Source organism: Girardinichthys multiradiatus, chromosome X (genome assembly GCF_021462225.1).
Source record: "Girardinichthys multiradiatus isolate DD_20200921_A chromosome X, DD_fGirMul_XY1, whole genome shotgun sequence".
Taxonomy (NCBI): Eukaryota; Metazoa; Chordata; class Actinopteri; order Cyprinodontiformes; family Goodeidae; genus Girardinichthys; species Girardinichthys multiradiatus.
In genome coordinates, this window is record NC_061817.1 from 23416508 (window position 1) to 23560561 (window position 144054).

Below are 144054 nucleotides of genomic sequence, written 5' to 3' on the forward strand. Positions count from 1 at the left end.
TTGAGAGTAAGGGCCTGGTGGACGGTACAAAACAACAAACAGAAGTGGTTTTAGTTCTTTGCAATTGGGATGAGGAAAACTAAGGATTAAATATTCAAAAGAGTTGTAGCTATTAATTGGTCTGGGACTAATCAATAAATTGGACTGAAAGATGGTTGCTACTCCTCCTCCTCGCTCAGTATTTCGAGGAATGTGAAAATTTTAATAATTAGTAGGAGTTGACTCATTTTATAGTAACTTAATCCTCTTGCTGCAGCCAGGTTTCTGTGAGGCAAAATAAATCAATCTGATTGTCACAAATCAGGTCACTAACTAGCAAAGTCTTTGACGAGAGAGATCTTATGATCAGTAAGCCACATTTAATTGTTTTGTTTTTCTTTTCGGTCTGAGTTGTGTTTATTTTTATGAGATTTTCCTGATTTTCTCCTTTTAGATTATTTTTTAACCTATTCAATTTTGGCCGTGGGCGAGACACTGTCTTAATAGGGTAATGGCTGGGTAGCAGTACAGAAGCTGCAGAGAGGAGTGTTAAACTATGACCCTGCTTCCTGGTCTGAACCCTGGGTTGTAAGAGTTTTGGAAAACTAATAAATTTGGCCAGATTACTAGAAAGAAGAGCTGCTCCATCCAAAGTGGGATGGATCAGACCAGGTTTTCCCCAAAATGTTCACCAATTATCAATGTAGTCCACATCATTTTCTGGACACCACCTACAGCCAGCGGTTGAATGACATCATGCAGCTAAACATGTCATCACTGGTCAGATCAGGGAAGGGACCAGAGAAAATTATGGAGTCCGACATTGTTTTGGCAAACTTACACACCGAAGCAACACTAACTTTGGTGACCTTTGATTGACGTAACCGGATGTCATTACCGCCAGCGTGAATAACAATCTTACTGTATTTACGCTTATCCTTAGCCAGCAGTTTCAGGTAGGATTTGATGTCCCCCTGGCAGACATTTGACTATGGTCGCTGGTGTCTGTAGTGCCACGTTTCTGACTATGGAACTGCCAATTACCAGAGTTGGCTTCTCAGCGGGTGTGTCACTGAGTGGGGAAAATCTGTTAGAAACACAGACGGGTTGGTGGTGACCTGTGGGCTGGGATCTAGGACTATGCTTTCTACGTAACGTCAACCAGCCGGCCTGAGGCCCCGGCTGTGCAGGCTCTGCTGAAGGACTGCTACGGGGAGTCGCCCTTGGCTCCAATTCCGACACCCTCGCCTCCAAAGCTACAAAAATGCTACATTTCTTACACTTACCATTATCACTAAAGGAGGCAGAGGAGTAACTGAACATCTGACACAGAAAGCAGGAGAGAGGAGGAGACCCAGAGAGAGAAACAGCAGAACGGGTTGTCATGGTAAAGTTAAAGCGAACGCTAAGCTAGCGACCCCTTACCACTTCTAAAAAAACACGGAGCGTCCCCAAACGTTAAATGCAGCAACAGAAAGAATGTGTTTTAACGTGCCTATGTATTAGAACAAGTTAGAGATATCACAGTAGAGAGAAATCAGATCAAACGAGAGAGCCTTCACACACCAAACATTCCACCGAGTACAACAGTGAAAACAGGAAGTGACCAATACACCTTACCACGCCTGTGTCACCAATCCCTTGTTCCATGGGGAATCATGGTGGTGGCAGCATCATGCTGTGGGAATACTTTTATTTAGCATAAAATGGAAGCTTCATCCTCTAAAGCACATTCAGAAGCCAAGGTCAAAACCTAGCTCAAATTGTAAATCAGTTGCAGCTATAACTGCAGATAAAGGTGCTTATAGAAAGCATTGAATCAGGAGGGCTGAATACAAAAAGTACACCACTTTTTTCACATTTTATTTGTTTTACATTGATAACTAAGTATCATTTGTCTTCCACTTTACAGTGTACTAATTTAAGTAGTTCTATCACTTAAGATCTCAGAGAAATAATTGAAGTTTGTGGTTGTAAAATGACAGAATGCAGAAAAGTTTAAGATGCATGAATACTTTCTTTTAACTCAGTTTACTCTTTGGATGCAAGCATGATGATGTTTAATTTATACTAAAGAACTTTGCAAATAAGAACCCAATCATGCTCATGTTGCAACTGTTGTTGCGGCACATCTGAAAACCCAGAGCAGTTGCCTTGGTAATATCGCTGGGAATACGAGCAGTAACACAAACATACACATACAGACAAAGACACAAGCACACATATTCACAGAAAAATAGATACACACAAACACCCAAGAAAACACAACTGGCTGCAGGCATCGGCCAAATGGTGATACTTTCTTGGCCTGTGGGGTTCTACAATAGGATCCATTCTGCGCTGTTCCCTTTGCGCTCTCCACAGCTCTCTCTTTCCTCCCCCTCTCTCTCTTTGTGACTGATGACCTCAGGGCTGGGGTAAGTTAGGGGTCAAAGTGGGGGGACAAGGAGGGGCTAGAGGCTGTTGCTGAGGATGCCAAGAAAACAACAGCTTTGCAAGATTAAAATTCTGCTTGGACAGTGTCAATGTAAGAAGATCTGACAGAGACTTGAAAATGAAGAATTAGAGTTTAAGTGCTCGCACTTCAAATGCTCTGCATATTGTATCAGTCGGTTAGCGTAAACAATGCTTCAGACACCAGATGTCAATCATGTCCCTCAACTGATCTCTGTCTGTATGGAGGTTATGAAGAAAAGTCACGTTTTGGACAGATGAGGAATAGCGTGTTGGACAGCATTTGCCTCTTTAGTGTGCTGGCCAGAAAAGCCTCCAACATGTGTCACCGTGCAAAAGACGATAATGCCATTAGGCAGTTGCCACATCTCTCTCTCGATCGAAAAACTGTTTCAGATAAACCCCAATGTATTGAATTACCTTTAGGGAAACTTTAAATAGGCTACAGTACAGTATCGCCGTCTGAGGTTAGAGCATGTATCACTCAGCTGGAGAACTAAGGGAGTGTAGCTCGCGGCCAAACCCAGTTGAAGGAAACGTGTGCGAATGTGGGGGCCGGAGCCAACAACTTGAGCCGGAGCACACAGATGTGAGGGCTCTGATGGATGTTTCTGCGACAGATGCTAGCTTCTCTCAAGCATGTGCAGCTGCGTGGATGTGCACACGCGTGTCTTTGCGCTTTTGTGAACAGTATTTGTTTGCAGAAAGTAATCTATGAGGGATATATGTTAGACTGTGCAATAACGGTCTTTGGGTTGCGGTTTTGTCTTAGTCTGCAAGTTTCTCTTCTCCAAGCTGGTCTCAATTAGATCTCTGGCTGCTCACTAAAGGGTGGAAAGATGACAAAGCTCTCAAGGAGATTTGATTTGCTTCTTAATCAAAATTAAACAGTTACAGATAAGCAACTAGCAAAAATGGAAGAAACTGTAAAAAATCAGGGCAAAACATTCAAAGATGCAACCCATGTGACATCTCACTGCCAGCGATCAATTTTACACGGCACAGAAGGACAACAGAGTAAACAATTGTGAGGACTTTTGCTCCCTATTGAGTCATTATGTGCACATGTGCGATGGTTGTAAGTGTAATCACAGTTTCTGTCACTGATTGTGCTTGTTTGATTGTGCCTGTTCACATATGTGTCAGTGAAGTGCTTGCAGGCATGCATGTTTGAAGATGACATAATCCTTTCTGCCCCTTTCTGCTATAAGATGATGCAGTACAGTATAGTAACAGTATGCATACGCAGTAAACTTGTTCAAATATTGTTAGTGTACAAACACAAACTTCATTGTACTTTTTTGGGATGTGAACAACACAAAGTAGTGGATAATTGTGATGTGAAAAGATACATGGTTTAATACTTCTAGATTTTTTTTGTGGTGTTCATTTAGCCCCATTTATTCTGATACCAGTAAATATAATCCAGCACAGATTTTTGTCTTTTTAATCAATAGACTCCATAATCATACAATTTAATTTATGTACAAATACAGCTGCTCTGTCTAACTGAGCAATGTGCAATCCGCTGACAAAAGTGAACAAATCCCTTTTACAGTTGCAGTTTTTTGCAATGAGACCATGATTACATTCACTCGTGTTCTTTAAGAGTCTTTAAGCATTCTACTAATTGCCAATATTTGCTAATTTACCTCACAAAAGTTCTCCAAATCTGACAGAAACTGAGGATATCTCATGTCCACAGCCCTCTACTAAAGACTTTACGTATTTTCTGTTAGATTTAGCTCTATACTCTGGTTTGACCATTAAAAAACTTAAATATTTTTTCTGGTGAACTTATTTTTTGTTGATTTGGATGTGTACTTGGACTCACTGTGATGCTGAAAATGATCAGTCTTCATGACTCGGATTTGGAACTATTTATAATGGACTTGAAAATAGTCAGAGCATGATGTTGCCATCACCATGTTTCACAGTTCTTTTGGTTATGTTCAGTGTTGTTTTTGTCACAAGCGTGTTATTTAGAGTTATGGCCTAAACATTCAACTTTGATTTCTTTAGAGCATAACAAGGTCTTCTACATGGTTTTGAGAGATATTTTGCCAGACCTATATTTTGGAAGCTTGGCTGTTATTCTAACTTTGGAAGATAAGAATTCAACCCTACCTCTCAGTCCAGGCACATTGAGAGGACTGGACAGGTGGACACATGTCCAGTCCAGACATGTTGAGAGTACTAGAGATAGTTTTCACATGTAGAACACATCCAGCCCTTTCTGGTAATCCCTGAACTGAACAGTTTCAGTCATCTTTGCAGCATTTTTGGAGAGAAATTACCTCCAACTGTGGTTTGAGATGAAGTGTTCTGAATTGGTGCTATTTATACAATAAAACTGAATTGAATTGAATAATTGAACTGCATTTTGGTGACTGTGTTTGCTGTCTAATGATATACATTTATTGCTGTGTAATTGTATTCTACTCTTCTGGTGACTGATGCCTCTATTCATTGAGATCCTGTTTGATTCTTTGTAACCTCTATGGCTTTAACTGAAGAATTCCAAGAAGTAAATATCAAGAAAGCCCTGCTTACAACAGCTAAAGTTTATTTCGGGTTAATGAGCATCTTTGTTACTGTTGGAAACTGAATTAAGTGATGATTCAACCAAGTCCTGGTTTGTTGTGAATTCTTATGCAATCAAGTTATTGCAGCTTTTTTTTCTCCTTTAATAAATTTGTTGTTTAAGTTGAGCTCTACAAGATAGATGCCATATATGTGAAAAAAAAAACTTGTAAACTGATTTAGTAACATGTGCATCACAAAAGCCTTTTATTAAAAATGGGTTGTGTTTGCTTTGAGAGCCACTGTAAACTGACATTTGTGTTTGTAAAGTGACAAAATGTGAAAAAGTTCAAGACAAATGAATACTGCAAGACACTGTAATAGGTTTAATTCCTTTAGCAGCCTGATTACAAACAGTCCCAAGTGTTTTAAAGCAATTTTCTCTTCTCTTCCCTTCATTTCTTTCTTCTTCAGTTACTCCACTGCCATAAAAAGAGCTTCAGCTTTAACGTCATGCAAGTAGTTCATTGCAGTGTTAATTATTACATTTTGTCCAGCTGTCTGATTAATGCAGTTGCCAGTAGAGCTCTACACCAGACTTAAAATCCTCCCCCATCGCTTTGGCACACAGCGTTTTATGGGCACAGATGATAGAGTGTCACTGAGGTATAGCTCTGCAGCGCCAAAGCCCTAATGATCATTAGTAACATATGCACTCATTTTTACAACTGTGCTGCTCACAGAAAACCAATAATTATATGAAATATCCTTCAAAAGGTGCAGTTAAATGACATACACTTTGGAGGGAGGAGCTAAGATTGTGGCATTAAGCACCCAGACAGGAAACACAACATATTTTTACAGGGGCAGTGGCACCTGAAGGTAATTACTTTTAACATCAGCTGAAGCCTGCAATAAACAATTACTTAGATTACACTAACGCTGTGCCTCATAAACACTGAGGTTCTAAACTACACCTGAGTTTCAGTCTGTCTGCTGTTTGGACCAAAAAACTACCTCATAGGAGAACGATGTGTGACAGCTTGGCTGTTACCCACCCAAAGATGTACAAATTTTCCCCAACGCTCTCATCATACTTTATTTTACGAAATGTTTAAAAGGGGAAGAAGGAAACAAGAAAATGCATAAAAGTTTTAAAGATCAGTAACAGACAACAATGGCAACACAGACAAATGCGCTAGCAAACTGGTGTGACAGCAAAAGATAAATGTGAGGCTCAAATTGCTTTTTTCCAAATGTATTATCCACACATAAACAACAGGCCATGTGGTTTTCGGTATCCAGCGCAAGCATTCTGCCCCAATAGCCAATAAAACAAACGGTACGGACTCCACAACACAGTCATCAGCTGAGTGATGTCAGAGTAAAGAGGGTGCATTATGGATGCTCATTGCACTTTACATTTTTATCTATGTGGCATTTGTGGTTTTAAAACAAAATATAAAAAAGTTTAAGGAATGTTCATACTGTTGCAAGGCAGTCCACATCCCTTGCCCTCATATTCCTTCTTCTTCACCTCTTTGTTTCCCTACATGTTCCAGTAACTGTAACGCTGCAGTGCTCTCTTTCACTTGAAGTCTTCCATATTCCTGTGTTGCAGCTCTGAGCCAAGCCACACATCCAAACTGGGCAGGGCCCAAGACAGAGCCAGGTGGAGAGAGATTAACACAAGCCTGGAGTCATTATGCTGTCCATGAGCCGTGTCCAAAGCAACAACTTTTATAGTACCTGTAACACACCAGCTAATCTGTCTGACACCTCTGACCAAATCAGCACACCAAAGATACACACATAACAGAGTAAAGTTGCCCTAATATATCTGCATACAGTCCAGACATATTAGAAATAAAAGTAAGTCATATTTTTTTAATTTACCATCTCAGGCTTTTGTACCCAATATTTAAAAACAGCTTTCAAAAGACCTCTTTCTAATCCTTCTGCCACAAGTGGTAGTTAAGTGTTTAATTAAGAGTAAAGGTGACTGTGGCTCATTAGGAAGAGTAGTCATCTTGCAATTGGAAGGTTGTGGGTTCGATTCCAGCTTCCTTCTGCTGTATGTCGATGTGCCCCTGGGCAAGGCACTTAACCTCAAGTTGCCTACTGATCTGCATATCAGTGTATGAATGTGTGAGTGTTAGTGGGTGCGATTGGGTGAATGTGGCTCTAGTGTAAAGCGCTTTGAGCGGTCTGTATGACTGGAAAGGCGCTATAGAAGTTCAGTCCATTTACCATCCCACCAGGCCAATAGAAGAGTAGGGTGCTCAGAGCAAAGCAGCGTTTGATGAATATTTTAAAAGAGGGAGGAAATGATCACAGAGTTAACATTTTAAAATGTATTTAGCATTAGTGATTATCACTGGTAGCTTGACTAGCATTATCTGTGTGTAGAGAATGCTAGAGGTTGAAAGCGCAAAATATAAAACATAGCAACTTTCCTATTCTTCATACAGCTTTTCTGTTGTCATCTGAAAGTCTTGCTCTCTCTCACGCTCTTGAAAATATTTCCTTTTAAGCAACTCACACCTCTGTGCTTCCTCTGACTTAGAAATAGCAAACTTTTAGTCTTCATCACTCAATAACACTGTCACCAAACACCAAAAAGTGTTGATGTCAGTGTGACCTGGGAGTGCTTAGTGTTCACAGGTCAGAAAACAGATCAAACTTTTAAGTTTTTGACCGGCCAGTCACCAATCAGAACCCATCAAACTGAAAGTCATCTGATTCTAGCCATCAGCTAAATTCTTGGTGCATCACTACTGTTTTGCTTTTGTCTGATACAGATCTACATACACCATGATAAGCATTTTGACTGATCAGACATAATCACGGCAAATTCTCATGAACTGCAATAATGCAATGCATGCAAGCTTACAGATTTTATCAGACCCTTCTCTGTCTCTGCACACACACACCACCAACTCTGTTTTGTGCATCAACTAATACCAGGACTAATCAGTAAAAAATTAAATCCAATAAGCCAAAATGCAGACCCCTATATTTAATTACAGGAATTGAGATGCTGAAGGAGAGTGTACTCTGCCAATGGCGATACAAACCACTTTTTTGACATAGACCACTAATAGCAGCCTCTGTGATTATGCAATTTAACAATGTTTAACAACGTTATGAAGAATAGTGGAAACAGCCGGGAAGGACTTAGTAATCTAAGGAAAACGGAGATGTATGTAATTAAATTATTTTCAACTTGCTGGTTGATAAGGGAAAAGGAAGTAGACTTCTTGTTGGTTGCAATGTTGTATCATAGATATCTCATTAGGCATGGTCAAAGACAGCCTTGTGGTGGGTTAGTTCCGACTTGGTGGCAAAACTGCTGACAGTGAGAGGGCAGGAATCATCATGTTCCCAGGAAAATCAGGGGTTAGAAGGTAATTTGAACATAGATTATGTAGAGTCTCAAGCTTGAAAAGGAAGTATTGAAAAGTTAGTAATATGCTGCCAGTCTTTTGAAACTCAGAGATAAACAAACATATAGGTATTTAAGCTTATTTTTCAAAAAAATGACACCATGATCTGTTAATATGTGTATGAATCTTTTATTTGAAACCTTTTTTAGTACCATGCAACTTTTTCTTCAAATTAGGTATTCATCAGATTAATTATAACTACAAACTTTAACCTCAAAATCCAATATGGCTTCTTCACTTTTAAAAGAGTGTGAAAGTTGCACAAATAACTACTTTGTTTGCCTTTATGACTCATTGAATTGGTGGAATACAGGTCCTTCTCAAAATATTAGCATATTGTGATAAAGTTCATTATATTCCATAATGTAATGATGAAAATTTAACATTCATATATTTTAGATTCATTGCACACTAACTGAAATATTTCAGGTCTTTTATTGTCTTAATACGGATGATTTTGGCATACAGCTCATGAAAACCCAAAATTCCTATCTCACAAAATTAGCATATCATTAAAAGGGTCTCTAAACGAGCTATGAACCTAATCATCTGAATCAACGAGTTAACTCTAAACACCTGCAAAAGATTCCTGAGGCCTTTAAAACTCCCAGCCTGGTTCATCACTCAAAACCCCAATCATGGGTAAGACTGCCGACCTGACTGCTGTCCAGAAGGCCACTATTGACACCCTCAAGCAAGAGGGTAAGACACAGAAAGACATTTCTGAACGAATAGGCTGTTCCCAGAGTGCTGTATCAAGGCACCTCAGTGGGAAGTCTGTGGGAAGGAAAAAGTGTGGCAGAAAACGCTGCACAACGAGAAGAGGTGACCGGACCCTGAGGAAGATTGTGGAGAAGGGCCGATTCCAGACCTTGGGGGACCTGCGGAAGCAGTGGACTGAGTCTGGAGTAGGAACATCCAGAGCCACCGTGCACAGGCGTGTGCAGGAAATGGGCTACAGGTGCCGCATTCCCCAGACCTGGGCTACAGAGAAGCAGCACTGGACTGTTGCTCAGTGGTCCAAAGTACTTTTTTCGGATGAAAGCAAATTTTGCATGTCATTCGGAAATCAAGGTGCCAGAGTCTGGAGGAAGACTGGGGAGAAGGAAATGCCAAAATGCCTGAAGTCCAGTGTCAAGTACCCACAGTCAGTGATGGTCTGGGGTGCCGTGTCAGCTGCTGGTGTTGGTCCACTGTGTTTTATCAAGTGCAGGGTCAATGCAGCTAGCTATCAGGAGATTTTGGAGCACTTCATGCTTCCATCTGCTGAAAAGCTTTATGGAGATGAAGATTTCATTTTTCAGCCCGACCTGGCACCTGCTCACAGTGCCAAAACCACTGGTAAATGGTTTACTGACCATGGTATCACTGTGCTCAATTGGCCTGCCAGCTCTCCTGACCTGAACCCCATAGAGAATCTGTGGGATATTGTGAAGAGAACGTTGAGAGACTCAAGACCCAACACTCTGGATGAGCTAAAGGCCGCTATCGAAGCATCCTGGGCCTCCATAAGACCTCAGCAGTGCCACAGGCTGATTGCCTCCATGCCACGCCGCAATGAAGCAGTCATTTCTGCAAAAGGATTCCTGACCAAGTATTGAGTGCATAACTGTACATGATTATTTGAAGGTTGACGTTTTTTGTATTAAAAACACTTTTATTTTATTGGTTGGATGAAATATGCTAATTTTGTGAGATAGGAATTTTGGGTTTTCATGAGCTGTATGCCACAATCATCCGTATTAAGACAATAAAAGACCTGAAGTATTTCAGTTAGTGTGCAATGAATCTAAAATATATGAATGTTAAATTTTCATCATTACATTATGGAAAATAATGAACTTTATCACAATATGCTAATATTTTGAGAAGGACCTGTACATTAATGTAAAGTATTCTTTTATTGACATTTTAGTGTTTAAATAGATTAATAACAAAGAAATACATCGCTAAATCTAAATTTCAGCTGCGACATTCAGATGGTAGTGTCAGAATTGTTGCAAACAGCATGAAGAAAGCAATTGTTCTTGTACATTGGAGTGATGGCAATTTATTTGGCCAACAAATGGCAGCTTAGTTCCAACTAAGCATAATTTAAATGACAAAGCCTAACTAAATATTGTTGCTGACCATGTTCATCCCTTTATGACTGCAATGTACCTATCTTCCGATGGCTATCTCCAGCAGGATTATAAGCAATGCCCAAAAGCTCAGTTCCTCTCAAGCTGGATTGTTAAACATGACAATGGCCTATATGGTCACCAAATCTCAAAATAACACAGCACTTTGGTGATGTAGAGAAACAATAGATTCATATCATTGGTGCAGCTAATGAATATGGAACAAAATCTTGTAAAATGTTTCTAACACATTTATAAATTTATTTCAAAAACAATTAAGCTAGTTCTGAAGAAAAAAGGAGGTCCAACCCAGTACTAGCAAGGTGTTGAGTGAACAATCTCTGCTTGAAATGTTGCTGCTTCTAAAAAAAAAAACCCAGTCATTGAAATTTTTATTATTATAACCACTATTTGTTTTTGTAAGGCTCCAAAAGAAAATTGAGAAAACTGAGAAATCCAGTAACTTTGTGACTGATATAATGCAAGATTTCTCAAACCCAGGAAAGGAGCAAACAGCACATGCAGGCGGAAATGCGGATGATCTACCAAAAAACTGGGACATGTGGTAAAGGTCGAGGGTCATCACACCCCCATATTCACTTCCCCCACGGTGCAGCACACAGGAAGCCCAAATCACCGGACCAAGTCTCATCAGCAGTTGTGCATGCACACATGCAGATATGAACAACGAGTGGAAAACATTTCTTGGTTGCTCCTCCAGGGCTGACTTGATAAGAGTCCCTTTGCAGAACCGTGTTCTTGGCACAATGATGAGCTGCTCCTGGAACTTGTAAAACAAAGGCCACAAAGAGCGAGAGAAAAGTTGACGTGGAGGCTGGGGGTCTGCACTAGCCTTAAGGAGGCTCTACACTGGCCAACTGTCATGTCTTGTGACCTGACCTACTAGACCTGGAACTACACAAAAACACACACACAAACAGTCAGAAACACACACACAGAAGGAGGGTCATCCAGCACAATTAGGACAGCAGATCCTATTACTGATGATAAACAACTTCCACAAAGTGGTTTAAGTTGCTGAAATTAATAGACTGAAAAGTTGATGTGAGTGTGTCATATAGTATTTGTGGTTATAAAAAGAGGAGAAATATCTTTTTTGACAGGTTAACAGGTTAATGAGACAGAGATCAGACTTCAAAGAAGCCATAAATTTTACTGGCTGATCAGTGTTACAGGTGGCCCAGAAGATTGTTCCTCCTTAGACAGCCATGCAAATTTCCAGTTAGGAGAAGGAGGAAGTGCACCTGTTAGCTGGGCAAACTCTGGTATTCATTTGCACACTGGTTTTCTGGACTTAATTTTGATGCTCAAGGGTGGATTTTGTTTTCCTTACCTGAAATACTAACTTTATTGATTTAGTCACACAGTTTAACAGATGTTTAGGTTGGATTTTGAATAAACAGACAATTTAAAGTCAACTTCGGTTTAATTGCAAACTAAATGAGGGGACCAGTTCTTGTGAGGAGCTCCTGTGTTTCAGAAATTACCAAATGAATGACAAATATTCTTTTAGTTCACAAAAACATCTCTAAATGGCTCCTTTCATCAAAAATTTTTGCCTTTTAGCGTTAGCAAACTGAGATTGTTGCTGGACAGAATGCTGATTATGCAGCATGTGTTTGGTACTGAAAGATGGTTGGGGGTGTTAGATGAAATAACAGTGGTGGGACTGTTTAAAATCCCATCCCAAGCACAAAGTTTCATTAATAAGAAAGGGTCTTGTCATGAACTTGTGGACTGGTCAAATAATGACAACATTTGTAGCCGTGCTACGAAAAAAAAGTTGCTTAACTTCTTCTGTTCCTCAAAGTAGCTACTGAAGGCAATTTGTTACATTCCTACTGATTTTGTTAATGCGCTCTTTTGAGGGCTGTGTTGATGTAACTTATCTGGAGCTTGGCGAATCTGTGGGGCTGTGTGGAACACCAGATGTGCTGGGCACCTGTAGTGTGCCGTCAACACTGAAGAGAGGACCAGGCCGCACGCAGGACAGTGGACCTTGTCCGAGCAGACACAGATGCACAGGGTCACACAGGGCGGTCATTGTGTAGACGCCATTTATGCACAGACACACACTCATACATGAGCGCACACACCTGAAAACAGAGGCAGCAGCAAAGTGCCACAGTGTTGAACTGAGTCAGAGAGCCAGCTGCTGTCTTGCTGTTATAGGGATCCACCAGTATACCAGTTTATACTGGCCTTAAATCTGTAGCAGTCAGCCAGACTGTTTTAACCCTGAATGCCCTGACATGCAGAGTGGCCAGAGATGGGTAATCATCTTTTATCTATTAATTACAACAAAAAATGGCATTTTGCTTCTTTTGACTCAATCTTTTTTTCGATTGTTTCTTTGTTTTCTGAGTTATGAATTACTCATACACAAAAGCTCCTACACTCAGAGAAAGGAACAGACTGTCATAAAAACGTGCTTGTCTTCTTTCTCTTGCTTAATGGGAAATACTGAAATAAGGTTATCAGGGGTTTCACTTCTCTTTCATTTTATGAGAAACACCTGCTTTTACTTTGAGTCAACCTTATGCATGTATGTGTGTTTCTTTTAAAAGCAAATTTTTCCGCTGGCTTTGAAAGGTTTCTTTATATCTGTAGTTTTAAAAGTTAACCTTTTAAAAGCCTAATAGGCAGGGGCTGCCAGTTAGCCTCTGGCTAGAGGACAGCACAGTTGTTTCTTTACAGAAAAAATAAATGTAACATCGTTATATATTTTGTCCCTGGTTAAATAGGAAGTGAGTAAACTATTTGTATAGCACCCTTCACAAGTCAAGAACCATAAAGTGCTTTACAATACAAATATCTATGGAAAAAATGAGGAAAGGATAAAACACATGGGCATAAAAGTGAAGCTCAAACAGCATATACCATGACATAGAAAACCCAAATCGAGTTAAAAGTCAGTCTGAATGAATAAATATGTTCTAAAAAAATAAAAAGAAATAAAATGAAAAATGAGCCTCAAATGCTGTGATTTAGTTTACACAGGATTTTTAAAGACAGGCCCATTTATTTAATTCCACCTCATCTCCAAAAGTTGTCAGCTTTTAAATGTGTTAAAAAAAACATTTAACAATATTTTAAATTAATTGCTAAATCTGAATAAACATGCAGCAGCAGCAGCAGCAGCATTCACTAAACATCTTCCTCTTCTTTATTGAACTGCTTCACCTCTACACACCAACTATCACACGGCTTCATTCCACACAGAGAAACAATTTCTTTTCATATTAGTGTGGACATGAACTGTTTTAAAGTTGTAAACAACCCATAAATTATACTTTCCCTTCTTTATAGAAATCATGCTTCGAATATTTCCAGAAAAAATTATAATTTTTTGCTCTAAATTTGGATTTCACTAAAACAACAAGCTTGAGGGCTTCATGCTTTAAGTGCAAAGCAGCTGTCAATGTCCCTATAACCTACATTGTAAATGAACCTAGCTGCTATTTTTGAAAAAAAGAAACATACAATTTATTGTTGTTGTTACTGCCACATACATCGGCAAATAACAAGTGAGCAGTAGAGAGAATAACAAGTGATGGACAATCCAATACTAATGTCATCCAAAGTCACAGAATTTTAAATCCAGCTTCCTGGCTTCACATTGTGACATAATTCTTCTCCTATTTGAGTCAGTTTTCACAGACCATTGTCCTGCATGTTTCAGATTATGTCCTAATATATCATACTTAAATCAAATGAATGGGTTCATGAGCAGGCCTCAGCTGAGCTAAATGGCATGCTGAGGAAGTCATTTAGTCATTTAAATAAGCTGTGTTGGAGTAAGAACACACAATAAACCTGCAGAACACCGGCCCTTTAGGACTGAACCTGAACACTCCTGCTCTATAACCTCCAGGTATGATATTGCTATACTTGCCACAAAGCACTAGGTCTCCGTGTTAGGAAAACAGTCCAACAAAGGGTACTGACAGTAATAAAATTAGATGGTTCAAGATAAATTAAGTTAAAAAGGAACTGATGCACACAAATATTGTTTGTACAGAACAGTGCAGGCTACACTTTTACTCTTGAAATTTACAAAATTAACACTGCATGACAGATGGTTAACTGTGCTTTAAAACAAATATATAAAAAAAATCTTTCCCATGGAGATCCTTTGATCTTTTATCAGCAAGTCACATGATTACATTAGCAACGCTTTAAATGAACAAAGTGAGAAGGCCTGCTTTTTATAGTTGAAGATGTAAAACCAATAAAACATCAGTAAAAACTAGTTTAAGTTAAAAAGTTAGAAAATTAAAATTAAAATTCCTGATCAAATCAGCACAAATAGCATCACAGTAACTTTAAGCTGTTGACACATCCTGTGATGGCATGTGTTTGACAACTCAGGGGTTCCAGCTAACTTAGCAAGATAAAAATACAGGGATGACAAAAGCAATATAATAAACAAAAATCTGTTAAGTGTCAGGTTGACAGCACCACAGGGGAACAGAGGTGTAAATCTGATCAGAGGTAAAATCCTACTTAAATGTTAATTTCTTCAGCATTGTGGCATTTGTGACATGAAGATACCATTATTACAGAGCTAAATGCTCCGTCGTTTAAGAATGCAGATGTCAGATAGACCCCCCCCCCCTCCCCCCTTCTTGCCATTCCCTCTTCTCCTCCACTCTTGATGTCTCCACTTTGATTTATTCATTTTCTATGTCGGCGAGGCAGACGGGACAATGGTGTCTTTCATAACAGAGGCAATGTTCCCACTACCAGCACCCTGCGGCCCCCCGGAGATCCTCATCCGCCAGGCCGATCTGATGTGACCTGGTCATGAAGGACTGGTCCTACATCAGAAGACAACACAGAGGAATATAGATAATATATTTCAAATGTATTAATTTATATTTTAGCACAGCAATATGAGAACAAAACAAATTTACTGTAAATACTTGCTGTTCTGATGCACTTTTGGTTGTGGTAAAATAAGTATAAAAGAACACAACCAAGCAGTGTGTTAAAATTTTACCTCTGGAAGCATTTGTAAATAAAATCGATGTTTTTGTTGCTTTAAAAAGAAGTTGCTTTGACGGAGATGTTTCACTTCTCCGACACCTAACAAATTTTGACATTTAGGCTTCTAAGAACAACTAAATTGGTGGTTAATTCTTCAAAGACAAACAAGAAAAAATAAAAATTGAACAAAGCTTAATGTAAAGATTCCTCAAACATCTGACATAATATTAGGAATGCCTGAGTTTGATATAGCATCAGATTAAACAGTCGTCGTGGGAGGAAAACACAGAATATGAATGAAGTTTTAGAGGGACTGAATGAGAGAGGAAAGCAGGCACATGAGAAGGATGGTGGTTGTGGGGAGAGTGGGCACCAGGGGTCATTTTGCCTCCCCTGAATTTGCACTCAGAGGTGCACGAATAGTGGTTGACTGCACAGTTAAGATTCATGGTTAGAAAGAGCGCCTTTCTTTTCTCCAACCCCCCTCTGCTAATGCAATTCAAAAAATTTGTATAATTATGCTCCATGTTGCTGATTGAGGAGGCAATGTGGCCCATGGGATGTGGACAGGGAGGGTGAGCAAGCGTGGGTATTTGCTGACGGGAAAAAGTAATTTATTGGGTACTTTTGCCATTTATGCAAGTGCATTCTTGCATTTATGACATTAAGTCTAATCGAATAAAGGGGTCCTGGAATGCTGCATCGCTCTCAAAATGAGATTCTGCTAATGTGAAAATGACCCCTCCTCCCTCTGCTTCTGTGGTCATCCTGTTAACCACATGTGTTTAGTTGCCACCACAGAACAACCTGTCTAAGGCAACAGACTCACTCGTAAAAAGTGTTAAAAGTATGCTGCATAAATACATGAGCTGATAACTTAAAATTCCAAAGTCCAAAAAAAAATCAAGAAAACATACTTCAACTTAAATAAGTCAAACTCTTTAGTTTTCCCTTAAAAAGAGGAAAATGTATTTTTCTACTGTGCGTACCTAAAATATTGAGAAGAGAAGAATAGAAAGATCGGAATCTGGAGGAACATGGAGGAAAGGAACAGACTGCGTGTGCTCAGATTTTCTGCATGACAATAACGTTCAAGGGTGGTAAACACATATGTTAACTGTAATGTAATCAATATAGGCTAAGCTAGCTAATCCATTTATTTAGCTTGAGTCCATTAGATATTATATCACATTTTTGCTAAATCAATTTTTAAGTGTACCCTGCCTTTCGCCCATAGACTGCTGGAGATAGGCACCAGCTTCCCCGTGACCCACTATGGAATAAGCGGTAGAAAATGACTGACTGACTGACTGACAATTTTTAAGTTGCAAACTTAGGACAAAGAAGTATTCAGCTTCCTCTAAAAATTCAAAATTAACACGAGGTAAATGACATCAAAAGAGATGGCTATTCAGTCAAACAATAGTAGGTTATTTGTTAGGTCTCCACATTTTACATCATTATTGGGATTTAAATAATAAACAAATGTAACAATGTATTTTGCTATGTTTTGCATAGACAGCACATTTGGGAAACAATCACAGGTCAGTGGTTGTCCCAGTAGTTGTCATGTTTTGTGGTGTAAAAGGACCCTAGAGCAAGTGGGAAGCAGGAATAATTATATTAGAATTGATTCAATGAAAAGCTAAAACAAACTTACGTAAACTTAAAGTAATATGAAGAAGACAGGGAGACATGGGGGTAAGTAGAGAATACAATACTGAAAGGACTAGTTGACAAACTAAGGCTGGAAGGATGATTGCAGGTGAGACAGGTTGGGCAGGACAGCCGTTATATATTTTTTTAATAGCTGTTATTGAAAATAAGCACAACAAATGTGCGCAGAAGGCACCAAGAAAACAAAAAACTTCTTCCATTTATTTTTCTGGCATATTTTAATAAGACAGTTAAAGAAGTAAACTCAGTTCACTTATGCACTCTAGTTAAAGTAATATTAATTGATGGAATAAAACAAAATCTCACAATTTGCATGAAGCCTTTCTGGGTGAAATTGTGTCGAAATCTATAATCTACACTAACTAAATTAACAACATATTGTTAACAAAACATACATTTAGTTGGTTTAACGTTATTAAGCATGGAGACATCATGTGAAATCGTGTTGTGTTTACTTAAACAAGACCCAAATGCTGGGAACTATATCAAAAAGTCCACGGAAACTGTTATCTAATCTTTTTGTAGCTGAATCAGTGTATTTTCTTTTTAGAGTGTAGCCAAAAGTCATTTGACTATTCCTCCAAGGCAAAACCAGACCATACATTTACACAGTGTAGCATGATTTTGGGGCCCCATTATGCATCCAACAATTATCAAAGAATGCCGGAATAAGAGGTCAGAATGAAAATACATAATGACGATGATGATATTGATACTGATAAGTTTGTACGTGTAACAATATAACCTTGAAACACACTTCAGGGTGATCTCGTCAGGCCCCACCCTGGAGAAGCGGAGGAACCAGTGGGAAGGCGGAAGAACATCATTTGATCCCTGCTCCAGAGAGCGCGGGCCTACACACCATGTATATCCTGTTTGGGAGAGCAACTGTTTGAAAGTCATCTCACTGGTCCCAACGGCATCATCAAAGACGGATACTAGACAAGAGCAGAGAAGAGGAAGAGGCCGGAAACCGGACACTGCTTTTTATGATTGGAGAAGCAGAATTCGTTTTCAAGACATTCAAGGACAAAGTTTTTGAAGAAGATGAAAAGCTTAATTTTAAATAAATATCATCAGTTGAAAAAACAGAAAGTAAATAGATAAAAGGAAGTTCTCAGGAGCCACAAGCTCACATCCTCCCACTCTGATCATATATTAAGCTGTATTTTCAGGGAAATCCAGGTCAAATAACAGATGATGCCTAGATTTAGCCTGCTTTATTATTATTTGTCTTTTATAAGTGTGACCAAGAGTCTAAAGAAGTAACACAAGCTCACAGAGAAAAGACAGTTAAGATACAATTAACTAACAGGCAGAGAAAATGGTTTAAAAATGGGAAACTAACTGAATTCAGATAGCAGGATAAAAGGCTTCAAAAAATATTAGTGGAAAAACAAGATTACTGCCAGAAACAATTACTAAGTTTGAATAGCTACTTAAAAACAAACAAACAAACAAAAACAAAATAGATTTAAATTTAATTAAAAATCTTTGAAAGGTTTTTAATTTTTTTCACCAATGAAAAATGTAAAACAAGCCTAATATGTGAAAGAAAGAAAAAAAGAATCCATGCGAATTATATTTAAAAAATAATTAAAACAAAAACAAGATAAAAAGCCTTTTTATAATAATCATTAAGTCCTGCTAATATGCTTTAGTCACACCAAAAAAAAAATTTGTATCGTTTAACTGCTTTACCTTGAAAAAGTGGTCTGAGGGAACATTTTCACTGGAGATTTGTGGCAGTGCAGAGCCATAAAACGTTTTGTGACCGAAATAAAAAAAAAGAAAAATGACTGTCAAAGTTGTCGAGACACATAATGTTGACTGTTAATCAATGATGGAGTGGAGGGATGTGGCTCCCTCAGGAAACAATTAGCTGTGTTGAACCAGTTGCTAATAAAATACTTGGGTTACAAGCTACCCAAAGCCCAGCCAGGCCGGGGGGGGGTTACTTTTAATACATGTGTGTGTTACTGTGTTTGTGCATGTTTGTGCATGTGTGTGTATAGTCAAGAAAAGGCACTGGTAGCATCTGGTCAAGATTGACATGCTGTTACAGCAACCTCCTAGGATTACATTTAAAGAATCGAATCTTAAGCCTGTTTTAAAACCGTCATAAGATGTGAGCCGTCTCATGTGGTTAATAATTAATTTCAGTACATCCAAATGTTATCATTGTTAAAAACAACTAAGTATGGTCATTAATGGAGAATTTGCATAACATTATGACACACTTTTAGCGGTGTGGTTTAGAGATTGGAGAACGGAAACTAATGATATAAACTTCTCACTAAACGGAAGGAAACCTACAGGGGAATAAAAGCTTTAATTCAACCTTACAGATGTTGTGTATAGTAGTAGATTGTGTATAGTAACAAATAGTAATCCCGTCCTCCCTGTTACAAACTCTTCTGCAAGTCCTAATCATTTCTGTGCATGTCTTCCTGGTTCTTGCATCCAAAGAGCTGTATTTAAAATCCTTCTATCGAAATACAGTATTTCCAAATGTGATGAAAATGGGTTCATTCTAAATTTAGATTTAATTTCAAATTAAATTACTTTCCTGAGTAATACTTACCGTAGACCTTAAATAAATTAGCGGTCTTGGACAATAAAAAATGTTCGGCAGTTCTTTGTGTACTTTGGAGATTTTGTTTAGCTTTATTTCCTTCAAGCACTTGGCATACCTCTTGCTTTCTGTTGGAACATGCGAAAATACACTTGCTCCTGATTATACCACTATACTCCTATGCTTTATACTACACTCCTATTAACACTATTTGTACAAGGGGTGTCTGAAGTGCAGCTCGGGGGCCATTTACGGCCCTTGGAATGATTTTATGCAGACCCCGACTGCAGTTCAAGAGTGATACAAATTTGGCCTGCCAACAGGGGTTGATGCAAATTGAGACTTTTTATTAGGGCAGAATTATTACCAACAAATAAAAGTCTTCGCACAATGGGAAATGTTAGGTACAACACAAGGTAGTTGTCTTTAAATAACCACGCTTTTTGCATTCTCTTTAATTTCATGGTCAGTAGGACCAAATCTATCCAGACACTTTTACACAAAAGCAGACTTTGGTGAACCCAAATCTGCTTTTAATTCATCAATTAAACTTGGCTAAATAAAGCAAACAATTTCAAAGAAAGAGTTACTCAAATACTCTTCTTATTGCAGAGAATAGAATATTTTTTCAGGTTTTTCTTTCAATCGAGCCCAAAAGGATTTGCAAACTGGATGCCTTGCAGAAACCTCAAGTCTACAATGAGTTACACGCCCCTTTCTAAGAAAAAAAATCCAACTACTTTGTTTGTTTAAATAAATTATTGAATGCATATTTTATTGTTAAGCAGGTAAGAAAAATGAACAATAATGAACAATATCTTTTTTAATTTTTGCTTTTACATTTTTTTTTTTTTTGGCCCATGAATACTTTTACTTTTTGGCCCATGTGACAAAAAGTTTGGACACCAGTGATTTATACTGAAGCTAAGCTGAGCAACTGCATAGTCTCCATACAGAATTATACAGTTTGTACTACAGCCTTAGGCGGTGATAACGGGCTGGTTTATGATCTGTCTTATCAGAAAAGAAGAGGAAAAAAAAGAAAGAATAAACATCAGTCAGTCATTTTCTACTGCTTATTTCATAGTGGGTCGCGGGGGAGCTGGTGCCTATCTCCAGCAGTCTATGGGCGAGAGGCAGGGTACACCCTGGACAGGTCAACAGTCCATCACAGGGCAACACACAAACAACCAAGCACACACACACTCATTCATACACTATGGGCAATTTAGAGAGACCAATTAACCTAACAGGCATGTCTTTGGACTGTGGGAGGAAGCCAGAGTACCCGGTGAGAACCCACACATGCACAGGGAGAACATGCAAACTCCATGCAGAAAGACCCCCGGTTGGGAATTGAACCCAGGACCTTCTTGCTGCAAGGCAAAAGTGCTACCAACTGCACCACCGTGCACACTTTTCCAGTTGCTTTATTAATAGCTCTGATGGTAGATACGGCCGACCTTACGTTTGTGCTACTTTCTGACTCATGAAGGTCAACACACATCTGTATTACTTGAATGGTATATTGTCCTGTCTTTCGCATTTTGAGAAAAAGATCTGTGTATCAGGAAATACAAGATGACATACAGATATTGTTATTTTCTGTATTCTAGTTCTGTATTCTAGTAGTAGTGTCTGAAGGAATATATATCAGCAATTTTTTGTTCGTGCCACTGCCCCAGATCACATTTTAGGATAAATGGAAATGAGTAAAACATCAAAGGTTTAATGTCTGTGCAATAAATGTGGAAAAATGAACTGGCCTTCACAAAGAATGAGAGACAATGTACTGAAATGCATTTCAAGAACATTCAGAATGAAGCAGAAAACCAACTTCTTCTGTAGTTGGGAAGCCTTTGACCTCAGTATGGAGGAGTCCAGAAAATAGCGACCAGCAGCCACCAAGATAATCTAAAAAAAAAACTTCTTGTGGTGTGGTGAAGTGCAACATTAGATTTGAGTTAGAATCAAGGCCCTGGTAGAACTCAGGCAGCATACATAATAAACCAAGCAAATCTGACAAACAAAGCACATGAAATGCCTATTCATATTCTCTCCCTGGGAGAGAGATAAGTTCAGAGGAGAGTATGGAAAGAAAGACAAAGTGGAGAGAAAGAGGAATAGGAGGATGTAAGTGGATGTAAGTGGATGCATATTGGAGGATGTAAGTGGATGCATATTGAAAAGCTGTACTAAGAAGGCCTTTCTCTGCAAGTTTAATGCCCAGTATCACCTCCGTTGTTTATGGCCTCTTCACACTAGACTAAAACTGTCCCACGGTCTTCAGGATCACCATGACGGACAAGCATGATCAAAGCTAACCTGGAAATTTTTCAAGAATAAAGGCAGTGAGGATAGAACAGCTGTCTGTAATGACCAAATAGGCTTTTCCATGTAGTTTCCCTGGACACTGTCCCATTCTGCTACCACCACAGCTATCACATAAAAGCACTACAATGTCGTCTAATAATCTTGATTATTTCCCTATACACAGCGCTGTAAAAAAGTACCTAAAGCTGATTATTGGTTTTTCTACACTTAGTGGCAACAACTGCCATTAAGTGTTTGAGATATAAGTTATGAGTATTTTACATCATTGTACAGAAATTGTTTTTAATTTATCCACATTGGTTGGCTTTTCAAGTATGAACAGCCTGTGTCACAGCATTTCAAACAGATTTTAGTCTGAATTTTGACTATGCCACTCCAAATTCTTCATTTTGATGCTTTCTGAGTCAATCAATTTTCAATTGTTCACAGGTTTCTTTAAAGAAAAAGGGGGAAAAAGGGGAAGCATGTTTACTTTAGATTACAGGTCCTTCTCAAAATATTAGCATATTGTGATAAAGTTCATTATTTTCCATAATGTCATGATGAAAATGTAACATTCATATATTTTAGATTTTTGCACACTAACTGAAATATTTCAGGTCTTTTATTGTCTTAATACGGATGATTTTGGCATACAGCTCATGAAAACCCAAAATTCCTATCTCACAAAATTAGCATATTTCATCCGACCAATAAAAGAAAAGTGTTTTTAATACAAAAAACGTCAACCTTCAAATAATCATGTACAGTTATGCACTCAATACTTGGTCGGGAATCCTTTGGCAGAAATGACTGCTTCAATGCGGCGTGACATGGAGGCAATCAGCCTGTGGCACTGCTGAGGTCTTATGGAGGCCCAGGATGCTTCGATAGCGGCCTTTAGCTCATCCAGAGTGTTGGGTCTTGAGTCTCTCAACGTTCTCTTCACAATATCCCACAGATTCTCTATGGGGTTCAGGTCAGGAGAGTTGGCAGGCCAATTGAGCACAGTGATACCATGGTCAGTAAACCATTTACCAGTGGTTTTGGCACTGTGAGCAGGTGCCAGGTCGGGCTGAAAAATGAAATCTTCATCTCCATAAAGCTTTTCAGCAGATGGAAGCATAAAGTGCTCCAAAATCTCCTGATAGCTAGCTGCATTGACCCTGCCCTTGATAAAACACAGTGGACCAACACCAGCAGCTGACACGGCACCCCAGACCATCACTGACTGTGGGTACTTGACACTGGACTTCTGGCATTTTGGCATTTCCTTCTCCCCAGTCTTCCTCCAGACTCTGGCACCTTGATTTCCGAATGACATGCAGAATTTGCTTTCATCCGAAAAAAGTACTTTGGACCACTGAGCAACAGTCCAGTGCTGCTTCTCTGTAGCCCAGGTCAGGCGCTTCTGCCGCTGTTTCTGGTTCAAAAGTGGCTTGACCTGGGGAATGCGGCACCTGTAGCCCATTTCCTGCACACGCCTGTGCACGGTGGCTCTGGATGTTTCTACTCCAGACTCAGTCCACTGCTTCCGCAGGTCCCCCAAGGTCTGGAATCGGCCCTTCTCCACAATCTTCCTCAGGGTCCGGTCACCTCTTCTCGTTGTGCAGCGTTTTCTGCCACACTTTTTTCTTCCCACAGACTTCCCACTGAGGTGCCTTGATACAGCACTCTGGGAACAGCCTATTCGTTCAGAAATTTCTTTCTGTGTCTTACCCTCTTGCTTGAGGGTGTCAATAGTGGCCTTCTGGACAGCAGTCAGGTCGGCAGTCTTACCCATGATTGGGGTTTTGAGTGATGAACCAGGCTGGGAGTTTTAAAGGCCTCAGGAATCTTTTGCAGGTGTTTAGAGTTAACTCGTTGATTCAGATGATTAGGTTCATAGCTCGTTTAGAGACCCTTTTAATGATATGCTAATTTTGTGAGATAGGAATTTTGGGTTTTCATGAGCTGTATGCCAAAATCATCCGTATTAAGACAATAAAAGACCTGAAATATTTCAGTTAGTGTGCAATGAATCTAAAATATATGAATGTTAAATTTTCATCATTACATTATGGAAAATAATGAACTTTATCACAATATGCTAATATTTTGAGAAGGACCTGTATAGGTATGGTGTGTTGCTTTTTGATATCTTTTAGCCTGTTGTCAGTCAGGTTTTCTTTAAGTGATTTTCTGATTCTGCAGGTCTGGCAGTAATCACTCCTTTGTGTTGCTAGAGAAATTTAACTCAAATTCCCAAGAAATGTGGTTAATCACGGTTAATTGGTCATTAACTGTGAGTAGGTGTCCAGCACATACTGATTTTTTTGTTTGTTTTTTTGGTGCTGGTCCTGGTTTGTTTAAACTACTTTGCAAGATCCTTTGTTTGCTGCCGGAGCTTTGGAGGGATATGATGTGCTAAGCAATCATACTGCTAAAACTTTAGTTAATTTATCTGAGTGCTGCTGTTGTGAGGATTTATGAGGTTGCAGTTTTGACTTGAGGCCACTGTGGTCAGTCCCCCACACTAGGGCAGTCCACATGTTGCTAACCTTTGCTACCAGGCTAGTCTACGCTGAAGAAAAGACCCAGACATGAGGCCAACAGCCTCATCACAGGTATTTAGTGCATCCTCCAAATAGTTGGAAGAACTTTAATACTCTCTCACACATAAAAGGGAGGGCACTGCATGTTTGACCCCTTCAGACCTCTCCAACAACCAAGAAAGACCATCCATGATAAGTTCATTTTAAATGTCCTGGTTGAATTTTAGTCTGGTGTGAAGGATGCATTAGGACATTTAAAAAAGTCAGGAAATGTCAGTTACAATATGTCTTTTTTCAAGCTAAATCAAACTATATCACACCTGGTCTTCGGGGTCATTATGTTAACACGCACCAATAAGATCACTGTCAGAGTGGCCCTCCTCCACTGAGAGAACCCAGTAGTAATACAACTTATACAGATCAAATTAATAAACAAATACAAAAAGAAAAAGAAAAAACATTACATTATTACAAAATTTAAAAATATACAAAACAAATAAAACAAATTTTTTCCTGTATTTTGAGCTGTTTTTCTTAGAATTTGCTTGAAATTTGACAGAACTGGGGTGAAGACTAATGATATTGTGGCATCTAATCAGATAATTAAGTTAAATCAAATTTATTTATATTGGGTTTTTTTTCGGGTAAACGCATAAATGTCTGTTTGTGAACGGCTAGCAAAAATTTTATTCATTACAATTGCAAAGAGATTTCTGTGTCTCAGCATAATATTCTTTAGCCTCACATCTTAGTTTACCTTGAAACATTCAAGATCTGTTTTTAAAACAAAACAATAATCTGAATGACCAAGCAGCAAGAACCATTGTTGTGGAAGGTGTGTGAATAAAACGAGACATTAGTAAAATTAGATTAGGTGTTTGACATCTCAAGAAATGTCTCAGTGGTGAATTCAGATTAATACTGACAAACAAGAAGCTGGTGGACACACGGACAAATTGCAATTAGTTGCACCGGGCGCTCAAAGGGAGTTACAAAATCAAATATGATTCCAGCCAGGCCAAACTCAGTGTGATGTAAATTTGGAATCTTCCAGGAATGGTTCATAAATAATAATAAAAAAATACACCAACAAGTGAATGGAAATCAGCTGGTGCCCATAAAGACAAGGACAACTGAGGAACATTTTTGGTTTCCACATCTGATGTCAATTTTAAATGTTTTTTTTTCTGTTTGGTAGACTCATTAAGTGACATGCTGGTGCTGATGAACTGCAGGCAATTACTTTATTTGTTTGGAGTTGTTTAGACAGCACAATCCATCTTCAGTGGCTGCTTGTTTCCAGTGCTCTGCATAATTCAGCTAATAGTTCCATTCTGTAACAAAGTGGCGATGTGTTTGCATCTCTCAGCTGAAGTGTGAAGCCATTTGTGGTGAGAAAACATGTATGTGTGTTTTATTGTGCACAGAAACCGAGGTGTGTCTGTGGAGCAGATTTTCACACACTGTGTGGTCTTGCCTCAAGAGGTTAGGAGAAGAACCTCACCCTTTGTAAACAGAAATGGAGAGAGGACTGGAAACAGTGGAAGTACAACTTTTTCCAAGAGAATGACTCAATTTAAAGTTAAAAAGAGCAAGATATCACATAATTAGTATCTGCTCTATCAGACCCGTGGGAGCCAATGGCAGGACAAAGACTCCCAAGAAGGTGGGCTTACATGGATAGATGAGTCAGCAAGCATGAGTAAGCTGGAAGCCTCTTTGCTAACAATCAGATGATTTCAGAAGAAAAACAAGAAAACAATGAGAAATCTGAAGGTAGGAGGGTCTGGAAAAGGGGAAGACCCGAGGACCACCGAAGGCACCGGAATGTGGGAGAACTAGGGAATTCATCTGCATCTTTGTATTTTTTTTAATAAACAGATCAGATCAGATCCAACTCAACAATCCTTCCCACAGACCTACATATGTGCACATTTTTATTTTTATTATACACAACAGCTATTACTCAATCCTTCCAGCCTGGCAGGTGCACCTTCACGCTCTGAACAGCCGAACGAAGACCCTCGGCCCTGCCTAAAATACAAAACTAGCATGATGTTCACTGTTTCTTTGTAGGGAGAAGAAGAGTCAACACTGCCTTTATCAACCCTTAAAGCAACAATTAAAACAACTGGAACTATGACAAACAAGGCTGGAAGAAGAAACAAGTGTATACTTGTATTGCCACCAGTAACAGTGAGAAGGATGGTAAGGGAGGTAAAATAAATCTACTCCAAAGCTCACTTTTGGAGAACTGCAGCATAGAGTGTCATTTTGGAATCTTTAGTGTCGATATCAAAAATTAGACATGCCATCTGGAAGATTGGGAAGTATACCAGGAAAAAGCCTTTCCTGTCCTACCATGATAAATGTAAATGTGTGGAATTCACTAAACTCTACTGGGATTTTAACTGGAACTGAGAGCTTTGGTCAGATGAGACTTAGACTATGCTTTTGGCAATAATCACTTCAGAGGGGTCCCTTATCTTCTCTTCATTTTTCACCCTTTCTGTGAGAAAACCAAAAAATAAATCATCTTTTGGTCCAGCAGGGTAATGATCTAAAACATATGGCCAAATCAACACAAAATGTGTTTCACCAGACACAAATACCAAACTTCTTTCATGGACGTGAAAATCCTATAGGAAACCTGTTTTTGGTGAGCCGAAAAAAATAAGCATAAGAGAACATTCTGGACTCTTTGGAGAAGAAAGGTCAAAATCCGCTCTTTCTGTGCTTCAAATGTTACAGGACAAGAACAAGTGCTATTTTAATAGTCAAAGATAGTTGAGCAAAGGTTTAAGAGCAGCAGGCAAAGTGAGGCACCAGGAATTTTGTAAAAAATAAGTGAAAATATATTAAGAAATTCTGAAAAAGGATATTTTCTCCACTGAGTAGAAAAGGATAAATGTTTATTTTTTCAGTAGGAGCTGATGCTACTACAACTAAAGCTGGACTTATTTAAGTCTTTTTTTTACACATCTCTCCCAATAAGTGTAGAAAGTCAGTCAGTCCTCATATTAAAACATGTTTATTACACATGTTTATTTCACCTCCCAGGAAAGCTCTATGTAAAAAAGAAGACAAGGCTCTCTTTTGACAATATTCCGGCAAAAACAGGAGAGCAGTGAAACTTCTACATCTTACCTCAGCTGCTTGTTTGAACCTTTTAACACATTTTAATTAATAAAGGAGTCTTGCAGTAAAAATGACCTGACCCTCAACATGTTAAAGAAAACATAATCAGTCACCCATAGGATGGACTGTGGTTATCCACAAAACACTATCAAAGGCAATTTTATTTAACTTGAAAGTATTTGTAGTGGTCTAAAATCCTTGTTTTGGGGTAAAAACGAACCTTTTAGATTTGCATTTTACAATGAGAAAATGGATTCACGAAAATAAAAAACTATTTAAATTCTTAAAGAATTGCTCTTTGCTTTTACCTCTTTTTTACTGCTAATATCTTTAGTATAGTTCTTATAATTAGTTTCAGTCCCTATAAATCTGCTCTAGCTTTTTTACAGCCGTTAAAACTAAAGAAAAATTATATTCTTGGCACTGGCCGCACATGCCCTGGTCCATGGAAGTCTGATCGAAAAAACACCTCCAACAGCAGCCGCCTAATTGTTTGGCAGGCAGACAGGCAGCCGGTACAAGGAAACTGTACTATTCATTAAATACAAGAAAAGGCAAGAAAAGCAGACATTTTGCTTGTCTGCTTCGATGTTTACTGTTTCAGAGGCACTGTTAAGTTTTTTACACTGTGTAGTTACTGGCTGGAGAGGAATAGAGTGTAAAACAAATTAAAACTCAAGAGAAAGAATGTTGGACTGTTTCTGCAAAAAAATTGTGCATACAACAGGTCAGATTGCCAAATGTTAAGTGAAATCCCCATTTGACTAGTGCCTCTGCAGTTCTGAACTGAAACTTTACTGTAATGCAAATGTGCAACTTTGCATCCTATTTTGCATTCAAAACTTTCCAGTTTGCTGTGACAGCTGGACGATGTACAGTGTGTTACGGGCAAACGAGAGAGAGTGATGGCTTTGAATAAGCAAATAAGTTCAGTTTACCTCTTTACATTTTCCATATTACCTGGGCCTTTTTTTCAATGCAAAGTGGCCCAATTGGAGTAACGCTTATCATGTTACTGCGGCCGCTGTAAAAATAAGGAAATGATGGTGTGACCATGACAGTTGACAGGCACGGGTGAGGATTCTTTGCTTCCTCATTCTCCTAGAGTTCAGTTTGGTTGTTTGCATGTTTTCCTTTCTCACACGAAGCTTAGAAGTGAAAGGTGTCAAAAAAAGGAATTTGTCAAATCTTTACAGCAAATGTACAGTTCTGGACTACAGTTAGATACTTAGTTACTCTACCTACCCTGAAAACACACAGGGAATTATATTATGCCTTGTTTGTGTTGTTTTCTAAACATAAAACGATTACAGAGTCCATCCATCCTTTCCTAATCTCAACCCCCCCCTCCCCAGCTGTGTCCCAGGGAAGTGAAATCCAAACCGGAGTGCAGAGAGCTCTCTCATCTCCTCAACCTCTCAACACATCCTCAGCAATACCCTTTGAAAATACCCCCCCCCCCCCCCCTCCCCCCCCCCCCCATATATATGTGAGCACACATGCCGCACACTCCACTGGGAGCTCTTTGGAGACTTCCCCACTGCAGTTCCAGGAAGCAGATGTGAGAATGGCGGCAATCAGGCGAGATGCTTCTCAAGGCAATGTGCAGACCATAACTCTCACTGCAAAGACATGGAAGTGAGATGAGAAATGTTGCATCTTAAGGCAGTTGCCCAGAATCAGTTAACATGATACAGCACTGAGCAAAGGGCAACTGCATCTGGTTTCATTTTGTCAAACTTCAGAAATATGGGTTGGACATATTTACAGGGCTTCAACAAATTCCTATTGACAAATGAATTGATGTAGATGATGGTAAATGACAATGATGGACTAGTAATTGGTCACAAAGAAACAGCCTTAGACAATAACTTCCACACACCCACCAGTGAGCAAAGGGTTGATGAAACATTTAGGGATTTGATATAAACCAGTGACAAGCTTTTGCAGCTTCCCACACTCTAAAACACAAGGACACGTAGCTCCAGATGGCTGAAAGTCTGCATTTTTTAAAACGTCCACCTTCTAATGATGATTGTGCTCCCACAGAAACTATTATCTGAACAGCTAAGACACCCAGAATGATCCAGAATGTGTTGTTTCTTCAATATCACATGAACCAGAGTGACAGATAAGACAGTGAATAATAACCAGGAGCACTGCATGAAGAAATGGAGCAATGCTTTTCCCCTGTGTGGGAGGGAGCAGTGAGCCTGCAGGGTGTGTGAGATGGAGCCATGTTGGAGCTGATATCATGTCACTAAACTCGAAACTATACATCTATGTAGGTGCGTTGGAAAGCGGGCAATATATATAATTTATATGGCAGTAGGCCCTGAACAATTTTTCTATTAGTTTTATACATGGGCAGAAAATAGAGAGTTGGCACTCCCATGTGTTGAATTGGTTGAGTTGCTTGCTGCTGAGAATAGGGAGACTAGGTTACGTGTAAGGGACTACATTGCATTTATCCCACTACAGAATCTCACATGGTTTCCACAGAAGAAGGGACTCATCCAGGGCACCATTTATGCAAGATCCTCCACTGCATGCATGATGTAGGTCAACTGATGAATTAAATAAAACCAAAAATCACAAATAGATTGTTTGTTGCAAGGTGAACTATCTTTTTGTTTAGTTTTTTTTGAATGATTCATATATCTGTTGGATTAAAGTGACAGTGTTACAAAAAGCAAAATGTTTTTTTCAAGTAGGTGAAGCTATTTTGAAAAAAATCTCTTATAAAACACAATTTGAGGTTTGAGGATCATTAAAAAAATGATTTGCATGCTAGTGTTGAAACTAGAAAATGTTTTTCAGGATTACAGGGCAGAAATGTCAAAGCAAAACACGAGGATTCACTCTGGAGCAGCATATGATCCTCAATATTGACAATATTGAAGTATAGATATATGCATTTGTCCAGAGAGGAAGAGGAAGTCAGGAATAATATCTTAGCTTACAGTATCTTACAGACCTAAATGACCGGCAACCTACCCATCTTTTAAGAAGTGCTCTGAGGCAAGCCCAGTCTGTCTGAAATTTACCACAGTGGTGAATGACTACTTGTGTCCTAGAATTCTGGGAGCATTCAGGTAGACAATATGATATCATAAATGTTACAGTGACAGGCGTGAGCTCCTGGTTTTTCAAGAGAACAATTTTTAGCAGATAATATATATTAGCCAGCCATGCAGAGTTTTGTAAAACTTAAGAGCAATAAACGGAAGAAGCTGGAAGTCTCACTTTTCCACATGTAATCAGTCCACTGCTTACTTCTGAGAATCTGCAGTGATGTAGCTGTCAAAATGATATTATGAAGATATCTGTTGCACACTTAAGCTCTATATTGCAGTCAACAGTTTCGCAAAATATGTCATTTTGTCCCAGATATTCACTTCAAGCTAATGCTGGACAAGTAGTTGACTGAAGGGAAGTGAAGATACTGATAAAATATATATTCTATCATTCATTTGGCTCAGATACTGACAAGGGATTTGTAAACACAACAGATGTTTTGTACTGACAGGGAACAGATAAACTAAAAATCCTCCAAAAAACAATAGATTGGTTGGCTAGAGCTTTATGTTGTTTTTTATACAAGTCCCTTAACCTTGGGTTGCTGTCTACCTTTAAACGAACAATTCAGATGCTCTACAATCCAAAACGTATTCCCAAAAGAGGGACCTATGAAAATAGGTGAGGAAAAATCTACCCTCTTCACTTGTTTACTCATAAATATCACCAATTTTTCCTGCATAGAAAGATTTTTGGAGAAAATCAAAGTGCTTTCTTTATGCTGTTTCTGTGTTGCCGATAAGTGGATTGCATCAATTTAACATATTAGAAAGGTATTTTTATCTGTTTTTAGTTTAAAACAAGTTAATTGCACTCTGCTGTTAAATACTGTGGATGATGATGTAGAAGTACATCATCATCCACATATGAAATGATGATTCTATATTGGAGTGCCGTGCCTTCAAAGGCTCTTTTGTTGTACAAAAAATACACTTAAAAATTACTTATTTGCTTAAAAAAAGATTGGGATTATATTTTATTTCTGTTTCATACTTTAAAGAGTTTTTTTTATTTTTTGGCTCTAGGATATTTCCCCATTGAAAATGTTTTGCACAAATGAAATTAAGCGTTTATTATATATATATATACCAGCTCGACCTGTTTGTGAAAAAGGATTCAGACATTTTCAGAGAGAAACAGAAGGGGTTATTATCAACATAGCTTAATATTGGATCCATACCGGGGGATGGGCATACTTACGGGTTATGCATGCCTATCAAAACCATTTCCAAAGATACCGAGGGTCATTTATTGTTATTTAGTAATGCTAGAAAAATAGTTAAGAAGATCTCATTCCCTAAAAGCCCACATCTTTCACATACTATTTGTTTTTTGATTACAAAAAACGTATTTATGTTGGGATGTTACATCACAGTAAAAACATGTTGATCCAAAAATTCTTTCAGAATTTGCTTAGTATTATAGATGAAGATTTAGTTTAACAGATCCTGTGAGTGTCTACAGCTATGCACCTAAACTAATAACAATTACATATAGGTGGACGGCATACCACTTTGATCCAACATTATGTCCCCTGAAAGGAGGATGATTAGACATCTGAACCCATTCAGCAAACAGAACCACTCACTAGTACAACTTCCTCTCCGTTCTTTCATTCCTTTCCTCTCTCCATCCCCTACCACCTAGCGCTATAAAGCCGGATGAGGGTCAACTTACAAACGTCCCCCATTGTGATGCAGAAATCCAGCATTTTGGCAGCATCCTGGCCTGTTAAGATCTCCACTTCACAAAACTGACAGGATCTTATTCTGTTTTCTGCTTTCTTTCCTCATCCTCACTGCTTGTAACGGATATAGAGAACAAAGCAACTAAGATTTAACTCAGAAATAGAATAAGCCTTTATAGGTACAACCAATTTTAGTGTTAGAAGGGTTTATTTTTGTGTTGCTAATTATCTGCCAACATTCTCCCACTGTTTGAATGATTCTTGTTAAACACGCTTGTATGAGTGGGCAGTATTTCCACTGAGGCAGCCCTTTTGACACGTGCATATTGCTGTATTCCCGTGTTGTGGGTGTAAACTGTGTTTGTGTTTTGACACGGCAACGCGTTTGTGTGCATATGCTGGTCAGGGAACAGCATAGCTGAGGATGTGTGTGCATGTGTCAGTGCAAATCTGTGCAGGGGGATAAAAAAAAGGGAGGCACCGCTCTGCAGCCTGATATTCTGGGAACAGCAGGGTGGCGTTGTTGACCCACCTGCTCCCTTCTCTCTTCAGCTGGATCTAGTTGAATTTCAGCAGCTGCATCCCTTCACAAAGCACCTCTTTGTAATCTTCCAAAGGCGTACAAATACAACTGCAACCAGGAGAGGAGCTGAGAAGGAGGAGGGAAGATGGGCTGTTGAGACATAGAGGAAACAAAAAGGGCGTTAACTGTTCTGCATGGTGTGTACCAGTGTCATTGTAAATAAAGTGTGAAATGCTGTACAGTAGCAGGTACTAGTATAAAGGGAGCAAAGCTTTGAGGCAAAATGAGTAAATATATAATAAAACTAAGCAGCACACGCATTTTTACTGTGTGAACATGCACATTAACCCAAAAACTTGAAAAAGAATAGCAGAAGATAACCTGCTCTGAAAAATGAGTTGCAGAGCAGAGAATGTACCCCAATTGTTTCCCATTAACAACATTTTCCTCTGGTACGCTGACTTATCATGGACCTTACGCCTCTGGAATATGCAGTGTCACATGAATGCCATTTGCACTTTACACAAAACCCAAAAAGAAGTCTCCAGTCTTATTCTACTTGTCACAGAGTGACATTTTGGACTTTGCTTGTGGCTTTGTGCTAACTTTTGTTTAGTTGTTTCCATTTTGGATTGGGCTTCATGTTTATTAGTTTCTTTTCCTCCCTCTATCATTTCCTAGTATGTATTGTAGTACTGCTTTAGTTATTGTTTTCATTTGGTTTGTTTATTTTGTAACTTAGATTCTCCTTATGGACTCTTTGTTTATTTCTTAGGTTATTGTTTCTATGTTCCCCTCTAGTTTCTCTGTTTACTTTAGTTTATAGTTATTCTAGTTCTTTATTTCCTCCTCTGATTTATTATCTTGTTTAGTTTGTGTTTTCTGTTGTTTATATAGTCCTTTCACTCTTCCTCAGCCTTTGTATTTGTTTCACCTGTTCCTGCTGCTTCCCTGCCTCCTTGTCGCACCTGTTCTCAGTTCCCTTGATTACCTGCCTTTGTCTTTCCCCAGTATATTAGTTGGTTTGGTGTCTCTGTTCGTCGCTGGTTCTTTGTGTTCGTCACTACCCCTTTCCCTACCATGACTATGTTTTGTTTATGCTCCGCTTATGCTACATTTTGCCAAGGTACCTGCAGTGTTTTGTAAGTTTTGGATTTTGTCTCTGATTCATACCTGCAGTGTTTTTGTTACGTTTTTGACCTTTTTGAGAAGAAAGATGCGGCTGCCAAGTTCTTGTCTGCACTTTGGTCCGACCCAAAATCCCTCTTCGACACTACTCTTCTTACCACAAACCCAGATCAGGCAGCTCTTGACTGCCCAGAATTTGCAATCACAAACAAGATCATGTTCCCTGTCCTCTTGTCAATTACTGTAGGAGTTGTTGATAGGATGTCAGTTTTAAAGCACTCATTTCTGCTTCTGCATATATAGTGCTTTGATAAATTATTTGCCCCCTTAGAGATTTCTTCTGTTGTTGCTTTTTTTTTAACCACAATAAAATTCTTAAGATCATTTAATAGATTTTAATATCAGAGAAATATGAACAGAATAACTACAAAAAGGAGTTGTTAATTCTTTTTTTTAATAAAAAAGACCAATCCAAACTGACCAAACCCATATGTAAATATAAATGGCCTCCTTATTAAATCAGTGGAACAGTGGTGAACCATCACTGGAGTGGCGGGCCTACCAAAATTACTCCAAGAGCAACACAACACCACTCAACAACTCAGTTTTGCACCGATTCAGCCAAGTATTTCTGTATATATACATTTTAACAAAAATACCCCTTATATATTTATATTTAAAATGTTTTCATTGCAAGCAATGTAGAACTGAAGTCAAATTCCTTGTTTGCATATACAAACCTGGTAAATAAAGCTGATTCTGATTCAACTGCCAGAATAACAACTAAAACACTGCAGGCCTCACTTCCCTCAGTTAAGGTCAGTGGTCATGACTCAATAATCAGAAAGAGATGGGGAAAAAATGGGATCTACAGGAGAGCTCCATGGCGAAGATCACGGTTGACCAAAAACAACATATAGGCCCATCTCAAATTTGACCAAAGAACATCTTGATCAGATCCGACACCTTAGGGAAAACATTCTGCGGACTGATGGGACAAAAGTGATACTTCTTGAAAGGTGTGTATCAGTTACATTTGACATAAAACTACCAAAAGTAAAGAAAGAGAACATCTTACCGATAGTCAAACATGATGGTGGTAGTGTGATGGTCTGGGGTTGCTTGCTGGTTTAGGCCCTGGATGACTTGTGGTAATAAAAAGAACCATGAAGTCCCCTCTCTGGCAGGAAATCCTTGAGGAAAATGTTAAGCCATTACTTTGTGATGAGCACTTTTCCCATGCAGCCGTACAATGCTAAAGCAAATCACCAATTCCCTCTGTAAAAGGCTCCAAAAATCTTAAAGTGCTGGAGTCAAAGTCCAGATAAAAATGTGATTGATATCCTGTGGCATGACTTTAAACACATATTTCATGCTCATAAACATCGTTGAGGCTGATTTAAGAGAGGTCAACAAAAAAGATTCCTCTGCAGATAATTGCCGCCCTTCCGATGCAAAAGACTCATTGCCAGTTATCACGAACGCTTAATGGCACATGCTCACACCAAGAATGGCACACTCAGTTTGGGGGGCAATAACTTATTCACAAAAGGTCATGATGATTTGGACAGTTTTTTTCTTGTTATTAATTAAATAATCATTTGAAAATTTAATTTTGTGTTTACCTTTGTCAGATATTAAAACTTGCTTCATGATCTGAAACATTTAAGTATGACAAACAAATAAAACAGGAGATCTGTGAGGGGGCAAATGCTTTTCATTGCACTGTCCCTAAATCTGATACCAAAAGGCTTAATTCGAGTTGTTTGATTTAGGACTGATCAGATTTACATGCAAGCCTGAATATGTTGGCTGCAGAAATATCAACAGGATGATTTATGTTATATATGCACAAATATAAATAAATAAAAAATCTGTCATTTATTTGTCATGAGATGAATTCCTCTAAACCAATAAGAAAAATGCAGCCACTACCTTAAAAATAACATACAAAGAGTGTACGTTTTTATTGAGCAGCATAAACTAACTATATTATATTCCACCTTAAACATGACCATAAGCGTACTCCAGATCAGCTCCTGGGCACAAGAAGCAATAATATGTATTCCTTTATTTTTGATTGAATGAGGAAAGTGTAGCGTATCACCTAACAAAAAACTGTTCAGTAAAAATGACCTCTGAAGTAGTACGTAAAAAGAAAACTGAGTAGGAGCTGCATAGAAAAAAAGGAAGGTAATTTAAGGTAAATTTGGTGAGTGGAATCAAATATTGGTGACTTCCAGCAGCTATGCAATTTCATCTGCACACTGATAGGCCTCACAGATAAAAAATAGTCTCTGTTTGTTGATAAACACAATGAACTTCACCAAAGGTGAGAAATATCCTGAAGTAACTCAACCCAGAGCAACTTTAGTGTTAATTATGAACAAATTTGTGTAAATCTAAAAGGCCTTGGCTTTGGTGAGCATTTATATTCAGGCTTGTTTACACATATACTTTCAAATATAAGCCAGGGCAACCAATTCCATTCAGAAGTCATTTAATTAGCAAATAAGTTTTGCCCCCAGAAATTTTCCACAGGGGGGCCTGGATGAGGCCATTAAAAATCTCAGGGTGGCGCACCCAAATTATACTAATGACTGCTGTGATATTGTACCATTAATAGGAACTACAAAAAATATATCATAGACCAGTTGTCTTTTGTTTTATTTTTACAAATTTAGATTTCAGACTGACTAGAAAAGAGCATTTAAAGGTTCACACCCTTTACATAAAAAAAATCCTAGAAGAGTTGCTAGTTGGAGTCAGCATGAGCGCTAAAATACTAGATGTTTACAAGGTGTAAATATGCATAGAAATGGTTTGCATTCGTTTCAAAGAGAATATGTTAGACAGCAACATAGCTGAAAGACACCATCAACGATCTTTGCCTTATACAGATTATGGGGTTCACCATGTTATACATGTTACCAGGCGACAATTAAAGAGACAGAACAGTGGTTCATTACACGACAAGTATAAACAATTAATTTAACACATTACATAAACGGGGCAAGCTTTAACCATCCTTTGAAACTACATTCACTGGTAATCGGAAAAGGCAGGTGTGTCTGCTGAGGCGTGGACAACTCAGCTTCAGTTGTTAAACCACCAGCTTAACACACCTGGGGTGAGGCACTAGGGTGCCCAATGTGATTCCAAGTGGGTGTGACCCAAAATATGGCCATCCACCTAAACTGACGAGGCTGGGAAGGAACATATTAACAAAAGATGCATCCAAGAAGTGCATGGAGATGCTGCAGTAATTCACAGCTTAAATTAAAGAATCTGTCAACACAACCAGAAATTGGGCCTCTGTAGAAGAATGTTCATCAAAAAACATAAGACATCCAGGACTTATACAGGTCTAGGGTCAGGAAAAGAGCTGCTAAAATCTCTGCAGACCCCACACACCCTGCACATAAACCATTTAGAGTTTTACCTTCAGCCGTCACTACAGAGCACTGTTCACTAAAACCAGCTGCCACAGAGACTGTTTTCCCCCCCAGGGGAACATGGAACTGAACATGGAAGTTGAAAATGCACCTTTGTATATGTGTATATTTGTATATATGTATTTAAGGACATAAAGATATATGCATAAATATATCTTATAATGCATTAAAAGAAAAAAAAAGAAAACCCAGGGAACAAAGTTTACCGGAGTCAAATTCCTTGTTTGTATGTACGAACTTGGCAATAAAGCTGATTCTGATTCTGAAGAAGTCTGATTTACAAACTAAAAGTTGGTCAGAGTAGATGAGAACATGGATGGAGCTAACTACAGGGCAGTCCTGTAATATAAACTGTTAGTGGCAGAAAAACTTGAGACTAAAACAGGTTAACCTTCCAGCAGGACAACAACCCCAAACATACAATCAGAGCCACAATGGAATTGATAAGATCAAAACATATTCATGTATTAGATTATGGTTCTACAAAGTACTGATTAAGCTAGGTTGGATGCACACCACCCTATTTAGATTTCTTTTTGCAAACCATATATATTTTCACTTTACAATTATGCACTACTTTGTGTTGGTATATCACATAAAATTTCAGTAAAATACTTCCAGTAAAATGCCATTACTATTCTTATATGTGTATGTATAATCAATTAAATACACAAAAAAGGCTGTGGGAAATTAATTCCCTAGGTGAATGAAAGGGTTAGACTCTAATGTTTATCTGTCATTTTTTATTAGCTGCTACAGCTTAGTTCTTTTACTAAAATGAAGCAGACATGGTCTTAAAGAGATGGAACACATGATCTGGGAAATACAGCAACACATAGCCATGGAAAAAAGTCCCAACACCGTCTAAATAAAATCATTACTTCCTTAATTTTGAACTCCACCTGTAGCACAGCTCAACTAAGATGTTGCCTGCCTTTAAATTACTACAGTATACTACAACACACGTTGATCTCTACATTTTTCTAGTTTTAAGTCAGGCTAACAGTTGAAAATAGTGAAGTGACTGCAGGAAATACAGTACCCTGTGCATTTGACCAGGGTAAACGGTTTGCAGTTGCTTCCTTTTTTCCCTGCCAAAGGCAAAATATGTCAGTGTGACAGTTGGTAGGGAAGCTTTGCAGAATGCCACAAGAATGTCAACCCTTGCCAGAAAGTGGTGAATATGATCATGAGTAAAAACAAGTAAACAAAAAAATGCCTTCAATGTAAAAGAAGGTCTGGTCAAGGAAAAATAAATACATTTTTGTATTCATGAATTAAATTGAAAATGATAAATTACTTTTCAGGTTTTGCTCACGTCATAACTATGTTTGGCTAATCTTAGAGGCATTTGTTTTTTAAATGCCCCATTCCTTAAAAGTCATGTGCACCATAGATCAATGTTCCTAATGCCATTTCTAGCCACTTATGGCCAACTGGCCCCCATCTTCACTCAGATCTTCAAAACGTCTCTGGAGCTGTGTGTGTTTCCCTCATATATCAAATGCTCCACCATCATCCCAGTCCCCCTAGAAACACACCATCGCGGGGTTAAATGACTACAGACCTGTTGACATCTGTGGTCATGAAATCCTTTGGTGCTGAAGCATCGAAAGGATATCAGAGGCCCCCTACTGGATCACCTGCAGTTTGCTTATTGAGCAAACAGGTCAGCAGATAATGCAGTCAACCTGGAACTACACTTCATCCTGCACCACCTCAACCACTCAGGGACATATGCCAGGACTTCAGCTCTGCCTTCAACACTATCAACTCAAACATCCTCCACCAGACGCTCACCCAGCTCATAGTGCTGTCCTTCACCTGTCAGGGGATCACCAGCTTCCTGACTGACCTACAGCGGCATGTAAGGCTGGGAGCATCTTTTTCCACTCAAGAGCCATCAGTACCCAGCACCCCCCAGGTGTGTTCTCTCCCCCCTCTGCTTCTTCCTGTACATAAATGACTGTACCTCAGCAGACCTGTCTATGAAACTCCTGAATTTTACAGATTAAGCCATTGTTATTAGTCTGATCCAGGACTGTGACGAGTCTGGATACAGACAAGAGGTGATCGGCTGGTCCACTAGTGCGGTCAGAACCACCTGCAGCTTACCCCGCTTCAGAGAGTGGAGAGGTGCTGGGTCAATATATTGTAGAATCTGTTTTCGCTCCAATTACAGCACCAAGTCTTTTGATGTATGTCTCCTTTGCACATCTTGACACCAAATGTTTGCCCATTCTTCTTTGCAACCTCAGTAAGATTCAACCAAATCTCTCTGCCTGCTTAAGAAAAGCATACCAACAGCATGATGCTGCCACCACAATGTTGAACAGGGGGATAGAGAAATCAGAGTGGTGCACAGTCTTAATTTTCCACCAGATATAGCGTTGTATGCACCCTAAAAGGATTAGACATACTATATGGCTAGTGGCAAACTAAACATGACTTCTTGTGGCTTTTCTTAAAAATTTCCTCTTGCCACTCTTTCATAATGTATGTAATTGCAATTGTCCCGTCAACTGATTATCCATTCTGAGCTGTGGGTCTCTCCAGCTTCTACAGTTTCTTTGGGCCTCTTGGCTCTTTCTCTGAATGATGCTTTCCTTGACCGACTGAAGTTTAGTTGAACAGCCATGTCTTGGTAGATTTGCAGCTATTCCAGTTTGAGACAACAAATCAAATAGACCTCCATGAGATCCTGAAAGCTTGAAATATTGTTTATAACCTTAAGGATGTTCGAGGTTTCATATTCATTCCAATTTCCTATATATGAAGACTTTTTCCTGCCGACCAGTTTATTGTGTGATACGGAGTATGCAATCGTAAAAATTTAACTTTGTGTGGATGTGTCAGGCATGTGTCCACTTTAAATCTACATTGAGTCTGGTTTGAGTACCTGCGGACATCCAAGGAGTCAAGTACGCCCGACTCTGTGGGAGCCTTTACCCTCCATTAATCCTCCCCACAACTGTATCCCTGACATTGCTGATCTGTTCCCTGTTCTTATAAAGCTGTTTGTTCACAAATGTTCTCTAACAAACCTTGGCACCATACGTAAGTTCTACATAACTTACTATCAGTTCAGCTTTTGTTCATGGTCAAGTTTTTGGAGTCAGAGTTATCTGTCTTCTCCTTAAAATACAGTAATACAGTTCCTGTTTGGTTAGTCGAACACAAAAAAAAAAACATTTTCTCTGTTGCTTGTGTTGGATATGATGCTGCTGCCCTTGTCAGATAAGTTCAACGATATACGAAACAAAGTCTCCTGATTCTGTTGGAATCTTTTTGTGGCAACAGATGTCAGTGTCTGTGCTGTCACAGAATTTGTAAGCATGGTGCTAATCTATGGATATCATAGCAACGCCTTTTTCAGTTTGCAGTGCAGACCGTGGTGGGTGTTTTTAGGAATAAGATTAGGAGTTGACAGCATGTGTGCAAAATTGTGTCAAAGATGAGGATTTATAAGCTCTTCACTGATTAAAATTGAATAAGAACAATTCATTCTATGATATCCATACACACCCTATGGAAATACCTGCATGGCTGAAGAATCATATAATTAAAGACAAAACATGAAAAATAAAAATCACAGACTGATTGGTCAACCGGTTAGCAGCAGGTGTGCTAATGTGTTCTTGACCGCGGCCATTCCTTCAAAGGTTGCAGACTGGCTGGAGACAGACATACTAAGTGTTGCTCATAAATATTGGCCGGTACACTGGAAGCCTAATTGGAGAATTTGATCCGCCTGACCAATAATCGCTTTAATAGCGTATAAATTATCCTGTAATATATGAATTGCACACAGGAGATTTGGGGTTTTAAATTGCACTGTTCTGCATGCATTGCACCCCCTTCGGCATATGGTCCTATTTGTGCAAACTTGTACATGCACCATTCTTTAGTCTTGTTCTAGTAAAACACATGGATAAGAGTGTTTCTAATTCATGTTTTCTTTTTTTTGTGTGAAACAATAAGCAAGATGAAGTCTCTAATTTACAAGGTAAAGTCTCTACAGCCAGACAAGGGCATTTAAATAGTGTTGGTGTTACAGAGAGGCCTCCCATTTCCCGTAAAGTCAAAGGGTGGGCTCAGTGTTTTCTTGTCGCTCTAAGCCTTGTTCTAACTGTTTGCATGGTCCAAACCATGCAGTTCATGAGAAAATTAGGGAGATGATTTAAGACAACGAAAGACCAAAAAAGTAGACAATGTGGGAAACTCCACAGACCACAAATTCCTTTCAAAATATGATGAGAAGAAAAAAAGGGGTATTGTAAATCATATTTATATCATGTCACGGGGAAAGAAAGAAACAGACATTTCCAGTCTTCTTACATAATTAAAGACAAATCTGTTTTCTAATAATTGACAGAAACAGTTTTGTTGACAACAATTATGAACCTCACAAATTAACTTGGTGATCTGCATGTATCATTTGCAATCTCCTCTCTGCATTCTCACTTTCATCCCAAGGATTCTTTTTTAGTTTCAGATTGCTGTAATGCTAATAGAGATTGTTCCATTGAGTACTGAGAGGTTAATCATATGCCAGATGCCATTTTTATATAAATAAAAAAATATATTTTTTTTCCAGAACTGTTAGCCCTTTAAATTGTTTTAGTATCTTTTGTGAGATACCAGTCTCATTTCCTTCATTTCTTCTTGGTCTAAATTTGTCAAGGGTATGACAAATTTTGGGCTTAACTGTATGTAAAGAGTACACAGATGTAAGTGTAACAAGTTGACAACATAGTGCAGCAAAATACTAAATCCTGCAGTTGAAGGGATGTCTGACTTTTTTTCTGTATTATTAGCTTAATGTAGGCCAGAAACCTTTTCAGTTAACAACAGTGATTCACCCTGAAGTATTTACATTTTTAAATAAGCTTCTATCAATTTAAGTACTTCTCCTAACATAACAGCTTTATTAACTTCTAGGTTTTTAGGAAACATCATTACCTGAACACAGTGGCATAAGGAACAACCTACATACTGATTATTTTAACATCAAAGGTTTCAAAAGAGACCCAGAAAACATTTATCCTGTCACAACAATAAAAACCTCCTTGTATATATTTGCTAATTCAACTGAAGTCAAAGAACGATCAAACCGCTGCCTCACAACAGTCATGTCAGAACAAAGGTAAAGCAAATAATCTGGAAACGCTTTGGCTCTTTTTATACTTCTGACATTAAAATGGAAGAGTGAGTGAGAGCCAAACACACCCAGAGAAATTATGAATAACAGTTTCCATTAGGTTCCAAACACTCACACACCAAAGCTTCCAAACACCACCCATCAATGCACCTTGCTGCATTTACTAATAGGTCTGAATAAAACCTGCTATTGATCCAGTGAACCCCTCATGATGGTGTTTTAATGAATTTAGTATTCTGTGAGGTCAATGTCAACAGGAGGAACTAACACGCAGCAGCTGTCATGTGGGTTAGACTGTGATTAGAAGCAGTGCAGTCAAACATCTCCAGGTCTGTGGCCTCACCTGGCAGACAACCTAGTAAATGTATCTGGCTGTAAGCCAAAATGAACATTAATTCGGTGTTCAGAGTTCAGGGTAGTAGTAGGTTTAGTGCTGAGTGGAAGATCATGTGGACCAGTCACAGATACTTTAGTATGCATGCAAAAGAGCCCTCAAAATATCTATAGCTAAAAGTGTAACAGTACCCTATTCTGTACATCATCTCTCACTGGGTGGCAACATGTAGGCATGGCTGATAAAAAACCAAAAACCAAAAAAAAACATAATTATTTTCCTATCCGGTATCCAAGCCTCCCACTTGTATTTAATGTAACTGTAAATTTGGCACTTATGACATTCTTTCTTAGTGTGTGAAACCATAGATAGAAGTGGTCTGGTTGATGTGGAATTGGGGTGAAGCATGGTTTGTTAGCAACCCAGGAGTTCTCTCTACATGTGGTTGTGCAGTGGTTGCGATCGTCTGGGTGAGAAGGAGGGCATGCCACTCTTCACAGTTCACCCAGTTTATGCCGAATCATTTGGAGAGATTATTTGACCATATTAAAGCCTGCTTTTTGGGCTACAGTTTAGTTAGATTGTCTCTGTGGCTGTGGAGACAGCTGGGATCCATGTGGGGAACTAAAGAAAGTTTGACAGACATTTTGTGGTGCAGATTCTATGAATTGTGCACAAAAATTAGGATTTCTATAAGGCTGAGTTTCTTGCTAACCAATTTTTACCTTTTGTTTAAAAGTCCTTCTAAAAATAGTCATATGAATGACTTTTTTTACATTTTGTCATGTTATAACAACTAATTGCATTTTATTAGAATTGTATGTGATAAAATAATTTGGGGTTGATTATGAAATGAAAGAAAAAGAAAACATTTCTTTTTCCAGAAACAAAATCTGAAAAGTGTGGAGTGTGTTTGTATTAAGCCCTGTTAATTCTGATACCCCTTTTTAAAACAAAGGGCAACAAATTTCCTTAGAAGTCAGCTAAATTGTAAATAGAACCCACCTGTGTTTACTTTATAAATACAGATGTTCTGTGACTCTCAGAGGTTTGTTAGAGAACATTAGAGAACAAACAACATTAATCAGAGCAGCAGGTATGAGGCCTGTGGTAACTTTGGAGGAGCAGCAGAGATCACCAGCTCAGGTAGGACAATCTGTTAACATTACAACTATTAGTTATGCACTTCACAATTCTGACATTTATAAAAGAGTAGCCAGAAGAAGCAACTGTTTAAAGCCACGAATAGTCATACTGCATTTGCCGTTACAAGCCAGGTAGGGGACACAGCAAACATGTGGAAGATGGTGCTTTAGTTAGATGAGTACGAATCAAAACTATGCATGGTGAACAATCAACACTGCACACGACCCTTGACACACCATTCTCCAAGGCAACATATTACTGTGGCAATGCTTTTGTTGAGCAGGAACAAGGAAGCTGGTCAGAGTTTAATGAAAGGATGCCAAATACAGGACAAAACTGAATTAAAAAAACTTTGTTAGAGGCACTGTACACATATGAATCTATACAGTACAATATCAAGGCGATGTAACCGCTCCATATACTCAGTTTAATTACTTGGCAGGAATGAAGAAATATGCCTAACTGTACTAAAACACAGAAGCATAGAAACCAAAGAGGCCAAAGAGAGAAAGATTCCTGTGGGTAACTGTGTAATTTAATTTAGTATGCACATTAGAAGCCAGGGAGTATAATTTACATGTTGGATATAAGCGACTTGGGCCTATGCAGGAGACACAGACAAACTAGTTCTGAAAATCAAGAAATCTAGGGCGTGGTGCATGGTAGAGCATAGGCACATCATTTACAGAGGCTATGTGTCCTTGACGCAGCCCTCCAGGGTTAGATTCCCGACCCTGCCCTATGCTGCATTCTTCCCCACTTCTTGCTCTGCCTATTTCCTGTCTGTTTACTGTGAAATAAAGGTCACTAGTGCCACAAAAGGAAAATAAATGTTTGCAACGCTTTAGAGATACATGTCAGAGCAAACAGGAAAATAAAAACCTTCCCTAACTCTGAGGACACTGTATGTTCATGCTTGGTTACCTCTTCTTCTCTTGCCCCTTCCTGTTCTAATTAGGAGCCCACAAACTCTGGTTAGTTTCACCCCACATTTCAGGCAGGATTGCTAGGTCTGGTAAAAACTGTCTTCGTTTTTCTGTCCCTTCCAGTCAAATCCCAAAAATACTCAAGACACTGTCCTAGCTTAGCTGTAGCGGACTTTGACTGTCCCTAACAATTTGTCTTCTTTTGGCCACACAGTTAATGACAAAATGAGCAGTTTAACTAAACTGAGGAACTGACAATGATTTACCCTTTAACTCCATTTTGCTGCACTAATAATCATGGAATTTGTTTTGTATTATTACACCTGATTCTGTAAATGCTGATTTTTTTTATTTTGTTTTAGTGTAAGATACGAATCCAGTGTGACAACTACTATTTTACATTCCTGTGTCATGTATGTTGATAATTGTATGCTTACACACGTGTATGCAATGCATGCATGTTCCTCAGAACACATTTGCAATGAGATGGCACTTTCCCCTGGATCAGATTGAAGCCAGAGACATTTAAGCTTGTCAGTTAGCTGATGTTTGGACTTTTTGCATGTACAAACACACACACAGACACACACACACACTCATACACTGAACCCTAGTGCTTTGACAACAGCTGCTAAAAAGGAAGCCGGCATCGTGTTCAACATGTCAGACGTTTTCAAGCCTTTTTTTATTCATTGGAGTTTACTGCTTTTACAGCATAAGATACAATACTTTCTCAACTTAAGATCAGTTTTAGTAAAAGCAAATATTATAACAACTTACCTTGGTGTGTGAGCCATCGGAGCTCTGCATGCGCAAGTGTCAGTTTCTATTATTTCCACATTAGAGATCCTGTTCCCTTAGCCACCTGCAGTGTCCATGGAGTGAGCTAAACTGCTGTCCAGCACACACATACTTTGTCTTTTCACAGGAAGGTTAGTGATAAAAATCATCCCACAATATATGAACAAAGACAGCTGTAACAAAGACAGTGATTCAGTACTGCTGCTTATCTCCCCTTCTCTCGATAGTGTACCTTTAGGGTCATAAAATAAACGTTTCACTGGATGTGAAGGGTTTAATGTGGAAACTAACTAACTTGGTAAAGGTTGGAACTTTTTGTTACAGTTCAGAAGGGACTCATAATGACCTATGAAGATGGAACTTTCCAAGCTGAAGTGGGTTCAAAAATGAGGCCAAAATTTTTCATTTGCTTACATTTAAATGTGGTTCTTGACTAAAATTAACTTACCAAGGAAATGTTAAAATGAAAACATAATATCATGATCTGAGCCTAGCTGTAACTGAATTACATTTGTTTTACAATAAATGATTAACTATTTATTTTTTTTAATCAGTAGGATAGGTGTAAAAATTGCATTCAATATATTTTGGTGGATTATAATCAGCAATTCATAGAATAAATAATGTAATTTTAACAGGTAAAATATATATTTAAATAAGTGTTCAATTCCAGCCGGTTTTTCAAATATACTCACCCAACAAAATTGATTAAATACTAATTACCAAAATTATTATGGCTTTTCCTTCCATGCTAAAAGCTCTTCCGCTGATAAGTATGGCTTGTCATTCCACCCAAACCTGGAATTGGCCCGGAAAAGTCAGAGGTCACCAGGCAGTCTTGACTTTGGGATCCAGTATAGTTGCAATGAGTATAAAACATATTAAAAAAATATTTTTTAGCACTAGTGACAGTTTGTTTATCTTAAAATAAGTGGCACACCGTACTGTAAAACCACTATTTGGCAACAAAGTTAATTTTGTGTTGGCATGCATAGGGGGATAGCATTGTTAACAGCTTCGGTTGCATAGTAGAACAATTAGAAATGAAACTGGTTTTCTAACTTGTAACTAAAAGAAGCTCTACCCAGCTGGGGGGTCATTTCCAGTGCTGTTGCCAGACTAGTTAAAGCTGTTTACAAACTGAAATTCTTCCCCCAGCACAGAAACCTGTCTAACCACCAGTTTTAGGGAAGTTTATAACTTTTACTAAGTTATATATTCATTCATAATGCAACCCAAACATTTACTATTCTCTGTTGTACAGGTAAATAGGAATAGCTAATGAGTGATTGAACCAACATCTTCAGTTAAATTTGTATTAAACTAATTTGGTAGGACCTATTACCAAAATTAATTAGCAAATTTAGTTAGAATTTAAACATTGTTAACTGTTATACTGACAATGCTTAGGTATATAATTTTAACAACTAATATTTAACACTCTGCAAAATTCATTTTTATAGCATAACATGCAATTTACATGCCAAAAAACATATTGTAGCACTCACATTTCTGAATATATCTTTAATATTTATTCTGTGGATTTTTTTAAATATCAATGATCCAACCCGTGCAGAAAATCGGTTTCTGAGTGAATATATTTTGCTATTTTGTTATGCCATTGCAGCAGAGAATGTATCACAGTTTGTACAGCTCCTGCAGAGCCATAAAACACTATGAAAAACACAAGTATTATAATAATGAAACCCCACAAATCCTTCAACCAATGACGAGAAGGTGGTGATTTGCTCCAGCCAATCCCAGGCGGAAGGTGGGGTGAGAGATTTAAAAGTCTGACTCAAGTTGCAGTCGGCTCATATTGTGAACCACAACTTTGACGACCGCACCCCCAATGGCAGTTTAGGAAAAACAAGACAAACAAACAGGGGAAAAAAACAAGTAGGCGCTCCAGGTGACTGAAACGGTTCAAGGAATTTAACCAGCGCGCAGCGTGGGTAAAACGCGCAGCGGCTCTCTTGCTGCGCGCTTCCTTTTCTTTTTAATCCTAACAAAACAGTTTTGTATTTTTTATCTGTGCTGGACTGAACACATTATGTTAAAAATGACAGAGGAGCATGACAAGAGTGTCAACGACCGACCTTGCAGTCCATCAGGGACAAACAGCTCCATGTCCCAGGACGAGTCCGACTCCGACTCACCGTCCTCACCAACGGGCTCGGACGGCCAGGGATCCCTGCTCAGCGGGTTGGGCAAGAAGCTGGACTCCGAGGACGATGAGCGCTTCCCAGCCTGCATACGGGACGCGGTCTCGCAAGTCCTCAAAGGATACGATTGGTCCCTGGTTCCGATGCCAGTGAGAGGCAACGGATCGCTGAAGACCAAACCGCACGTCAAAAGACCCATGAATGCGTTCATGGTTTGGGCACAGGCGGCCCGCAGGAAGCTGGCGGATCAGTATCCACATCTGCACAACGCTGAGCTGAGCAAGACACTGGGGAAACTCTGGCGGTAAGATAACTTTTATTATAGGAGAAATGTATGCAGTAAAATAAAATGTAATCCAGCTTTTAATAAAATAAGCACTAAGGCAGTTACTGACACTATTACTGCAGATATGAACTCAGGTACAGTCAATTAAAATTAAGTCTGGGTTGACAAAACTTGACAAATTAGTTGACAAAAACTATAGTCTAAAGGCAGCAAATATGCTTAAAGAGCTATTTTTAAATTAAATGTAGCTTTCTCAATCCGTTCTTTTTTTTTGCTGGTCAAATTTTAAAGCTTTTTCTTGTATATTTTTCACAACAGCCTTCTTTCTGAAAGCGAGAAAAGGCCCTTTGTAGATGAAGCAGAGAGACTGCGGGTTCAGCACAAAAAAGATCATCCAGACTATAAGTACCAGCCACGGCGGCGGAAGAATGTGAAACCAGGCCAGAGCGACTCAGACTCAGGGGCAGATTTGGCACATCACATGTATAAAGCTGAGCCAGGGATGGGGGGACTGGCAGGAATGCCTGATGGACACCACCACCCTGAACATGCAGGTATGTAAACCGAGAATGCAGACAGGAGTAGTACTTTTTAGGGTTCGTGGTTATCTTTAGTTTGAGTTCATCGCTAAATTTTATTCTGATTATTTGAATTTACAGGGCAGCCTCACGGACCACCTACACCACCCACCACCCCCAAAACAGATCTCCACCACGGAGTTAAGCAGGACCTGAAGCACGAAGGCCGCCGCCTTCCCGACAGCAGCAGGCAAAACATTGACTTCAGCAATGTGGACATCAACGAGCTGAGCACTGATGTCATCAGCAACATGGAGACCTTTGATGTTCACGAGTTCGACCAGTACCTCCCGCTAAACGGCCATGCATCGGGCTCCTCCGCCTTATCCTCAGACCACAGTCATGGACCGGTTCCAGTCCCCGGCAGCTCCTATGCTTCCTCATACAGCACTGGTGCTTCATCCTGGAGCCGAAAATGCGGCATATCCTCCACTTCTCCCCCCGCCGGCGAGGTCGGCCAGCACCGTCTCCACATAAAAACAGAGCAGCTGAGCCCCAGCCACTACAGTGAGCATTCCCACGGGTCACCGTCACACTCTGATTACAGCTCCTACAGCAGCCAAGCCTGTGTCACCTCAGCCACTTCGGCCGCCTCGGGTGCTGCCTCATTTTCCAGCTCCCAGTGTGACTATACTGACCTGCAGAGCTCTAACTATTACAGCCCCTACTCTGGCTACCCCTCTAGCCTCTATCAGTACCCCTACTTCCACTCATCTAGGCGGCCCTACAGCAGCCCGATCCTGAATAGTCTATCTATGGCTCCAGGCCACAGCCCTACTGCCTCCAGCTGGGACCAGCCCGTCTACACCACCCTGTCTCGACCTTAAAGAGGACCAGAAACAATCTGTTTGCACCAGAGACTCATTCAGTTTGATGCACTACTAATGAAGGACATAAGGCAAAGGCGAAGAGCTTTATGAAGGGGCCTGTAGGGCCACCTGCGACCCTTTGAACATGAAACAAACACAAGAAAAAGTGCCTGCTGATTTTATACAAAGTTCTATTGTTGAGATGAAAAAAAACCCCAACACTTGTACAGAGGTTTTACACAAAGAGAACTTGTGTTGTTAAGAGAGCCAAACTCCTCCATGAGGACATGTTACTTAAGCTGGCTTCTTGTACATCCCTATGCTTTTCAGTTTGAATTGCAAAAGTGCACCGTCAAGGTGAAGGTGCAGATTTGCTGCAGGAATGAAAAAGTTTGGCTGTGCACACATGACCAGTTATGCTGAAGCTGTAGTAAAATTTTAATGATGGCCGGAGCTATATAAACGCAGCACACTATTTGCATCAATGAATCAGCCTTAAAAGGAAAAAAGGCTCATCTGAATTTTGTGTCATTTTGCATAAGAAGTCTTATATGTATTTATGTTTATGCATTATTGGATTTTTGTTTTTTAATAGATAAACACATGGTACATGTGGGTTCCTTTTTTTGGTTATTTAGAGTACTGTTTTATTGAATTAATGAAAAGGAGGTAAATTAAGTGAAGCACCGTGCATTTAATATTCCGTTGAATTTCCAGATGGATCTCCATTCCAGGTTTGGGACAGACAGGACCAACAGACTCTCGCGCAGGACTCAGAACAGGTGTCTGAAATCTACGCTTGGCAAATCGCAATTAGTCATGATGTGGGCTTAAAGGAAATGGAGTAAAACAACACCACACGTTGAGTGACACGTCAGCTGGACCTGTATATGTCCATGGACAACGCGAGAATACTTGAGCGAACATGCATCCATGTGTGATGGGAGAGATAATGTGCAGATGCATGTGTGAGAGCATTTTCTTGGGGGACTGAATACATATCCCATGACATAATCATAATATACACCAAATGATACAGAAAACATCTTTTTTTTTTACTTTATCCCCTGGAAGTTAATTTAAGCGTGACTGTTTTCCCATATTTATTTCATAAACCATTGAAAGGCAACTCACTGCTGCATAAAACTGTTTTTGTGCCTTCTAATGCTTATTGTCAGTATTTTAAAATGAAATTGAATTTTTTAACTAACAAACGATGCACTCCAGAGACTTGCTCGTCATTTTGTCCCTAATTTGATATCATTCCCTAAAGCATCAGTTTGCAGAATTACAATATGGCATAACTGTATTTTTGTGCATCATTTGGAAAGAAAGGCTGTGAAAATGATTGTTCTATTAACTAGTTTCATGCGCACATGCACATCTAACCCTTTTTGCTGGCCGTTTTTAAAAGAAAAAGAAATAAATAATAGTTTTTCTTGATGTTTTTCTTTTTTTGTTCCTCTTATTTTCCAACTACACTTCCGTCAGTTCCGTCTTGTACATTTTTGTGCTCAAATATATTTGGAAACGATTGTGGAAAAAGCTATAATAAAATGAGAAATATTTCAACTGTGGATTTGCCCTTGTGCTGGTTGGTTCCTATTAATCTACATTTTTTACTTTGAAATGAGGGAGGCTTCACATAAAACACATTAATCAATGATTTGCTGGTATTTTACCTCAAGGGGAAACATTTAAAAAAAGCATTTAAAATGGTAAAAGATCTTTATAAAAATTTTATTTTTTGTTCAACTTTAAGTATTTTATTGATGGCATTCTGCAAATGCGTATCAACATATCTATTCAAGTTGTAAACTTTAGATTTATTCATTGAACAACCAGCATAAAAAAATGAGAAGAGATCCTGTCTCCTTTGGTCCAGTGTTGGCTCCGGCCTGGCATGCCAAGCCACCGTTCCTAACCAGTCCAAGGGCGATGCCAAGTGCCAGGGCCGCTCTGCTGAATTTTAATGATCCATTATGCTGTGGATGGGGCCCTATTGTGTCCCTTTATCCGGAGAGCTAGAAAGGAATTAATTGGACAGAAAATGGAAGGGCAAGGGGAACTGACAAGCCATTAAGAGTGTCCTGAATGGATGATTAGATTCACTAAGGGGAAAATCTCCCCCCTCATATTGCAGCACTCCACAAACAACAAAAAAACAACAATAAGAACAACCGCAATGACCACCGGACTAAATAGCAGAAATAATATCAGTGCACATAATCTGAAGATAATAAAAGAAGATAATACCACAGCAGATGGGGTGTGGGTGGCTCAAGAGCGACTTGTTGTTTTTCTTCCTTCAAACTCTTTTTTTTTTCACAAGTGTTTGCCAAATACTTTCAGGAGGAACTCTTGAGAAAGAAGAGGAGTGAATAAAAGTGAGGCAAAAAGGCTCTTCAGGGTGCTTGGGTCCTGTTTCCTTGGAACAGATCCACAGTTTTTGATTAGGACTCTTGGAAGCCCAAATGTAAATAGGTAGGAATTAACTGCATCAGGGAGCTTTACTGTCAGACAAACTATCACATTGCATTGAAGAAATGACTGCACAGTCTATGAATTACACTATGAATTATGGCTCAGTGCTATTATAAGCTTCTGGTGCAAAACTACTCCCAAAATACACTGCAGAAAATTAATGCATTAAATAGAAATATTTTTTACATTTTTGTTTTGTTGTTGTTGAGACTCTAAGACATTCCAGAAGTCAAATAAAGTTGATGGAAAGGAAAGGGGGTTACTGGAAGTCAAATTGTGGTCGTTTGCCCACTGAACATGATGGAAAGGGAGGATGTACCCTGTTAAGCTGCTGCTTTCAGTCACCTGACCACGTAAGCATTGTCAGGAATTGAGACAGCTAACCTGGTAATAGTCTCATCCCGCGTAATGAGCCTGGCTGACTCAGGGCATGTTTTGGTGAAAAGGGAGGGATCTGGGAACTGTGAAAACCCCAAGAATGTGAGGCTGATTTGCAAGGGAAATGAAGTGGACATAAAGCACAGTTATGGCCCACTTCTGAATCGGCATTGCCCTATTCAACAAAAAAGAGTTTCCTGAATGTTCTCCGAGACTTTGTTCGGTCAGTTGACATGTTTGTATGACAAAAGGAAAAAAAAAACAAAGTTGCAGGTAAGAATTTATCTTAATAATGTTTGCACTGTTCAATGTCTTGCAAACGTATTCATGCCCCTGGAAGTTTTTCACATTACAACCATGGAATTTGGTGTATTTTAATTGGATTTTATGTGATAGACCAACATAAAGAAGCACGTAATTGAGAAGTGGAAGGAAAATTAAACATGTTTTTTACTTTTATGATACAAATCTGAAAACCTTTGTGTGAATTTGTCTTCAGTTCCGAGTCATTACATTGTAGAACCACTTTTTATCACAATTACAGCTGCAAGTCTTTTAGTGTTTTGCAAATATAGAAGCTGAAATCTTCACCCATTTCTCTAAACTTTGACTAAGCCATTCTAACACAAGAGTCTGTAATCTGAATATTTCGTCGTAGCTCTTCCTGTATATTTAGGACCGCTGTTTGCTCAGAGGTGGACCTTCACCCTAGTCTAGAATGGGTTTTCTTTCAGAATTACCCACACAGCATGATGCAGCCACAGTGTTTTCAGGGTGACAAGCAATGTTCGGTTTCCACCACACATTTCATTTTGCATGTGGTCAAAAAAGTAAAATTTTCGTCACCTCTGACCAGAGAGCCATCTTGCACGTTTGTTGCGTCTCCTACATGGCACTGATTTTCTAAGGCCTTTTCTCAACAAGGACACTTCTTACCGATTTGAAGGCCTGATATGTGGAGTGGATCACTAATAGTCACTACCTCAGGCATGGATCTCTGTAGTGCTTCTAGGTTTATTTATATTTATTTATTTACTTTTCAAAAGGTTAAAGGTATATGAATACTTTTGCAAGGCACTGTGTACATCCACTACAATTTATGTCAGTGACCAGATATTAATATATATTTTAAACTCGGTAATTATACTGTAAAACTTGTAACTTTTGCTTATCTGCAGCAGAAATCCTTTTTGTTTGCAATAACATCTCGCTTCACATGCAAAATAACCACATAGCGCAAAATTGTAGCATCTCCACCCAAGCAAATAACTTCCTGAAAGTTATTTATCTCGTCTCCTTGTTCCACTCATGAACTTTTGGATTTTTGACATTATGTTCCTGTATATGCAGTTATGACCAGGCCAAGCAAAACATTGTGGCAGACAGACCAAAATCTAAATGGATTCTGGTTCTACTGAGGACTTGAAATGAAAAAAGAATGTTGCATAAAGAAAAAATGCTTATTTTCTATCACATCTGGTGCTACTAATGTGAAAATTAAATTAGTTTATGTTTGTAAAACTATTTATAGGCAAATTAGGAAAGATCAACCATAGCTTTAAGTATCAAACTTCAAAATTATAATCTTTAGCCAGTTTTGAAAGAAAATCCATCCATTCCCAGCAGTGTTATTTTTGTCATTTAGTGAAAAAGTAATAAAACCTTAATATGTAAGTATTTGCAAATATATCTCTATCAGTTTGCACCTATTGCATGCCAGGTGCGAGAAATTACAGAAAGTCAGAAAATATTAAGATCCTGCTTTTTTGTGATTTGATGAGAAACTTTGTTATATTACAGATTTCATACACTCTCTTCAAGCCAGCCTAAGATTGTAAAGGCCCTAAGTGCAATTTCAGTTGGGGATTCACTTCCAGATAAACCCATCACAATTATGAAAGACTTGATGCAGTCAGGATGGATAGGCTTTGCTTACAATTGACAACAGCAAAAATGGCTATTATCTGCTGATCTGCTTATTTACAGTTACAGTGGAAATACAAAACCAGCTCAGACAGTACAATAAAGAAATAATTCATGGAAAAGGGGACTCAGTTGAAGTGAGTTTCAAACTAAAGGTTTTAGATGGACACTTAGCTAAATTAGTTAGATAACTTATTGCCAACTGGGGTGGGGTTTAAGCGATTAAGCGAGTAAAATTGTCGGAGAGGGGTTCTGGTGGGGTTGATGGGCCAGAAAGACCGTGCTGTCCCCTTACCAAATGTACACTGCTCAAAAAAATAAAGGGAACACTCAAATAACGTATCCTAGATCTGAATGAATGAAATATTCTCATTGAATACTTTGTTCTGTACAAAGTTGAATGTGCCGACAACAAAATCACACAAAAATCATCAATGGAAATCAAATTTATTAACCAATGGAGGCCTGGATTTGGAGTCACACACAAAATTAAAGTGGAAAAACACACTACAGGCTGATCCAACATTGATGTAATGTCCTTAAAACAAGTCAAAATGAGGCTCAGTATTGTGTGTGACCTCCACGTGCCTGTATGACCTCCCTATAACGCCTGGACATGCTCCTGATGAGACGGCGGATGATCTCCTGAGGGATCTCCTCCCAGACCTCCTCCGCCAACTCCTGGATAGTCTGTGGTGCGACGTGACGTTGGTGGATGGAGCGAGACATGATGTCCCAGATGTGCTCAATCAGATTCAGGTCTGGGGAACGGGCGGGCCAGTCCATAGCTTTAAGGTCTTCATCTTGAAGGAACTGCTGACACACTCCAGCCACATGAGGTCTAGCATTGTCCTGCATTAGGAGGAACCCAGGGCCAACTGCACCAGCATATGGTCTCACAAGGGGTCTGAGGATCTCATCTCGGTACCTAATGGCAGTCAGGCTACCTCTGGCCATGCAGTCCTCCAAAGAAATGCCACCCCACACCATTACTGACCCACTGCCAAACCGGTCATGCTGACGGATGTTGCAGGCAGCAGATCGCTCTCCACGGTGTCTCCAGACTCTGTCACGTCTGTCACATGTACTCAGTGTGAACCTGCTTTCTTCTATGAAGAGCACAGGGCGCCAGTGGCAAATTTGCCAATTTTGACGTACTCTGGCAAATGCCAAGCGTCCTGCACGGTGTTGGGCTGTGAGCACAACCCTTATTTGTGGACGTTGGGCCCTCATACCATCCTTATGGAGTTTCTAACCGTTTGTGCAGACACATGAACATTTGTGGCCTGCTGGAGGTCATTTTGCAGGGCTCTGGCAGTGCTCCTCCTGTTCCTCCTTGCACAAAGGTGGAGGTAGCGGTCCTGCTGCTGGGTTGTTGCCCTCCTACATCCTCCTCCACGTCTCCTGGTGTACTGGCCTGTCTCCTGGTAGCGCCTCCAGGCTCTGGGCACTACGCTGACAGACACAGCAAACCTTCTTGCCACAGCTCGCATTGATGTGCCATCCTGTTGAGCTGCACTACCTGACCCACTTGTGTGAGTTGTAGAGTCCGTCTCATGCTACCACGAGTGTGAAAGCACCACCAACATTCAAAAGTGACCAAAACATCAGCCAGAAAGCATAGGTACTGAGAAGTGGTCTGTGGTCCCCACCTGCAGAACCACTTCTTTATTGAGTGTGTCTTGCTAATCACCAAAGATTTCCCCCTGTTGTCTATTCCATTTGTACAACAGCAGTGAAATTGATTGCAATTTGATTTCACAGATGTTTGATTTATTTAGAGTTATATTGTGTTGTTTAAGTGTTCCCTTTATTTTTTTGAGCAGTGTATAAAGAGTTGCAAGGTTTGCTTGTGCCTCGGGTCAGCTCTACACTGACAGTAAGCACTATTCCTTTGGAGTGCCTAACTGTCTTGTATTTAATGAATAACACCTTTAAATCGCTGTAAGAAATGTAACAACCATGAAACATAATAAATACTACAACTGTTCTACAAGAGATTTTGCTCAGCACAGGTGCAGTGTTCTTAAAATTATTAAGAGAAAGTTGATAAAAAACAACACTTTGACATCTGGTCATTTTCAGCTCCCTGAACAGTTGTCCACAGTCTTTCACTTTGTTTTTTTATTCGTTCTCTCCTTTTCACTTTTCTTGGCAAGTCTTGATCGTGAATGGGGTGACAGCATAGCTGCTCATCTTATTTCCACAGCTTCAAGACTGAGACTGTGTTTTCATTGTCACAGCTATTTTGCTTTTGTTGAACTATGGCAGTCTTCCATGATCATGTACTGTATGTATCTTTATGTAAACAAGTTCACCTTACCCATTTTCATGTCCTTTTTCTCCCCATTTAAAGCAGTTTAGCACACTTTAGTTTAGTGGTAGATAATTTGGCTTGTTTTAAAATTCTATTTTGTAACAGGATACCACCAAACATTCAGACTGGCTGTTTGCAGCAATCTAAGACAGGCCGGCACAATTAACCACAATTCCATCTAAATTTCAGTTTCAGCTCCAAAACAATGTAAGCTTCACAAAAGATTAATTTTACAAATATTTTGTCACATTCTCCTTCCCTTACAACTAATGCAATGTGGACAATGTGGATGGAAAAAATCCACCTGAAAATCTGATATTGCGGAATTAATATGGGATGTGACCCAAAGAAAATTGGTTTTCTCTAAGAAACTAATTAGTTCTTCTGAGTAGTTTTTCCAACCTTTTCCATGACTACTTCAGTGCACAGTAAAACAGTGGTACGGGAGAGACCATACTGGTCGCAGCAGCGTTCTGTCTGTGTGAAATGACCTGTTCATTCAAGGGTCAGCTCTTTTTCACATAGACGGCATAAATGAGGCGATAATGATGAAATATAGTGGAAAGATTATGTGCATATCCTAGCAAGGACTGTGTTTTTTATCCCAATATCTAAGAGAGATACTTTATTGCAAATAATATAATTTTTCAATGACTAACATACATTTTTAAGGACTTCACCATAAATATAATGCCTTTTCATCTTTTTTTTGTTTTTTGTAGACACAATTGTAGCGTACACAATTTGATCACCAGCTAAGCAATCCTGCCACACCTTTTTTGTAAGCATGAGCATTACAGTTCTCACATGACATGTAGTCTGCACATGCGTGTCTCAGATATGGCAACAACCCTCCAATAAATACAGTACTTCATCTCATACAACACCATGAAAATGCTCATATTGGCATTCTTGTATATTGTACATTGAAATTCCATTGCAAGATGGTAAGTTGATACTTAAACATGAAAAAGAAACCTCAGGACAGTGACGTCATGGCAAACGTAAAGTACCCTGTCTTAATGCAGTTGAACACTACTAATTTGTCACTGTTGATCCCAACGCACATGAACTATTCAAAACAGGAGAACATCAAAAGTGAAACACATATTTCAATGAAGTGACAACTTAATGTTCCACAAAATCTGTTTCAGTTCCTCAGATTCAAATCTTAATAATATACATTTTATCAAGCAAGGTAAGAAATGTTACAGTGAATAATTAATATATATTAATGGAAAATATGGATAAAAATGGATTTTGGAAAGCATTTCCAATTTCTTCCATTTTGTCTGCATATGCAGTGTGTTTTCAGATTCTGTGAATAATCGTGCAGTCTAATTGACTTTGACTATGATTTCAATTTTAAATCTAAACCAATACAAGTGGACACTTGATGCCAACTGAGACACAGTGAGTGATTCAAAACAGTTATGTCAAGTATGGAATCTCTCCACTCGCTTCATGTAATTAAGTGCAATGAATTAACATATTACCCCCCCCCCCCCCCTACACACATTGACATTGTTGTCCGGTCCCACAGCCCTGACACCCATACAGTCCTATGTTACCAGTGAAAAAGAGACAGAGAGAAAGGCAGAAGCCTGTGGAGTCCTGCAAGACCCTGGAATTTCAAGTGTGGGAGGCACATTTGCTTCAAAATTTTCATGCACAAAGATTGCAGTAAATGGATGACGAGAAAAAATGTCCACGATTGTGAAGAAAGAAAAAAAGACATTGCAAAGAAACAAACAGAAGATTCAGGTAGTAAGCAAAGAAAGAGAACATCGTTTTTTCCTTTTCTTCCTTTTTTGCAGAGCTGTTTGGCAGAAAGTGCAGCAGGGACAGCAGGCCCAGAGTTTTTAAATGTTGCTCAGTGCTGGCAGAGCCATGTGTGAGTGCACTCTGTGGGAGCACTGAATTTTGTTGCCCAGCACAACATGGTGATTCAGACAAAACAGCAGAGACCATCAAAACCCATTTACCCTCCTAGAGCATAAAACCCCCAAGAGATGGTAGTTTTCTCAAGGCCTGCCATGAGGAATGCATTTAAAAACTGTGTCTGGGATGCTCCATTTTTTGTGCTTTCACAGTCCCTATGAAGCTAGAAAGTACACCGCAACATATTAGGAGACCATCACAATATTTATCTAATATGCACATGATCAGCAACACATGGCCGTCCTCTCACACTTGATAGCGTTTGTGGTATGACAAAGAGCAGGGGAAGAGGAAAAAATAGGGAAGAGTTTGTTCTCCCATGTGGTTTTGGCCTGTTCTGAGGGGGTTTGGAGCCCGGCCAGTCTTTCCTGGGGTTAGTTTTTGATATGGATGGGATTCATTATGTAACTGAATCTATTGTCAGGGGAAAAACACCCCCCAAAAAACCCAATATGGGGCCAAAAACAAGGTGCGTTCAGAGAGGACCTGAAAAGCAAGTGAGTGAAAGTGCATTTACACCACCTTCTTTACAGCTTATCACAGTCTTGACTGTGAGAGGAATGGTTCATGCTTTGGCTTTAAAGCATCACTATTTCCATCCTAACAGGTTTTTCTCTTTGCAGGTATAGTGAAAAATCTCTCCTGAATTCATTCAGTTATTGTTTATACATCTGCAAAGAGTCAGTGCAAAGCCTGATCTGATAATCATCTTCTGAGAGCTACAAATGGATAGCATCAACGACATTTTCCCAAATATCTACAAAGCAGCTTCACTGCTGTTTCCTGGTCTTCAGATTCAATGAAGCTAAGGATCTGGGATCTATATTCAGGGCTCTGACTGGACACATTTTGACCCAGCAATATACTTTAATCTAAGTCATTCCAATGTAGCTCCAGCTGAATGTTGGGGTTCATCCTGTGTGAAACACCACCCAAGTCTTGCAGCATTTAAAAGGTTTTCCTCCAGGACTTTCCTCTATTTAGCTCTATTCATCTACCCATTAACTCTGACTTCTCACCTTTCTAAAGAACAGTAATCCCCACAGCAAGATTTTGCTACCACAATGTATTACATTGGGGAATGTGTGTTCAGGGTTACAGTACCTTACCTGTTTTTCAGCTTAGGTGGACATCCATGTCCTATCAAGTCTAGATTTGTTCCATACCCTTTTATTTTTGTATGATGGACTGAGCAGTGCCCATAAGATGTTCAGTGTATGGAATATTGTTTTACAACCTAACCCTGACCAGCCTGGGGTGTTGGTCTTCACAATGCTGTTTATTCACTAATGTTATTCAACAAACCTCTGAAACCTTCACAAAAGAACTGTATTTATTCCTAAGTTAAATTATACACAGATGGACTCTATTTACTAATTAGGTGAACTCTGAAAGGGATTTGTTTTTTGGGGTATCAGACAAAAGATGTTTGAATAGAAATCCATGTATACTTTACTTCTCTTTGCATGTGTTACTTTGTGTCCCTAAAGAATAAACTAAGTTTTTTTGTTGTAATGAGACAAAATGTGAAAAAGCTGCTAGGTGTCACTTTGCCAACCTAAATCTGCTGCTTCCAGCCCTATGCTGATGGTCACTTCTGCTCTCATGCACAAGAAGAGAAGGTACCAGATCAGTGTCTGGTGAAGCTGGAGACCAGTTTGATTTGACTGTAGCCAACAAAATGGTGCTCTATGCAAATAGGGACAGTCATCTATATTTGGGCGACCAGAGGCTAAGGGTGATTTGAATGAATGAAAATGAGAACAGCATGTTTGCTGTTTGAGGGCAAGATATTAGAGGCTCAAAGATAAAGGCATACTTAGATTTTACAGTCTTACTTGCATGTTACCGGTGTAACATTCCAAACCTGGTATGTTGCAAAATCTGTAGGGAAATAAGGAATATGAAATTGATCAAAGGTGGTGTTTGGGTCTAGAAATAACAGCTAGGAATAACAGCTTTGACCACAAAAGGATTATAAGGCAATACAGGGATAGAAGAACAGCAAATAGTTTCAGTTTAACTCAGTGCTTCTTAATGTAATTTTTGGCGAGGTCCTGCTTCACTGTTTTCCCCCATACTGGAAATCAAAATGACAACAATCAGTGCTCAAAACTATACAGTCAATTTGTTTTTTATTCGGAATCAACATCAAATCCTGACTAAAAGGCTTACATATTTGAGTATTCAATAAACAGCTTCTTAATTTTGTACTGATGAGAAACACGTTAGAAAAAAAAGATTCAGTTAAACAGTCCAGATCTCACTTCTGAAGTATTCTGTGTTGGACGCTAGAAATCTCTCATGACCAGAGATAAAAGCCTCCTTCACAAGTTTATCCTCAGTTCTTCAGCCAAGAGTCAAGAAGAAACACCCCGTTGTCATCTTATGTGCCACTTCCAGTCACATGTCACAAGCAGACAAGCTGCATTAACACCAAGTAAAAAGCAAAGCAAAAAATGACATGACGATAAAGTAATAATCTTGTCAGATTTTAAAAGTCTGAGACAAAAACACGAGAGGATGTTAGAGATTCTGAACTTGACACTGTAAGGTAGTGACCAAATGGTTCTTTTGTCACAAGACAACTTATTTCTTCTTCCAGTGAGTTTGAATTTAGACCCCCTGAAGGCAGGGTGTTTGGTACATACACATAAACATAAATCCATGGAAAATCTAAAGGGTTTCATGCATTTATAAAAGGCAATTGCACTGTTGAAAATATGCTAAAATCTTCTTGTGAAAAAAGAATATGTATGACTGTCGGCAGTTTTCTTTGGGAATTAGTGTGTTTTGTTGAGTTATCTCCTATTTTATATTACATTAATTTATTCATATGATTTGACTTCATTTTATCCTTTAGTCTTGTTGCTTTGACACAACTGCATAGGCATTTGGTGCCTCCTACACTTATTAGTAACCCTGATAAAGATGTGTGAAAATAATTACAATAATTTCCAGTTTCATTGAAGTCGCATAGTCTCAAACAGAAAATTTAGGAAAAATGTATCCTTTATTTCAACTCCTTTTATTCAGTGAGGAAACACTTCATTGTTAATAAATAGTCATTTAAAAACTGCCTGTGACATAATCCCTCTACATTAAATGTAAATGAAACTTTTTTTTTGCTCTATTCTTTCACACTTAACAGAATTAATTATTGAGTTTCTGCTCCCTGGGGTTTAAATGTACCTTGATATAGAGACCTATTTCTTTTAGCCACTGACCAAAAGGTTGAACACAGAGCCATATTTATCTTGCCATAACACACAATGAGTAAGATGGCAAGGGAGGTAAAGGAAATCTTCCATGTTCACAATTAAAGAACTCCAGCAAAGAATGGCACCAAGTCTCCATAACAAATATTAGATAATATCTACAGGCCAAATACTTGTTTGATGAAGATGCCAGGATCTGTGATGCTGTGGGCCTGTTTCTCTTTCAAAGACACTGGGTACCTTGTTAGAGTACATGGAGTCTACTTTTTTGAAATACCAGAAGAAAACCTAATGAGTTGTCATTTTGGTGGGATTTGCTCAAAACAACACCAGACACAATATCAACCTTTTTCAATGGCCATCAGTCCCCGCACCAGAACATATGAAGGGACCCAGGACCCATGAGATTTTGCAAAGAGAAATGGTCACAGATTTCTCCAACTGAGGGAAACTAAAAACTGAATCACTAGTAGTTCTGTTAAAATGATGATTAATACGTTTACAGAAATTAAGTTTGAATTCAGTGAAATATAATGCAACTGCAGTAAAAGTGAATTTACACATCTTCACCAGTGTGCCAGTAAACATGGCAGACACTTTAAATGAGTCCCGTATTTTTACCTTGTTATCATTTAAGTTGGAGTTTATAAGCCTAAATTTGATCATTTTTCTTTATCTCCTTTATGAAATCACAGATGCCCACCAGATCATGGTTGCATAAGAATTGTGCACAGGCAGGAACTGACTTGCACAGCTAGCCAGGTAGCAGCATCACAAGATCTGATTGTGTTGTTTTGGGTTAGAATGCCATGTGGTTTGGGAGGATTTTTAAATAAAACAGATCACTTACGAATGTGTGCAATGATATCCCTGAGAAAAGGTGCTCTCGTTGTGTGCAAGAGGAGGTTACTGCAGGTGAGACATTAACACATATGATTTAGGAAATAGCAAAAAGACTCTTCATGTTTGGAAATTTATGGATTACAATAATAATATAACTTGTTTTTCAATGTATTTTCAAAGTTTTTTCTATTAGCTTTAAAGCTAACACACACATCATATGTGAGCGTGTTCATGCATTCTTGAATGTCTGCACATTTGTGATTGTGGCCAGTCTCCCAGGATGGGGCTAATCCCAGGGTGGCAGCAGTGGAAGAGAAAGTCTGCACATGTGCAGATCTTTCAACTGTGGTTCGCAATGTTTAGTCTTGTTTCATCAGCCAAACTTGAAAGTGGTCCAGAAAAGCTTTCAATTGACCATGATTCCAAAATCCCCCTGAATCCCAAAGCCAAATCACACTCCCTGCATCAGGGGTATATAAGTATTAAAAAAATCCTCAAATTGTGATCTTGATGGACAGTTTGGTAGTGTGGCGGTTAAACACTGTCACCTCAAAGCAAGACAGTTTCCATTTAAGTCTCAGCTGGAGTCATTCTGTGCAGAGACTGCATACTTGTCACTGTGAATGTGTGGGTTTTCTCCAGCTATTGCGGCTTCCTTCCACAATCCAGAAACATGCATTTTAGGTGAATGGGGATTATAAATGATTTAGTCTGTCCTTGATTGTTGCAACTCCCATCAGTTGTACACAATGATTGATTCATCCCTGTCAGCAGGTTTGAACAAAAAATGAATAAAAGATTGTAATCTTGATTTGCTCCAGGTAAAGGCGCTTGTCTAAGATTGATTAACTTTTTATCCCATATTCTGTACTCATTTTCTCCATTCTCACGTCCCCATTTCTCCTTCGTCAGGGCACCTGATTTGGCATCAACATGAACCACTTTTTGACAGGAAAGTTGAGGGGATTTCCTGCAAATTCTTGGACTGCAGTCCATCTCTGTCAAATACAGCCCACAGTCATTTAATTTTATCAAACTGCAAGAAGATGGGAAAATGCTTATCACATGTTTTTTTAATCAAATACAGTTAAAACATTTAACTATTACTAATCTAATTTCAAAAAAGGCCCAATATTGTTTTGTTGCTTTGTACATGTAATGTGGAACATTATTCTGTTTAAAACAATTGCAGTCCAACATCACTAACCAGATCAGACCAGATTTTAGTGGAAAGTACATGGCAAATAATTTACTAGTACATGTTAAAGAGTGATATAAAACCAACAGAGCCAACAGTCACCTATGCATGCTGCTGATTTGTGTAAAAATCATTTATTAAAAGGGACATGTTAAAAATAATAGCAGTGGAGTTTAATTAGTGAGGTCACTCATTCTGTGACCAATCAAGTGAATGTTGATTAATGATAAAGGAGGCAAATGTTGTACAGTGCATTTTGATAAAAAAAAAAAATGAATAAAAAACAAGAACTTGATCATAGAGGAGCAAAACCCTCTCCAGTTCTCTGGGAAGAGTAGGTATCTTGCAATCTGAAAGTTGTGGGTTCGATTCCAGCTTCCTTCTGCCACATGTTGGCACCTCACCTCAAGTTGCCTACCGATTTGTGTATCTGTATGAATCTGTGCACATTTGTGAGTGTGATTGGGTAAATGTGACTTTTTGAGTGGTTGGTATGACTGGAAAAGAGCTATATAAATTCAGTCCACTTACTATTTACCATTTAAAATATAAAGGAGTCTAGAAAATGATAAGCTGATTGCAAACACCTGACCAAAACCAGAAAGATAAGTTAGATCATAAGATAAGGATCAAACAGGCAACCATGGTTTAGTGGGTAGTGTAGTCATCGTGCAATTGAAAAATTGCTGTTCTATTCCACTTTCTTCCGGTCACATGTTGATGTACCCCTGGGCAAGGCACTTAATCAAAGTTGCCCACTACTCTCCGAATCAGTGTATGAATGTTCGTACATTTGGGAGTGGGACACGGTGAATGTGGCCCGAGTGTGAAGTGCATTGAGTGGTCTATCTGACTTGAAAAGTGCTATATAAATTTTGTCTATGTACCATTTAAGAATCAACTGGCAAAACTCAGCCAATGGTGAACTGTGAGTACTGTAATAACCATCAATTTGAAGCCACAAGATCAGGAAAAAGCCCTCATGAAGTCCAACTGTTGAAATAAATTACATGAGCTAAAGAGGTTTGGCAAAGTACACAGTAACTGGACTAATGAGAAATTTCACAATATTTTACAGACTGGTATAAGCAAAGCTGTTCTTTTTAGGGGTCTGGATAGTCTGTTGGAAGACCCACAAGCTCTGAATTCAAGTCACAGTACACTGTGAAGCATTGTGGCTTAGGTTTCGCTATAGAGATGTTTCTGGGACTATGATATCAGGCGCATTTATTACATAACAGGGATAAAAGATCAGTTTTAATGCATCAAACTACTTGAACAGTTTATGTTGTCTTATGCTGGGAAGGAATGTCCTTAAGATGCGTGTTTCAATAACAGAACAATCACAAACACACCAGTAAGCAGGCTGTATTTCGTTCTGGACCAAAAACATTAATGTTGTAGAGTGGCAATCCAACTCCATAAAAAACAAGAAATACAGAGGAAACATGTAATGTAGTCCAATTGTCCGGAGCTGAAATACCTGTACCAGGAGGTAGTCAACTCCATGTAAAAGAGATGTGGCTCAGTTCTCAACAACAGTGGCTATACAGCTATAGATTGCTTAAATAATTCTCAGAAAAGCGAACTATTCAAGCTTTTTCCAATTTTCACAGTAAATGTTTTGTTTGTAAAAAAAAAAATTCAGACACTGTTGCTCTTCTAGAACAACCTAATGTTCTTTTTTACCTTACTTTCTGTGGAAAGATATAATTGTTTTAACTCTTTGATTTGAAACAGAATATGTAATGTTTCAGATGGATTTTTATGTACATAAATATAGGTATTTTCAGCTTTCCTCATTCTTTTAAATGCACTGCTATAATTTTGTTCATGGAGCAGAGAAATAAACAAAAACAAAAAAAACAAAAAAAAACAAACACTTTGCTTTTCCCTTTCTCCCTTTCTTTAGTGTGTGCACCTTCAGTTATAATAATACTCAGTGACCCTAAACACGACAACTGCTCAGTACAGCAATCACTTTTGCTTTCTTGGCCCTTTGCAGCTGTCCACTCACCCAGGTCCTTTGGTTCATAACAACAGCTGAAGCTCAGTCGCTTTACATGCAGCAGCCTCCCTGTCATGAGTGCCAACATGACCTCAGACACAATCCTTAAATATCTGCTTCCTTTTTACTGCCACTTCACCCAAAAGTAATCATAATGTTTTTCACATAAATTAAAAATCTAAATTTTCACAATAGTACCAAATAAACATGTTTTGATTCATCTTGGTCAAACTTTCTTATGACCAAACAGGACCTCTCATAACAAATACAACACCCACTTTATCACTCACATTTGTGACTCATGTGTTTCATACTGTCTCACCCCATGCAGTTGTGAAATTATGTCAGAGTTAATAGATGCTCACCTTACACCTCAGACGTGAGATAGGGATTGTTTGGTATCAAAACAAGGTCTGCCCAGAGTCAGAGACTGTGAAGACGATTTTATCAAAAAGTCCCACCTGTCCGTATAGTTACAATAGAAATCCGTCACAGCTGGTTGCTACTGCAAAACAAAATTTAAAGCAGAATTGCAAGTTATAGTGGTTTATACAAATTTTTGCTTACGAAAACATATATTAAACATGTTATATTGCATAAAAAGTGACTTCATTTGAGAGCCCCAGGAGCCACAAAATGTCTCTTCAAGTGTTCACCACAAGATGGCCCTGCAGCTCTTTAAATGACGATACGATGAAGAAGGGGCCAAGTGCCCCATCAAGTGTTAAGTAGAGAACATTACAAAAAAGTAATTGATCTGTTTTTAAAAACTTTTGCAGACTGTAAACTCAGTTTGTCATATTTATGTGTGCATTTCACCAAATATAGTGTAAAAAACAAGGATCAATAAATCAATCCATCAGTTTATAAAGCATATTTAAAAAGACAAACAGTTTGTGCACAATAACTAAAGCAGTAAACGAACAAGCAAATAAAATCAAGAGATATCGGAAACCATTCACTTCAAAGATAATTTACTTTAAAAGGGGAAATCATTATTTGCAGTGTTACTTAAGTTGTGATTATAACTCCTCAGTGGAGGGGGCAGACTTAATTAAAAGTGGAAGGTAGGGTCCTTTAAAAATGTGACTCAAATGTAAACCTTTGGCTCCATAACATGGCATTCCATAGCCACTCAGTGAAAGGTGTTTTGAAAAGGTCTAATAAACTTCCATATTCTATAATTGTCTTGGTAAATCATGAAGACATTTATGGTCTAAATTACAATTAGGTTTTATAATTTGAATGCATTACAGTTAATTTCCTGGCATCTATATGATATCACCTGAGATACAAGTTGCCTCATTAATTAAATTGTCTTGCCAAAGTTCTTTCACTATGAGTCCTGGTGAAACCTGTCAACCAGTCGTGTTTGCACATTGCTGCTTCCCTTAGCAACATATACATGTTTTTTTCTTTTTTTTTCCAGAAGACCATAAAATAGTTGCAGAGAGGAGAGACATCTGTGTGGAGAAATAAAAATAACAAGGACAGCACTTAAAAAGACTCAGTGTAGCAATAAAGACAATCAAAACAAAACTGTTTTTCTGAAGGGTTAGTTTATGCATGAAATTATGGTTGTTAGACACAGAACATTTTACACTCACACCTCTAGGGGGGGGGGACAGTCTTTATTCAGTAGGTACAGAGTACCAGCTAAAATCCGCACTTCACTTGATGACAATGCATATTTTCTGTTTTGGTCTATAGTACATCATTTATCATTTACATTAATAATTTAACCAAATTTCTGATTACAGCAGTTAATTAACTAGTATACTGTAAGCAAAGTTCAGAATATAATGAAAAAGTGAAAGTAGCTTCCATCATTATCAAATCCACTCTAAATTGGTCAAATAAGACTCTAAGACAAAAACATAAAGATAAATTTCAAATACAGGATCATCTGTAATGGTTGTTTGGTTACAGAGGATAATGGAGAAGGTTTCACCTTTCTGAAAATTAGTAGGACCCAAATGCATACAGGAGGGCAGAGCCAGTATGGTAAGTGAAAAATGTTTAATAAATAAAAAAAGGAAAACTAACAGCAGGCAGGTGGTAGCAGATGCAGGCATAGACATGGACACATGGACAGGCTTAGCATGACAACGGTCGAGGACATAGACAAGCTTGGCTTGAAATGAACATACAGTTATGGACAAGCTTGGCATGGCAAATAGGATACTCCAGCAAGGAGTAAACAGAATAGAGTTTATTTAGGTGAAACACAGGGGGGCTGTTTGGCATGGTGCAAGTGGACTGAATGAAAATGATTACAAGCTGAATGGCAGGGAGTGGTAACAAAAACATGAATTAGCTGAACAAAGATGCAAGAACATATCTAACCAAAGCCAGCTCTTACAGACTATAAACTAAAATCCAGCATGAACAGAATAAAAGAATTATTAAGGAACTACCCCTGAGGAATGAACTGAAGCACCACCTGAAAAACATAATCATGATCAGAGAAAAACCCAAAACAAACTTAAACACCTTCAAATCATTAAATTACTAGTAAGTTCAAGAAAGAAAGAAAAACAGTAGCCTCTGGACTCCAGCCTGGACAATTTGGAAAAGTACCTTTTAAGTTAAAGGAAGAAACCTGTACTTGGAAAGTATTCTGCAAATTAAGAAGGGTAACAGGAACGTTATGGAAATAACCCAGTAAGTTAATGAAATATTTTAGGAAAATATGTTGTAATGTCCCAAAGGTGATCAGTTCTGGAAAGCACCCAGCAGATTCCAGGAAGGTTATCGGACAGTTATAGGAAGTACCATGAGAGTTCCAGGAAAGTGTCCTGTAAGTTCCAGAAAGTAACCAGTAAGTTATATTAAAGGGCCAGACAAGAGTTATCAAAGTAAACAGCAGGTTCCAAGTAAGTTTGGGAAAGTAACCAAAAAGTTAAACCATCTCCAGTTAAAACCATTGCCAAGGTCAACTTTATTACTGAATGGCAGTACAACAAAGATCAGTTCTAGCCAACTAAATGTTACCTGATGGAGCCAAAAGTTAAAGCAAAACACTACTGAATTGATGTAAACCTTCATCAACCAGTCAAGTTTATCACTTCACAGATAGATCAGAAATGACAGAAAAAAAGCATGAATAATTATTCCATTGGTTAAAAAATATTCTACATGTCCAGAAGAAATATACCTATGTGTGGTAAGTTTGCAAATTTTAGAAGGAAACTCTGGCAGAAAAGAAAAGAAAAGAAAGAAAACAAAAGAAAGAAACAGAAAAAACATGTTTTTCCCTAATTGATGTGCATGTGTGAGTGTGTAAGCACAAAAGCCAGATAAAATTATTTCTGACTAAGCTCCTCCATTGGGTACATCAACACCAACAAAAGCAAAAAGAAGCTGAAAGAGTCTCAAGGCTCTGAGCTCAATCACTGACTCTGTGCGCTGCCAGACTGTACAGATGTGTTCTGAATGAGTTTCACTGTTTGGAAAAATACAAACTCAGAGGGGGAGCAGAGGAAAGGAAGGCGCAGGAGGAGAAAGATGAACATTAAAAAATATGAGGAACAAAGAGCTTTATCAGTTTTCTGGACCACTGGAAAACACAGCAAAGCAACTGCTTCCATCCATGCCTTATCATTGTCATGAAAACATTGCAGAAAAAAAGAGCAATTCTCAAAAATCTGAATCAAAATTTTAACGTTGCAGGGATGGAAAAAAGAAATCCATCCATCCATCCATTCATCCACTCATCCACTCATCCATTCATCCATTCATCCATTCATCCATCCATCCATCCATTCATCCATCCATCCATCCATCCATCCATTCATCCATCCATCCATCCATTCATCCATCCATCCATCCAGTGATCCAATCAGTGATCTTTCTTGAGTCAACGTTTTCAGCTCATATCAGTTGACTGACTGGTAGAGTTGATTTATTTCATGTTAACACAATAAATAAGCTACATTATCTGGAGACAATTGGATAAACGACTTGTTGTTTTGAGAAAATCTACTATATATAAATATATATATATATATATATATATATATATATATATATATATATATATATATATATATATATATATATATATATATATATGATCACAGATTTGTTTAAGGTTGATTAAAGCTGAAGGAATGTTGGGATAATTTCATGACAACATGGTTGAATTGTCTGAAAGAAAAACAACACTCCTCCCTTCCTGTAGGTAAATGTGAAGACTGTACCTGTTTGAACTTGTCTTTTAAGAAAATTCATAAACTGAAACAACTACATGTCTGATGTTACTGCCTTTGCCACTTCTCCAGATTCTGTCGTAACTCAGCAATCATGGGTGACCTGCTGATTATTGATATATTGCATCAGTTTTAAAACGTCTTTAATTACATTTTCTACCAAAGACATATCAATGTTGTGTAAATCAGTGGACCCTTTCTTTTTACCTTTTATAACAATATTAGTTATTTCTTTTTCTGTTACTGCACTATGAAGCACTGAGTTTAGATTTCTTTCTACTAATCTATCAAACTCTTGTGCTGTGTTTAATGCTTCAGGGATGTTTTTAGCCTAATCTGATCCAAGATTTAAAAAGAAGTAATTTAAACTGTGAGCTATTTTGCTCGTGTTATAATTTTCAGTTCTTTTATCAATATAATAATTAGGGTATTTTAATTTATGTGTGCCATTTCTGCTAATATTATTTAGGAAATTCGATATTTGTTTCAAATTATGTTTATTTTCATCTAATATTTTCTTCATAGTTATCTTTACATATTTGAACAATATGTATCAATTTGTTTTATAATCCTTTAGTCATCCAAGGACAACTACTGCATTTTTTTTTGTTGTTATGAATTTTCAGCAGATATGTTTTTATCATATGTCATAAATATTTTTAGAAATGTTTCATAAGCTATTTTAATGTCACTGCTTTGTAAGATGGTGTCCCGATTCTGTCCGAATAGATAACTTTTTAACTTATTAATCGATTCTTCTGTTTGAACTCTCTTAAAAATGTTTTTTTGTTGTTAGTCTTTTAATTCTTGTTGCATATTATAGAACTATAGATGATCTTTGATGTCATGGATAAATAATCTGCCAATTGAATTATTACATCTTTTATTATGCCTTTTGTTAAAATGTTGTCAATTAAAGTAACTAAGTGGGATTTGATTCCACTGGGTCTGGTGATTTTTCAGAAAACAGACTTAGTCTGTGCATTCTGTTAATGAAATCATTTGTGTAATATGCATGTTTTTTACGACCCCAGAGAAAACCCACTTATGCACACCACAGCACATACAAAAATTGTGTGCATGAAAGAAAAATGCTAAAAATGTAACCTAGATGTGTGAGAAAACTAACATTGTAAATTACATTTTCTAATTGCACACATAAAAAAAAAAAAAAGTGAATAAAAGAAGTCTGCTCTTTAGTGTTTAACTACATTGACCAGGTTCATACAATGTGTCCAAAATATAGTGTCCCCAGAAGGTATTGAAACCCGTTCACTTTTTACATCTGCCAAGGAGATAATGTTTTTGTCAGTGATTGTCTGTCTGTCTGTCTGTTTGCAAAATATCTCAAAAAGTTACAAACCCATTTGGATAAAATTTTCAGACAAGGTGTGTGTTAGGACAAAGAAGAGATGATTAAATTTTGGTGGTGATGCGGAGCACTATCTGGATCCATCTTTTGAAGGATTCTTTATCATTGCCAGACCATGGTGCGACAACTTGGAATTCCCACATGGCTCAGCTGACATGCAGTGATCAGAGGTGTTCTCATCATCATTGAAAAAAGCTGACTTGTGTCAGTGATGTCAAGGTTTGTGTAGCAGAGGACCCCAGAATGCAGACGGACAGGAAGCATGACGGTAAGTAGAATATTTTAATCTTTAGAAAGACACAACTCACTCATAAGAGGAGGCAGGAACAAAACAATAAATATCCAGGCAAGGCAGGCATAGCATGATCCGTAATGTTCCATGAGGAATGAACAGAACCAAAGTGTATATATGGAGCAAGAATCAAGTGAAACGAGGAGACTGAAGGCTAGGTGCAGGTGAACCAAATAAAGTTAATTGACAGACAGGAGAGAAAAAAACGTGGCTGAAGCAAAACAGAGACTCTTGAATACAAACTAATAGAAACACAACTAGTAAACCATGAAACTAAAGCATAACCAGATCCAAAAAACCTAACTTGACAAAACATGAACTAGAAGACAAAAACTAAAGCATGACCAGGAAAATAATAAACAGAAGCCTGATTCAAAACCTATCAAGAATAATAATAATAAGAATAACCCAAAAACACCCACAAATCATGACAAGTGATCCTATTGCCTTAGTGAAAGTCTGTAGTGCTTAATGAATATTCATGGCTCAATAATTTGTTTTAGCATTTTTGGCAGCAATCACAGTCTCAGCTCTTCTTGGGTATGTCTCTACAGTACAAGCTGTTTTGTGGCATATTCTAACATTCTTCTCTCAGTAGACAGCTCCTTGTAGACCTTTGCAGACATGTTCAATTGGATTTAAGTTTAGGCTCTGACTGGGCGACTAAAAACTAATCATAGATTGCTCTTGAAGCATCTCCTTTGCTGTTATGGGAGTTCTTTGGGTCATTGTTGTGTTGTAAGATTCCTTAGTCTGCATTCCACAGCATTCTAAAACAGGTTTTCTTGAAGTATCTATCTATATTTATGCATATTTTTACATTTCCAAAATAGTCCAGAAGCATGTTTTCACCATGCCACTTTAGACTATTTTGTAAATATATTGTTTTAAAGAAAACTAGACTCATATCAGCTTTAGTATGTTTGTAATGTAACAAAATATGGAAAACGGAACAGGGCGTGAATACTTACTGGCATTTCTATACTTACTGCATTGAATAACTGGTTACTTCTTTATGGATCCCCCAGCATTTAGCTCTGATTTGCTAATGAACCAACTTAATTTGATGTTTTATTAAAATATTTAGCTTTTAAATGTCTTTAAATAACATGAAAGGAGCTCTTAAAATCGGGACCCAAATGGTTCTGACATCTCCTCCACTCAACACCCCCCGTGGCCGAGGCCCTGCTACTAAACCAACATCTTCCAAATGCCGCAGACCTCCACCACCTCCTAATCTATCTCCTCCTAATCAGGACCTTCAAATCACTTATCTGTGATGCAGTCTGGGCCCCAGTGGTAACTCTATCAGAAATGAGCATGTCCAGGAAAAGGTTGGGCCCCTAATAGTAGATAGTTGTAAAATATCTGTGCTTATACGTGACAGAAAGAACAAAGCCAAAAGGATAAGAGACAGTAATAAACAATCAACAAAATCCATAAACTGTCAGGTACAATCACACACAGAGTTAATATCAGCAACTAAGTCATATAAACTGGCTTTACTGAACATTAGATCTCTGTCAGGAAAATCATTTTTAATCAATGACTTCATTACTGACCACGATCTTGATGTTATGTTTTCAACAGAAACATGGTTACATGAATTTAATGAAGCTCCCATTCTGATAGAGTCGATGCCTCCAAACTATAATTTTCTTTGTGAGAGCAGACAGCAAAGAAAAGGTGGAGGGGTGGCCACTTTGTTTAAAGATTTACTAGAGTGTAAAAAAGTATTTCTGGGCAAATTTGACTCTTTTGAATATTTGGCTCTCTGGGTAAAGAGCCCGGTCCGAACCATGTTCTTGAATATTTATAGGCATCCTAAGTCTAAAACAAACTTTATCAGTGATTTTGATGAGCTTTTATCTGTGATATGTGTTGACTATGACTGTTTAATTATTGTGGGAGACTTCAACATTCACATGGACAATCCTGAAGACAGAAGTGCAATAGATCTATGTGACACTCTTAGAAATTTTGGTTTGACTCAACATGTTAAACAGCAAACGCACAAACAGAGACATATTTTGGACTTGATCATCACTAAGGGTCTAAACATTTCCAAGGTGTCTGTAAATGATGTTGCTCTATCTGACCACTTTTCTGTTATTTTTGAAAGCATCTGCTATGACTCAGTTTGCCAAAGAGACATGATAAGAAAACGCATCTTTAAGGACGGTGCTGCTGAAACCTTTAACCAGATTTGCTCTTCTACCTCCACGATGCCCTGTAACACTGTAGATGAGCTGGTAGATAACTTTCATTCTAAAATCTCCGACATCATTGATTCAATTAGTCCAATTAAAGTGAAAGTCGTTTCTGGGAAGAAAATGTCTCCATGGAGAAGTGCTCCACTAGTCAGAAGTGAAAAAAAGGAGTGTCAAAAAGCTGAACGCAGGTGGTGAAAGACTGGACTCCAGGTTCACTATATTATCTATAAAGAGACACTATACAGATATAACCTACAACAGAAAAATGCAAGGGAATCCTTCTTTTCTGAGATCATCAGCAAAAACATTAACAATGCTCGTGCATTATTTGCCACGGTCGACAGGTTAACAAACCCTCCTGTAACTGTAGCATCTGAACTCCACTCTACCAGGGCCTGCAATGAATTTGCTAAATTCTTTACTGAAAAAACCCAAAAGATCAGAGAGGCAGTCAGCACATCCACATCAACTCAAGTACCAATGTTGTCTCCAACTAGAACTGATTTTGACAGAATTTCCCAATTTCACCAAATAAACGACAAAAACTTAGAAAAAAATCATACAGCAACTAAGCTCTTCTTCCTGCTGTCTCAATGTTTTACCCACAGCTTTCCTTAAGAAAGCTTTGCCTGTAATAACATCTGATTTAACTCAAATAATAAACACGTCCCTTTTGTCAGGTGTTTTCCCCCAGGCCCTAAAAACAGCAATTATCAAGCCTCTATTGAAAAAGAGCAACTTGGACAAGCTGCTACTACAGAACTACAGGCCTATATCAAACTTCCCCTTCATCAGTAAGATTATTGAAAAAGCTGTGTTTCAGCAGTTAAACAACTTCCTAACAACGACCAACCGCTTCGATGCCTTCCAGTCAGGCTTCCGTGCTCACCACAGTATAGAGACTGCTCTTGTTAAGGTGTTCAATGACATCCATATAAATGCAGACTGTGGAAGAATTATTGGACCTTAGTGCATTCGACACTGTTGATCACTCCATTTTATTAGAGCGCCTGGAAAACTGGGTCGGCCTTTCTGGTACAGCACTCAACTGGTTTAAATCCTACTTGAAGGACAGGGACTTTTTTGTGTCAGTAGGTAACTTTACATCAGAGAGCACAAAAATCACATGTGGCGTTCCCCAAGAATCCATCTTAGGGGCCCTCCTATTCAATATCTACATGCTCCCCCTAACTCAGATTTTAATAAACAACAACGTAAGTTATCATAACTATGCAGACGACACACAGCTATACGTTACGATGTCACCAGGTGACCATGAACCCATTCAAGCGCCGGGTAAATGCTTAGAAGAAATCAATGCATGGATGGGCCAAAATTTTCTTCAGCTGAATCAAAACAAAACTGAAGTAATAATCTTTGGACCAAAGGAAGAGCGTTTAAAAGTTAGCACACAGCTTCAGTTAATACAGCTAGAAACCACCAGTCAGGCTCGAAACCTGGGTGTAGTGAAGGACTCAGACCTGAACTTTCAGAGGCCCATAAAGATAGTAACAAGGTCGGCCTTCTATCATCTAAAGAACATCTCCAGGATTAAAGGACTAATGTCTCAGCAGGACCTTGAAAAACTAATTCATGCGTTTAGTAGGATTGATTACTGCAACGGTGTCTTCACAGGTCTGCCTAAAAAGTCGATCAGACAGCTGCAGTTGATCCAGAATGCTGCTGCCCGCGTCCTCACTAGAACTAAGAAAGTGGAGAACATCACTCCGGTTCTAAAGTCCCTACACTGGCTCCCTGTAGCTCAGAGAATAGACTTTAAAATACTTCTGTTAGTCTATAAATCACTGAATGGCTTAGCAGCAAAATACATTACAGACTTGTTGTCAGTGTATCAACCACCCAGACCTCTCAGGTCTTCTGGCTCAAATCTACTCTGCAGAACCAGAACCAGAACCAAACATGGAGAAGCAGCTTTTAGTTCTTATGCTCCACTAATCTGGAATAAACTGCCAGAAAACTGTAAAAGTGCCGAAACCCTAAGTTGCTTTAAATCAAGATTAAAAACCTATTTGTTAAGAGTGACCTTTGACTGTGCCATTTAGGCATGATTAGTTGGTTTTCAGTCCAATTTTCCTTTCATTTTCTTGTCCATCATTCTATTCTCTTTATTTTATTTTATTTGACTTTTTTTTAAATTACCTCTGTTGCTTGATTTTATCATTTGATTTGTTTTTCTGTGTGTGTATCTGTGTTTCTTTGCTTTGTGATTGTATTGTAATTGTATGTACAGGGCTTTGAGTGTCTCGTTGCTGAAAAGCGCTATATACCTTACCTTACCTTACCTTACCTTACCTTACCTTACCTTACCTTACCTTACCTTACCTTACCTTAATGCTTTTAAGGCCACAAAATGGCAATATAATCCAATGCTGCTGTCAATTTGTTTTGAGCTTTACTGCAGACTTAAAGAATTTATTTTATTATTTACAGAATTGCTTTGAGAATATTGAATAACTGGGGACAGTGCTGGAAAAACTAAAATTGAAATTTGCCTGCCGTAACACAGTGAGCAATAGTTGTCATGTTTCTGAAAGGAGGAATCCTCTGAGCCTCTGAGCTGAAATTTGTTATTTACTTTTCCTGAGCTAAAACTCTCAGGAGTCCTTCATTAAATGAATTAGCTTCACTGTATTTCAGAGGGTTTAGTTGCCTTTATTGAGCCTTGGGAATGGTGAATCACAATGAGACATGCCTGACACTCAGTAGAGGTCAAAAAGTAACTGAAATCAGATATTTTAAATGACGGGTGTTGCTGAGGTGTTGATGATAACACACTGCACTATTAGCTCTCTGATTAACTTATATGCTGAGGTAGCTCCTCTGATGTTGAAAAGCTGACAGCTACCTGTGTAGTAGTTTCTAAATGTACATATATATTTTATTTTGCTCTTAATATTTTCTTTTTAAAAAAATCAAAAGCTTTCAAATTTGTGTAGGTTGACAATGGTCTAAATTTAAATGGCATCCATCCATCCATCCATCCATCCATCCATCCATCCATCCATCCATCCATCCATCCATCCAAGATCGGATCATGGGGGGAAATAGGTCCAGGAGGGAATCCCAGTGCCATAGAAAGAGAGAGTTACGACATTCCCATTGACTTCTATAGAAAGAATGTAATGTGGAAGTCACGTGGGTCATGGAGCTACTAATAGTTCCAAACATCAGCAGCTCCAGCATTGGAGGTAGTTCATTCTCGGTGTTTCGGAAGGATTTTTTACGGTAAGTTGATGGAAATACAACATTATCTTGCTATTGTGAAGCTTTAGTTGACTGTTCTGTATCGCAGTTTAGGAATAATATTTTATATCGCCAGGTTTAGTTAATTAAGCATGTTAACTTCTTGTTGTATTTTAACTGCAGCTAGCTCATTGCAAGCATGATGGGTTTAGACTGTGAAGATGAGTAATTTTTTATTATTCTTTTCCAGGTAAACCACACGAGAATGGCTTAAATGAACTGCTGAACCATGTTGCATACAAAGCACCACAAAGGTAACAATATCTCAGTTTTCTGTCCTCAAAAATAATAAGAGCTGAATCAAGATGTTTGAACAAAATGATTTTAAGACCTTCACAAAGCTGGTATTTACAGCAGGACTGTTACTTAACATTTGTTTTATGTTATTAGTTTTGCATTTGCAAGTCATGGGTGAAGTTGAAGTAGATATTAGAATCTATCTCAAGACAGAACAAGAAATTAAGAATTATTACTGGAACATATCAGCATCAATACACAGTACAACAGTTACAAAAATACTTTTGAAAAATCAATGGTAACACTGCTGACATTGTATTCTTGTTGATTTGGAGTGCTGGAGCTGACTGGTTGATGGGGAGGCTGTCAAAGAAAAAGTGATCAGGAATTATATATATATTTACAGGTCCTTCTTAAAATATTAGCATATTGTGATAAAGTTCATTATTTTCCATAATGTCATGATGAAAATTTAATATTCATATATTTTAGATTCATTGCACACTAACTGAAATATTTCAGGTCTTTTATTGTCTTAATACGGATGATTTTGGCATACAGCTCATGAAAACCCAAAATTCCTATCTCACAAAATTAGCATATTTCATCCGACCAATAAAAGAAAAGTGTTTTTAATACAAAAAACGTCAACCTTCAAATAATCATGTACAGTTATGCACTCAATACTTGGTCGGGAATCCTTTTGCAGAAATGACTGCTTCAATGCGGCGTGGCATGGAGGCAATCAGCCTGTGGTACTGCTGAGGTCTTATGGAGGCCCAGGATGCTTCGATAGCGGCCTTTAGCTCATCCAGAGTGTTGGGTCTTGAGTCTCTCAACGTTCTCTTCACAATATCCCACAGATTCTCTATGGGGTTCAGGTCAGGAGAGTTGGCAGGCCAATTGAGCACAGTGATACCATGGTCAGTAAACCATTTACCAGTGGTTTTGGCACTGTGAGCAGGTGCGAGGTCGTGCTGAAAAATGAAATCTTCATCTCCATAAAGCTTTTCAGCAGATGGAAGCATGAAGTGCTCCAAAATCTCCTGATAGCTATCTGCATTGACCCTGTCCTTGATAAAATACAGTGGACCAACACCGGCAGCTGACATGGCACCCCAGACCATCACTGACTGTGGCTACTTGACACTGGACTTCTGGCATTTTGGCATTTCCTTCTCCCCAGTCTTCCTCCAGACTCTGGCACCTTGATTTCCGAATGACATGCAGAATTTGCTTTCATCCGAAAAAAGTACTTTGGACCACTGAGCAACAGTCCAGTGCTGCTTCTCTGTAGCCCAGGTCAGGCGCTTCTGCCGCTGTTTCTGGTTCAAAAGTGGCTTGACCTGGGGAATGCAGCACCTGTAGCCCATTTCCTGCACACGCCTGTGCACGGTGGCTCTGGATGTTTCTACTCCAGACTCAGTCCACTGCTTCCGCAGGTCCCCCAAGGTCTGGAATCGGCCCTTCTCCAAAATCTTCCTCAGGGTCCGGTCACCTCTTCTCGTTGTGCAGCATTTTCTGCCGCACTTTTTCCTTCCCACAGACTTCCCACTGAGGTGCCTTGATACAGCACTCTGGGAACAGCCTATTCATTCAGAAATTTCTTTCTGTGTCTTACCCTCTTGCTTGAGGGTGTCAATAGTGGCCTTCTGAACAGCAGTCAGGTCGGCAGTCTCACCCATGATTGGGGTTTTGAGTGATGAACCAGGCTGGGAGTTTTAAAGGCCTCAGGAATCTTTTGCAGGTGTTTAGAGTTAACTCGTTGATTCAGATGATTAGGTTCATAGCTCGTTTAGAGACCCTTTTAATGATATGCTAATTTTGTGAGATAGGAATTTTGGGTTTTCATGAGCTGTATGCCAAAATAATCCGTATTAAGACAATAAAAGACCTGAAATATTTCAGTTAGTGTGCAATGAATCTAAAATATATGAATATTAAATTTTCATCATTACATTATGGAAAATAATTAACTTTATCACAATATGCTAATATTTTGAGAAGGACCTGTATATATCTGATCCACCCCACAACTGCAGAATCATCCGACTATTTCTGCAGATGACAGGAGTCTTTCTGGTCCTGGAGGTCTGAGATGTACAGAGGGAAAAGGAATGGTGAGAGTACAGTCCCCTGTGGTGCTCCTGTGCTGCTGACTACCTGGTTAGACACACAACCCTTCAGTCTACCAACTGTGGTCTGTTTATCAGGTAGTCTTTGATCCAGGAGATTGTTGAGGCCTCCACCTGAGTCTTCTGGAGTTTCTGAGAAAGCAAATCAGGTTGAATTGTGTTAAATGTTCTGGAGAAATCAAAGAACATGATCCTCACAGTGCTGCTGGCTTTGTCCAGATGACAGTGGGTTTGTTGAAGCAGGTGTTTGATGGCATCTTCAACTCCAACTCCACAGGTATAAGCAAACTGAAAGAGGTCCTGATAGTTTATTGTTTGTTTACTCAGGTGGGCCAACAGGATTCTCTCTAGGACCTTCATGATGTGGGATGTCAGGGCAACAGGTCTACAGTCATTGAGGACTGATGGGTGAGTTTTCTTTGGTACTGGAACAAGACAGGAGGTCTTCCACAAGACCGGAACCTTCTTCTGGTCCAGGCTAAGGTTGAAGAGGTGCTGCAGAATCCCACAGAGCTGCTCTGCACAGACCTTCAAGACTTGATCTGGACCTGCAGCCTTGTTGGATGTTGATGGAGCTTGCTCTCCAGCTTCCTCTTGTACACCTCCTTGGTGTCTCTTATCTTGACTTTAAGTTGCTTCTGTATACTCCTCAATAATTCTCTGTCTCCCTCTCTGAAGGCTCTTTTTTTTGTTAAGCAGGTCCTTCAGGTCACCGGTGATCCAGGGTTTGTTATTGGGGAAGCATCTCACAGTTCTGGTGGGGATGATGCTATCCACACAGAAGTTTATAGTCGGTTACACACTCAGTCATGGCATTGATGTCCTGTCCATGTGGCTGGCACAGTGTGTCCCAGTCTGTAGCTTCAAAGCAACCTTGCAGAGCTTCTTCAGCTTCCTGTGACCATCTTCTCACAGTTCTCTTTATTACAGGTTGCCTCTGAACAAGAGGCTTATATTTCGAGCAGAGAAAAACAAGATTGTGATCTGATTTGCCTAGAGGAGGTCTTGCTGTAGAGATGTATGAATCCTTGACATTTGCATAAAACAAATCCATTGTTTTGTTTTCTCTGGTAGAGAAGCTGGCAAACTGTTGAAACGTTGGAAGTGTAGCAGAGAGTGAAGCATGGTTAAAATCACCAGAAATTGCCACAAAAGCATTGGGGATTTATGTCTGTAGCTTAGCAACAACTGAGCTGATGGCATCACATGCAGCGTCGGCAACAGATGATGGTGGAACGTAAACTGTTGCCAAAATAACCCTGGTGAACTCTCTGGGTAAATAATATGGACAAAAACTTACTGCCAACAGTTCAATATCTGGACTGCAGAGACGACACTTCACAGTAACATGTCCTGGATGACACCATCTGTTGTTCACAAGTACTGCCAGTCCACCTCCTTTACATTTACCGCTCCTTTATATATATATATATATATATATATATATATATATATATATATATATATATATATATATATATATATATATATATGAGAGAGAGAGATAAACACATATATATAGAGAGAGAGATAAATATAATATATATATATATATATATATATATATATATATATAGAGAGAGAGAGAGAGAGAGAGAGAGAGGAGAGAGAGAGGTAGTGTCTTGAAGAAACACATTTACTTTTCTCCGTATTTACTGGAAGGCATTTACTTTTTTTGCCTCCCAGTATGACCTTCTAGCTATGATAGTGATTGATTCTGAGTCCTCTAAACTGTTTCTGTATTGTTTTCAGGGAGGTCAGCAGATTTGGTGTTTGACTTCAAAGGGAGCTGCTGCCAATCATGCCAAGGAGGATGAACCCTCATTCGGACTTGGGCACATTTCTACCTTGTCCAGATTTGATCAGATACAGTTTATTGGTGCAGATGTAATTAATAAACTATATAAATGGTAGTGCAAATACTTCTTTATTAAAGCTAGTTTTGCATTTTACATATCTTACAATAAATTGTTTGGTCATTTATTTTTGCACAATTCACAGTTTTTGTCATCTAATGCGATTTTAACTACAGTTTCAATTAAATGAACATTTTAGTCAATGAATTACAATTTTACAACAGTTGTCAGACTACAGGCACAATCAACTCTGTTATAGATACAAGTACTCAGTTCGCATGGCAGGAAAAAATAGAATAATTATGTATTCTACAAAAATTAAGTCATCCCTGGTCTTCAGTCATATTTTCATACAGCTACTTATTTTCCTAATTCGTTTAAAAATTATTTGACTTTTAAATTAAATAATTTAAAAGTTAAATTCTGCTCATTTTCCATCTGTAATATTTGGATATTTTTTTGAAATACATAGGCAATAGATCTTTCCACGTAGTATGGGATGTAGATCTGAAGGTAATTTGATCAGAGCTCTTAACTGCTGGCACAGAATACAGTTATAGCATTCCCATGCTAGCATGTGCTAGCATACGGAGGAGATCAGAAGGAGCACTTATATTAGGTATTGTTACTTCTGTTTGGATTTTCAAATTATGATTTAGTAACCAGTAATCTGTTCATTATTAATGAATTACTGAAAGTCGCAGGAAAGAGTGAAAAAAGTCAATTTTTGCGTTATGTCGCGCCTGAAGCCGTTCAAACTCACTGACACCGCTGAGATGTTTGGAACTATTGAGAGCTACATGAACCACGTGACCGCCTATCGGCGAGTTCAAAAAGTGTTGTAACTCTCTCTTTCTATGGCGCTGGGGAATCCCAGACATCCCTTCCCCCAGTAACATCCTCCAGCTCATTCTGCAGGGATCCCAAGGTGTTCTTGGGGCAGATTGGATATACATGCTGAGTTCTGGGTCTTCCCCAAGGTTTCCTCCTAGTGGGATGTGCCCAGAAAACCTCCAAAGGGAAGCGTCCAGGCATCTGATTTTATGAATAACCTCAGCTGACTCCTTTCAATTTGGAGAAGCAGCGGCTCTACTTTGAGCTCCTCCCAGATCACGGAGCTCCTCACCATATCTCTAAGGCTGAGTTTAGCCACACTCCAGAAGAAGCCCGATTCAGCCACTTGTATCTGGGATCTCATTTATTCGGCCATGATTCATATCTAATGACCATAGGTGAGAGTCAGAATTTAGATGGACCAGTAAAAAGAGAGCAGTGCCCGCATAACTGCAGCCCCAATCCATTTTGGCATGTCCTGTTTCATCCCATCATCACTTGTAAACAAGACACCAAGATACTTAAACTGCTCTTCTTGAGACAATGACTGACCCCTTTCACTACTTAGCACTACTAAAGTCCTTTCTTGTTTGAGCAGTGGGTGAGCATCAAGGACATAGCACTGAAGTGGTTCAGGTCCTACTTGGTAGAGCAAACTTTTTACGTGAGTCTTGGTGACCACGTGTCCTCTGCTCATCTGTTGTGTGTTGTCTCACAGGACTCAGTTCTAGGCTTCCTCCTCTTTTCTTTGCATTTGCTCCCTCTTGGTTTTATACGAAGCATGGCACTACATTTCACTTGCTACGCTTAAGATTTATATTCCTCTAGAAGAAAAAAGGCATATATGCTCCAGCCACTACCTACAGTGGGGAGAACAAGTATTGGATACAGTGCTGATTTTGCAGGTTTGTCTTTTTGCAAAGTATGTAGAAGTTTTTAATTCTTATCATAGGTCCTCTTCAACTGTGAGAGACGGAATCTAAAACAAAAATCCAGAAAAACACATTGTGTTATTTTTAAGTAATTAATTTGCATTTTATTGCATGACATAAGTATTTGATACATCGGAAAAACCAAACTTAATATTTGGTAAAGAAACCTTTGTTTGCAATTACAGCTATCAGACATTTTCTGTAGTTCTTGACAAGGTTTGCACACACTGCAGCAGGGATTTTGGACCACTTCTCCATAAAGATCTTCTCTAGATCCTTCAGGTTTCGGGGCTGTCCCTGGGCAATACAGACTTTCAGCTCCCTCCAAAGATTTTTGATTGGATTCAGGTCTGGAGACTGGCTAGCCCATTCCCGTTGTGTGGACATACAGTGCAGTCTTCCTGTCCCCTTTGCAGGAAAAAATTATGTTTCCACCTCCATGCTTCACAATAGGGATGGTGTTCTTGGGGTTGTACTCAGACTTCTTCCTCCAAACACGGCGAGTGGAGTTTAAATCAAAAGGTTCTACTTTTGTCTCATCAGACACACATGACATTCTCCCATTCCTCCTCTGGATCATCCAGATGGTCATTGGCAAACTTCCGACGGGTCTGGCCATGTGCTGGCTTGAGCAAGGGGACCTCGCATGTGCTGCAGGATTTTATTCCATGGCGGCGTAGTGTGTTACTAGTGGTCTTCTTTGCGACTGTTTTCCCAGCTCTCTTCAGGTCATTGATTAGATCCTGCTGTGTAGTTCTGGGCTGATCCCTAACAATAAAATGCAAATTAATCACTTAAAAATCAATATGATTTTCTGTGTTTTTGTTTGGGATTCTGTCACACAGTTGAAGAGTTCCTATGATAAAAATTAAAGACTTCTACATGCTTTGCAAGTGGGAAAACCTTCAAAATCAGCACACTTGTTCCCCCCACTGTAAATGTTTTGATGACATTAAAGCCTGGATGGCTTTTAACTTTTTAAAATTCAATGAAAAAAAGAGTAATGGATTTTGGTAAACACCGCCGAGAGCCCCAATGTCTTTTTAGATTCCTTGGCCCAGTATAAAAAGCTGGTTGTCAAAAGTCTGGGGGTCCAAGTGGATCCCAATCAACAGTCAAATTAAAGCAGTTGTTGTCCTCCTGAGCTGCAAGTGGCTCTTTTGACCGTCCACTGTGGCTCTTAATAACATTGGCTAAAAATGATAAAGAACCAAAAAAATTATTTAAATGTTTATATAATAATGAATGCCAATTTTAATAGTTTTTTTTTTCATGTAATAATTGATTTCCAACAACAGAATGAAAGTAAACGTACCAGTAATATTTTTTTGTATCTTTTTCTCCATATTCTTTTTGCAAAAGCTTTTTTCTTTATTTTAAAACCTAACAATAGAAAACAGAAATATGGTAGTTCAGATTTCTTATAGTGGATACTTAACAAAAATGATTGTATAAAGTTATCGTTTTTCAAAAGGTCATGTAAAATTTGCGTGTTGCAATAATGTTCTTGTTAGGTCCAGAAGCATTGTTCTGCATTCTGTCATGATGGATTTTGTGTGTTTGCTGGCCTCTGGAGACCAAAAACTAATTCACTGGGCTTGCCTATTATTGGCAGAGATCACATAGAAAATGTGTTTTTACAACATAGGCAACTGGGGAAACCCAGGACAAGAAAACATTTCCAACAGACTATTGAAACTTTCAATTTCAGATGTTTTTTTTATACAACTATTTCGAATCACTGCAGTCTCAAAAAGAGAAATATATTCTTTAACTGATATGAAAACTCTCAATGAACATGTCATTTTATGCTAAATGCATGAGACTTTACAATCATTCAAAAGTTAGTCTCAGGCTAATAACATATTTAAAGTCATAGAACTCCAGCCCCAGTTTCATACCCTTGGTGTATAATATAGTCACTTGTTACTCAATGTTCTTAGCTTGACATCTGCTGACTTTCAAAATGGTATTACATTTTGATTTACCGTATTTTCCACACTATAAGGCGCACCGGATTATAAGGCGCACCTTCAATGAATGGCCTATTTTAGAACTTTTTTCATATATAGGGCGCACCGGATTATAAGGCACATAGAATAGAAGCTACTGCAGTCAAACGTTTGACTGGGGTTGCGTTATGCATCCACTAGATGGAGTTGTGCTAAAGAGAATGTCAACAAAACAGTCAGATAAGTCAGTCAGTCAAACTTTATTAATACACTACAAACCAGCGTTCTGATAACTCCATTCACTCTCATGGTAAGGTCTCCTCTACATAGAATTCTATTGAATAGAGCCAAGCGCACATTAGGAATGCATTGGAGTCTATGAAGTTGAAGTTGAAATCAAACGTTAGTTAAAACGTGAAAGGGAACTTTTCCCTGATTCAGTAAACACGTAAAAGAAACAGTTTGATGCACTAAATCAAACGTTAGTACTGTTAACCTTTCCTGTTTCTGTCCCCTGACCGTAGTCTGATGACACAGGGGAGACGCTTTCTCCAGGGCCGAAGTTACTAGTTTCCTCGGGGTTAACTCCCTCACTCATACGTTGCTGAGTTGAGCATGAAGAAACAGCATCAAAACACTGAGTTGTTGACGAGATTCGGGGTTCTTTTTAATGACTTTGCAGCACGTAAAAACACAGGGCTTACAGACTCATACACCGCTGCTCCGGTCGCCGTCTCTACTCACCCCACACACACAATAATACCGACGTCACTCCTTCACTCTTGATTCTCAGCTACGGCAGCACACAGCGCCACCTCTGTCCGGAGGAGTAATATCAACATCTTCCATACACACACACGAAACATACACCCCACACACTGAGCTTCTAATCACATATAGTTCAGGCAATTCCTGCAACAGTACATTCAAACGTTATACACACACAAGTGGTGTTGTACTAGGAGTAAGCACAGTACAGGTGTTTACCGCTATTGCTTCGGCGACGCCCCTGACTACGGTAGCCATAATGCTGCAAGCGGTGCGGCTTTGTAGTTTACCAGTCATACTGAAACATTTTGACAGAGCGCCGTGTACAACCAGTATGGATCAACCAATTAACCAATTGATCCATATATAAGGCGCTCCGGATTACAAGGCGCACTGTCATTTTTTGAAAAAATTTAAGGTTTTTAAGTGCGCCTTATAGTGCGGAAAATATGGTACACGCTGAAATCCTAAATAAAGTGAGAAGATTTTTTACCAACCTTGACCCCAGAATCTAATATGGAGGATTTGGCGCTATGGCGCTAGACAGTGCAAATTGCAGAGAAATGCATTGCTAGTAGACAGGTTAGTTGATATCCTTGCCTGGGCCCTGGACAAGATCATCTTAGATGGGCCCCCACCCAAACCGTTCTGTAACTATTAGACAAGTAATGAATATTTACCATTTTAAGACATGGTTGATAGTGTTTTTAGTCTTCTTTCCCCTTCCATCTTCTTCCTTACTGGTTCCCCCTGCCCATCTGCTTCAAACTTATGATTTTTCAGCTGTCATCCTTAGAAGAGATTCTAGATGACATTCCTACCATTGAAGGCTAACAGTGACACAAATACCCCAAGATCAATGCTATTAAATAGTTTATGTGTTAATTTGAATAAAATGTGATATATATCAAATAAACAAATAAGTTATTAAAAAAATTATTTTAAATATTTTTCAACGTATTAGTTAAAAAAGGCTGCATGGTGGTGCAGTTGGTAGCACTGTTGCCTTGCAGCAAGAAGGTCCTTGGTTCAATTCCCAGCCAGGGGTCTTTCTGCATGGAGTTTGCATGTTCTCCCTGTGCATGCGTGGGTTCTCACCAGGTACTCTGGCTTCCTCCCACAGTCCAAAGACATGCCTGTTAGGTTAATTGGTCTCTCTAAATTGCCCTTAGGTGTATGAATGAGTGTGTGTGTGGTTGTTTGTGTGTTGCCCTGTGACGGACTGGCAACCTGTCCAGGGTGTACCCCGCCTCTCGCCCATAGACTGCTGGAGATAGGCACCAGCTTCCCCGTGACCCACTATGGAATAAGCGGTAGAAAATGACTGACTGATGACTGACTAGTTAAAAAAGTAATTAAATTGCTGAGTCTAACTAAAATCTGAATCAAATGTGTAGTAAAATCATACATAAAAATGTCTGTTCTTTTTAAATTACTTTTTTGCTACCTGTGAAAAAAGTGCTTCTGTGTTTTGCTAAATAAAGCCTAACATCTGACTAAATTTGATTTGTAAGGTGGAGAGATACAAAAAAGAAACTCATTAATATAAAGTAAAATAATGTTGAAACAATTACTAATAATTTAAATTAAAAAAGTTATTTCTACATTTATTTAAGATAAAGTTAGACCTATTTATTGACACATTCAATTCAATTCAGTTTATTTATATAGCGCCAATTCACAACAATTCGTCTCAAGGCACTTCACAACAGTCAGGTACATACATTCCAATTAATCCTAATCATTGAACAGTGCAGTCAGAGTTAGTTATTTATTCAAATTGGATAAAAAGTTTTTCTGTCTAAGGAAACCCAGCAGATTGCATTGAGTCCCGGATGAGCATGTAGAGACAGTGGACAGTCACTGGCGTTGACTTTGCAGCAATCCCTCATACTGAGCATGCATGTAGCAACAGTGGAGAGGAAAAACTCCCTTTTAACAGGAAGAAACCTCCAGCAGAACCAGGCTCAGTGTGAGCGGCCATCTGCCACAACCGACTGGGGGTTTGAGAGAACAGAGCAGAGACACAAAGAGAAGCACTGATCCAGGGGTGCTTTCAATGGGAAGGAAAAGTAAATGTTAATGGATGTAGCTCCTTTAGTCGTTTCACCTGGAAAGAAAGAACAGATAAACTCTGAGCCAGTTTTCAAGGTTAGAGTCTGAAAGAGAGAACATATAATTAGTCACAGTAAAAGCTCAGTCAATTGCTATATCTAGGAGAGAGAAAGGGTTAAACACTGAAAGACAGGGCCATGTGGATCATCGGTAGAGGGTGGGCATTAAGTTGTTGCCAGCAGAAGCTTGGACGATGCCCCTCTCCAGAAAGGTGTCACAGGTAGACACAGAGTCAGGCCAGGTGTAGCTTCTAGGAAGAGAAAAGAGAGAGAACATAAAGTTAAAAACTGAAATAACAGCAAATAATACAAAATTAGAGAGTAGTGTAAGAATGTAGCGAAGAGGGTGATAGTGGTCATTATGTCCTCCAGCAGCCTAAGCCTATAGCAGCATAACTACAGAGATAGCTCTGGATAACCTAAGCCACTCTTACTATAAGCTTTATCAAAAAGGAAAGTTTTAAGCCGAGCCTTAAAAGTAGACAGTTTGTCCATCCAGAGCCCACTGGTGGCCATTGTTATACTAAAAACCACAACGATTGGGATACCTCTCTCTGTCAGACTGATTATAACCATTGCAAAAGAGAGGGGGTCATACAGGTAGCAGAAATGGAGGGTGTGTTTGCACCTCAACCATAACTGAGCCGGTTTAGGCTAAACCTGACTCCACCTTACTCAATCCAACAGGGAGGGAAGAAGATGGAGGTAACAAATAAGGAAGATAGCTCACATGCATCTCCAGTGCTAGATCTTTGTATTCCTGGTAGTTAGTCTGAAGACATGTTGATGTCTATCACATGGCAAAGTGCCCTTGGGCAAGGCACTTGACTACAAGTTGCCTACTGATCTGTGTATCTGTGCATAAATGTGTACGCGTGGGTAAATGTGGCTCTTCTGTAAAGTGTTTAGAGTGTTCAGTATGATTAGAAAATAACTATATACATTCATTTCATTCACCATTTATTAGGCCTGGCTAACAGAAATTAAAGACTTTAACTTTACTATATTAACTCATGTGTTTTATCAAAGGATCCAGCTAATGAGCAGGTGATGAGATAATCGCCAGTCATCAGATGTCCCATGATATTACCAAAGCTTGTGGAGGAAACATTATCAGTGATAATCATGTCTTACTTTTCAAAGACGATAAGCTTTAGGGGTATTTTTTCTTTCCACAAGGGGCATTAGACAGTAATAAGTCTTAAGCAGACAACAACTGAGTCAACACATCTGTGGTTGTTGACTTTGACTCAGCAGTTAAAACTGAGCAAAATTATGGTGGTTAAAATGTAAATAACATTTTATACAAAATAACACAGCTCAGCACCTTTAAAATATTATAAAACACCTATAATAACTTTGGCATTAATTTACTCATGGAGCTTGCGAGGCACTAATTACCATTTACTATAATAGTTTGACAATTGTGCTTTCAAAAGCTTGAACTGTGTAAGTGAGTATCGGGTGTTTTTCTAAAGATAAATCAGTTCCAAGTAACATCTGTTGAAAAGTCTGGATTATGTCCCAGATGACCAAAATTCAGCCAGAGATATCACTTATTTTTTGGTTTGTACCCATTATTCATAACATTATTTATTTTGCCATATGACAGAAAATCTATATACTGATTGTAAGTCATGAACTGTAGGCATTCTAAATAAGTGAAACAAGTGTTTGTGCGCCTTTCCTGGATATGGACTGTTGATCTTACTTACAAGTTTTGGGATGTTTTCTCTGGTCTTATCTGTTTTGTTTCCAGACTATCTTGCATAAAAACAAGTCTAACCAAAAAAGTGATCTTCAAGGGCTGGGTGTATTGGGGCATCCTGTTTTGGCTACCTCAAATGCATTATTTTTATTCAAAAACGTGCCTTCTAACAGTTAGATATATATTTTTAAGTGGTATAAAGATATTGTGTTTTTAAATGTGAGTCTAAGAATTATTTTAGATACACTTGCTCTGAATACTTAATACTATAATAGTCACTTTAAATCTGTAAATCTTTGTTGTCTCATTGTTGCCTCTTTAGTGGACCTGTTGTTTATTTCATTAACATCTAGACAGCTGACACTGATTAACAATCCCTTATGCTAAAAACACTTTTCACTCCATTATAAGCTGAACATGGGTTCTCACTGGGTACTCTGGCTTCCTCCCACAGTCCAAAGACATGCCTGTTAGGTTAATTGGTCACTCTAAATTGCCCTTAGGTGTATGAATGAGTGTGTGCATGGTTGTTTGTGTGCCCTGCGATGGACTGGCGACCTGTCCAGTGTGTACCCTGCCTCTCGCCCATAGAATGCTGGAGATAGGCACCAGCTCCCCGCAACCCACTATGGAATAAGTGGTAGAAAATGACTGACTGACTAGTAAACATTTGCATCAAGCAGAACCATTTTCATCACTCTGAGTACCGGTGATAGTGTTAAGCCCAATGCTGTAATAATTGCTATGCAATATAGGACGTTATTTTTTTATTTAAATTTTTTTGTAGAGCATGGTTAGGTCTTATTCTGAAAGTCCAGCATGGATGTCTTTTTAGGACTGGTTAATTTCCAGTACAGATATGGAACCTACAGGGGTTGGACAATGAAACTGAAACACCTGGTTTTAGACCACAATAATTTATTAGTATGGTGTAGGGCCTCCTTTTGCGGCCGATACAGCGTCAATTCTTCTTGGGAATGACATATACAAGTCCTGCACAGTGGTCAGAGGGATTTTAAGCCATTCCTCTTGCAGGATAGTGGCCAGGTCACTACGTGATACTGGTGGAGGAAAACGTTTCCTGACTCGCTCCTCCAAAACACCCCAAAGTGGCTCAATAATATTTAGATCTGGTGACTGTGCAGGCCATGGGAGATGTTCAACTTCACTTTCATGTTCATCAAACCAATCTTTCACCAGTCTTGCTGTGTGTATTGGTGCATTGTCATCCTGATACACGGCACCGCCTTCAGGATACAATGTTTGAACCATTGGATACACATGGTCCTCAAGAATGGTTCGGTAGTCCTTGGCAGTGACGCGCCCATCTAGCACAAGTATTGGGCAAAGGGAATGCCATGATATGGCAGCCCAAACCATCACTGATCCACCCCCATGCTTCACTCTGGACATGCAACAGTCTGGGTGGTACGCTTCTTTGGGGCTTCTCCACACCGTAATTCTCCCGGATGTGGGGAAAACAGTAAAGGTGGACTCATCAGAGAACAACACATGTTTCACATTGTCCACAGCCCAAGATTTGCGCTCCTTGCACCATTGAAACCGACGTTTGACATTGGCATGAGTGACCAAAGGTTTGGCTATAGCAACCCGGCCGTGTATATTGACCCTGTGGAGCTCCCGACGGACAGTTCTGGTGGAAACAGGAGAGTTGAGGTGGACATTTAATTCTGCCGTGATTTGGGCAGCCGTGGTTTTATGTTTTTTGGATACAATCCGGGTTAGCACCCGAACATCCCTTTCAGACAGCTTCCTCTTGTGTCCACAGTTAATCCTGTTGGATGTGGTTCGTCCTTCTTGGTGGTATGCTGACATTACCCTGGATACCGTGGCTCTTGATACATCACAAAGACTTGCTGTCTTGGTCACAGATGCGCCAGCAAGACATGCACCAACAATTTGTCCTCTTTTGAACTCTGGTATGTGACCCATAATGTTGTGTGCATTTCAATATTTTGAGCAAGACTGTGCTCTTACCCTGCTAATTGAGCCTTTGTACTCTGCTCTTACTGGTGCAATGTGCAATTAATGAAGACTGGCTACCAGGCTGGTCCAATTTAGCTATGAAACCTTCCACACTAAAATGACAGGTGTTTCAGTTTCATTGTCCAACCCCTGTACTTCTTATGCTGAAATCAATGGGTATTCCAGTAACAGTCTGAAGTTTAAATGGTACCTCTGGAAAACTAAGGCTTTCATTTTGAAATTTTCAGTAAGCCAAGTAGGGCCTACTAGTTATATTTACACTGGTTGAGTCCCAGCGGAAGTATGAAGCCCTATACTGCAGTTATCTGCTTTGTGAAATATGAAGCTTTTATTTTGTAGAGTATGTTCACGTCTTATTTTGAACATTCAGCATAGTTGTCTTTTGTAGAACCATTAGTTATGTAGAACTTGCTTCCTATACCAAATTTACAGTGTAGTATGTTATCAGCTTTAAATGTAGTTAGTAACTATAGAAAAGTGAAGCTTTTATTCTGAAAGTTTCTTTAAGCCTTATTTTTAAAGGCAAAAGTAGTCCAATTTCCAACACTGGGTGATGCAGTGATCTGTTGTGTGAAATAGCATTTTATTTTGTAGGGTTTTCTAGAATTTCTTTTGAATGTCCAGCATAGTTGTCCTTCAAAGACTGGTTTAGATCCATTAGTAATGGGTGACTTAAACTGTGGAGCTCTGTTGTAGACCCACTTGGAACACCTTATATTCTGTTGCTATGATCTGCTCCTTGACTGACTACAGAAAGTATGACAACACAGCAAATCCTCAAATATAGTGAATTTCTATGATTGCTTCCTTCTCTGACTCCATCAATTCCTGGGGTTGCACCCTATGGTTGGGGCCGCATTAATGTAGACAGAATAATAATAAATAAAGAGTCCAGTTTAGAGGTGGATAATAATATGTGCCTCCATGCTTCATACTGAATTCTCCATCTCTATTGGTTGCACCAATAAATTTGAAAATTATTAAGAAGTTAATTTAACTCAGCAGTCAAATTCATTAAGTGAAGCACATATAGATTAATTACACACAGACTGACATTTTCAGGCCTTCTTTTCTGTTAATTATGACTATTTTTCGCTTACAGCTAAGGAAAACATGACATTTTAGATTATAACATTACATCAGGCCAATAAAAAAAAAGTTTTATTACAGAAATCTTAGCTTAAGGTACTTTCAATCTGACAAACAAGCCTCATTGAACTGCATGTTCTAAGTTATAGAATATTTCTATGAGTATATGTAGCGGCTATATTATCATGTTCGTGCAAGATCTTTCTTCTTATTCATGATTGTGTGCCTCTGTACGTGTGTGTCTTTGTGTCAAAGTGTGTTTCAAAGTGTCTGTTTCAGTGTGGGTCAGGCATGTGTTGATGTGCGTGAGCTGGTGAACAAACCCGACGTCAGCAGCCCAGTAGGTAGGTAGCAATGTGGCTTTCATGTGCTTCACTGCTAAAAGGTCTTTCTTGTATTTTTTTCTCTATAATGAAATAATGATGATGATTTTTTTATCTTAGAGCCAGCAGTGGATTAAATTTACATACAAATGGTTTGAGAAGCCACATTGAACCAACCTGCATAATTTTAACTCACCCTGTCATTTTATGTTGGTTTAAGGAGAGGAACAGACCCAAGAGGTTGACAGTGTAACTCTTGCAGACCATTGTGCCTTCAAGTTGCTTATTTGACCATAAGTCATCTGGGCATCTTGGAATCTAGGAGATTTGAATAAAGGGTCAGTGCCAATGACATTTTTTAATTTCTTCACTTTTATGACATGACTGCCTTTCGAAGCTTTTTCACCTTTGGTCACATTACAACCACGAACTAAGGTTTATTCCAGGTTTTTATGTGCTGCGGTAAAATGGTAAACGGCCTGCACTTGTATAGGACTCAAGTCCGAGGATTCCAAAGCGCTTTACACTACAATCAGTCATCCCCTTATTCATACACACATTCACACACTTACAGTGGTAAGCTAAATTGCAGCCACAGCTGCCCTGGGGCAGACTGACAGAAGTGAGGCTGCCATACAACCACCATCAGCAGGAAAGGTGGGTAAAGGGTCTTGCCCAAGGACACAGTGCCAGAGACAGACAGAGTGGGGATTCAAACCGGCAACCCACCAGTTACAGGAAGGACCCCTACCACTGTCACCACCATTGCCCCATGCTAGTCTGAAACAAAGTAGTGCATAATTTTGAAATGTAAGAAAAGTTATTTGTTCTCAATTCTTTTTTCAAATAAAAAGTGTATTCAAGACCCTTCTATCGATATTCATTAGAACCACCTTTCGCTGTAATTACAGCTGCAAATCTCTTGGGGCATGTCTCTTCTAGCTTTACACACCTAGAGACTAACATTTTCCCTTTCCGCTTTGCACTATGGCGACAGTTCAGTCAAATTGAAAGGAATACATCAATATCCTTTGATCTATCTCATCTCACCAGGTCTTTTTCTGTACCCCCCTATGTGCCCCCTATGATGTTAGGCAAAATGGATTTCTCAAAGCTTCCTCTTGGCTGCTTCTCTGATTAAAGCTGTCCTGGGATGTCAGTTTAGGTGGACGGCCATGTCTTGGTGGGTTTGTAGTTGTGCTGTACCCTTCACATCTTTGGATGATGGACTGAAAAGTACTCTGTGAGAAATTCAACAGCTTTATCTTTCCCATGGCACTGTTTGTTCATTAACAAACCTGTGAGGTTTGAACTGAACACTTGGTTTAATTCTTAGATTAAGACACACAGCCAGAGTCTAATGAGTAATTTGTTGACTTCTTAAGGCAACTGGTTAAACTAGATTTTATTGAGGTGTATCAGAGTAAAGGGGGCAAAATACAAAGCAAACTAAACTTATAACGTTTCTGTGAGTTAGTTTTGGAAAATGATATTACTTCCAATTGATCTTTATATTTTCATTTGGTAATCATATAAAATGCCCCATAATAAATGTGTGGTTCTTATATGGCAAAATGTGAAAAAATTGAAGGGGTGCCTTTTGCCAGGCACTGTACATCAGACCTTATAGGTTAATCAAAATATAACTATTTGCCTGGGAAAATGATTGCCTGTCGCGGCGGCAATCCCCGAACCCGGTGGTGGACACGGGCATTAAGGGACGCTGTCAAGCTGAAGGAGTCCTATCGGCTGTGGTTGGCTTGTGGGACTCCTGAGGCGGCTGACGGGTACCGTGGGGCCAAGTGTGCCGCGGCCCGGGCGGTGGCAGAGGCAAAAACTCGGACCTGGGAGGAGTTTGGTGAGGCCATGTAGAAGGACTACTACCGGTTGGCCCCGAAGCGATTCTGGCAAACCGTCCGGCGCCTCAGGAGGGGGAAGCAGTGCTTCGCCAACACTGTTTACAGTGGGGGTGGGGAGCTGTTGACCTCAACTGGGGACATTATCGGCCAGTGAAAGGAATACTTCGAGGATCTCCTCAACCCTGCCATCACGCATTCCCTGGTGGAAACAGAGGCTGGGGACTCGGGGTTGGACTCTTTCATCACCCAGGCTGAAGTCACCGAGGTGGTTAAAAAGCTCTGTGGTGGCAGGACTTCCGGGTTGGAATAGATCTGCCCTGAGTACCTCAAGTCTTTGGATGTTGTGGGGCTGTCATGGTTGACACGTCTCTTCAACATTGCATGGCGGACGGGGACAGTGCCTCTGGATTGGCAGACTGGGGAGGTGGTCCCACTGCATAAGAAGGGGGACCGGAGGGTGTGTTCCAACTACAGGGGGATCACACTCCTCAGCCTCCCTTGTAAGGCCTACGCCAGGGTATTGGAGAGGAGAGTCCGGCCGATAGTCGAACCTCGGCATCAGGAGGAGCAGTGTGGTTTTTGTCCCGGCCGTGGAACACTGGACTAGCTCTATACCCTCTACAGGGTACTCGAGGGTTCATGGGAGTTTGCCCAACCGGTCCACATGTGTTTTGTGGACCTGGAGAAAGCATTCGACTGTGTCCCTCGTGATGCCCTGTGGGGGGTGCTCCAGGAGTATGGAATTGGGGGCCCTTTACTAGGGGCCATCCGGTCTCTGTACAAGCGGAGCAGGAGTTTGGTTCGCACTAAGTCGGACCTGTTCCCGGTGCATGTTGGACTCCGGCAGGGCTGGCCTTTGTCACCAGTCCTGTTCATAACTTTTATGGACAGGATTTCTAGGTGCAGCCAAGGGCCGGAGGGGGTCTGGTTTGGGGACCAGAGGATTTCGTCTCTTCTTTTTGCAGATGACGTGGTCCTGCTGGCCCCCTCTAGCCAAGACCTACAGCATGCACTGGGGCGGTTCACAGCCGAGTGTGAAGCGGCTGGGATGAAGATCAGCTCCTCCAAGTCCGATGCCATGGTTCTCATATTTTGAAACTGTTTTGAAGCCTAAAAGTTGAATTGTTATGTGGCTTTTTCAGAGATCTGCCATGATCTGGTACCATGACAGTGGATAACTTGTTTACATTTAAAAGCTGCTCACAGAGCATTTTAATCTACTTGAGACCCTGAGGTTAGCTATAGAAAAATAAACCTGAATGAGTTAAAGAAGTGATTTAGAGTTGGAACAAAACAAGGACCAAACAGAGGGATAGTTCTTACTTTTATTATCATGGGAAACGTGAGAGTCCTGGTTTTCACGATTAATGAGACTGAAGCATTGGCAGGGACTCTGTGCAGCTTTTCTTCAGATCCTTCTGTTCAACTGAAGGAGGTTACAATGCAACAAGATGTAAATCATTTTAAAATCACCATTTGTCCTCATGTTGAATTTAGTTTTCTGTTATCTAATTAAGTTGAATTAATTTATTAATGTTCCTCTGTTAACTGTTAATTTCTTTCCCACAAATAATATAAAGTTTATTGAAATAATACAATTTATGTGGCGAATAACAAACAGTAATTCAATTTAGTTAAATTCAATCATCAGAATCTTTCAAACTAATTTGTTGATGTCCATGTCTTGACTTCATGTTACATTCTGTTATTTAAGGTCTTGAAAGTAAATGTTTTGATCCTGAGATAAAACGTTGTAAATGTTGCTACTTGTATTGTGAATGTCAGTCAATTGCTTGTTCTTATGTCTGATAGTCTTATACATTTAAAATCAGAAATGAACAAACACTATATAAATAAAAAGAAATACAAGTCTAACCATTTTTTTTGTACTGTCTGTCCTTAAATCAGAGTAAATGTGTCCTGTTAAAGGTCTGTTAGGGGAGGGGGGTGGTATTTAATTTCAGAAGTCATACAGAAGCCTAAGTACTTTTTCTTGGTATTTGATAGAAATTACTTTTAAAATGTCTGACTTAGTCAGGCATTTTTGGCGTCCTTTTACAAGCTTCTCCCAATAGTTTTCTGAAACTTTTACCCTTTCCTCCTGACAGAACTGATGTAATTGAGGTTAGGCTTGCTTGCCGTTGTCATAATTCAATTTGGTGGTGGACCAGAGGTGCAGGACGAGCAGAGACAGCTGGTGAGATGATTACTCTTTAATGAGGTGAGCCAACTTACAAGTGTCAGTGCAGGCTTAACAGGAGATCCAGGTAACAAAGTTCATGAAAAAAGTCCTGGTTTCTGGATCGCAGCACAAACTTCAACGAAGCTAAGCAAGACAGGCTAAATAAGACTAACGACACCGCGTGGAACAAAGGACAAAGACGAACTTAAATACAGACGAAGGTGGACATGAAACAATAGCGTAGGTAATCAGGGAAAACAGACACAGGTGTGGATCAGGCATATGGAAAGACAGAGGGGCAAGTGAACCTTATTAGGGAGGGACGAGAATATGAGGAGCCAGAAAAGACAAACTGTAAACAAACCCAAGGAAACCAGAACACAGATCTGAGAATAAAACTAATAGAACAGAACCTAGAACAACTAACAAATAAGGTACCAAAAACAAGGACTGAAGAAGTAAGTCACACTAGAAACAGAAAACACCTGACTAAACGTAAACAAATACCAGACCAAAAACACACACCGTGACAGCTGTCATGCACTTGCACTTTTTAAGCTTTGTCTGCTAATTTTCTCTAGAACTGAGATAAGGGTTTTGTAATAGTCACTTCAAAACATTGACTTAGATTTTTTTAAACCACTTTGTAACTAATTTGTGTACGTGCATTGTTCAACCAAAAATCTCATATCCTGGGGTAGGATGTATGTTTTCTTCCTTTGTGCTGCTGGTTCCCTTTGTCGTGTCCGCTGCTGCTGTGGAACTGTCCAGGCTACCGCTCATCCTCCAATCATGGACTCTGCCTAAAAGGAAAAGCGTGATCCATCAGTGTTTAATGACATGGAGATCAAGGCTTTGGGAATACATTTGACCTAATTCAATGTTAAAAAAATGCAGTTTTTGTTTTTCTACAGTGTATGTAAATATCTGGTTTCAACTGTATTTATATGTATGTCCTGATTTACAATAAAAAATAAAAAAAACACAGGCACCGTTGTTTTTTTCAAGAAAACAAACTAAAAGCATACAATACATAGATAAACTGCCTAAGCAAGCTGTGCCTTATTTTTGATGGAGAGTGGTAATGTGTAAAGCGCAGTTGGCTGCAAAAAATGCTTGGCTTTGCTTTAACCATAAGATCAATTTGGTTATTTTGTAGTGCTTTCCCTGAGTCTGTGACAACAGGTTAAAGGAACATACCTTCTAAATACTGTTGTTCTCTTTCTCTTATCACATTTATCTGATTTGTCAGGGTAATTCGAAAACATTACTCAAGCCGTGGTGAACCCTGCTTTCAGATAGCACTATTAATGCAGTCTCAGTCTGTGTTTGGGATGAGCAGAATATTCTTGGAATTTGTTCTTATCGTGTCTCTGAACAGAGCAAGAGAGCACAGTTAAAGAAGCATACTGTCTTTTGTTTGGAACCTTTACTAATTGATTTTCTATGACTATATGTTGACTGTCTCTACTCGAACAAACTTATGAAACAAGCTGACATTAGAATTATAATACATAATGTTTTTACCCCAAGCTGTGTCAGCTCTTTACTCACAAATGTGGAAAAACACTTTAAAATCAGGAATATAAGAAATATTTGTTTATGAGTACAAATTTTCTCTTTTGCTTTTTTGTTAAATTTTGACAGTCTTAAAGTCAGAAAGTCTTTATCCTGGGTAAATACATCACTAAACTGTAACACTGGGACAATTGCTCATCATAAAGTTTAAACTCTAAAGGACAAATTTTAACCACTTTGACATATAACCTTTCTGTCAGTACATTTTATTAAGATACATGTAATTTGTGCCTTAGAAACATGGAAATGGACAATTCATTATGTCGTTCCCCAGAATCAGAACCTCTTCAAAGAGCCTAGTTAAATATAATTTTTCATGGAAATGTACCCACATCAGTGGGGAAATTCCTCTTTGCTTGCATGAAGCACTTCAAGGATGCTTGAGCAGTGCTTCAGCAACCTCCACCAGTATCAAGAAGGATTTGCTGAAAGGCTTCATCTGATTAAGGGGTCAGTTCCTTCTGTCTATGGAAACGACGGACACAGCAAAGCGGTAAGCTGCATACAATGCTAAATGACAACAAACTTTGTTTCAGACATGAAGTTATTGTGTGTTGATATGACGTTCTGGCCATTGTTGGGTCAGACTGGCTTAAACATGTAAGGCTGGATGGACAAGTCTTCCATTGTTGACATCTTCTAATCAATTTGGGAATAAAAGGTTTCTGCGCCGCTAGATAATTGTATCTCTGCTATGAAACTACAAAGATGCCTCGAACAGGTTAAAGTAGAATGCTCTTTGACCTGGAGGGGGGTGGTGTGTGAAGTGCCTCAAAAGCATTTAAACAAGTTGCTCTCAGACGCATCTCAGAACTGGGGTAAAAGAGGGGCCTGTGGAGCTACAATAACAAGGAATATAGACCAAAGCATTGCAGTTCCACTTTATTTAGACCATAACTGAATGATTTAAGGGTGAAAAGGGATTATTTAAAAGCATGTTATGTTCCCTTTAATGTCAAGAAATTGGGGAAAAAAATGCAGTGTGGAAGTCATTAGTGTGTTCTAGTTCTAGGATGTGTTCTTTTTCATGCTCAGACTGTGGGGAAATAAGGGGCATTTTATTCAATCAAACAATCAATAAGAAATTATATATAGAGTTCTTCATACAATCAAATACAAAATGATTTATAGAAGTTAAAATAAAGGAACAAGCATAGAAACAACTACACCAAAAAGTGCCGAACTATTTAAATATGATAATAATCATTATTTGACAACTAGGATAAAATATAGAAATAACAAAATTAAAATGCAATATATGGGGCGTGGCACTGATGGTGTAGGGGTTAAGCGCACAACCTTATGCAGAGGCTGCAGTCCTCGAAGCGGCTGTCTCGGGTTTTGAGTCCCTGACCCGACGACATTTGTCGAGTGTCTCCCCCTCTCTACCCTCTTTCCTGTCTGCCTACTGTCAAAAAAAATAAAATAAAGGCCACTAATGCCAAGAAAATATCTTAAAAAACCCAAAATTGCAATATATGAGGAAACAAATTTGAACAGTATAAAAAAGAAAATATTTTACAGTTCAACATCAATAGAAAAAAGTGTACTTTACTCACAGGAACAATAAATAGTGATAAATTATAATCTACATTTTATTTATGATGAAATCTGAATTAGTGTCAAAACTAGAATGAATAGTTAAGTATTGAATATATTGAAGGCATTGGGATCAAATTAAAATTTCAAGAACCAAACAATAATAATCCTGCTGAAAGTTTTATTAAATACATAAAATAAAAAACACAAAATAAAATGACTGAGGTTCAATTAAAAATTGGACTAAAAAGAGCTCTTAGATTTTCTTTAAATACAACAACACTCTGAGCTGCCTTCAGGTCTTCATAAAACCTGTTCCAAAAGGTTAGGACCACAGTCAATGAATGAACCTTGGACTTTAACTTCTCTGCAGCTGTTCGTATACTGGCAGAAGGAGAATAGTGTTTTGAATTTAGGAGGGACAAATTAGGGCATATCTGTCCGTTTGGACAAAATCCTAATCAGCCATTAGGTTTTAACTTGACTGTTTTAGACTGCTCTACACTCACTGGCTCCCGGTCTCTGCCAGGACTGAGTCTAAGGTCTACCTCCTCACCTTCCAAAGCATACAATAATATACACTATGCCACACTTCCTTTTAATATTGATGAAATTACTGCTCTGTTAACAAAGTCATCTTATGCTTACCTTTTTAAAACATTGTGTGATATGCCAGACCCCCCCACCCCAGAAACTCATCTATGCTTCAGTAGGATTAGTCAGTGTGCGTGCAGCAGAGGATCAGCATGCTCTTATACATACAGTATGGGACGTACAGTTTTATTATTTGCTCCATCCATCCTTCTTCCTCTGCATAATGGCAAACACAAAAACAACATTGTTCAAGATGTTCCTGGTGCTTAGTATTACTGATGGGGATTAAAACCAGCGTAATTGTGCACTCTGGGGTAGTGGGCATCCTTTGTGTCAATGGTGGGGGGTGTGGAGAGGAGTGAGTGGTGGGGTGGGAGAGCTGAGAGATCGCAGTTTTCCTTTTTGTGTAAAGAATGAAAAGATGGATACTGGTTGTGCTAAATGCAAACATGAACTGGATGTGTGTTAGTAGCTGTTCTGGTAAGGAGACACAAGGGAGGTGGGTAGGAACAGACATGTGTGAGGATTTGCGATTCATAGGCATGTATACACACATATAAATCAGACTACATTCAGTTCGCTGAGTCAGAATGAAGAACAGCCTGTACAGTGTGTCTTTATACTGGTGTATGTGCCAGCTGAACAGATCTAAGCGTCCTCTCCTCTTAACCTTTTCCACTACAGGGTTGTCTTTTGGTCCAGGCCGTGCTAAGCACTGGGGATAACGTTCTGCTCTTTCAATCAAGCTTTGACTGCGATGGCCTTAGCGTGAAGGTCTTGTGAAACTGGCACCCAGCTTATGAAAGTCAACACTTTAATTTTCTGTTTCAGTCAAGAAAGAAAAGAATGTGATGGTTATCATTGAAACAACCAAAAAAATAAATAAACATTTCTCAATAGGAATGGTGAGATTCATTGTTTTTATCTAGAGTAAATCATAAGGTGTAAAAGGATAATTACATGGAATATTTATAATTTAGGTAACAAGTTTGCATAACAGAAAAACTCAAGTGAAAAAAAATTGCTTGTATTTGGTACACGAGGGCACTAATAATATAAAACTCTGTAATGAACATTTATACTGATCTAAAACAGAAAACTGCAAGCGACAGTTTAAAGTTGTATTTGCCTACAAGGTTAAACTGTATCAATCAGAAGTTTAAAAACACTCATCATAGTGTTGTGACTATGAATCTGAATATATTATTTAATATTTAATATTAATATTTTAATATTTTATCAGATAATATTTCGGTCTGTTAAGGGCTGTCCTGTGAATACCAGCCCAGTAAGTTGGTGTTATTAGGACAAAATAGAAAGGTGTGAGACGAGCTCTGACATTATTGAACAGTAAAACTCTGCACACATATGGAATGAATTCACACAATTTCTTAAAATACACAAATTTATTAACAAAAATAAGTCAACTCAAAGTCAAACATATTTCAATCAACAAACTCTTTACTATGCTAAAACAATCCAACTAAACTACTAAGCAAAATTAAAGAATAACAAAGACTAATGGGCTATGTACAATATAAACAAGTTGATTAAAGATGATTGAGAATCATGACCAAAAGAGTGATGCAACATTACCATGCAATGTTTATGTTTGAGAACCAAGGATTATCTTGAAGAATCTGGAAATGAAGTTAAATTAGTCTTGGAACCAATTTAGACAATAATCAGCATACCTTTAGACAACCATTCACAATGCAAGACCAGATAAAATATTATTTTAATAAAATAATGTTTTAAATAATGATCTGCTGAATAAAACCAACCTTCTGGATGACTAATTTTGAAAGTTATCTCATTTGCTGCCTTTATTTATTAAAATAATATTTAAGGAAATATTATGGAAAAGAGCCAAATCTTTCTGGAGAAATTGGGCTTAATGGTATTTACTTAGTTATCAAGTTTAGTAAAATAATGTTTAGGGAACTATTATTTACTGGACTGAAAACTAACAACGTTTCTGGGTAAATATTCTGTAGTAGCAAGCACGTGTTCTTAGCTGTTAGCAGTTAAGGCTAACAAAAGAAGCTGATAGCTTAGCACCAGAATCAAACACACACCTTTAAAATACAGTTAATAAAAGGGTTAAAATGCATAAGCGTGGACAGCGCGTTATGATCAATCTTCTGTGTTTAAAATCACCCTTTAAATAAAGTTTGTCTTAACTTTAAAAACACACAAACACAGAACACAAAACTGAGCACGTGGTGCTGAGCAGATAGCCTGCTAGCACTAAGATAGCAGAGTTTCACAAACACAAAACCAAACTTCACAAAATGAAAAACGTTTAGATCATTTCATCCTAAATCACTTCTCTCGGCCCAAACCCTAACCTTGTTTGAACCGTGCTGTCCGGGCGACGACGAAGTTTGAAGAAAGCTCTGTGAACAAAAGAGTTAGTTTCCAACTAACCTCCGTAGCTGGGGCGCCTCATTGTGTCGGCCGGCCAACTTTTCAGTTACTGCCGTAACCACGGTGATGTGGTCCCTGTTGTCCTCCTTTCAGACCAGGAAACTGCTTCACTCGGCGTCATAGAGACAGCGTCTCTGCTGGGAACTCTCTATAAACAAAGTTTGCCTCTGTAGAACTCAGCGAGAATGTCAAGTAACGCTAGTACCTTAATTACCCCGTTCATGAATGAATACCGGATACACGAACAGTAATTCATTCGTACTTAACTTAGTGCATATGATCGATGACCGTATGACACCCTTGGATCCAGTTGAAGACTTATGTCTGTTTGCCATCAAAGAGACATAAGCGCGCTGTGTCCTTCCTGTCCCGGTCATCACCGGCGTGGAAGAGATCGATTCCTTGGAAAGGGGTTGCTTTTATACAGACAGTGGCATCATGGGAAGTACCCCTTTCCTTGGCTGTGCCGGAAGTAGGTTAATGCCATTTATTTTGAAAGTTCCAGAAAAGTCTGTACCAGACTTCATGTTGTAACCATGGCTGTGGTCCCAACAATAGGCATGGTTAGTATTCTTCAACTTTCCCAGCCTTCTGTTACAACTATTCCAGCTTTTATGAATGTGTTGCAAGCATCAAATTCAAAAAGAGTGAATATCAGCCTTAACATTACATGTCTTGTATCTGTGGTGTATTCAATTGCATGTAGGTTGAACAGGATTTGCAAATCATCGTATTCTGTTTTAGTTTGTTTTGCACAACGTCCCAACTTCATTGGAACGGGGGTTGTTAGATATGCGTTCTTGCCAGACAACATGACAACTTTGTTTTGTGTCTGCTTCACCATGGAGGAGCAGTCTAAGCAGAAAGAGGCTAAAACACAACACACACACGTGGGAGGAGAAAAGGAGAGGGATTTCCACTCCCTGAGCGGTAGGAGATGAGTGAGGAGAAGCTACTGTTATCTGACCATTCAGTTCAGACAGTAGTTTGTTGTTGGGCTAAGAGCTAGCTGCCAGTTAAAAACTTTGTAGGTGTCTTAAAAAGCCTCTTCTCTTTAGCGTTAACAATAGCTGTCACTCACCAGTATTAACATAATATTGGTAGAATAGCTGCTTTGAGGAGATATGTAATGATGAGATGCATTAGTGCTGCAATTAATTTATATTTAGCCTTTTTTGGGGGGCACTGAAAATGCAGTTATTCGTCTATCAATCAATTGTTTTAGAGGTTAGAATGCAGTAAATAGCCTCTCACAAACAAATCATTATGTGGATTATATCACATTTCTCTGTCATAATTTGTCCCCTGAACTAAAAATGTGGGTTTGTATGTTTCAATTTCATAAGATATGATTATAAAGATATGATTTATAAAATGTGTTACCCTTTTTTCAGTCATCTAAGATATTTATAATAAGTAAATAGGGTGTAAATTTTTAAATAAAACATTAGTTCCATCACATATTGTGCCCATCTGCTTATATTTTTAAGAGTGAAATTGCGTAGAAACAAAATACGTTCAGTGGTCTAGCTCTAATTTACACATTTTGCTCATAGGCCAGTTTGAATATCTATATTCTGTTCCTATAATGAAAGGAGTCATGCAGAGTGAAATTCTGATTGCAATTAAATATTTAATACACATATGCATGGTGTTCTGTTCTATATTATAGTTTTCCCTAGATTTGATTCAACTGTATTTCTCAATGTTTACTATTTTGTAATACATCATAGGACATAAAACTGTAAAAGCTGTAAGATTCTTGCTAGTATTCTGCCCTAGAATAAGGTTAAATGTGCCCTTTTTTCACTTTGAGCACCTGCCCCTTTAGTGGTCTTTGTACGACCTTGATCATCTCTTGGTTTTTTCATAACAACTACTTGCTATCGTGGATTTGAAATATATATTTTCAACAGCTGCCATGGGTCACTGGGTTTAGAACAAACAAATAATCCAGTGGGGGTCTCTGTCCTGACAGGTGTGTCCTTGTCTTTGTAACAACAGAAGAGATCTGCCTGATAATGACCATCCCTTCCAGCTGCTGGTGCTCCATTTACTTCTCAAATTGAATGGCTGTGTTCCTACAGTGTGTTTATATTATCCTTCTTATGTCTGTAAAAGCATTAACTTTAGCAAATAACCTGTAACCTTTAATGCTCTGTTTTTTGTGTGTTATTGCTTCCTATTTTAAGAGGTTAAGGATAAAACATATAAAAATAGAATATTGGTTTTTTAAAAAGTGCAGGAAAAATTTGCAACCTGACAAAAAGCTCTTTAATTTAGAACCACAGACAGCTTCTTCAAGAGCTTCGGATCGTCCTTGTTATATTTCTGAAGAAGACACAATTTGGTGCTGTTCTGCAGCCGGAATTAAGCTGGGTACTAAAATGTTCACATGCACCAAAGATGAGCTAAAAACACAGTTTGTGGCAGAGGAGTGATAATGCATGTCATTACAGTGATTAAAAGAAGAGTTAGCAGCCTGTGCTGTGCATGATTATGGCTCATTATGAAAGAAGGTGACTAATTGTTATGGTACATCCTGTGCATACAGAACTTAATAAAACACACTCTAACTCATGGCAGAATGCCTGCTGTGGGTGCAAGCTAAATTGAAGCTCTTGCATAAGAATCCTGTGAACGTCTTTAAACTCTCATGTTGTTTTCAATTAGGGAGATATATGTAAAACCTGTTATCACAGAAAATGCACAGTGGGGTGAAGTCAAAAGCTTCAAGTCCAAGTGATGCCCCTGGCCATTGGTGGTAAAGTCTTACTCGAGCCCCAAGTCTTTTGTGATTTCATCAACCCAAGTCTAAAAACATAACATTTAAATTGTGAGTCCAAGTCATGGTACTTGAGTTCTAATCCTTATCAAAGTGGTTCTAGAATCAGAATCAGCTTTATTGCCAAGTTTGTGCCCACAAACAAGGAATTTGACTTTGGTACTATGTGTGAAATTTGTTCTAAATGCATTGTAGTTCTCAGATAATGTATGCCAATCTGAGACTTATGCCCTTGTCTTTTAGGCACTGCCTTCATTTAATGACATAATTTAATCATATAAATCATTATAGCATTAGAAATGTCCAAATCCTTTCTAGTCATTCTTTGAGGAGCATTGTTTATAAATGGTTAAATTTTTTTTTCCCCGATGAATTTGTTTAACCTACTAAATGCTCTAAGTACTCAGCCCAAAATAATTTTATATATAGATCCAAAAATTCTTTAAAACTTGTTGCCCTTCTAAAATGCAGGAATGCATTCCTCTCGTCTGGAGGACTTTGATGAAGGAGTTCCCTCACACTGCTTGGTAATCAAGAGACTTGACAGTTGCTGCTTTGAAGAGATCAAACAGCACTTGGGAGGGAAGCAGCAACTGTCAAGTCTCTTGATTACCAAGCAGTGTGAGGGGTTGCCTTAAAAATCCATGGGACTTCTTGGTCAGCAAAGTCTCTCGACCCATTTCCAGGTAATATCCATGGTGGCTAACTGTTGTTAGCCACCATGGATCCCCATCCCCCCCGCTTTGAGGTCCGGATAGATGAAAGTTAGAAGTCAGCACACGAGGTCATCTAGGTCAACATTGCATTGGATACATTCTAAACAGAAACCTGCATTCTCTTACTTTTGGACTGTATGTGTGATGCATGTCTGCTTACAACTTTAAATGTTTTACAATCTCCAAGGGATGAACCATTACAGGAATAATCAGTGTTGTTGTTGAGGAATCAACTGATGTTCAGCTTATGCTTCTTTAGCCCAACCTTCATCTCCGACCATATCACAATCTGTGTCCTCTCTCAGTCAGATGAACTTCTCCAAGATGAAAGAAATGTTGCAACTTTTTTCTATCTTTAGTTTTTTCAATTAGATCAAGCCCTGAACAGAGTTTTAAGGGATTGTACTGTGTTTTTAACTGGAAAGGACATGTCAAGTGATGTGCATGCTTCTAAACCCATGCAATACTATGTGCTTTATACATCTTATTTCTGTAAGTTGACAAATGCAAACGTTTAGCTACACTTTACAACCTTAACTAATCAAATGTTAAGTTGAGTGCTTTCTGGAGTAAAAGTAGATCACATAAAAGATATGTATCTACTCTCGCTACCAGAACAAATTTTACAAGGCAGCAGTGGGCTTGCCTTTACAGATAAAAAAAAATACCTTTTTTCTTGCTGAGCCAGGTTTATTACTTTAAAACAACTGCTAAACATCTTCATGTAAACATAAAACATAGTTAGAGTTTATTTTTCAATTTCTTAAGCATCATAGTACTGACTTGTGCAATAAACACAAAAAAGCTTTTTAATTTTCCAGCATGATACAAAATGGAAATCATTTAAAAAAAAATTTATATTTCAGTTAAGGTGACCACTGTCACCTTAACGTGGTGGAGGGGTTTGAGTGCTCAAATGATCCTAGAGGCTATGTTGTCTGGGGCCTAAATGCCCCTGGTAGGGTCTCCCATGGCAAACAGGTTCTAGGTGATGGGTCAGACAAAGAATGGTTCAAGAACCCCTCATGAAGAACACAATATCGAGGCACGTGACGTCGCCCGGTACGGCGGAGCCGGGGTCCCACCCTGGAGCCAGGCCTGGGGTCGGGACTCGTCGGAGAGCGCCTGGTGGCCGGGTTGCTCCTCGCGGGACCCGGCCGGGCCAAGCCCGAACGAGAGACGCGAGGCCATCCCCCAGTGGGCCCACCACCTGCAGGGGGAACCGTGAGGGACCGGTGCAAAGAGGATTGGGTGGCGGACGAAGGTGGAGACCTCAACGGCCCGATCCCCGGATGCTTAGGCTGGCTCTAGGGACGTGGAATGTCACCTCGCTGGGGGGGAAGGAGCCTGAGCTTGTGCGGGAGGTCGAGAGATATCGACTAGAAATAGTCGGGCTCACCTCCACGCACAGCGTGGGCTCTGGAACCCATCTCCTTGAGAGGGGTTGGACTCTCTTCTACTCTGGAGTGGCCCACGGGGAGAGGCGGCGGGCTGGTGTGGGTTTGCTTGTTGCCCCCCAGCTCAGCCGTCTCGTGTTGGGGTTTACCCCAGTGGATGAGAGGGTTGTATCCCTGCGCCTTCGGGTTGGGGAGAGGTCTCTGACTATCATTTCAGCTTACGGGCCGAGTGGTAGTGCAGAGTACCCTGCCTTCTTGGCGTCCCTGTCGGGGGTGCTGGATAGCGCCCCTCCCGGGGACTCCATTATTCTGCTGGGGGACTTCAACGCCCACGTGGGGAACGACAGTGACACCTGGAGAGGCGTGATCGGGAGGAATGGCCTCCCCGATCTGAATCCGAGTGGTGTTTTGTTATTGGACTTCTGTGCTAGTCACGGATTGTCCATAACGAACACCATGTTCAAACATAAGGGTGTCCATTAGTGCACTTGGCACCAGGACACCCTAGGCAGGAGGTCGATGATCGACTTTGTTGTCGTATCATCAGACCTTCGGCCGCATGTTTTGGACACTCGGGTGAAGAGAGGGGCTGAGCTGTCCACTGATCATCACCTGGTGGTGAGTTGGATCCGCTGGAGGAGGAGAAAGCCGGACAGACTCGGCAGGCCCAAGCGCATAGTGAGGGTCTGCTGGGAACGCCTGGCGGAGCCCTCGGCCAGGGATGTATTCAACTCCCACCTCCGGGAGAGCTTCGACCAGATCCCGGGGGATGTTGGAGACATAGAGTCCGAGTGGACCGTGTTCTCTGCATCTATTGTCGATGCTGCTGCCCATAGCTGCGGCCGTAAGGTCTGCGGTGCCTGTCGTGGCGGCAATCCCAGAACCCAGTGGTGGACACCGGCAGTAAGGGATGCTGTTAAGCTGAAGAAGGAGTCCTATCGGCTGTGGTTGGCTTGTGGGACCCCTGAGGCGGCTGACGGGTACCGTGAGGCCAAGCGTGCTGCGGCCCGGGCTGTGGCAGAGGCAAAAACTCGGGCCTGGGAAGAGTTCGGTGAGGCCATGGAGAAGGACTACTGGTTGGCCTCGAAGCGATTCTGGCAAACCGTCCGGCGCCTCAGGAGGGGGAAGCAGTGCTTTGCCAACACTGTTTATAGTGGGGGCGGGAGACTGCTGACCTCGACTGAGGACATTATCGGGCGGTGGAAGGAGTACTTCGAGGATCTCCTCAATCCTGCCATCACGCATTCCGTGGTGGAAACAGAGGCTGGGGACTCGGGGTTGGATTCTTTCATCACCCAGGCTGAAGTCACCGAGGTGGTTAAAAAGCTCCACGGTGGCAAGGCTTCGGGGGTGGATGAGATCCGCCCTGAGTACCTCAAGTGTCTGGATGTTGTAGGGCTGTCATGGTTGACACGCCTCTTCAACATTGCGTGGCGGTCGGGGACAGTGCCTCTGGACTGGCAGACTGGGGTGGTGGTCCCCCTTTATAAGAAGGGGGACCGGAGGGTGTGTTCCAACTACAGGGGGATCACACTCCTCAGCCTCCCTGGTAAGGCCTACGCCAGGGTATTGGAGAGGACAGTCCGACCGATAGTCGAACCTCGGCTTCAGGAGGAACAGTGTGGTTTTCGTCCCAGCCGTGGAACACTGGACCAGCTCTATACCCTCTACAGGGTGCTCGAGGGTTCATGGGAGTTTGCCCAACCGGTTCACATGTGTTTTGTGGACCTGGAGAAGGCATTCGACTGTGTTCCTCGTGATGCCCTGTGGGGGGTGCTCCAGGAGTATGGAATCGGGGGCCCTTTATTAGGGGCCATCCGGTCCCTGTACGAGCGGAGCAGGAGTTTGGTCCGCATTGCCGGCACTAAGTCGGACCTGTTCCCAGTGCATGTTGGACTCCGGCAGGGCTGCCCTTTGTCGCCGGTCCTGTTCATAACTTTTATGGACAGGATTTCTAGACGCAGCCAAGGGCCGGAGGGGGTCTGGTTTGGGGACCAGTGGATTTCGTCTCTTCTTTTTGCGGATGACGTGGTCCTGCTGGCCCCCTCTAGCCAAGACCTACAGCATGCGCTGTGGCGGTTCGCAGCCGAGTGTGAAGCGGCTGGGATGAGGATCAGCTCCTCTAAGTCCGAGGCCATGGTACTCGACCGGAAAAGGGTGGCTTGTCCTCTTCAGGTTGGAGGGGAGTTCCTGCCTCAAGTGGAGGAGTTTAAGTATCTCGGGGTTTTGTTCACGAGTGAGGGAAGAATGGAGCGGGAGATCGACAGACGGATCGGTGCAGCTGCCACAGTAATGGGGGCGCTGTGCCGGTCCATTGTGGTGAAGAGAGAGCTGAGCCGAAAAGCAAAGCTCTCAATTTATTGGTCGGTCTACGTTCCTATCCTCACCTATGGCCATGAACTTTGGGTCATGACCGAAAGAACGAGATCACGGATACAAGCGGCTGAAATGAGCTTCCTCCGTAGGGTGGCCGGGCACTCCCTTAGAGATAGGGTGAGGAGCTCGGCCATCCGGGAGGAGCTCGGAGTAGAGCCGCTGCTCCTCCACATTGAGAGGAGCCAGTTGAGGTGGCTCGGGCATCTATACCGGATGCCTCCTGGACGCCTTCCTCGGGAGGTGTTCCAGGCACGTCCCACCGGGAGGAGGCCCAGGGGACGGCCCAGGACACGCTGGAGGGACTATGTCTCTCGGCTGGCCTGGGAACGCCTTAGGCTCCCCCTGGAGGAGCTGGAGGAGGTGTCTGGAGAGAGGGACGTCTGGGCGTCTCTGCTGAGTCTGCTGCCCCCACGACCCGGTCCTGGATAAGCGGAAGACGACGAACGAACGAAGTTTATGAAATCCAAGAAACATCAAGCTTCTTTGATCTTCAGATCAATATAGATAAAAGCCTTGAAAAACTATAAAGTCCTAGACACATTAAACAAGTTATGAACTATAACACCCACACCTAATACACACTGTAAGGCTTATTGCAGTTCATATTGGCTAGCTGTAACACCTGTCATATTATAAATGAACAGATGTAATCAAATCCTTATTTTCAGTGAGGGCCAGCGACTAATTCATATATTTTGCAGACACCTCAACACTGCCCATATGCTGTCCGTGTGAAGAGACCTGTTATCTTTAAATTAGACACATGACCAAACATACATACTGCATGTGAAAAGGGTCAGTCAGTGCAGGTCTCAATACAATAAGCAACAGCAGATTATTTGACCTCCACCATCTGCCTAACATCATGTGACACGTCTTTGGGAAAGCTGCATTTTCCATACACAATCATTCCCATTCAAAAGCAATAGGGGGCAAACTATAGAACTGTAGATTCAAGGCAAATTTCTTTAACTGGCATGTTAACAAGAAAGCATGTAATAAGAGCTGAATCTGCAGACCAATTTAACTGAATGTTGAGCATGCATGTTCACCCCAGAGGTCAGATTGATGCAGGGTTATTATAGAGTTGTTCAGTGAATATGGCCAGAGCAGCTTAGAAGAGCTAATGCATCTGCACCATAAAATAAACTGTATTATTTTAAATTGCACTGTGACTTGCAAAAGCTTTTTTACATTTTGCAACATTACAACCAAAAACTTCACAATATTTTCTGTGGATTTTGTATGAAAAGAAGAAAAAACAAATCTGATGTTCAAAAATTATTACAAATCTATCTAAAAATGTTATTTGTATCTTAACACACAACAATATAATGTTAGGGCTGGATCGCCCAAATAAACCTGAAGAATTTAAGATAAATAGGTTAATTCTATGTGTAAAATATTTCATCCAGAAATGTCAGTTTGTAAATTTTGTCCCATTACATTTATGTGTAATATGTGAATTGTACATTTTATTTCAACAACAGTCTTAAATATCCAAGTGTTGCTCTTTTTTTTTTTAAAATCACTACAGGATTGTAATTAATTTGTTGATAGTTTGTATTGTGCTCTGTGCTTTTAAGTCCATAATGTTGCACAGCTACAAATTAAGTCAGCTCACAGATGTTGCCATGTCCAAGCCTCTCTTTTTCCATTGGTTGTCGGCAACCTCATTGCACTTGGGTCAGTTATCAGTTCACACTACCCGACTGCGTCCAGATGTGCCTCAAAATATTCAAATATTTTTGTATGACTGCGACTGAGGTCGACGACTCCAGTCTTCACCCCATCTCACACTAACAACACATTTTGGTGCCAATTCTTTGTGCCGTCTGACAACAACTGGTGCAGACTGACCCAGACTCTCTCCCACTGGGAATTGGGGGTAAAATAGGGCAGAAATTTGTGTTGTTTGTCTCTAGCTTTAGTTGGAGTCATTTTGCAAAGAAAGATTAGCGAAACCTTTAGTCAGTGTCATGTATGCAAGGCTGGGGGAGACAATCCCCAAAAGAAATACAGGTATAAATGTAGAAAAAGTTGTTTTTACAAATTACTGTGGCTGAATACAAATGAATGTATGCATTACTCTTTAATGATTGATCACACCAAATCCCATTAAAGTTTATTCAACTTTGTGGTAGTAACAAGACAAAAAGTTGCAAAATTAATAACTCTTCTTGTTGTCTGTCTGTCATTTCAAATTTAAAAACTCCTAATAAGGTTTTATTTATCCATATCGGAGGAAAAAAAGTTCAGTTTTTAAATGGTTAAATCCTTTTGAAACAAGAACATATAATTACACAGTGTAGGCAGAAACACTCCAGTTCTATGTGTGCTTGGCAGGGCTTAAGTAGTCAGGTTCCCCCAAGGTCACAGTCAGAGCTACTGTATGGTGGATGCACAGAGTTGCTTTAAGGGGATGATGATCACTATCGTGCTCTGTAAACATAAACATCGCTAGGTAAATTAAGATATGAAAGATGGGCTTAAGCCAGCAGCTGCATGAAGCAGGGTGAAAACAAGGTCTTCGGCTCCCAGGTTCAGGTGGGAGCTCAGGTAATAAAGTGCAATGAGGGTCAGGTACTGCGTGTGCATGAGTTCATTTAGAGATGTGTTTTGTTCAATGCTGTACGGTCGCCGGCTCTCACATCTTTGTCTAGTCTCACATTACAGAACATTAGATTTTACATCACAGACCCCCTTGGAGCCATATTGCCACTCAGGCACCCAAAACAGTCTGGACCAATTAGACATAATTTACTCGGTGCAGAGACCAGGCTACCAGGCAGCCATTATTGACAAAGTCTGTCTCTGCCAGTGCACTCTGTGTGCGCCTTTTGTTGGTAATGGCTGTATCTGAGCAGTTAGGAAATGACACACAGATAGTAGAACATTGCCTTCTATTTTTAGCAATAGGAACATGAGAGGACATTCTATTCTAGTAATTCCAAAATGGAAAATAACTAATTTTAGCTCTCTTCCCAAGCTAACCTACACTGATGGCACCTGTAGTAACACTGCATTTTTTTCCTGAAACACATATTAAATCTGTATGTGTTCAGTCCTTGCTCCCTGCATTGTCCTTGAATTTATCAGCAGGCCAAGATAAATAGATGACCAAGAGAAGGAGAGAGATGCATAGATGACCTTGTCTTTTTATCCCGCAGCCCAGTCTCTCTTTCATCGTTTGGCTCCAATATTTTGCAATCACCTCCTGTTTATTCATGTAAAATAACTTAAGAAAAGTTTCTTTACGTGTTCATGCATTGTTGTAGATAGGTATCAACTCCCACATGACCATGCATAGGACTAAGCAGTTATTAAATTTCAATTCATTTAATTTGGTTTATTAGTATAGCACTAATTTACATTAAATGTGATTGTGGAGCATTTATGAGACAGGTCCAGTTCATATGGAATTACAATCTGTTTCATGCAGTGCAGCCAGATTGAGTGGTTAATAAAATGCATTTTTAAAACGTTGTATATCTTGAGCATGGGTCTACAACCTTTACAATCCATTATAATATTAAATAGTGACAAGACATCTCTAACCCAATGAAAAGAAAAATAGATCTAAAAATATTACTGGTACTTTTAGTATCATTCTGTTGTGGAAATTAAATCATTTATCCACAGAAAACACTGTTTTCACCGGAGCAGGTGCTAGAAAGACAAGTTATGCCTTGTTAGAAAGGTGAGTGTCTATAGTTTGTTATGATATGGGACATGTGGGGGTGCTGCACAAAGAAAGGTGCTTTTTGTACCATTTTGTTCACAGAGTCAGCCATGTCTGAGGGACCTTTAAATGTCATTGCGTGTGTTTAAATTGCTGTAAAACATTAAAAGTATTTGTGCCAAAATCATTCCGGGAATTGTTTTGTGAACATTAAAGGCTACTCTTGCGAGGGATTTAGGAAAAAAAAAAACTTGGCGGTGTTTGACCGAGTTTTAGAGATGGTGAAAAATGGGCATTCATATCGGTACTGGTATGCTCTGGCTTAGGGGTTAAGCCTAAAATTATCCATACCTCTAGCAGATTAAGGTATAAAGTAATTTAACATTACTTTAATGTTACTTTAATATTTTGGAGTTGCCCAGCCAAAGTCCATATTTGAATCTGTCAGAGAATCTGTGTAGGGAGCTAAACATTATGGTAATGGCAAGGAGGCCTTTTAACTTTAAAGACTTGGGGTTCAATACACAGGACAAAAATACCAGTGGAAACATGCAGAAAGATGAACAGCAATTATAAAAAGGTGTCCAGTTTGGGTGGTAAATGACTCATATGCAGAGCAAATAAAAGTAAGAAGTTATAGAAAATAGAAAACAACACAAATGAAAAGAACTTACAGAACTCAAGCAGAACTAGCAGGAGGAACTGGAAACATGGAGAAATCAGGAAGAGAGCAGAGAAACAGACCGAATGGCAGAAAAACGTGCCAATGAGGAACAAAGAGAATCGGTAAATATATTTATACTGAGGCAGGGGTAGAGAAATGAGAAGCAAATAGAATAGCTAATCAGAGGGAAGGAATTGCAGCTGAGGGAAAGAGAAGGCAGAGCAGTCAGAGGAAATTTAGAGCAGCTGAGACAGAAGGAAAGAGCAGGGCAGGAAAGAGGAGTAAAGACAAATAACATGAATGCAGCTGAACTAAAAAGAAAGGAGTAAGAAGGAAGAAACCCGAGGGAAAATACCAAACTGAGATCTAACAGGAAACAATCTAAATGTGAAAGAATCACAAGAAAACACAAAAGAATGAACTCAAGAAATACACCTAACAATAATGAGCACAAGGAATGAATAAATATGGCAAAACTCAAATGGCAAATATAGAAGTGTATGGCAAGATATATAGAATATAACAAGATAAATACTGAAAAACATGAACACAAATACCTGTAGTGGTATCATAGATTAGATCCAGCTTTAATACTTAATAGAGTTCAATTTGCAAAATCTTTAAACCAAGAGAGGGACACAAAGATTAATTAGAGGAAGACGAGTGCTTGTTTATGTAAAAAACAGGAGATGAACAGATGATTTACAAATTCAGCTATGATACATGTGTCATATGTGCTACTTTCGGGGGCTTTGCATGGGAGGCTGTTGTCAATTATACAGAATTTTATGCAGTGCTGTAACACAAGACACACCTTTAAGCCTGAGGAGGGCTGTTGGCAGAGTGACGGGCAGAAAAGATGGGGCTGGTATCCAAATCGCCTACTTGAACTGGTTCATTTGGATAGCAGGATTATTGGTGTGAGTTTCTTCAGAACGATGTCTTTAGAGACCAACTGTTTGTCAAACAAATTGTTATAAAACCAACAAGTTAAATCTCAAAGAGCTATTCGCTGAAAGCTTGGGAACCAGTGGATTTTCCTTAAATCTGGGTTCATTTCTAAAGCATGAGACTTTGTCTTGTATCTTCTGCTTGTCTTCTATCCTTATTTATTGATCACACACTGCAGAATATGCTATCATAAGGAAGGAATAGACAGGAAATCATTAAAAAAGCAGCCTAAAGTCTAAAGAAAAAAAAAGAAGCTTGAGATATTAGAATCACTACATCTCTAAAAACTAAAATGATTGCACAGTAAAACATTGAAAACTCCTGTTTTAAAGAAATAAAACGTTTTGCACATGAACAGCTTGCTATGTTGATGCAACACTTGTCTATCAAAATTATATCAACTGTTATCAGCTTGAAGCCCTCCTGAAGCATATTAAGCAAAAAGACAAAAGCTTTTGCTTTTCATGACATGTGTTTTTAAAGATTGGTCCTTTAACCAAATTGATTTTGTCACAAGAAAGGGAAACCTTTGATCACAGTTATTTTTTTTTGTTCTTTTTTTCTAGAAAAAGTCAAGAGCTTTGTTTTCAGTTTAAACATGTCATTAATAGTTCCCATCTGCTCTATATACAGGTCCTTCTCAAAATATTAGCATATTGTGATAAAGTTCATTATTTTCCATAATGTAATGATGAAAATTTAACATTCATATATTTTAGATTCATTGCACACTAACTGAAATATTTCAGGTCTTTTATTGTCTTAATACGGATGATTTTGGCATACAGCTCATGAAAACCCAAAATTCCTATCTCACAAAATTAGCATATTTCATCCGACCAATTAAAGAAAAGTGTTTTTAATACAAAAAACATCAACCTTCAAATAATCATGTACAGTTATGCATTCAATACTTGGTCGGGAATCCTTTTGCAGAAATGACTGCTTCAATGCGGCGTGGCATGGAGGCAATCAGCCTGTGGCACTGCTGAGGTCTTATGGAGGCCCAGGATGCTTCGATAGCGGCCTTTAGCTCATCCAGAGTGTTGGGTCTTGAGTCTCTCAACGTTCTCTTCACAATATCCCACAGATTCTCTATGGGGTTCAGGTCAGGAGAGTTGGCAGGCCAATTGAGCACAGTGATACCATGGTCAGTAAACCATTTACCAGTGGTTTTGGCACTGTGAGCAGGTGCCAGGTCGTGATGAAAAATGAAATCTTCATCTCCATAAAGCTTTTCAGCAGATGGAAGCATGAAGTGCTCCAAAATCTCCTGATAGCTAGCTGCATTGACCCTGCCCTTGATAAAACACAGTGGACCAACACCAGCAGCTGACAGGGCACCCCAGACCATCACTGACTGTGGGTACTTGACACTGGACTTCTGGCATTTTGGCATTTCCTTCTCCCCAGTCTTCCTCCAGACTCTAGCACCTTGATTTCCGAATGACATGCAGAATTTGCTTTCATCCGAAAAAAGTACTTTGGACCACTGAGCAACAGTCTGCTGCTTCTCTGTAGCCCAGGTCTGGGGAATGCGGCCCCTGTAGCCCATTTCCTGCACACGCCTGTGCACGGTGGCTCTGGATGTTTCTACTCCAGACTCAGTCCACTGCTTCCGCAGGTCCCCCAAGGTCTGGAATCGGCCCTTCTCCACAATCTTCCTCAGTGTCCGGTCACCTCTTCTCGTTGTGCAGCGTTTTCTGCCACACTTTTTCCTTCCCACAGACTTCCCACTGAGGTGCCTTGATACAGCACTCTGGGAACAGCCTATTCGTTCAGAAATTTCTTTCTGTGTCTTACCCTCTTGCTTGAGGGTGTCAATAGTGGCCTTCTGGACAGCAGTCAGGTCGGCAGTCTTACCCATGATTGGGGTTTTGAGTGATGAACCAGGCTGGGAGTTTTAAAGGCCTCAGGAATCTTTTGCAGGTGTTTAGAGTTAACTTGTTGATTCAGATGATTAGGTTCATAGCTCGTTTAGAGACCCTTTTAATGATATGCTAATTTTGTGAGATAGGAATTTTGGGTTTTCATGAGCTGTATGCCAAAATCATCCGTATTAAGACAATAAAAGACCTGAAATATTTCAGTTAGTGTGCAATGAATCTAAAATATATGAATGTTAAATTTTCATCATGACATTATGGAAAATAATGAACTTTATCACAATATGCTAATATTTTGAGAAGGACCTGTATTTACTGCACAAAAAGCTTTTTTTAAAAAAAATAATACATGGTGTTCAATTTCTGGTTTGATTTTATACATCAATGTCCCTTGGAAACATCCATCAGGTTTATAACTCAGCGTTTTTGTTTTTTTTTTGTTACATTTCCAAACAAAACCTTTTAAAAATAAGTCTTTATGTAAATAAGAAATTGCAGCATCTTTCTTTGGTGAAACTAATGATGAATCATTACTGAAAAAGATAGCTGCATTAACGTTAACTGCCTCTCTTATATAAACACATACTTTGATATCCTTGTGATGCTTTCCTGTTTACACATTTGATAAATCAGAGACACAGACACACTCTGCAGATGTCAGCAGTCATTTCAAAGGCTCAGTCATGTTTCCAGCATGAGGACCACCAGTGTAGCAACCATGCCTGTGCATGTGTTCTATGTAATTATTTGAATGTAGCATGCATATATGCCTTTTTAGCTGAACAGCAGGGATATCTGTGTTGGCTGCTGTGTAGCAACTACCTCAGCGGTTTGCAAAATTAGAATCAATCAGGGTTAGAATGGGCACCAGTTACACAGCATCAAGGTAAACAAAAGCAGAAAGGATGGCCCAGTACAGGCAGGGTGTGATATTCATCTTGTGTTATAAAATATTCCTTCTGCTATGTGACTCATGTCATCTAGGGAGACATTCTCCCATACATGGAGCATGAAAAAGTTAAGATTATTATTAATTTAGTCAGAGAAATAATGTTTTCAGATTTACTACTTTTAATTTTATTAAATGTTATTAAATTTGATCATTTCAGGGTGTATTACCAATAAGCGTCACCCCCCACAAAAACCACGCTGATCAACAGTATAGTCCAGAGAGTAATGACAGAAAAAACTGAGACCTAAATAGGAAGGAAAGATTGCAGAAGGCAAGGATCAAGTTACCCCAATAACCAGAATTCATACTGTCTTCATGAAATACAGTAATTATAAAAATAGTAATGAAAGGAAGGTAAAACATCCTGAAAACCAACATGGCAGACTAACTGAAAGACTATGGATCCCGACACTCAGGCGGGAAAGCAAACATGGGAAATAAAGTTGTCTGGTCAGATGACACCAGAATGTTATTTTTAAGCCTACATCCAAAATGTGAAGAAAAGTGTGAAACTTACCTTGCACATTACCCTGAACACACCATCTCCATGGTCAAACATGGTAGTGGCAGCATCATGCAGCACCAACTGGCAAACATTACAGTCTCTGTACATTCCCCAAAAGACTTGTTATTGTAACTAAGACAAAAGGTGATTCTACAAAGCATTGACTCAGTGAAACTGAAGGAACACCACAATTTTCAGATTTTTATCTGTGAAATAGTTCACAATTATGCACTGTTTTCTTTTTTATTGGTTTGTTACACAGATTTCCAGTTTGTGGCTGTAACATGACATGATATAAAAGCAGTTTAGGGGTGTTAATATTTATCCATGCATAAATACTATACCAATTTTTTCAGGTACATTATCTGTAATTTCCCAGTTGAAGATCTGACATGATCATAGAACATTATCTGGAATATGGTAAACCATGAATAGGCTCTCATCAGTATTAATCACAGCAAGGTGTATGTGATAAACCATGATGCAGCCCTGACGCACAACATTTGGTGACCCATAAACAGCTAATTCAGTGTTAGATGGGAATAATTTTAAATGCCATTTGGTCTCTGATGTAAACAGTGACCACGCTTTGCATTTCGTGACACACAAACCATCCAAAACTAATTCAATAGCCAACTGAATATGCTGTTAATTTGAAGGCATTTGACATCCACTTATTCCAAAAAGAAACCCAAGAGTATCAAAGGCTGCCATCACAAGTAGATTTAAACATATAAAAAAAAAAAATAAAAAAAATGTATGTATTTTTCTTTGTTACAGTGTTTTCTTTGGAGTCTCTTATTTCAGAGTTTCAAATGTTTGCTTCCAGTGAGAGATTTATTTTTCTGGATGCAGTTTTTGACTTTTGCCTAAATGAAAAGCAGTTGAGTCTTGACACATTGTGCAATTCAGTCTGTTTTTCACATTATAGGAGCTCAAACAATTTTGGGGGTTTTAAGTAATTCTTGTGCAAATGTCAAAGGATGAAGAAGGTGCAGCCGGGACTTAACTTTTTTAATAGATTTTTTTTATCAATTTTTGGTAACAAAAGCCTGTTCACATTTGTGCTTGTCAGAACCAAATAAAAATATTTTTTCCCTTTGCTTCCTTCTTTTCCCATTTGTTGACCAAACCATTGGTGTTACGTAAACAGAGCTGCAAAGGGCAGCAGCTCATTGACGTCTATAGTTGAGCTTTTATAAGATCACTCAGTTGTCGCCATATTTACTGATGGCACTGCTCAATGAAGTACGCAGAGTTGAAGGTGACTGTTCCCACTTTCACAAGTGAGCTAAATGCTAAGTGGAAAAAAAATTAGAGCAATTTTCCAATAGCATTTTACTGAGTGTCTTTGTCTGCAGACTTGCATTCAGTTGTGTATTAATTTCATGGTCCATTTGTTACTGTTTTTGACAGTGCATTTCAGGACAATGTCTTATCCAAACTTACCCTGCTCACGCAGTCTTGCTTTCTCTTACTCTCATCTTTTGCTTGTTGTAAAGGAAACACATCATCCATTTTCTCCACTAAAAAAATTAATAAGTTACGATGGCCCAATATCTATGCACACCACCCTTTTTTAGATTTTTATTTGTGAAAATGAAACACTTAGCAAAATGTTTTCCACTTCATCATAATTCACTACGTGGTGTTGGTCTATCTCATAAAATCTCCATTAAACAAATTTGTGGATTAATTTTGTAAAATGTGAACAAGATCAAAGAGAATGAATACCTGGTTTAATGTGCACCCTAAACGCCAAACTTACTTTGCTGCAGGCTAAAACTTACAATCTCAAAGGAACCTTCACAAAATCACTGGACATCATCAAAACACAATCTGACAACTGGACAGCCCAAACAGATAGGTGGCTAGGTAGATTTACGACCAAAATACCACTGTGCACATAAAAAAGTCTATTTTGTCTAAATGTTTTTAAGGAAGGGAACATGAATATTGATCTGACTGATATCTTTCCAGCAGGGCCTGGATAATGAGATGAATTTGATCAGACTGCTTGTAAGTCCATTATGAAAATAACCACCTGGCAAAAACAATTCCTAGTCAAAAAGGTCAATTGAGGCAAACCCTGTGAACTGCTGTTTGTTCAGTGCAAGTGAGGTCGGTAACCCCAGATTATCCTAAAGGGGGTTTGAAAACTAAGGGCTCAAACATACAATGTTGTCTGTAACAATCTTCTACCATAAGAATAATAAAAGATAGTCTTATGGAGATGTTTTTTCTCACATATTTACAACTTCATGCACCATGCGTAAAACCACGCTCATTTCATAGACAAAAAAACACAGCTGACATATTGTCAAACTACCAAAACACACAGGTGTTTGGCAAACTGAAGCCTGGCTACAGACATTGAGCTGATTGGCTCTGACGTTTTAGGCTTTTGTCCTGGAAATCAAAGAATCATGCTTCATTCATCGGATTCTCTGCAGCGTAACTCTCCCTGACACGCAACAGACTGAGAGCACACGCCATGTAAACACACCACGGAGCGGCCTTGTCTGATTTCTCCAGGATCTCAGTGAAAACAGGCAGGCCCTATCTCTCTATATTCAACTACTTTACTCTGACTGTAGATTTCAAAACTGAAAGTTTAGACTTACAGTGTAGAACATAGTCTGATTTTTTCAGAATGTTCTTTTCTTTGACAATACAAACACATGACCAAGGTTATTGGTCAGATAACCTCTCATTACTTTATTATCTTTTTTATCAAAACATATGCTTGTAGACGCAAGTGTAAGAAAAATGTATCAATATTTTTTTAAAGAAAAGTTTTAGCAACTATTTTTACAAAGGAAGAATCTGTCCATTGTGGACATTTGACTTTTCTTTCTGCAAAGGACTTCCCAGTTCTGTTACTAGCTACCTAGTACTAATAGTTCTTTGGATACCAAGTATTTATTTCACAATATTTAGTTCAGGGGAAAGTGATAACAATAGAAAACTTTTATTATATTCATGAAAACATGCACCAAAATAGCACTTCACCAGCATACATGAACAGTCAAATGAACTTATTCTATAAAACACACAGTTGCTCTCAAAACTGCGAGGCTTCTGAGATATAAAGCAAATGGGATCATGATATATAGTTTCAAAATTTTGTCCATCTTTATTGTGAAACCTCTTTTACAATTCCAATGAAAAACAGACAAACCGGCTAGAAGAAAGGTAAAAAATAAAAAAGGTGCAGCAATCTGTTGCATAAGTATGCACACCCTCAAACTAGTGCTTTGATGAACCACCTTTTTACTTAATTTCAACAATCAATCATCTTGTGCACATAGTGAATCTGATTAGCCAGAAGTAAGCTTAACTGTAAATTTAGACTCTTCCTGACAGTTGCACATTTGTTTCCTTTAGCTAAAGGTGTTATTTGCAGAGACAAAGACGATTTTATATAAATGTAAACACATGCACAGTAAATATACAGGTCCTTCTCAAAATATTAGCATATTGTGATAAAGTTCATTATTTTCCATAATGTCATGATGAAAATTTAACATTCATATATTTTAGATTCATTGCACACTAACTGAAATATTTCAGGTCTTTTATTGTCTTAATACGGATGATTTTGGCATACAGCTCATGAAAACCCAAAATTCCTATCTCACAAAATTAGCACATCATTAAAAGGGTCTCTAAACGAGCTATGAACCTAATCATCTGAATCAACGAGTTAACTCTAAACACCTGTAAAAGATTCCTGAGGCCTTTAAAACTCCCAGCCTGGTTCATCCCTCAAAACCCCAATCATGGGTAAGACTGCCGACCTGACTGCTGTCCAGAAGGCCACTATTGACACCCTCAAGCAAGAGGGTAAGACACAGAAAGAAATTTCTGAACGAATAGGTTGTTCCCAGAGTGCTGTATCAAGGCACCTCAGTGGGAAGTCTGTGGGAAGGAAAAAGTGTGGCAGAAAACGCTGCACAACGAGAAGAGGTGACCGGACCCTGAGGAAGATTGTGGAGAAGGGCCGATTCCAGACCTTGGGGGACCTGCGGAAGCAGTGGACTGAGTCTGGAGTAGAAACATCCAGAGCCACCGTGCACAGGCGTGTGCAGGAAATGGGCTACAGGTGCCGCATTCCCCAGGTCAAGCCACTTTTGAACCAGAAACAGCAGCCTGACCTGGGCTACAGAGAAGCAGCACTGGACTGTTGCTCAGTGGTCCAAAGTACTTTTTTCGGATGAAAGCAAATTCTGCATGTCATTCGGAAATCTAGGTGCCAGAGTCTGGAGGAAGACTGGGGAGAAGGAAATGCCAAAATGCCAGAAGTCCAGTGTCAAGTACCCACAGTCAGTGATGGTCTGGGGTGCCGTGTCAGCTGCTGTTGTTGGTCCACTGTGTTTTATCAAGGGCAGGGTCAATGCAGCTAGCTATCAGTAGATTTTGGAGCACTTCATGCTTCCATCTGCTGAAAAGCTTTATGGAGATGAAGATTTCATTTTTCAGCACGACCTGGCACCTGCTCACAGTGCCAAAACCACTGGTAAAAGGTTTACTGACCATGGTATCACTGTGCTCAATTGGCCTGCCAACTCTCCTGACCTGAACCCCATAGAGAATCTGTGGGATATTGTGAAGAGAACGTTGAGAGACTCAAGACCCAACACTCTGGATGAGCTAAAGGCCGCTATCGAAGCATCCTGGGCCTCCATAAGACCTCAGCAGTGCCACAGGCTGATTGCCTCCATGCCACGCCGCATTGAAGCTGTCATTTCTGCAAAAGGATTCCCGACCAAGTATTGAATGCATAACTGTACATGATCATTTGAAGGTTGACGTTTTTTGTATTAAAAACACTTTTCTTTTATTGGTCGGAAGAAATATGCTAATTTTGTGAGATAGTAATTTTGGACTTTCATGAGCTGTATGCCAAAATCATCCTTATTAAGACAATAAAAGACCTGAAATATTTCAGTTAGTGTGCAATGAATCTAAAATATATGAATGTTAAATTTTCATCATTACATTATGGAAAATAATGAACTTTATCACAATATGCTAATATTTTGAGAAGGACCTGTAAATGTATCTGTCAGGAGATCAGCATAAAACAGCAAATGGTATATGGCCTGTACGTGTATAGCGCTTTATTAAATCAGAGGACTGCTTTACACTACAATCAGTTATCCACCCATTCATGCACACTTTCAGATACCGACACTAGTAAGCTACACCGTATCCACAGCTGCCCTGGGGCAGAATGACAGAATCGAGGCTGCCATACAGTCGGTGGCACTGAGCCAAAAATCTCCTGTTTTCTTTGTATGTCTGGACAAATGAGTATGGCTGTTAAACAGAAGTCTTGTCTTTCAAAAAACATCCAGGACTGGCTAAGGTTTTCAAAAACCATATGAGATGAAACGAAAATAGAACCCTATTGAAACCTAAGCTTTACACAAAAACAACAGTGAACATAACCAAAAGAGCACCGTACCCACAGCAAAACATGATGGTGGCAGCATCATGATGTGGGGTTACTTGTTTCAGATTGAATTGAAATTTTTGTCAAGGCAGATTATCGTATGAACAGCTTCAAATGCCAATCCTTAAAAATCCTTAAACCTTCGGGTGTTGACAAGAAAGTTAAGAATGAAGAGGAATTCTGTTTCTCAACATTCCAGGATGCCCAATCATACATTCAGGTGAAAAAGGAAGAAAATTTCAAGTTTTAGAACAGTTTAGCTAGATTCCAAAGAAAAATGTAACAGAAAATTAGTGGGTTCTCTAAATCAATCTGATCAATTTCAAAATCTTTTGAAAAGCAGAGGGGGTAAATATTTTCAGGTCAGGTGAAGGAAGTGAGGAAAGCTAGCACCCCAGTGAAAAAGAAGATTGGATGCTGTTTTTGAATCAAAATGTAATTCAACTACTGGTTAGTATGTGAGCACTTATGCAGCCAGGGTATTGCACCTTTGATGTTTTTTCTTTCTTCCTGAAAGATTTGTTTGTTTTTCAACTGAGCTGTGCAAAATAAATGTAACAATGTATGTGGGAAACGTTTTGAAATGATTTATTGTTTAATTTTTTACACCAACCTGGCATTTTAAAAGTTGCTCTATGTTCAGTCATATTCAACAAATTAGAATATGGGTTCCAATTAGGCTCATTTGTCAGATTAAAGTACCTTTTGTGAATAACAACCTTTAAGCACCTATTAAACATACTTTTCATTTTAGCCCACGTTTCAGTGTTAAAAATGTTCTTTTTATTTGTATGAAATAATATTCGAATGTTTAATGCTATGTTTTATTTAGCTGTAAGCAGAAAATCTTCATAATTAACAGACATAAAGGCTTGAAAACATCAGTCTGCGTGTAATTAATCGATATAATGTGTTTCACTGAGTGAAATGAGTTACTAAAATAAATGAACCTCTCAATACTATTCTTATGTATTTATCATGACTGTACAGCCATATGAATAAATGCTCCTACCTGCTGTTTAGACTTGTCACTAACTGATTGTGTGTTTAATATCTTGCAAATGTCCGACATTGAAAATAAGAGCTGCCTTCATCAGGAACGAAGATGATGACCTGATGTCAGAAAAGTAGCTTTTATGACATCAGGTAGTAGTCTGAGTTCTGCAGCCTTTCTCCATTTAACTTAAAAGCAAATTGTGTCACTGTTGTTTGTTAGACAGACAATGCAAAGATATGTTTTAATATCTTCCTTTTGATTTCCACTCTCCAAAAACATGAGTGTTTAGTTAATTGGTCTCTCTTAATTGCCCTGTGTGCATGGACTGGTGACCTGTCCAGGGTGAACCCTGCCTCTTTACAGGTCAACAGCCCATTGCAGAGACACACAGTGAAGAGATGTGCTGAAGGAGAGTAACGCAAAAGAAGTGTAAGATTATCTTTAGAAGGATACATTACTTTTTAAAAAGTCAAAATATTTGAAACCTTGTGACATTTTTATCCCCCAGTGCCACCACTACCTGGGGACATGTGGCTTTGGTGAGAGGCTGTAAAAGGGGTAACTTGAACAAAACAAAAGCAAACAAAACCACATCAGCTATGAAACATTTTGTCCTCCCATATGAACTTCATAATTTTGTCTTTCAGGGCTTTTCTGTCCTCCTTGCTAATTGGTCAAAGCAAACATTGCTGAGAAGGAAATTAGTATAAGGTGTATAATTGTTCATGGCGTAAGTGTGCTGCCACCGGTGTGTTTACTCTGCTGGCCCACGTTGCCAGGATGGCATGTGTGCAGAAGCCCATTTATTTACGAAAGCAGGCTGAAACTGGCTAAGGCACAAAAACATGTTCTAAGAGCCTGAGCATGAGGACACAGTATGCTACAGTCTGTCATTGTATACCATGTGAGGCATGTAAGTCTTTGCAGATAAAATCCACATTTGATAAATGCATAAAAAGCCTTCTACCACCCTTTATCTAGGCTAATACTAAGCCTATGTAAAACTTTGATTCGAGGCAAATGGAACGCACATTTCTGTTTCTGGAAATAAGCCCCTGTAACATTTTTATGGAAGCAGCATCATGCTAATTGTGTTTTTCTGCACGTGATATGTTTTATGCAACTCTGGGAAAAAATTGTCCTGAATTTAAACCAATAGTCAGGGATGTAGCACAGATTCACTCCACCCTGCTTGCACGCCGAGACTTTGAACAACCCTGGCTTAGGTGTACACCTATCTGATTTCAACCTGTTGCCCCACAGAAGGCTAACAAAGGTCACTGGTGTTGGCGAGTATAAGGTTTCACAAAATATGACGATGTAAACACAAAGCATTGTGGATAAAGATCTTTGTTTTCTTATTTTTGGAGCGGTTACAGGATATTTGTAGAGAAGCTGATATGAAACTGGTGCTGAATATTTATGATGAACAATATCAATGTTTTGAACCTGGTTGACATTTGTATTGCTTCAATATAATAAAAGAATGACGTAGGTTTGTAAACGCAGCAGGTTGACCTACAAATTACTCTGACAATTGCTTGCAACACATGGCATCTTTTGCTAAATTAAAAACATGTTGGCTGTTGTCTTGACCTGTTACAGTTCCCGATCAGCAGCCTCAGATCATCCTGTTCATGGTGTTGTACATTGCTCTTTTAGTCAAACTGATTTGTTGGTGTTAAAGAACCTTTCAACAGTACTTATATCCCTGGGATGTTTTCACTTTTAATTACATAACAGCTGCAAACCTAACTATTTCATCAGGATTTCAAATGATGTTATATGAGATGTTTTTTCAGCCTCTAACAAATTTTTCTTTAAGATGCCTTCAGGTTTAGCCCTTCTCTTATTAACCGTGACACAAACTTTGCTGAAGGAAATTATCCTCACTGCTTGATGCTACCACCAGCATGCTTCACTGTGGGGGTTGCTTTGTTCTGGGTGATGTGCAGTGTTAATTTTCCACCACACATAGCTTTTTGCATGTGGGCCAAAATGTTCAACGTGGCTTGTGGAAAATTGAATGAATTTCTACTGACAAATTACACACAGATTAGCTCTATTTACTCTATTTACTGTAAGAAATGAATTGTGCTTCTGGGGCGAGATGTCCTTCACATTTACATTTACTGCACATTTATAAAAGCAATAGAGAAAATGTTCAGGGGGCATTTTTTATCTGGCGCTCATGCGCCATCCTTCTAATGCTGCCCTGGGCAACTGCCATACTATCCATATATATAAAGAACCTATGCAAACCACATGTTTCAGATTTATTTTTGTAAAAATTCAATTACCTATATTGTTGCTTCCACTTCACAATTTTACTCAGCTATGTGTTGGTTCATCATATGAAACCCTAACAAAATATACTGACATCATATGTTTAAAATTTCGAGGGGTGTGAATACTTTTGTGATACACTTTATCTAAAATGTTGTCCTACGCCATATGTTGAAGCTGGGTACATCAGATGGTGGAAATCACACTATGTGATGAGCTAAATCTTACTAAAAAGAAGAACTGCGTTCTAGAAGAACAACACTTAAATCATATTGAAGACTTTCCCGTTTACCATCAATCGTTCTCTTCTCCACACTGATTCACAGGTGAGAAGATAGGTGAAAGGTGATGAGTGTTTAAACTGGGCAAAGTGGATGAGTTGAGTCTGAGTCACAAATGGCAGGATCTATCTTGGGCTACCTTAATTAATAGGCCATATGAGAAAGTCGATACAGATTGGATTTAATGGCGTGCAGGCAGTAGTTACAGCCAGCTAGACTTCTCCTTAGATTTTTTTTTTTCCGCACTTTTACCCACTATGACGTTTGCTGCCACTGTGCATGCATTCTGACATTTTGTCCAAGCAGTACGAATGATGAAAGTGATAACAAAAGGGATGTGATGAATAATTGGGGTTGTATTAAGGCTCCTGAAATACTTCCTTAAGCCTGCTACATTGCTTGTATTTTGTTCCAGTTCTTTTAAAACGGGCAATATGGCTTTTTGCTCAGGGTGGTGGTACACCAAAAGCCGATGCCAAAAAGGGTAAAAAATGTCAATCAGTTATACTGAGAGGTTTTCTTTTACTTATTTGCATGTTCAGTCCATGGTAATGTAGGAATGGGTGCACCTTCTGTGATGTGCACAGTGTAAGTATTCTAAGAAACTATTGCTGTGGATTATGATGCCGAATTGGTGTCTGATTGGCAGCTTTTCATTCAAAACTATAAAAAAGAGGCCATTTTGATGTTCTTTCAGAAAGATTTGACCATCTGTAGTTTAACATTTTACATATTCAAACTGGTCAGACTTCAGTTGGATAATTCTACATTTACCAAAGAGTTGTTAAAACACAGTTTGAGATTTACAACACCTTCTGTCTATGTGCATAAAAAGACCATTTTAAATGTTTTTTTTGGCAGAAGGACCAGATTAGAAAAAGACAAGAGTGAAAAACACAATACATAGACCAAACAAACCTGTCCTGAATTACTTAATAGTGATTATGGAGGCTTTAAATTTACTGATCAATTTAGATCAGCTAATGTCAATATGTTTTAGCTCCTAATATTGCTGGTAAGCTAATTTTTTTATATCCTCTAAATATTTTTCAGCTCCTTACTCATCACCAAGCAGCTTTTCAGTCATTACCGGAAACCCAAGAAGTACAGTATTAAGCTTGAATGCTGGTTCAGTTCTTGATTTTCTTTCAGCTTTTTAAAGATACACTGTCTGTAATGTATGTGTTGTATGTTTACATGAAAATTAAGGGCACACCATATTTTGCTTGGTATAACTTCCTGTCTCATAAAATTGTAAAACAATACTTGACAGGTGAATAACCATAATTAAAATACCAGTGAAAAGGTGGCCCTTGAAGCACATAATCCACTAAACATTGAATGGGTTTACCTTCATAATCCTCTCAAGGCTGGCTTTTTCCACCCGTTTTTTTCTTCCACTCAACTTTCCATTTATACGTCTGGATATTGCCTTATCTGAAAAGCTAGATTCTTTAATAATACCCTGTTTGTCAGTGACTATTTGCTGGACAACTGTCAAGTCAGCAGTCTTACCCATGATTGTGTTAGTCTTAACATATATAACATTTCTCTATTAAATATGCATTTTTAGAATTGGTCTTAAAGTTTTAATTTTCTGAACAAAAATAAATAGTAAATAAAATCGTAAACATTTAAAAGAAATAAATGGAGTAAACAGTTTTTTTTTTTTTCCTAATTAAGTGACAAGCATATGAAAATATAGGCATGCATCTGACCGGTTTGTTTTTTGATATGGACTTGGAAGAACTGACGCACAATCCCGGCTTCACTAGAAATTCTGATTGCAGATCTCTACTCCTGCTCCCCTGTGGCGCTGCAGGGTGACGCATGACGCAATGGAGGCGCGGCGATCTTCCCCAATAAATTCTCAGCCAGCAGCCCTCACAGCTTCAGACAGGGCGCGATCAGAGCTTTCCCTTCACTCCTTGGATTTAAAACTACCCTCACACTGACAAGGCACCGCCGAAAACCTGGTGCAACTTGCTGCAGTTATGATTAAGAAAATGTCCTCATCCGAGAATGACTTCGACATTCCGGCCAAGAACTGCCACAGGATGGTGATTCTTGGCTCCACCAAAGTTGGGAAGACGGCCATCATCTCTCGGTTCCTCAACGAGAGGTTTGATGACCAGTACACACCCACTATTGAAGACTTTCATAGAAAGTTCTACAGCATCAGAGGAGATGTTTACCAGCTGGACATCCTTGATACATCTGGAAACCACCCGTTCCCTGCAATGAGGAGACTTTCAATCCTCACTGGTAAGTTTAGCTTCGAATCAAAGCCCAAATTACGCGCATCGGTGGCTCCAATCTAATTTTCTCTTCTCGATGTAATATTAAACATGTTTTCTCTTGTTTTAACAGGTGATGTTTTCATCCTGGTGTTCAGTCTGGACAACAGAGACTCCTTCCAAGAAGTGCAGCGGCTGAAACGCCAAATCCATGAAACCAAGTCCTGCCTACGCAACAAAACTAAGGAGAAAGTGGACGTTCCGCTCGTCATCTGCGGCAACAAGTGCGACCGGGACTTTTACAGGGAGGTGCAGGACGAAGAGATAGAGAAGCTGGTCGGAGAAGAGCACTGTGCGTACTTTGAGATCTCTGCAAAAAAGAACACCAATGTCGATCAGATGTTTCAGACTCTCTTTACCATGGCCAAGCTGCCCAACGAGATGAGTCCCGACCGACACTGCAAGGTTTCCGTGCAGTACTACGACGTTTTGCACAGAAAGTCCTTCAGGAACAGGAGATGCAAGGATGGGAACGCGTACGGGATAGTGGCACCATGTGCGCGCAGGCCGAGTGTGCACAGTGACTTAATGTACATCAAAGAGAAAGCGATAGGTGGCAGTCAGGCCAAAGAAAAAGGCTGCGTTATTTGCTGACACCATCTTTGCAAAAGGGACTACCCAGAGCTGTTGCAGCCTACAAATCAGCCGGCCTGCAGAAAACGAGACCAAAAAGAAATGGAACCAAATAGGGGCCGAAACGCGCTGCAGTAGATGCTCTGAAAATGCTGTAAATGTGATTCTACATTGTCTCTTCAAGAGCAGCATTAAAAGGAAGAAATGTTTACATTTTGCCATCATTCTCAGTTAGAATGGCACTTTGAATGTTTGTGTTGCAGAATGAACAAAATGAATGTGTATTTATCATGTCCTCATTGAGATTTTGCATAAAGAAAAAAATAAAACACTTGATACTTTCATAACATCGGTTTCTCTTGTGAATAATTTCAAGCATAACACTCATGGTATGTGTTTCATCATCTTTTTATTTTATCTAAAAACCATTAATATAAAAACGACAATATGTTCAAGAGAGAATTTCTATTTGTTTCAAAACAAGTCTGCTGCCTTTATTAACATATAGGCACCTTTTTCTTTTTTCAAATTTGACCCGTTAAGTTTGTGACATCAGTGGATTGATTCCAAAACAATATAGAAACACATACATGGCTGCATATTCTACTAATAACAACATCTAGGTAAGGTTTTGAAAAGAAATTTAATACAAGAAAATAAGATACAAAAGGGCAACAAACAAAATGTACAAATTCAAACACGCACAAAACAATTAATGATCCTGAAAAACGTCTGGAAAAATCCTGTCTATACCATGTCCTTGACCAGCATGAGCTTTTTTTTTTTTTTTTTTCCTTTTTCCTCTGGTCAGTCTAGTGCTCATCCACCCTTATCATGATGCTTTGGGTACATCAAACATGCACAAGCTTTTGTATTTCTGCAGCAGTTGGTTCTTGGTGCGCACCTGTTCTCTCAGAGTGGCGAGTTGCTGCTGCTGCTCCTGTGGACTGCTGTCTATCCCAGGCATGTTGGAGATTTGCTCCCGAGCTTTCTGGATCTTTGTTTTCAGTTTCGTCAGCTCTTGATGAACATCCTGGCCGTCCTTGTCCTTATCCATGCTTAAACAGATAAAGACAAAAGTAAAAATAATAAATACATAAATAAATATTCTGTTGTGTACTTAACCACATCCTCATGAGCACTTCTTGGGGGGATAACATCTAAACATCTGTCCACAGAGCTCTATGCGGAAACTAGACTACATCTGGTCTAAAAATGAACATTTTGTTGAGGTATCAATAAACCTGTGGACATAGCCTGGATCTCTAGGCGCTGCCAACTTATTAAAACATATAAAATAATATTATAGGACTAAGAATCATAAATCTTTGGGGTAGATAACTTCTTGCATTTACTTGGCTAATTTGTCAGCTCAAAGGTACTACCAGAAAATGAGAGTCAGTGCTATTGTCTGTATCTTAAGCACATTGGAAGAAATCATATTATGTCTTTTGTTTTTATCTGTGTCAAAGTAGAATTTATTGGAAATAAACACATTACACAGTTTGAATTTATTTTATTAGCCAATATAATAGTTTCAGTTTGTTTTAATTGCTTGATCTCATGTTACTCATGAACCAGCTGGTTTAAAAAAGAAAAAAAAAGACACCTGATCGGTAAACCAGTTCAAGAAGTCTTCTTTGGACATCTGATCAAGCTGAATCAAGATGAATTGCAGCCTTTTCAGTCTCACCCATAGACTTTGAAAAGCAAGTGTGATAGAAAAAGTCAATTCATGATCTGACACTGGAATAATTAGTAACATTGTGATTGGAAACTGAAATAAAAATGTACATTTTCAAACTAATATACATTCAATAAATTAATTAGATTCAAAATAAATACAGCAATAAATATTAGCTGATTTCATCATGCATACACGCTCTGAATAGCAGTAATATGCTGTTCAATTATGCGTGCTGTTTAATGCAGCAGATAGATAACAGGTCATCTTAAGAGGCAATAACATATTCAGCTGAAGTTGATCACAAACTGCAATGCCGGACACAGCAGCTGTAGTCACATAACCTGGTGATTCACTACCTGACGTCTATGTTTGCAATGGACCCAAAGCAGCGGTTATATGCCGGGAAACTTAATTGCAGCAATCCACTACAAACGTTTATATTTTCCTGTGCAGCCTAATAATATCGTCGTTACACCGTAGAAGTTGCGGTTTTCAATGGTTTGTTTTGTATATGTTAGACGATCAGGACTAAAACGCTTGGATTAAAACAAACGGTCCAAATTAAGCCAGAAATATTCAAAACTAAATGAGCTCTACGACGGTACTCAAGTGTAAAATCGCGTCTATGCATTAGTTGTCCTTTATGCGCTACATTTCCAACTGAGAGGCGAGTTATATGTTAGCTTTAGCTGACAGGTCACCAATATGCACCATGACGCCGCCTAAAAGGGGCTGAACAAGAACACATGTATACATACTTACCATTTTATTATATCATGAACTAAAGGCAAAAGAGAGGAGTCTTCGCTGTCTTTCTCAAGCTTCGGTTGAGACACCGCCATTGCTCTTCGTGGTTACGGCGCAGCATTTTTACGTCACACGCCGGTCTGCTCAGATTAGTGATGAGAATTCCGTCTCTTTTTTAAGATCCTGATCATTTGGCTCAGCTCACAAACGGTTCTTTCGGCTGCTAACGGCTCTACTTCTGGTGTGTTTGAATGTGTCAAATCTTACAAAACAAACTATACGTAGATATATAAAAACTGAAAGCAAACATGGTAAACACTATATATTTTGATCCAATGATTTTCAAAACGAGCTTTATATATTACACAAGGGTTATGAGCCATACATCAAAAGGTGAAACAATTTACCGTTTGTTTATTATAATCTGTCCTAGGAAATAATAAAGATCAAACTAATTTACCGTCAAAGCAGAATTTAGTATATTTATTCAGACAATTTAATTAAATCTAGTTTTTTAAAGCTAGTTTTAAATGACTCCGTTTGTGATTGTGGTTTGTTGCCTTCATTGTATGCAAACTCAGAAGCAAGGTGTCAAGCACCAGTTTTCACTAATAAAATCGTCTAAAACACAAAAACTAACAGATCAGAAAAATTTAGGTCTGGAGATGTTTGCTAAAACGTGCAGGAGTACAATGGTTTCCTATGTTCTGATTTAATATCCAAACCTAAGTTTAGTGATCAGAGGATAAAAGCTAATTACATCTGCTAAACGGAACCCATGGAGGTATCTTTATTATGTGCTCCACATTTTGTTTTGGAGTTTACACAAAAAGTAGATTTTCACCAAGCTATCTTTGCATTTCTTTAAGGTTGGGTTATAATGTGAGCATTATCCAAGACCTTAAGTGTAAAAAATGACTAGCAACATTTATTAATATAATTTTTTTCTTTTTGAAAGCCTTTAAATAAATAGCTCCACCTGGGACCCTTGAACACAAACATACTATTTTAAAGACTGATAAAATATTATGTATAAAGAAATTTTTTTAAATCAGTTTTGAATGTGAAGTTTTGTTTTCACCTTTCATAATGAATGTTCCTGAATTTACTAAATGTAGTACCCCTTCTCTGTTTTAGTGAATAAAGTATCTACTCAAATGTAATGTTTTGTGCCATTTCACATTTTTAAAAACATATTGCTCTCTTTAGTTTACAAGGCATTCGAAAGACTTGACGAACACAAAACAATAAAAAGTAAATAATCCTGTTTAATTTTAAACTGCTATTTAAATTTTTTTGTCACATTAACCTTCTTTTAAAGGATAGCCAACGTTTCACCTGAAATAAATAGGCCAATAACTATTATTGAACTGTGAATGAGAAGTGGAACATCAATGCCCCATAATTTGCTCCCTGGCAACCTTACGTACTTGTACCTAAAGCCAGTGAACAATGTTTACATGTTTGTCACATGGCATACATATAGAGTGAAACAAAGGAGTCTGTGTAAACATTAGCATGTGTTAAAAGGGCAAATATGGTCTAATGGATGGCACTACAACGTACTATATGTGTGTTCTAGAGATAATTGAAGTGATGTATTTAGGTCATGCTTCTGTGTCAGAGAGCACCTCTGTTGATTTCTTCTTTGCACTGTTTTCCTGAATGGTAATCAAATGAGTTTTAAAAACTGACCCTACCATGTGCAAACACAGTAGATGATACAGTGGCTTGTAAAAGTATTCACACCCCTTGAACTTTTCCAGATATTGTCACATTACAACCACAAACATATTGGAATTGTATGTGAAAGACCAACACAAAGTGGTATACAATTGTGAAGTGGAATGAAAATTATACATGATTTCTTTTATTTTCTTTTTACAAATAAAAAACTGAAAAGGGTATTGTGCAAAATATTAAGCCCCCCTGAGTCAATACTTTGTTGAACCACCTATTACTGCAATTACAGCTGCAAGTCTTTTATGCTATGTCTCTACCAGCTTTGCTCATCTAGTGACTGAAAGTTTTGCCCATTCTTCTTTGCAAAACAGCTCAAGCTCAGTCAGATTAGTTGGAGAGTGTTTGTGAACAGCAGCTTTCAGATCTCACCACAGATTCTCGATTGGGTTTAGGTCTGGACTTTGACTGGGCCATTCTAACACATAAATATGTTTTGTTTTAAACCATTCTATTGTAGGCCTGGCTTTATGTTTTGGGTCGTTGTCCTGCTGGAAGGTGAACCTCCGCCCCAGTCTCAAGTCTTTGCCAGACTCCAACAGGTTTTCTTCCAAGATTGCCTTGTATTTGGCTCCATCCATCTTCCCATCAACTCTGACCACCTTCCCTGTCCCTGCTGAAAAGAAGCACCCCTAGAGCATGATGCTGCCCCCACCATATTTAACAGTGAGGATGGTGTGTTCAGAGTGATGTGCAGTGTTAGTTCTCCGCCAAACATAGCATTTTGCATTTTGGCTAAAAAGTTCAATTTTGGTCTCGTCTGACCAAAGCGCCTTCTTCCATGTGTGCTCTGTCCCCAACATGGTTTCTGGCAAACTGCAAACTGGACTTCTTATGGTTTTCTTTTAACAATGACTTTCTTCTTGCCATTCTTCCATAAAGACCACATTTGTGCAGTGCACGACAGTAATTGTCCTGTGGACAGATTCCTCCACCTGAGCTGTTGATCTCTGCAGTTCATCCAGAGTCACCATGGGCCTCTTGGCTGCATCTCTGATCCGTTTAGGTGGGCAGCCTTGTCTTGGTAGGCTTACAGTTATGCTATACTCTTTCCATTTCTGGATGATGGATTGAACAGTGCTTTGTGAGATGCTCAAAGCTTGGGAAATATTTTCATAGCCTAAGCTTGCTTTAAACTTGTCCACAAATTTATACCTGACCTGTCTGGTGTGTTCCTTGGACTTCATGATGGTGTTTGCTCCCCAATACTCTTAACTGACCTCTGAGGACATCACAGAGCAGCTGTATTTGTACTGAGATTAGATTACACACAGGTGGACTCTATTTAGTTGTTAGCAATCAGGCAACTTCTGATGGCAATTGGTTGCACTCAGAGTAAAGGGGGCTGATTACTTTTGCAACCCACACTTTCAGTTTTTTATTTGTAAAAACATTTTTAAATCATTTATAATTTTCAGTCCACTTCGCCATTATAAACAACTTTGTGTTGGTCTTTCACATAAAACTCCAATAAAATATATTTATGTTTGTGGTTGTGATGTGACAATATGTGGAAAGGTTCAAGGGGTAAGAATACTTTTACAAGCCACTGTATCTCTGTATGGAGTTATCACACTAATAGGAAAAGAAATATTGCACATTTACAATGCAACTTTTAGTTATCAGGCTCCTCTCCTGTGTAACTAACTCCCAGTTTCAGTCCGTAAGGCAGTCACACTGTCTACTTTCAAAACAAGAATTAAAACTTTCCTTTTTAGTAAAGCTCATTGTTATACTGGCATAGATTATCCTGAGCTTTCTCTGTAGTTATGCTGCTATGGGCTTAGGCTGCTGGAGGACATTATAACCGCTTTCCTTTACTCTGCTACACTCTTATTACTCTCCAATTTTACATTATTTGCTGGGTTTTCAGCTTTTAACTTTATGTCGTCTCTCTGGCTGGTGTTCTGTTTAGCTGTGACATCGTCCTGAAGGGGGTCAATGGCTGAGTTACTGCAGGTGCAATCAACTTCGTGTTCTCCTTCTTTAGATGATACATTTGGCCCTGTCTTTCAGTGTTTAACCCTGCCTCTCTCCTAGACATAGCTACTGGCTGAGATTTTACTGCAACTAACTTTATATGCTGTCTTTCATCCCATAGACCTTAAAACTCTGTCAGAGTTTATCTGCTTAGCTGTGTTTTTCTCCTAGATGAAGCCACTAAAGGCGCCACTACTGCCATGAACCTTGTACTTTTCTTTAACATAGAACATTCCCCTGAATCAGGGCTTCTGTGTCTTTATGTGTATGCTCAGTCTTCTACACCCCAAGACCCCAGTCGGTCATGGCAGATGACTACTCACACTGCAGGTTCTCCTGGAGGCTTCTTCCTGTTAAAGGGACGTTTTCCCTTCTGCTATCTCTACATGAATGCTCGGTATGAGGGATTGCTGCAAATTAACAACACAATGCAAGTGACTGTTAACTGTCGCTACACGCTCATTCAGAAATGAATGCTGCAAGTCAGCGACTCTAATTAAACTGCTTGGTTAGATAGAAAATGTTTTAAGCAGTTTAAATAATAAAATGAAGTTGACTGCATTGTTTGATAATGGTCATTTGGAATGTATGTGCTTGACTTGGAATCTGTTTGTATGATTTTAATTATAAAGTGCATGTGATGACGTGTTATATAAATAAACTGAACTGAATTAAACTGAATTGAATCACAAGTATTACCCCAGTCTTGTCTATTTTTAATCCGTTTTCACTGACCTACATTCCTCAGGTGACCATTCTTATGGCATTAAAATTCTGTTCTTTGAAGGCTATTGGTTTCACTGGACTTTATTTAAGGGCATCAGAGCGCCTTTGGTAAGACAAATGCATTGTGTTCCACTTTGTATCACACAGATTCCTTACTGACACCCACTGAGCACCCAAGACTGGTATTAGTCCCCACAAAAGAAAGGCTACCATCATCACAATCACTGTAAACATCTAGTTTAGTTAGACTACATTCCAGAATTGTATATGTGACTAATTAAAATAAATACTGATCATGCCACCTGGTGAAATGGGTATTAGTGATATAGCAAAGCAAAAATTAAGAGTTCACAGTAATTTTTAGTATAAGTGTGTAAAATACTGCTCAAACTACTTTGAAATTACTGAACTTACTACTTTGAAAGATTTTATAGGGTCTTCTAGATTTGAACATAGCTATACATACTGCCCAAGTTTTTTAGTCATTAGAACTTTTTATACAGTTCTGTAAAAAAAATTTGCCCCCTTACAGATCTCTTCTGTTTTTGCTGTTTTTGTCATACTTAAATTTTTTTGTATCATCAACCAAAATTTAATTTGAAACAAAATACCAAAGTAGAAACAAATGCAGTTTTCAAATTTGGATTTCATTATCAAGAAAACAAAATACCCAAAACAACATGGCTGTAGTTGAAAAAGCAATTGCAAAAGTCTGGAGGTATGACCCTTCCAGCTACGTTCACATGGAGACTAAAATTTTGCCCATTCTTCTTTGCAAAGTAGCTCCGGTTCAGTCAGATTGCATGGAGAGCATATGTGAAAAATGTTGTCCAAATTCTCAGTTGTACTAAAGTCTGGACTTTGACTGGGCCATTGAAACACATGAAAATGCTTCAATCGTTTCTCAGGTTGAATGTTTGAGACACTTCTCTCAAGTCTTTTGCAGCCTCTAAGACTTTATCTTTCAGGATTGTCTCCAATCATGTTCTCATCAACTGTGACCAGTTTCCCTAAATTTACTGAAGAAAACTGTCCTAGTCTGTTCGGTGTGCTATGCAGAGTTACATTTTCTTCACATGTAGCATTTTGCTTGTAGGTCAAATAATTTTTTTTTGATCTCATCTGACCAAAGTACCCTTTCCCACATGTTCAAAATCTTTACAACATGTCATGTGGCAAACTGCAAAACAGACATTTGGCACAATATTATTTATTGTGCCAACAGCAGGCTTTGCTCCTCTGTCCAGTTTGGTTTTCTCCACCTTTTTTTCTCCATTTTGTTTTGGTCAACTTCCAATGGAAGCTGTGCCTGATTTTATTTTGAGGCATTGGATTAAAAAGGGGCTCAATACATACACGACAGACCAAACGTTTGGACACACCTTCTCATTCAAAGAGTTGTCTTTATTTTGACTATGAATATTGTAGCTTCACACTGAAGGCATCAAAACTATGAATTAACACACGTGGAAATATATACTGAACAAAAAAGTGTGAAACAACTGAAAATATGTCTTATATTCTAGGTTCTTCAAAGTAGCCACCTTTTGCTTTGATTACTGCTCCGCACACTCTTGACATTCTGTTGATGAGCTTCAAGAGGTCGTCACCTGAAATGGTTTTCACTTCACAGGTGTGCCCTGTCAGGTTTAATAAGTGGGATTTCAAGCCTTATAAATGGGGTTGGGACCATCAGTTGTGTTGTGCAGGAGGTGGATATAGTACACAGCTGATAGTCCTACTGAATAGACTGTTAGAATTTGTATTATGGCAAGAAAAAAGCAGCTAAGTAAAGAAAAACGAGTGGCCATCATTACTTTAAGAAATGAAGGTCAGTCAGTCCGAACAATTGGGAAAACTTTGAAAGTGTCCCCAAGTGCAGTCGAAAAAACCATCAAGTGCTACAAAGAAACTGGCTCACATGAGGACCGCCCCAGGAAAGGAAGACCAAGAGTCACCTCTGCTGTGGACGATAAGTTCATCCGAGTCACCAGCCTCAGAAATCGCAGGTTAACAGCAGCTCAGATTAGAGAACAGGTCAATGCCACACAGAGTTCTAGCAGCAGACACATCTCTAGAACAACTGTTAAGAGGAGACTGTGTGAATCAGGCCTTCGTGGTAAAATAGCTGCTAGGAAACCACTGCTGAGGACAGGCAACAAGCAGAAGAGACTTGTTTGGGCTAAATAACACAAGGAATGGACATTAGACCAGTGGAAATCTGTGCTTTGGTCTGATGAGTCCATGTTTGAGATCTTTGATTCCAACCACCGTGTCTTTGTGCGGCGCAGAAGAGGTGAACGGATGGACTCTACATGGCTGGTTCCCACCATGAAGCATGGAGGAGGAGGTGTGATGGTGTGGGGGTGCTTTGCTGGTGACACTGTTGGGGATTTATTCAAAATTGAAGGCATACTGAACCAGCATGGCTACCACAGCATCTTGCAGCGGCATGCTATTCCATCTGGTTTGCGTTTAGTTGGACCATCATTTTTCAACAGGACAATGACCCCAAACACACCTCCAGGCTGTGTAAGGGCTATTTGACCAAGAAGGAGAGTGATGGGGTGCTGTGCCAGATGACCTGGCCTCCACAGTCACCGGACCTGAACCCAATCGAGATGGTTTGGGGTGAGCTGGACCGCAGAGTGAAGGCAAAAGGGCCAACAAGTGCTAAGCATCTCTGAGAACTCCTTCAAGACTGTTGGAAAACCATTTCAGGTGACTACCTCTTGAAGCTCATCAACAGAATGCCAAGAGTGTGCGTAGCAGTAATCAAAGCAAAAGGTGGCTACTTTGAAGAACCTAGAATATAAGACATATTTTCAGTTGTTTCACACTTTTTTGTTCAGTATATAATTCCACATGTTAATTCATAGTTTTGATGCCTTCAGTGTGAAGCTACAATATTCATAGTCATGAAAATAAAGAAAACTCTTTGAATAAGAAGGTTTGTCCAAATTTTTGGTCTGTACTGTATGCCCATTACATTTTTTCTTTAATGTTTTGAAATGTTTAAAACATTTTCTTTTTTCAATCAAATGCTACTTTTTGTTGGTTGTATAAATGATAATGATGCAGCAGAAGTTCCCTTATGAACACACATAATGTATGTCATATTTATAATGAATATTGCTGTAGTTTCTTAAAACCCTTTTTGAAAATCATACTTTCCATGATTCCTTTTCATTTATGTTTTGGCCCCTGACAGAATTTCCTATACTTGAGTGGAAATGAAGCATCTTCCTGGAAAACCGCTCACATGCACCCCAGGCCTTATGACTAACTAGGGAGTTTTAGATAACGCTTTGGCCTGGGTGACATTGGGAGACTTCCATTTAAACCCATCCACAGCACTCCCCAAGTGACTTGGCTTGCCCTGCCCACCCCTTGCAATGACGTGAAAGAGCAGCTGACAGTTTCCAACAGATGGATCATAACCCAGCAACTCTGGCTCAGATCCAACAAGATGCAGATGTCCTGTCTGACAATATGCCAGCTAAACTTAGCACACATCTCCATATGAAAGACACAGCTAATTACTGATGTTATAAGCTATTAAAATCAATGTTTAAATTTAGTTTTTGGGATTCTTTCAAGGATATTTATTCTATGTGACAAATTAGACACAAGAAAGCAATTTGGAAACATTTGATTACAGATAAGAGATTAATATTCCTTTGTGTGAATACCCACTTTTATAGAATATTTTAGGCTTTATTATTTAACAATGTTCTCCACTAATTCACATTAGTGTTCCTTTGGACACAACATGTATGTACTGAAAGACAATAACAAATCAAGAGAAGGGATTCACTCTTTTCATTATTGTCTCCTTCATTTGACCTGCACTTTTTCCCATATACCTCTATTTATCCATTCACTGTTTGTGATCACTGCAGTCTGTTGAGGCACCCCTAAATATGTCCAGTTCAGGCAAATGGAGTTTTGATGAAAATTCATTCTGAAAGACTCACCTCCACCCCCTGGCCCTCCTATGACACCACCATGCGTCTCTCCTCCATCCAATCAGCATCAGATCCGCACGTGTCTTCAATCAATCATCCTCCAAGGCTTTGCTTTTAAGGACCTCCCGTCATGGATTCCCCGCTCTTCAGCTGAGCTTCAACCCTCCTCCGCCCCACCTCCACCATCTCCCTTCCATACTCCTCCCAGCTTCCTCACCTTCTTAGGCCTCCACTCCACCACCAGTATCGGGTCCCAAGGGGGTGAAGACTCATATAATTCTAAGCCTCAGACGTTCATTCAAGCTCATGTCATTTTCAGCATTCATGTCTTCCTCTGGTGTCCGAGCCCCAAAGATATGAACTTTTATTAATAAACTTATCTAATCGCCATCTTTGTGTTTCTTATTGTGAGTCTTTTCAGTTTGAATTAGCTTTGCAGCTGTCCTGCAAAGGCCTAAGAGGTTTGTTTAGGAACATTAGTGAACAAACAGTGTTAGGACGACCAGGGAACACAGCAGACAGGTCAAGAATAAAGTGTGTGAATAGCTTTAAAGGAGAGTCAAGTTATAAAATGATATACCATGTTTAAAGCATCTTACGGACAACTGTTCAATCCACTATCTGAAAGTGGAAAAATTATGGCATACCTACAAACCTTCCAAGATATGGCTGTTCAAACTGAACTAAGAAGAAGCAAAGTATTTAGAGAAACACCCAAGAGGCTCAGGGTAACTTTGGAAAAGCTGCGGAGATCCAAAGCACAAAAGAGATGTTCCGTTGACAATACAACCATTAGTTTTGCACTCAACAAAACTGGCATTTATGGAAGAGTGGCCGGAAGTAAGTCATTGTTGAAAGATAGCCACAAAACCATGGTGGTTGAGTAAGGCTCTTCTGAGAAGATACATTTTCTAGGAGGAAGGCGATTGGAGTGCCAGAAAGCTCTAAACATGTGGAGATGTAGGCAGGTTTTAAAGGAATATTCTCCCCATTACCCAGAGGCATAAGGGGATAGAAGTAAAGTTCTGTCACAGTTCTGTTGGGAGACAGAAGCAATGTTTTGAAATGGGACAGAAGCAGAGTTCTAAGGAAGTGTTTCTTCCCCAGGGAGAAACATTTGACTTTTTAACTTTATGGTAATAAGTGTGAAACTACAAGCACCGAGTGCATTAATCAACGGGATAAAGAATTACATTTTTCCAACACTGGGATTGTATAGCCCCAAAATAGCAAAATTCATTAATTCTAGTCTCTAGTACAAAATTTCTTTACTTTCCTTTATTATGCCACTACAATTTACTTTGTATGTTCTTTTTTTTTATCACTGCAAACTTTGAGTTGTCTTGTTGCTGAAATGTGCTATATAAATAAACTTGGCTTGCTTTACAAGAAATCTCTTTAGCATTTTGCTGCAAACCATACAGAGGACATGGCAAACATGCTGAACTAGTTGCTCTAGTCAGATGTGACTAAAATGTAACTTTTTGACCCACATAACACCATGCCCATGGAAAAATGGGGTTGTAGCAGCATCATACTGTGGGGGTGCTTTTCTTCAGCAGGGACAGGAAGGCAGATCAGAGTTGATAGGAAGATGAATGGAGATGAACACAGGGAAAACCTGGAAGAAAACCTGTTAGAGGCTGCGAACGACTTAGGACTGGAGCTAAAGTTTACTTTCCAGCAGGTTAATGGGTCCTAAAAATATAGCCTGAGCCACATTAGAAAGATTTAGATCAAAGTTAATCTATGTAT

At 39.1% G+C, this 144054-nt stretch overlaps 3 protein-coding genes and 1 long non-coding RNA gene across 5 annotated transcripts; 2 read left to right on the forward strand and 2 right to left on the reverse strand.

Annotated features, from left to right (window-relative positions):
- Positions 1 to 14396: 14396 nt before the first annotated feature.
- LOC124863382 lies at positions 14397 to 48241 on the reverse strand. Of its 2 annotated transcripts, none has more exons than XR_007037120.1 (4): positions 48108 to 48241; positions 35264 to 35378; positions 33067 to 33207; positions 14397 to 15363 (listed from the first exon to the last, which is right to left on the reverse strand). It is a non-coding gene; the product is annotated as an uncharacterized LOC124863382 (long non-coding RNA). The 2 variants fall into 2 exon arrangements; XR_007037121.1 differs by lacking the exon at positions 48108 to 48241 and adding an exon at positions 45988 to 46083.
- LOC124863381 (transcription factor Sox-8-like) lies at positions 47819 to 51423 on the forward strand. Its single transcript, XM_047357739.1, has 3 exons — positions 47819 to 48477; positions 48778 to 49013; positions 49119 to 51423. Exons 1-3 carry the CDS (start codon positions 48062 to 48064, stop codon positions 49862 to 49864), a joined length of 1398 nt encoding a protein of 465 aa, XP_047213695.1. The 5' UTR covers positions 47819 to 48061; the 3' UTR covers positions 49865 to 51423.
- Positions 51424 to 130357: 78934 nt separating this feature from the next.
- Positions 130358 to 131775, forward strand: LOC124863394 (dexamethasone-induced Ras-related protein 1-like). Its single transcript, XM_047357754.1, has 2 exons — positions 130358 to 130846; positions 130952 to 131775. Exons 1-2 carry the CDS (start codon positions 130576 to 130578, stop codon positions 131470 to 131472), a joined length of 792 nt encoding a protein of 263 aa, XP_047213710.1. The 5' UTR covers positions 130358 to 130575; the 3' UTR covers positions 131473 to 131775.
- A 68-nt stretch (positions 131776 to 131843) lies between these two features.
- LOC124863209 (mediator of RNA polymerase II transcription subunit 9-like) lies at positions 131844 to 134043 on the reverse strand. Its single transcript, XM_047357505.1, has 2 exons — positions 133901 to 134043; positions 131844 to 132509 (listed from the first exon to the last, which is right to left on the reverse strand). Exons 1-2 carry the CDS (start codon positions 133978 to 133980, stop codon positions 132284 to 132286), a joined length of 306 nt encoding a protein of 101 aa, XP_047213461.1. The 5' UTR covers positions 133981 to 134043; the 3' UTR covers positions 131844 to 132283.
- Positions 134044 to 144054: the final 10011 nt, after the last annotated feature.

Coding starts and splice junctions, on each gene's coding strand:
- LOC124863381 (XM_047357739.1), top strand. CDS start 48,062: ATGTTAAAAATGACAGAGGAGCATGACAAGAGTGTCAACGACCGACCT. Junction 48,478..48,777: donor ACACTGGGGAAACTCTGGCG/GTAAGATAACTT, acceptor TTTTCACAACAG/CCTTCTTTCTGAAAGCGAGA. Junction 49,014..49,118: donor CCACCACCCTGAACATGCAG/GTATGTAAACCG, acceptor TTGAATTTACAG/GGCAGCCTCACGGACCACCT.
- LOC124863394 (XM_047357754.1), top strand. CDS start 130,576: ATGATTAAGAAAATGTCCTCATCCGAGAATGACTTCGACATTCCGGCC. Junction 130,847..130,951: donor GAGACTTTCAATCCTCACTG/GTAAGTTTAGCT, acceptor TTGTTTTAACAG/GTGATGTTTTCATCCTGGTG.
- LOC124863209 (XM_047357505.1), bottom strand. CDS start 133,980: ATGGCGGTGTCTCAACCGAAGCTTGAGAAAGACAGCGAAGACTCCTCT. Junction 132,510..133,900: donor GTTCATGATATAATAAAATG/GTAAGTATGTAT, acceptor TATCTGTTTAAG/CATGGATAAGGACAAGGACG.